At 41.7% G+C, this 121,668-nt stretch overlaps 5 protein-coding genes across 8 annotated transcripts; 1 reads left to right on the top strand and 4 right to left on the bottom strand.

The window, feature by feature from the left end:
* Nucleotides 1-1,203: 1,203 nt before the first annotated feature.
* On the bottom strand, nt 1,204-27,860 carry LOC105700401 (DNA ligase 1). Its single transcript, XM_012426209.1, has 7 exons — nt 27,720-27,860; nt 27,531-27,629; nt 26,532-26,652; nt 25,959-26,417; nt 17,610-18,297; nt 14,436-14,647; nt 1,204-1,684 (listed from the first exon to the last, which is right to left on the bottom strand). The coding sequence occupies exons 2-7, from the start codon at nt 27,578-27,580 to the stop codon at nt 1,313-1,315; spliced, it is 1,902 nt and encodes a 633-aa protein (XP_012281632.1). The 5' UTR covers nt 27,581-27,629; nt 27,720-27,860; the 3' UTR covers nt 1,204-1,312.
* A 983-nt stretch (nt 27,861-28,843) lies between these two features.
* LOC105700400 lies at nt 28,844-38,499 on the bottom strand. Its single transcript, XM_012426208.1, has 3 exons — nt 38,279-38,499; nt 32,854-32,983; nt 28,844-29,148 (listed from the first exon to the last, which is right to left on the bottom strand). The coding sequence occupies exons 1-3, from the start codon at nt 38,372-38,374 to the stop codon at nt 28,844-28,846; spliced, it is 531 nt and encodes a 176-aa protein (XP_012281631.1). The 5' UTR covers nt 38,375-38,499.
* A 2,955-nt stretch (nt 38,500-41,454) lies between these two features.
* LOC105700406 (melanotransferrin) lies at nt 41,455-52,947 on the bottom strand. Of its 2 annotated transcripts, none has more exons than XM_012426218.2 (9): nt 52,785-52,947; nt 50,180-50,592; nt 49,112-49,229; nt 48,844-49,023; nt 46,596-47,128; nt 46,322-46,486; nt 46,129-46,217; nt 43,693-44,033; nt 41,455-42,716 (listed from the first exon to the last, which is right to left on the bottom strand). In XM_012426218.2, exons 1-9 carry the CDS (start codon nt 52,843-52,845, stop codon nt 42,079-42,081), a joined length of 2,538 nt encoding a protein of 845 aa, XP_012281641.1. In that variant the 5' UTR covers nt 52,846-52,947; the 3' UTR covers nt 41,455-42,078. The 2 variants fall into 2 exon arrangements, with proteins under 2 accessions (XP_012281641.1, XP_012281642.1); XM_012426219.2 differs by lacking the exon at nt 52,785-52,947 and adding an exon at nt 52,244-52,753.
* Nucleotides 52,948-54,156: 1,209 nt separating this feature from the next.
* Nucleotides 54,157-79,353, bottom strand: LOC105700399. Its single transcript, XM_023431739.1, has 12 exons — nt 79,160-79,353; nt 74,763-75,178; nt 73,961-74,031; nt 73,660-73,888; nt 73,456-73,581; nt 69,547-70,435; nt 64,293-64,926; nt 62,357-62,444; nt 59,820-62,074; nt 54,745-54,871; nt 54,518-54,660; nt 54,157-54,424 (listed from the first exon to the last, which is right to left on the bottom strand). Exons 1-12 carry the CDS (start codon nt 79,249-79,251, stop codon nt 54,221-54,223), a joined length of 5,274 nt encoding a protein of 1,757 aa, XP_023287507.1. The 5' UTR covers nt 79,252-79,353; the 3' UTR covers nt 54,157-54,220.
* A 2,323-nt stretch (nt 79,354-81,676) lies between these two features.
* LOC105700405 (catenin alpha) lies at nt 81,677-116,505 on the top strand. 3 transcript variants are annotated; one of them, XM_012426215.1, is made up of 7 exons: nt 81,677-81,948; nt 90,480-90,822; nt 95,367-96,099; nt 101,536-101,769; nt 110,046-110,648; nt 111,350-112,027; nt 115,412-116,505. In XM_012426215.1, the coding sequence occupies exons 2-7, from the start codon at nt 90,506-90,508 to the stop codon at nt 115,574-115,576; spliced, it is 2,730 nt and encodes a 909-aa protein (XP_012281638.1). In that variant the 5' UTR covers nt 81,677-81,948; nt 90,480-90,505; the 3' UTR covers nt 115,577-116,505. The 3 variants fall into 3 exon arrangements, with proteins under 3 accessions (XP_012281638.1, XP_012281639.1, XP_012281640.1); XM_012426216.2 differs by lacking the exon at nt 81,677-81,948 and adding an exon at nt 85,458-85,766; XM_012426217.2 differs by lacking the exon at nt 81,677-81,948 and adding an exon at nt 86,136-86,420.
* The last annotated feature ends 5,163 nt before the right edge of the window (nt 116,506-121,668 follow it).

The following is a 121,668-nucleotide window of genomic DNA, read 5'->3' as shown; positions in this document are numbered from 1 at the left end:
AGGATATGTGGAGGGAAAGGGGCGAATGGAAGGATCGGGAATTTGGGGGGAGGTTGGGCGGACGCGGAGAGTGGCGCGCGCTTGCGCCACCACGTTGCTGCTCCCTGCTTCCCTTCGGGCCTGGTCGGGCCCGCGTAAGGGAAGTCGGGGGGGTTGAGTCAACGCTTGCGGCCATAATTCGTGAGATCCCCCGAACCTCCGCGGGATGGACGCGAAAACCCCTCGCGGCCCCCTCGCGGCTTAGTCGCGGGGGCTCCGTTACGTCTTCAGCCCGCCGCCGCAGACAAGGACATCAGGGGGTGCAGCGGGGCCGAAATGACCCTCCGGGTGAGCCCGACGGGTTGGTCGTGGCACCGCGATCGGTGATGTGAGTCCTGGACATGCACCTCGCGGCTTTTTCGACGGCTTCGCGCTTGAAGCAGAGGCGGCGAGCGTTAGTGCATGTGCTCGACTTCCGAGAGGTCGACGGTGTTAATACTCCAGCTTAACGATCGGAGTTTCGCTACGAATTACAGAAATTTGGCGAGCCCTCGAACACTTCGCCAAATATTCATTCCAAATATTCCTGCGAGTGCTCGAGAGCGCGCTCGGGAACTCAGAAAATGAATAGATGATTTCCTTACAGAAAATTGTTAGAGTTCCCGTGGATGGCTAAATTAATTTGCAACAAAAGACGCAATTAAAATTTAATTATCGATAGGTCTGTTTTCCCTGTCCCTCCGGGTCGGTAACCATCAGACCTTGGACCCTGTAATTCGCAAAAATGCAATCATTGGGAAAAATTTTGGGCCGTCGTGAAGCGGGAAAAATTGACCACGTCACAATGAATATAGAAAATGTAAATTCAAAACATTGTTTTAAAAATCTTTGCTGACTTGTAGTTTTTTTAATCATTTATAAAAGAATATGTATCCAGAGTCTGGATTGACGAAAAGTTTGTATTTGTTTGAACTTTGTTACTAAAGAGGCACACCTATTTGATAAACTGCAAACCATGTAAATAGTACAATTCCCACCGATATAAGCATGTTTCATAATTTAACCCTTTGCGGACGAGAGGCGACTCTCAGTCGCCCGAAAGCCTTTATAATGGAAAAGTCTCGTCCGCAAAGGGTTAATAAAACGTTGCATCTCAACCCAAGCTCTCATAAATACTCGTCAGTTTGGCCAAATGGGCAACCTCACAACATCTAAATTCCACTGAATTTAGATCTTTCACAAGACTCTCCCCCTACATATAAGAAATAATGGAAATAAACACTCGGATTCATAACACTTTTCATTACAATATATTAAAGTACCCAGTCCGATCTTAAGCTTCTAAGTCATCGCTTGGAATTGTAAATGGCGTTTCTTTTTGTTCCGAGGAAGATAAGGAAGAAGTGGCCGTTTTCACCCTTCCTTTCTTTGAAGATTTCTGCAAAGCAATCTTTTTAGCTTCAGATTTCTTCTCCTGACGTTCTTTCCTTCTTCTTTCTGTTTGCCTCTTTATAATAGGTATTGCTGCTTTTCTCGCCTTTTTCTGTCTTCTAGCTCTTGCAAGATCGATGCAAGGATCAATCGTAGGTTCAAAAACTATCGGATCTATCTCTTCTTCTTTTTCGTCGGGTTGTTTTATATCCTCTTTGTCATTGCACTGCCTTAGTTTGATCGGCTTGACTTGCGGCAAAATTTTCCCGTAAACCTAAATAACAAAGGATATCCGTAAATACAGATTTATTTAAAACTCCTTTTACAATAGTTAAACACTATGAATAAGTGAATCAAAAATATTTTACTGGATGAGTTTGACATTATTTTAAAATAAAAAATGTTTAGGATATGTATTCTCAATTTCAATTAGCAATTTTAGTGAACATTTAAGATTTTGTGACGTATAACAACATAATTACATTTATATTGTTTAGCTTAAAAAATGTCATCAATTGTTAACCCTTGTTTCAGTTTACGAATCATAAAATTAAGCACTATGTTAAAGATTTAAACAGAAGTATTATTAAGTTAAATTCCGTTTAATTTAAGTATTTCGTGGAATTACTTTCATATTATACATTTCACTTACTGTTAAAAAGCATAACAGCCATCAAAACGATACAAAAAAAAAGGAGATAAATATACGTTATAAGTACAAGAAATAATTACGAAGATTAATATGTCATGTTATCGCCAAACGATCAGCGGAAACCATACGATTGACACTCCGTGAATTTTATAACTAAATTTCTTTCATTTAAAAAATCTATTATGTTAAGATCAATATTTTAAGATCAATTAGTGATTGATCAAAGTATATCGAGTCATAGAGACACTCGAGCAAACCAGACAACCCTTGGGACATCCTGGCGCCTGACTGACCGTGTTACGAGTAATTAGTATTATATTAATTATATACCAAGGAACCCTGGGTTAGAGTATTCATCCAAGCGACTTGGGTGTTCTTTTCTTTCTTTCAAGCCCACGTCCGCTTTCCGTTTATTTCTGTTATACCTGGTAACTCTTCGCTTTCCTGTCACGTACTGATCATAATCTAAACATCAATCCGTCCGCATCGAGCACATTTATTTCACCGCGGTCCTTTAGCCCTTTATTCATTCCTTTCTTAGAACTCCTGGTCCTATAACCCAGTTTTACATTCCCAACCTAAGCCTCCTTAAGGGCGCTCACCACTCCAGCGATTTTGCAGGGCCTCACGGGGACAACGATTCCGAACATAATTCTAAACCGATCGAGCTTAACGACTGCTCATATTGAAGATGAAATGTTGACCTGTATTTACGTGAGAGCGATTTTCGATAACTGGTCGTTTTCACATAAAAAAAAGTGCAATGACATAATTTCAATGCTCTTTAACTAGGGAGGAGGTGCTTCATCGAAAATCGCATCTATATAAACACACGTCAACATTTTATCTTTAAAACGAGCACTTGTTGAGCTCGATCGATTGAGACGCACTGAACACCAAACCTAACAGTTACGTAACTTAGAACTAACAAATAACATACCGTTTATTACAATTTAATAACCTAACAGTTACGTAACATAGAGCTAACTAGTTACAAACCATTTGTTACAATGTAGTAACGTAACAGTTATGTAACATGGAGCTAACAGGTTACATAACATTTGTTACTATCATATCTACATAAATGTAGCGTAACTTTGTTACTCTCAACTTACATTATGTTACTGTCCTAATATTACTGTGTATATGCAGCACATATTTGTAACAAAACAGAACTGCATTGGTGCTGTCATCTATTTTATTACATCATCGTCATCGTCATTGTCATAATTCATCGTCAAATGTCACAAGATTAATATATGTCATATTTTGTTTACTACGCGTATGAAAAAATGCGATTTTAATTCGTACTCGCATACACATTATCAGTAATTGTTGACTAGTCGAATGAAATCATGGTCTTAAAATAAAATCAGATAGTTTACAGGTAAGCATTCACATAATTTCATTTAAAGTCTGATTTATTGTATAATATGTAACTCTTGCCAAGTGTCACAAAACGATACAAACTAAGAAATTTCATAATTTTTTATAAAATTGCATTATTTTTTATTAAATGTTTGAAAAATTAATATTATTTTAAGGTAACTGAACTTATAACATTGATATAACATGTTACATAACATGTTACCTTACTGAGTGGGCAATAATAACTAACCTCTAACTTCCATGTTACTTTTATGCTACAGAACATGTTAGTATCGAAAACGTAACATTTATCTAACAGGGTTGAAAAACTCCGCTTTCGAAGACAGCATTCGGAGGTCCACTGTACCATCGCTCATTCGACGATTTAGACTTTACCAATATCTCCCGCGAGATTATTCTCTTCTCCGGTTCGCAGAAATCACCGATGTCGACTGCTCCACTTTTTTAAGAACTGCGACGTTGTTCTGTACGAGGTTGTACAAGACCGAAACGGCGAGATCCTAACCGAACGCGAACTCGATCGGGATCCGCGAAATGAAATGTTCTAATTATCGATCACGCTGGTGATTCAAAACCAACGAGTGTCTGTCTTTGTTCGCAGACTAGCGCAAGAAATTAAGCTAACTAGTTGAGAGAGGCTATCAAAGCTTGATGAGCCTAGCCGTGAAAAGCCGTGAAAAGCCGTGAAAAGCCGTGAAAAGCCGAAGTAAAGGAGCGTCCCGAGTGACGTCCTGAGTCAACCGAAGCCTGAGTTGAACTGGCGTTTTTTGGTTGTTAAACAAGACGCTTCCCATGCGTCTTGCCTTCGGGAGGGGAGCAACATTGTCGCCGAGCAGTTTTCCGATTGCAGGGTAGTTCGCAGAAGTGCGCCCATAAATTCCCTGAAGAGGGTTGCCTAAAACTCCGTAGAATTTTTCGAGCACGTCTCCGTCATCAAGCAATAAATCAGTAAAGAGGCCCTCGCTGAGTTTAACCCGCCTCGAGGACTATCACTGATTTATGTTGGTCATTGGAGTCCACTTATGGCCGCCCTTGCCCAAAAGACAGCCAAATTCGGAAAACCCTCGAGCGACATGTCCGGTCCAGGCGGACGGACTTTCTCTGCGGAAGTATCCTAAACATTCCACCCGCCTCGTCATTACGACGAATTAATAAACCCTGAGAGGCGTATGCCTTATCCTAGTCTAATCGTAGTCCATAGCCTTAGGGTCCTTAGTCTTAGTGTCTTTAGCCTTAGTGTCCTTAACCTTAGGGTTCTAATGCACCGCCCGCCATGCTGTGTCCTCAAACTCACGCCCTTGTCCTTATATCCTGTAACGCGATTTTTCCTCCACCTGAAAACCTCGCGCACCTTCGTCGGTCCGCGCTCTCGCCTCCCTCCCCGTTCTCCGACTATCCAATGGGCGCCAGTTGACTTTTGGGTCCCCGGAACCAACGAACCGGTCTAATCAGAATCGTAATTCGTAATCGCAAAACTTATCACCTAAATTATGTCACGAAACGGAGAGAAGGGCGGCGAGAGAGGACTCGGACGGCATGTCCCGTGTCGCTCAGGAAGCAAGTTGTGGAGAGTTGGGGTCGGGGTCGTAACTGATCTAAGGGAGTAGGTGAGAAAAAACTACACTTTAGCGAATAATGAAGAAAGTTGTATATTCTCAGATATTCCCAGATACACGTACATCATTTTTACGCGATCGTACATTGCGGCCGGAAAAGAGGTCCTTCGGTGATCGTACTCAGGTTTCCATAGGACGCGCAGGCGTCCGTAATGCCATGAGCTTCGACCAATAGACGCGAAATTGGGATCCCCGGGACTTTGATATCGCAAACGGAACGGAATAGTAGCGTAGGAAAGAAGCGTAAAGAATACTCACCCTGGAGTTCCCAGGAACGGACGTGAACGGAACCCTAATGTCTCACTGGAGCAATCGACCGGCACCTCGCCCTCGGTCCTCTTCTTCACACATCCACTCGCGGCACTCACTCGGGTCAGACTCTCTTTTCGAATTTCTGCACAATCCTACGCAACCCTAAAATCCGGACATACATCTCCCCCTCGGCGTACCCGGCGAATCATTCACCTCTGTAGGCCTAGAGTGTGGACGATATTACCCTCGAATTCGAGGTTGTAGCGTTACGGGACAGGAGCTGCAATTCTGGGGCATCCAAGCCAGGGCCTGCACTAGAGCGGGAATGGCGGGAGCAGGAACACGCTCCGTCTGGAGCAATAAATATACCGTATGTCAGAATAGCGCCAGGCCAGAAAAGCTTTCTTTATTGGGTGCCTGGTGGCGTTGTCCGCTCTTGCTTCCGGACACGCCGGAACTCCCACGGCTCGAGGTCGTCCTCCGAGGTGGCAGTGGTGGGCCGGGTTGCCGGGCGCGACCTTGGAGCCGGAGTTGGCGCGGCCGTCGGGACAAGGGCCTCACGGGGCACGTGTGTGCCGAACCTGGGATGGTAGGGGCCTTGCTGCCGCCATTCCGAGCCACATGCCCGGCACGTCTTGACTGTGACCCCCTTCCGGCCACACTTCTGGCAGAAGGTCTGCCGTGCCTCCGGGCACTGCGTGTAACGGTGCCCTGCCTTCCAGTATAACGTCGTATCGGCCGAAGCCGGCCGACCGCACCTAGAGGCAAGGCCTCCCTAGCGGCCCCCCCATTTCTGGGGGGTTGTACTCCGAATCCCATCCAGCGACCCCACAGCCACAGGGGGCCCGAGGGCCGAAGACGGCCTGGAAAAACCCGAATGCTCCGGACCGCTCGTACAAACCCCGGGGAGGCGCTTGCCGGGTCGGGGCCTCCGCGACGTACTCCCCGAAGGGAGGCCGCTTGACCCCGCCCGTTGCCCGCGGGGAACCTAGTGGAGGTCCCTCCCCTGCACCCGCGTGGTGCGAGCATTCGTGCAAGGCCCCAGTTGAGACGCAATGCTCCAGCGTGGGTTGGCGAGCGTTCCAAGCTAAAGTGGATGGGAGCCCAGCCCAACGGCCGAGATAACCCGGCGAAGTCAGGCTTGGCTTTCGCATCTATCGGCCTGTACTAGCACGCCGCCTTCTTATTACGGCCGGTGGGGCCGGCCCCCAACCCGCACCCGGAAAACCGGGACGCGGGACGGGTTACCCGGAGCACTCCCAGCCGTCCGGTCGAGAAGTATTCCCATGATGAGGGCCACCTTTCGCCGGTAACTCTAGGGGGAACAAGGGTGCGGTCAAACTCCGCAGAGCGAGCATCTCTCATGGTTCCCCAGTAGCCATTTGCCGTTTCGTTACGGATCCATCGGGATCCGCATCCAGCCCCACCACGAGGAGGTTTACGGATGGCTCTTGGACGCGTGGCAGCTGCCCTCCCCCACGTCGTTGCCTTTTGGAGGTCCCCCGCCTTCCGGCAGTTCCAACACAGCCGGGCTGGACGAGGCTTCTTCGCTGGCGGTGCTGGTGGGTGGTTGTGCTCCGGGACGGTCCCGGTGATGGTCGCTGGTACGGGTCCAAGACCCAGAGGAGGCTTCGCGGCCGGAGTTGGGCCTTCCGCGGGCGTCCACTCCATAGAGCCGGAGCTGGCCTCGGTCTCGCCCGGGGGTGAGATAGGGCCGCGCTCCTGGACCTCTAGCTGCCTGGTGGCTTCCGAGGGGCCGCCCAGATCGTTTTGGGTAGTGGCCTCCCTCGAGGAGCCGCCCAGGTCCGTCTGGGTTGCGGCTTCCACAAAGGGGTTCAGTACCCCCACACGGGTGTTGAACCGATAGACCGGAGCGGTCCGGTTCAGCAGGGGTCTGGCTAACCCGCATCCCCCATGGCCTTCGTGGTCCATCCGGAGGGCCATTTCGGATTGGGCGTCCAGTAGCCCGGGTTGGTATCCTTCCAACCACAGGAGGGATCCTGAGTAGGGCCGTATTGGGTCGAACATCGGATGCTCGTCGATTTGCCCCGGCAGGGTCCGGTAGCGACGGGGTCGGTCGGGAAGCCCTTCCGGTGGGTCAACTAGCCGATAGGTCGGCAGCGGGGGTGGACTCGGTATCCCCTTCGTTGGCCCTGGGCTTCCGGGTAGGGTCTCTCGGTCGTCCTCGGAATCGGCCGTCCGATAGGTGGCCCCGTCCTCGTTATCGGATCCGAGGTCAATAACCTCGACATCGTCGGGGTCCTGCTCGATTTCATCGGGCCGCTCGACCGTCGAGGGGGGGGTCACTCTCCGGACCGGTATCCCTATCCCCATCGATAACCTCGAAGTCCTCGGGACCGCTCAGGGCTTCGGCGGGTTGTTCGGTGGTCGAGGACGGGGAGAGGAGCTCCTCCTCCTGCTCCGGGTCCAGCCCCTCATCGGCGGAGATCTCCTCCCACTCGCCCAGATCGGCCATCGGCTGAGGCTGGGGTTGCGTCGGTACGAGAACGGTCCTAATTCTGAAAGAGAAGTAACTGTAGCTCAACCCGGTCCGGTTCGGAACGGAATGATTGGAGCGAAAGGGAAGGTCCGGCGAGAAGGTTTAGGAGTAGAGAGGTTTGACGTCTTCTATGGCCACCTTCCCTAAAGGTTTCCTAAAGTTTCACTACCGGTCGTTTGAGCGTGAGTCCCGTGTGCGTACGGTCACTACCCGCACTTCACCGTCGGGTCCCGGGTGGGTCTCGACGACCCGGACCAACGGCCACTTGGTCGGAGGCAGGCGCTCGTCCCGGAGCAGTGCTATATCGACAACCCGGACCGGGGTGGACCTCGTCCTCCACTTGCTCCTGGTGTGGAGGTCCCGCAGGTACTCCCGAGACCACCGATCCCAGAAGTGCTCGTACATCCGTCTCAGCAGTTGCCACCGGCTGAGACGGTTCATTGAGACCTCTAGGAGGGAGGGTTCGGGCACCGTTGTCAGCGGGGCCCCGATGAGCAGGTGTCCGGGGGTCAGCGCGGTCAAGTCCTCTGGGTCGTCCGTAAGTTCCCGTAGTGGCCTGGATTTGAGGCAGGCCTATACCTGCGTGAGGAAGGTGGCGAACTCCTCGTATGTGAGTGTCGCCTCGCCGATCACTCGCCGAAGGTGGTGCTTGACCGACTTCACCCCGGCCTCCCATAGTCCCCCGAAGTGTGGAGCCGCTGGTGGGTTGAAGCGCCACCTGGTGCCATCGTTCGCCAAGGTGGCCGCGATGTCCTGCCTCTCCTTGGCCGAGGCTTTAAACATGGCGGCCAGTTCCCTGTCCGCCCCGATGAAATTGGTTCCTTGGTCGCTATACAGGGTGTCACAAATTCCACGCCGTGCGGTGAACCTCCTCTACGCCGCGAGGAACCCTTCACTGGAGTAGTCCGAGACCACCTCCAAGTGAACTGCCCGGGTGGCCAAGTACACGAAAAAGGCGATGTACCCCTTGTAAGCCCGCTGTCCTCGCCCCTTCCTCGCCCGCAGCTGCACCGGCCCCGCGTAATCCACCCCTGTGTGCAGGAACGGGCGAGCTGGTCGCACCCGTGCTGGTGGAAGCGCTCCCATGAGCGGCGTCGTGGGAGTCGCTCGCTCTCTCAGGCAGGCGATACATCGGTGTATGTATTGCCGTACCCTGGTCCGCCCCCCTAGGATCCAGAAGGTCCGCCGCAGGTATCCCAGCGTTATTTGCGTCCCTCCGTGCAGTACAGCCCGGTGTGCCTGGCCGATGACGAGGGTTGTGAACTGGTGTTTTCCCGGGAGAAGGATCGGGTGCTTCTCGTCGTACACTAGAAGCGAATGCTGCAGGCGGCCTCCAACTCGTAGCATCCCTTGAGCATCTAAAAATGGACCGAATTTCAATATCGCGCTCTTGGGTAATACTCCCTTCTTCCCCTGGAGACGCCCGATCTCATCCGGAAAGCCTTGGAGCTGCGCGATCCGGACCCAGTGTCGACGGATCTGAACAAGTTCCTCCGGTGTCAAAGGGCCCTTCACACGGTCATCACCTGACCGTCTGCAATTCGTCCCGAATCGATGACATCAGGCCGTAACCCGCAGCAACCTGTGCAGGGTGGAGAATCTTTCCAGCAGGTCCGTGGCAGGTACCCGGCCGAAGTTGACGCCGACAGGTGCCGGCCGAGCCTCCAAGTCGGTCGGTTCGACCGTCACGTTGGCGCCGGGCCATAAAGTCGGGTCCTCGGCAAGCCAGGTTGGCCCACTCCACCACAGGTGATGCTCCCGCAGTTCGCGTGGCGTCAGGCCTCGCATGGCGCAGTCCGCGGGGTTCTCCTCGTCTGGGACGTGATGCCACTCTGACCCCGGCAGCGCGGTCTGGATCTCTCCAACTCGGTTCGACACGAACGTCTTCCACTGCGACGCGTGTCCCCGTAGCCAAGCCAATGCGATGGTGGAGACTGTCCAGAGGTGGATTGGTACCGACTCCAATCGTAGGGTCCCCCTCAGATGGCGTACCAGACGGGAGAGAAGAGCGGCCCCGCACAGCTCCAGGCGTGGGAGTGACACCCTCTTGACCGGCGCGACCTTCGTTTTGGCCGTCAACAGGGTAACCTGGGCCGCGCCACCTCCTTTGGTGACGCGCAGGTAGACGGCCGCCGCGTAGGCTCGTTCCGAAGCGTCGGAGAAACCGTGCAGCTCGCACTGCGTCGTCAGCTTGACGGACGTAGCTCCGATCCACCGGGGGAAGGATATCGCCTCGATATCCACCAGCCGCCCCCGGAACACCTCCCAAGCCGTGGATTCTGTCGGCGGGATCGCTTCGTCCCATCCGATCCCTGTGAGCCACAGCCGCTGCAGGATCACCTTCGCGGTCACCATGACCGGCGCCAGCCACCCTAGGGAGTCGAAGAGTCGGGCTATGTCCGAAAGCACCGCCCTCTTCGTCCACCGCCACAGGATGGTCGTGGATGCACCTGGAATCTGAAAGTGTCATTAACGGGTTGCCATCTCAACCCCAGCATCCGCAGCGTGGTGTCCTCCTGCAAATGGAGCTCCACTCCCGTCTCCCGAAGTTCGGGGGGTACGCCCGCTAGTACAGCGGTCTGGTTGGACGTCCATTTCCTAAGGGTGAACCCTCCTGAGGTCATGAGTCCCTGAAGCTGTTGCCGTCGGTCAACGGCCCCTTCCACCGTGTCTGCTCCCGAAAGGACGTCATCCATGTAGAAATCCTCCCGGACGATTTCCGACCCCAGCGGGTATCGAGCCTCCTCGTCTTGGGCTAATTGCCGCAAGGTGCGAATGGCCAGGTAGAGCGCACAAGCGGTACCGTAAGTAACGGTTCGCAAGCGATACGTCGCTACCTGAGTGGCGCCCTCCGCCCGCCATAGCACTCGCTGGAATTCACAATCGTCCGGGTGCGTCCAGATCTGCCGGAACATCTTTTCGATGTCGGCCGAGAAGACGACTGGGTGTCGTTGCCAACGTAATAAGACGTCGCTCAGTTCGGCCTGTAGTTTGGGCCCCGCATGCAATAAGTCGTTGAGCGACTTCCCATTCAGCGCTGCATGCGAGGCATTGAACATGACCCTCAGTTTGGTGGTCGTGCTCGAGTCCTTTATGACCGCGTGGTGCGGCAGGTAATACCCCCGAATGCCGCCCGCCGTCGGTCCCATGTGCCCCAGCCGGAGGTATTCTTCTATAAATTGACGGTATGACTCCGCCATCCCGGGATCGGTAATGAAACGTCGTTCATTACGCTCCAACATCCGCATCGCGCCGTATCGCGAGGTGCACAAATCCTTCGTCGGGGGGGTCTTGAATGGTAGCCGGACCACGTACCGTCCATCCGCGTCCCTTCTCACCGTGCGAGCGTAGTGATCCTCGCAGGCGGTCTCCTCAACGGTGAGGCTGCACTGGCGGGTGGGAGCCTCCTCTAACTCCCAGAACCGCTGCAGTCCTTGTGCAATCCTTCCTGCGAGGCGCACTGAAAGGATTGAGCCGTCGTTGGTTCTGTCGTCTCGTGCGTCGTCCCGCCGGTCGGTCCTGACAGCACCCATCCTAAAGCTGTTTGTTGCGCGAGCGGGGCGCCCGAGCAGCCCTTCCGTAGGCCTTCCAGGAGGATATCCCAGCAGACATCGGCCCCTAGCAACAAGTCGATTTTTGACCGCGCCGCGTAATCCGGGTCGGCCAGGGTGAATCCCACTAAATAAGGCCAATTCCTGATGGCCACCTGCTGCGTCGGGAGGTGCGCCGTTAGCCGGGGTAGGACCAAAGCTCGCAGTTCGAGCGTGAACCCTGGGTCTACCTGCGATCGGACTCGAAGGGTCGTCGACTCCTTTAGGGCGCATCCCTCGCTACCCCCCACGCCGACGATGGAAATACGAGTGGCCTTCCGCGGTAGCTGCAGATGCTGCGCCACCGATTCGGAAATCAACGAGACTTCCGATCCCTGGTCGATTAAGGCGCTCACGCGCATTTGTCGCCCCGAAGCCGCCTCCACGGTCACGATGGCCGTGGCTAGCAAAACCGGTCGCGCCCGCACGGTGTTGTCCTTGGTCGCGCCGTGCGTTACCTGGCTGGCACTCGCAACCGTCTGTGCACTATCTGCATCCTCTGGGATGTCCCTCACGGCCGGCTGGCCGTCGGTCCGAACCGCTGATCCCCTGCCCTCGTGCAGAAGGGTATGATGGACCCCGTTGCAGGTGCGGCAGCGTACCTGCGATGGGCACGCGCGCATCGGGTGTTTTGCGCTTAAACAATTGGAGCATAATCTATTTCGTGCCACGGTATCACGTCGTTGTCCTACGAAAAGATCCTTAAAAGACGGACATGTGCATAGCGCGTGCACGCCCGAACATAGAAGGCACTTAGAGTCCTTCGCCACTGCCGCATGAGCGCGGACCCCCGGCGGGTCGCGCGCCTTCCGATTTCCCGTGATCGGACCCCCGGTACGCGGTTTGCAACCTGCGTCCCGACCCCGCGTGACCGACTCCCGCGCCCGGATGCGAGCCTCGAGGAAGCCATGCATGGCCTTAAAAGTGGGTACCTCTGTGCTGCTCGAGTGCGAATCGGCCCAATCCGCCATCGCCGCTTCATCCAGCCGCTGCTCCATCTGGTGCACCAACATTGCGTCCCAGTGGTTCACTGGCTGCCCCAGGTTGGCGAGCGCATCCACTGCGGAGGTGAATGTATTTGAAATCCGCTTCAACTCCGCCGGGGTGTCCGATGTCATCTTTTTGAGGCTGGTAATCGTGTAGAGGTTGGCCTCAACGAGTTCCTTCTTATTCTCGTAGCGCACGACCACCCGATCCCAAGCCGTCTCGTAGTTGGCTGCCGTGATCTCCAGGTTTACCAGCAGCTCCTTAGCCTCCCCTTCGAGGCTGACCATTAGGTGGTGGAGCTTCTGGACCTCGCTTAAGTCAGAGTGTTCGCGCATTAGGGACGTGAACATGTCCCTGAAGTGCACCCATTTGAGGTAGTCCCCGGAGAAATGTGGGACATCAATGCGTGCCAGGCGCAGCGATGCCGGTGGCATGCTCGGGGTAGGCGTAGGAGCCGTCACCGAACCCTCGTGGCTTCCACCAGCCGCGTGGTTCTCTCGGCGAGGAGTTAATGTCCTGATCATCTCCGTGAGTGCCCCTTTTGCGTCACAGTATAGATCTTGGGCCGTTTCGAAGTGATTTTCCGTCACGTAGGCTGGTGGGTCTGCCCTCGGGTCCCGTAATGCCACCAGCTCGTAGTGGCGCCTTGTAAAAGCCTGCGATTGTTCCTCCAGTGACCCCAGTCGTGGCTCCAGGTAGCTCGGTGTGCGTCGACTGGTCGTCAGCTTCCGCAAGTTCTCGGGGATGCGGCCGAAATAAGCGATGGCTTCTTGTTGTTGCCTCAAAATCGCCTCCATGATGCTGATCAACACACACGGCACCTTTTGCACTACACTGAGGGTGGTCCCCAAAAATCTTTAGTCCGAAGTTCTCACCCGTGGACTTATTGTTCCAAAAAACCGTCTGACGGAACACCCATGGTTCACTCACTCGCGCTCGATCCGGCTCGAAGGACCAAAAATGTTCTGTACCAGGTTGTACAAGACCGAAAGGGCGAGATCCTTACCGAACGTGGACTCGATCGGGATCCGCGAAATGAAATGTTCTAATTATCGATCACGCGGGTGATTCAAAACCAACGAGTGTCCGTCTTTGTTCGCGGACTAGCGCAAGAATTTAAGCTAACTAGTTGAGAGAGGCTATCAAAGCTTGATGAGCCTAGTCGTGAAAAGCCGAAGTAAAGGAGCGCCCCGAGTGACGTCCTGAGTCAACCGAAGCCTGAGTTGAACTGGCGTTTTTTTGTTGTTAAACAAGACGCTTCCCTTGCGTTTTGCCTTCGGGAGGGGAGCAACATTGTCGCCGAGCAGTTTTCCGATTGCAGGGTAGTTCGCAGAAATGCGCCCGTAAATTCCCTGAAGAGGGTTGCCTACAACTCCGTAGAATTTTTCGAGCACATCTCCGTCATCAAGCAATAAACCAGTGAAGAGACCCTCGCTGAGTTTAACCCTCCTCGAAGACTCTCACTGATTTATGTTGGTCATTGGAGTTAACTTATGGCCGCCCTTGCCCAAAAGACAGCCAAATTCGGAAAACCCTCGAGCGACATGTGCGGTCCAGGCGGACGGACTTTCTCCGCGGAGCGTATCCTAAACAGACGTTCTCATCGTCCCACTGCCGTATCACGATCTTGTATCGGCTCCACGTAAAGTTAAAATCTTGTACTATTGTTTTTCTTAGTCATATGTAAGATTGTTATTATTCGGTTGTTAAGTTCTCTTCTAATAAACTTTATTGTCACGGTTAATCAGTTGGCACCCGGCACCTCGTTCTCTACGTTGACGTTCGCGATTCCACGAACATTGCCAACAATTAAATTATCTGTGATAAAGTGCAGCAAAGTTTTAGATAGTATATCAGGTAAAACATTTGGTATTACTGACGATAAGTAATACGTAACGATTAAGTTTCTTTATGGGTTTTACTTCACTTCAAATGACTTCTTTAAATTGAAAGGGTTCACGTTATGTATGAAAGTTACGTCAATACAGTGAAATAATTCTAAATGTTCTTATTATATAATAGATATTGTTCATTTTTACTGGCATAGGGAATATTGGGCGACCAAAATCATCCTTTTGACGAGGTGGTGTCCTTTGGACAGGGTCTCGAGGACTCTGAGGCTTCGATAATTCCGTAACACGTGGTGAAGCTTGATAATTCAGAGCGCTCTTTTTCACTTTGAAAGGATTTTCCCTACATGACTTACTGTCATGTTTTAGGGGAGTAGCTAAGTCGTTCATCCTAGCTGAAGCTAAAACGAAAAAAATGTTTTTTATCAGGTAAGTGAACTCGACATTTCTTATAAAAGTAAATAAAAAAAAAGCACTGATTAAACTAACGAAAATGTACTAATTTACTGACTAGCTTTTATGTAGTGCAGATTCCTGCTCTAATTAACCATTATTGTATGAATTCTTAAAAATGTTATATATGGATATGTACTCCGAATAGGTCGGTGATAATACTGACAAAATGTAATAAACATAATTTAAAATCGTACATTTTTGGCCCCAAGTACAAAAAATAGGTAATAATAAATATGTTAATAAATTATATAACTTTAAACTGGATAGTCGTATCTTGTTAAGATGAAGTGAATCCCCTCTCAAGTCAATCAATTCGAATAAGAAACTTTTTTTTTAAGTTTCAGACCAAACTAAAACTTTGACACATGACGTCAGTACTGTTACGCCCCACGTAACCCGCCTAGAGAAGTTTTTTCTGTTTGAATACGCATATAGTACTAATTCCTAAATATCGATAGCCATAATTATCACACGTTTACCTTCGCAGAGCGCAGTTAGAGCGAGATCCGAAACTATCTAATCAATCGAATAACTTAAATAAGTGTACCGACGCTTAGACCTCTTCAAATCTCCCTCCACTATCCAGGCTACATGGAGAAGAAAGACTAGCACCCTTTAAAAAGGGCTAGACCTCAACGGTTAGAGCTTCCTCTGAGTTCTGAATTCATCATGTGCGTTTCGACTAAGCGAGTAAAATTCAAGTCGCGCGTGATAGAAACCACCAGGTGGTCCTTTTAATTTGGTGAAGCACTCAACAAGGTACTTAATAAAATCCTACCTCTCTAACTCTAAGTATGTATCTTTAATTTGACTAAAATTGTATTGTTTTCAATCTTTTTACCTTTTCTTTACATTTATATATCTTTTGTTAAATTACTGTTTCCTTTTGTTATAATAAACCCATTTTCTTTAGAATTGGAATTGGCTACTATTCATACCTATCTTAAGAGGATATGAAAGACGCTAAGAAAATTAATCTGCGTCGATAAAGTAAAATTCATCTATACCCTTTTTGATGGTAATGCGTTTTCAATACACGGTATCCCGAATCCCAACTCCCTTTTTTCCATTTCCTACTATATTTTTACTCGATCTCCACTCTGTTATCGTCTCACTGAACGGAACGTAATTAACTAACAGAACAACCCACGACAGGTGCCCGTCAATCGTTACAGCCGGTACCACGCCAACAGCGTGGAACACAAGGTCTATGTTACCAACGGGATGATTTCCGCCCACCGATTGTGGGTTTTCCCGGAAAACCACAAAACGCGAGGACTGGCCAGCAGCCCTCACCTCGGGTAAAGTTACCACTTATCTGAAGAATTAGCCGGGATTGCCGGAAAAATCGTATATATGACGAGGAACAAAGATAACTAGTCGAGTTATGCCGAGACAGTCACAGCGCTTCATTCGAGTAGTGCGGTACAGTCGTAACGAGTCGTTCGTGTGTGTCGAACAATCATGCGAGGGAAGTAGAAGTGCGAAAAGGTGTGAAGTGCGTGCTATCGAAGAAGCATGAAGATCAAGAAGCAACAGTGGAAGCTACGGGACTGGAACGGTTGCCTTTGACCAGATGAACAGCGGATCAGGGAGACTGGCTTCAAGCAGGACTGCGGAGACCAATAAGAGGAAGCACGAAACCCTGCAGAACCCGGTGAGATAACTCGTCTCAAAGGTGACCGAATTTAGGGAGGGTGAAATGTCGTGCAGGTCCGGCCGGGGCAGTTTGGTCCTCCGCTGGGATGGGGGGGGGGGGGGGTCATCCGTGCTCGATACCATCGGGGCTGCCGTGGGTTGCTGTCTGTCCCCTGCGGACTATCCGACGGACCGGGAGGCAGTAGGAGTGCGTGTATACTCAGGCTCTGCGGTATGTGGCGTGACCTGCGTCGGACTGAGCCCGTTGCTCACATTTGTCCACGTATGAAACTCGGAGATGAGGGGCCACACAGTCGGGCCTCTCTCCCGGTCGGATAGCGACATGGTCCATGTGCCATAATTGTAGCTTGATGGCAAGAGCAACTCCCATGTGCCATAACTGTACCTCAATGGCAAGAGCAACCTCCATGTGCCATAACTGTAGCTCGATGCCAAGAACAACCCCCATGTGCCATAGCTGGAGCTCGATGGCAAGAGCATCAAAATAATGAAGGACTCGCATTAGCGCGGCGCGTTGCTGCGTAACGCGGGACCGAAATAAAACCCTACTAATCCTGAGGTAATTTTTTACATGACCCTACAATGGATTGTCGGTTGCGGAGCCCAGGTAGCGAACCCGAACCCCCGAGGGGGGTGTTATGATGTATCTGGCCGCGTAGGGGGCGCCTAGCGCCGTAACCTAGCGGTGACCTGGTCTGGCACTCAACAGGTACGCAAATAAAAATTATTTCGATTGCAAACTCTTATACCAGTATATCGTCACAGGTGACAGTTTATGATTTTGAAACGGAAGCTAACTCTGGCAAAACAGAATGCTAGGATCGCATCCCTGGAAAGTGATGTATGGAACTCGGTAACGTCTCGTAAGCAACAATCGGTCGGCTCAAATACATTTAGCGTAAAACTCTCCCAAGTTTCTTGATATTCAAAATAAAAGTTGAAATGATTCATACAACTTAGGAAATTATTGCACAATTTCTACTCAATTAATATTGCCTTCATTTAATATCGATCTACGAATCATTAATGCTCTCTTAATGGCATAACAAATTTCCTTCAAAATCCTTCTAAATGGGACTTACGAATTTTGGGCATACTTGATTATCCTACAAATAATTATATTTAACCGTTTCCACTTGAATGTTATCTTTCTCCAGTCAAACAGTTACAGTGGTGTCATTCAAGTGCAAGATATTGATATCACTAGAAGCAATAAATGTATAAAACATAAATGTGTAACATAGAAACCTGTGGTACTCAAAGCAGCCTTAGATATCTTGAATGGTTTATCTTTACAAGGCGTAGGCATAAATCTCCAAGCATTTCTCTCCGCTTTTCTTTTCTTTTCCTTTTCTCCGTCTGCCTCTGATTTTTTCTCCTCGGCGGGTTTTGTTGTCCTATTTTTTGCAGATTTTGCCGATAGGGCAGTCTTTGTATGCCCTTCACCCAAATTAACAGTTTCCACGGCTTCCTCCCCTTCATTTTCTTTAACATGACTATCACCAGTTTCTTCTTTATCTGCAGTTTTTTCTGGAGTATCCGCTGTTTCTGCTGCGTCCGCATCTTCTGCAGTATCATCTGCATTTTTCGTTTTTTCCTCTTCTCCTGCTTCCTCTACTTTTTCTTCTTCTTTTTCTTCCATTGCATCTCCCTCGCCCGCTTTCTTTTTCTCCTCATCGACTGTTTCTTTTTTAGCATTCAATGCATCTTTCTTTTGATCACCCTTTTCGGCAGACTCTGCGCCCTCCTTTTTCTCTTCGGCTTTCTTTTTTAATAATTCTCTGCGCTCTTTTTCTCGTTTCTCCTCAAATGCTTTTTTCCCTCGTGTTTCGGATTCATCGAGTATCATTTTCTTCCACTGGCGTGCCTTCCTATCATTTCTATCCTTCAAGAATCGATACGATGGCATTGCTAAAAACTTGACCCATGGGGTACTCTGCAATAATTAAGTTTTCAAATATGAAAAACTGGTAGTGTGACGAAAAGTATCTGATAAGAGGTAATGGCAAGAATTTTAAAAAATTCGTTTAGTATCAGTTACGAAGGGACAAATAATGTTTCTACTGAATGAAAGAAGGATTAACCGTGGTTATTCCGTTGAAATATTATACTTTCTAGTCCGGTTATATAATAATTGATTCTACCACATACACGCAGAAAAATAATATTGTATTCATTACATGTGCTCGCGGGTCAAAGTATCGTTGTAACCTTAACAACAATTATTGTAAATGTAATTACAATTTTTTGTCCTTTTAACCATTGCGGCTCTAGCACCAACTGCACGATTCTTGTAAATAAATTGTTGTTATATTTGCATCTGACAGTGTTACATATATAACATTGGAAAGTAAAAATTACACGTATAAAGGCACATGTAAAAATGGCCATCACAGTTGTAAAATTTAAAAACAAGAACTCCATTGAAAACCGTATAATATACCGTAGCACTAGTAATTTTTACAAGCGTGAACTGTTATTGTTCCTATTGTGCGTTTAAGACACAGAGCGAGAAGCATTCGGGTTGTGACATGCATTAGTTGCGTCGTCCTGCGAACCGTTAGATTCATTGTAACTTCGGTAGCCGCATCATTTGGTCCTCTTCGAAATTCAGTTTTCGATCTAATTTAAGATCGAGTTTTATTTTTTCAATTCATTGTAATAGTTTGATTAAGTGACTACATGGATGACTTTGTAAAAAATGAACTTCAAAAGTAGAGGTTAGAAAACCAGAACAATTGTTCCAAAGTAAGTGTTGCCGTTAAGATATAAAATTCGGATAACAGGCCGTAGTTGTAGCATAGCTGAATAAGCTGTAGTGCAATAAGTTGCGTGAATTTGTAATAGCTCCAGTGAGCCGAGGCACCGACGGGTAGTGTCTCTTGAAAGGATAAACGTACCCCTGGGTGGATGCTCGTAGTGCACCGAGGACACTCGGGGACCCCCACGGAGGGGAATGAAAGGCATCCTCCTCTGATAGGGCGTGTAGAGTTGAGGAACCGTTGGATGAGCCCTTGTAATGACAAGGGTTGTGATACCCGGTGTGTCGGACCCACTCTCTTGCGTTAAGGCTACTTGGGCCCGTGCAGATCGAGCCTCCGTTTTCTAGAGACGTGAGATGGATCGCTTACACGCTTGAATGAATCCACTTGCTACCCGGCGGGGTCCGAAAATCATAAAGGTTACCCTTTAGGTAAATCTGGGCCGCCCCAGCTGGCGGTCACTCCCCCCCTCCTGGCTCGAACGTTCCGCGAATCAGCTTTTATGCGTGCGCACAAAGTAGGATAAGATTCATTCAATGTACTAATAAAAGGGAGCACCAGCTCGTCGGAGAGTCAGTCGTACAATAAAACATTGTAATAACAGCTACAGTAAGCTTTACATAAAACTGTTACGTGGCGGCCTAATGGCTAGCGAGGTCGGGGGAATTTTGTAGATTCCTCGGAGCGGTATACTGTTTGTAGAGATATTAACTCGTATGCACACGTAACCAGTTTATTATTTGTGAGATATGAAGAGGATACCCCGATCGGCTAGGTCAACCTCTTTGGTGGGATCGATAGTTTTTTTTGTCCTTAAAGGGTGTTGGAAAGTTGCAATGAGGACACAGGAGGGTTTTAAGGTTTCGTGAGAATCAAGTCGTTGTTTTGTATTGAATGAGACAGTTCTATTTATGATGTAAGGGGTACAATGTCCATGGGGGTAAGGTGTGCAAATATGTGCTGCGCTAAGCATGTCGTCGCGAGTCGAGACAAGGACGTTGTAGGCCGAGCGCTAGCGCCTCGCGGAAGTGTAATCGAGATACGTCCGCGTATCAATTGCGGAATACTGACACGGGATTCTTTGCTTGCAAGGTGCGCTTTGCCTTACTCAGCAAGGCGGCTAATGCGTTGCGATTCATACTTGAAGAGTTAGAATTTGATAGTTGTTATCAGAAGGTACATACCGAATTCTCTTACGGGTTAGTAATTTGGAATAGGGTTCGAAATAGAGTGATAAAAGAGTAAAATAGTGGAAGAGTGGAAGAGTGGAACTCTTCGAAGAGGACCTGTACCTTGGCTTTGAAGAGGCCTTTACTACCGGTGACGTCTCTCCTACGTCCTGCCGGTTGCGATGAACTGCACGTGAACGCCTTCAAACCGGGGCGTGCCCTAGGGTTGAAGCTTCCTAAGATGCTCCCGCTGGTCCGGAATTCGCAGCGCCGTTGTTCTTCTCACTGTTGGCTCGTGGATGTCGGAGTACCGAAACGCACAACTGTTACTAACGTAGGGTCAGCTCTTCAGAGAGCTCCAGCCTCGCTCCTGAGACTGCACTGTACGCTGTCTTAAACTCTTCTATACTACTGACGGCTGCTGCTTTTCGGTACCGCTTTTATACGAGATTTTATCCTTGAGATGCCCGAGGATTTTACGACATTATCCTTGAGGACAGGGTCCGCTTCCTTGTTTTTGGATTTTGTTGTTAGAAAATTGATCGGACGTGCTGAGGTAGTCACTATGTTGACGGAAGGATAGGTCCCGTGTTTTGGTCCAGAGTGCAGTTCGATGTGGAAGGCGTGCGAATAAACCAAAATATTCCTCGATGATTGTTATTTCCATACTACATGTTACTTTCTACATGCATCAACAGTAAAGGGTACACCAGCGAACGTTATCATATACACATGTTATGTGGTAACTATTGCGTCAGTTGACGAGTTTATGTTGTCACGAGTTTATGTTTCGAATTCCCGGAAGGGAAATATATTCTCAGTTAGAGCGGCTTATTCCATCAGCGGTGCATTCTTTTGATTGTTCATAGAATTGACAGGATTTGGAATAACGGAAATTCGAGTAATCGGATGTGATTTGGAAGGTGGTAAGACTATGGGCAATTAGTGCCTACTTCCGCGACTAAGTTTGTCGCCCTCTCCTTAATTCGCGATCCGAATCCTGTTCGGGGCGAAGGATTAGCCGAGGCGAATGAGATTAAATTTAGGTTCCTTTTTTGAACCTTGTTATGAGAATATTACCCTACTGTTGATTGACTGATTAGCTGATTAGCCTAAACTGAATCTATTCCTACTGATTGAGTTCTATCACCGGGCCCACTGGAATTAGGTCCTGAAATATAACTTCATCAGTTTCAAGACTGTCACACTGGGATATCTCTCTCTCTAAGACTGAATCAGAGCCTCAATGCTCGGTCATCGGCGTCTTTAGACGATTCCCGATCTGAACGTTTTACACGTGTTTGTCCTGACATTCACCGTTCGACAAAGCGTCGACCGATGAGACACAGATTCACGTGTTAAGTCTTTGCGAACTATTACTTACCAAAGTTTGAGAATCGTAGGAGCGCCTGTCCTGCACTCGATGCTCGCAAGCCGCGGTTTCCCCTCCCGAGGCCCCCCTACTCTCCTTGCAATATCGCCGCGTATGCCTTAAGTGTTCCGACTTAATGGTGACTATCGACTGTGTTCGATCACACTTGGACCCGTTACAATATATGTTACTCTTCCGCCCTAAACCTTTTCTCCCCATACTTTCAGCCTAGAGATTTCGCGTTTTGACTGGAGTACACAAAATCGTGTGAATAATCTCAGGTGAGATGAAAGTGCAAAAAATGAGCTCTCCTCCCAAAAATAACCCAAAATCCCCTGTCAGCAGCGAGTTCATAACCCGGAAGGCGCTGCCGAATTTCAGGAATCCGAAGACGCAACAAAAGATGAACCCCACCTTGAAGGGACTCTAGCCTTCACTCCTAGTCCAGGAGGCCCTGGAAAACCTGGAGCTCGGTCGGAGGCTCATTACCGTTTTGAATTCGGGAGCAGTTAGACTGAAAAACCAAGGGAGAGATAGTACCAAATAAAAAATTTACCAAAGTGCACGAAGGGACTACTAGGATCCCATTCAATACTAACTAGGAAACATTCCCAAGTGTCCCACCCCGATTTTGATAATTTTTATATATGTTATAGAACTCGAAAATTTATGGAACACGTATTTTTTTTTTACGAGCTTAGATTGATATCTAGGGGGTAAAACAACCCCTCAAGGTTTGATTAAATAATCAATTTTGTTTTTTTCATAGAAGCACTCCACAGATTTCAATGAAACTTGGCATAAATATATCTCATGTAAGGAGGATCTAGAAACGATACCACCCTACACGGTTGCACCACTTCGACGGGAGTAAACTACCCTTATCAATAATTTGTTTCTTTTTTTTCGCCTACAAATAGTCCGATCGAAATAAAAACTACATGCCGTTAATGCTTGCATTAAATAAGAGTTTACGTGTTTTTTTCCGAAAAACCACTATTTGACACTATAAATATTAATCAAGGGCAGGTAGTATTTTTTATATTAACACTAGACGGATTCACATGAAACTCGGTATTGTAATGGTACGGTTTAGGCCGTGCAACATGCACCGTCGTTTCCACACTGTTATGAGTTCGAGTCGCGTTAAAATTTTCCGGGAAAATTAAATTCTTCAGGTGTAAAAAAACTTCGCCAAATATATATATATGTGCCCGTCACTAGTCCTTTCTGTTATAATCTCGGTTACATTATGTTAATACGTCACGAAACAACTGAAATCAATTATAATGCACCAAATACGAATAATCTTTCTTCTCGGGTTCATTCAGTTCTTTTATTAGCTAAAGAAAAAATACACAGATCTTTTATTAGCTTGTAACGATAGAACTCGAGGACGCGAGTTAGGTGGTAACCTCGCGCGCCGCGGTCCACGTTCGGGTCTCTTCCCGCGACAGTGGCCCGCTCGGAGCGTTTGAGTGTCCGAGGGGTAATATGCCTGGGTGGAGTAAAGTACGCTTAGGTTTAATAACGATAACTGTTTATTTAACTTAACATCGGTTGCCGGTCGGAATCAGTAGCTTCGTGTCTGAAAGCAAAACATTGGAACTAGACCGGATACAAACGAGGACGTAATTAAAACTAATAGAATACAACGAGAACTAATATATTTGCAAGTAAAGGTTCTAAACTCTATGGTTCGAACTCCCGGGGTCGGAGAAATGACACGATATAAATTCGGCTCGTGTCGTCCCTTGTCGTTATTAATTCCGGAGATGTGAAATCGCGCCTATAGTGATTCGAGGTCTCGTCCTGCGAATCGGGTCAGCCTCGCTCCTGAGACTGCACTGTACGCTGTCNCCGCCGCGTGTAGTGAGAAGGACGAAAATCAATGCAAAAGGGCGAGAGGGGGAGGACAAGGGCCAGAACAAGAGCGAGAGCCCCTTACATTGATATTCGAAACGACCGCGCCACGTGGCCATCGCCTATTGGTTGGATCGCTGCGGTGCCACCGAAACGGTCGACGGAAAAATTCAAGCGACCCAAGCAAAGTAAAATATTAAAAAATGCACATCTCTGTATTAAATGAACCAATCGGTTTCGTTCATAGCTTAAAAAATGCAGAACAATCGTCCACTCTCGATGGCCTCGTTAAAGTTGACTTTCCACATTCAAGAGGTTCAAAAAACAACATTCATTGTCCAATTTGACACGCCAGGCTGAGCATCGCAGATAATGACTAGGTCTGAGTTTCACGCCTCTATATATATATTTGGCGCGAAACTCTACCGAGTTTCTTAATCACCGGTTTCTAATTGTGAGATGCGAAAACCCAAGTAAGAGAGCAGCAGGCGTACGAATTAGAGCAGGATCGCGATGTCTCGTGCCACGCAGACAATGTTTCGTGTTCTTATGCGTCTCGGCTTCGGTTGGTCAGCTGGTCGAGACCGACATTCCGAATCGAATTCGTGTTTCGATATCTCGATCTCTCTGAGATTCTTAATTAACTTTGATTATTGATTATTTAATCGTTTTCACTTTGTTGAGATGGATTTAATTTTGTATAGGTGTTGAACTCTGAGATTGACGATTTATCTCACAAGAGTACGCCAAATGTTCATCATCGAATCTAGACAGACAGGATTCAAGGTGTGGGTGTAAATGAGTTGGCTTTTCTTCGTATTTCGGAATCCAGTTAATCCCGTAATTTCTTATTTTGTACAATTCTCAAATTGGCTTGACTTATTTTATTAGATTCCTGGAGCACTGCTCTACAGGTGTTGGTACCAACTTAACTTAGGTTATCCAGCTTCGGATATCCACTGGCTTAGGGTTTCTTGGGTTCGGTAGGATGTTTCGTGATAGGTTCTTGTGCACTTCTCCGTGCCACGTTTCTTTTGTCCAACTGTGGAAGCTCGGCAGATCGGAGGCAATCACAATGATAGAGTCCGAGCTGTCTTTCACAATTGAAGATCGCGTTAGCTCCTGCTTCAGGGTTGTCGCATTGACAAGGCCGAAGGTACGGATCTACACTTCCTTTGTATTCGTTTTGTCTGAACCTGTTTCGATTGACTTCAGTCAATCGAAGGTATGGCTCCTTTCTTTTCCTTTTTTCTTTATTTTCGCGTTCTAATCTTCGTTTTTGAGAGATACTGCAGTAGCACAGTCCCAGGATTGGGCTCAGAAAGGAATGAGAATTAAGGATGCGATGGCTCCCACTGTGCCAGAGACCGCTGGTTTTTCAGGATTGGATTAGGATTTTTCCGCCTCTGTAACCTTTTATTTCATAAATGATTTACGGATTCCGGCTTACTCCGGTTTTCCTTCTACCTAATCGCGCTTCTAAACTTTCGTCTAGATCTGGACTCGAATTTACTCGAGTGCTATTTAATTTTGAGTGTCTGTTCCCATTGAAAATCGAATTGATTCTGTCTTTTTGATTTCGACTCGGAGTCTCCCGAAGTCTCGCAGCCTCTCCCTACTCCTCGGCCTTCTCGCACCGCCTAATTACTCTGTTATTGCGCACGCGTCGATTGCCGTCGATTTCGGTATCGCGCAGGCGCTTTCGAATCGCCCCGTTACAGTACGAATATATTTCGTGGTGGTAGGATCCACAAACGGTCAAAATTTCGTTCGAATCGAGTAAATCCTAATTAACTTGAAAAAGAGTTTTGGTTTCCTATGAATTTTTATTAAATCCTATGCCCAATTAATTGAACGTTGTTTTATATTGAAGTCGTACCCCTAAATTTTGTATTGGTAAGAAATTTCATTGAGTAATTAACTTGAGTTAACCTTGAACTGGTGTTCTTGAATTTTGGTCTAGCATGATATTTAACGAGACATGAAGTACGCCAGATTGTGATTCTGTCAAAGTAGCTTTGTAATTGCAATACCCAACTCCTTACAAATTTTACTGTATTGTATATGCCCGTAATCGCGATTTTCATATCCGCATTTTGATTTCAATTGTAATTGTAGATACTCGACCGACATATATCCAATTGAAGACGCCCAAGTTTTATTCGGAATTTATCTTTTAAGTTTGTTATTTAGTAATAAACTGTTATTAACCATTAACGCCCCTAGTTTTTTCATTTCTGTCCTTGACGCTCTATGCACCCCAGTCCCTGGCTCTACGATTGAGTTCGTAGCTTCAAAGGGGATTGACCCGTTGTACAGGTAAGTTGATCTATATACGGATCTAATTATTATTACAATTTTGACGTAACAGTAATGTAAGTCTGCAAATTTTTCCAGATGTTTCATTTTCGTTATGTAATAATGGCAATACCTTGTACATTAATGCGCTTCTCCTGATTCCCCATGGAGTCATCAGAATGGTCATTTCCTCTTCGGTTAGTCCATGCGGACACTCGACTATTTTTTTTGCAAGTGCTAATCTTTCTTCCCTAGGGGTCGGCTTGTGCTTTAACGCACTTTCGGAAATTTCTAAAACCCTGCATTCTTCGGGCTCATATATACGAGGTTGACTAATTTCTATAATCCTCGGACTCGCTTCGTATAATAATGCCGCTTTACTTATTTTTATAGGAAATTCTCTGCAATGTTCGACTTCGTAGAACCTGGGTCTGGCTAAGGATTTTATTCTTTTCGAAGGTTTCACTTGAAGAGCGGCTTTCGAGACGCTGAGGTTCAGTCGACATATTTTGCTAGGGTCTTGCTTTTTATGTGGTATTGCCAATACGAGTATTCTCTTTTTCAGCTGGGACAATGGCTTCGATGGTCGTACCTGCACATTAAGAAATACCGACTTACCCTCTATACTTCTTCATAAATGGTACATTTTCTCATTTATTTATTTTTGTAACTATTATTTGAGTTACTTTACTAGTTAAAACCGTACTGTTGGCTCGGGTTCCGGTATTTTTCGTGGTTGGGCATTTATTTTTGCCCAGGCTTCAAATCTTGCCCAATCCGCTGAAGTCTTCAGCCATCCTTTCAGATTCAACTTCTGTCTTTTATTTCTGTTAAAACAATATACCATATTACTAATAGCAAATATTTAAATTCTTTTCTTGAAAGGATTTATTTGTGCTTTTTTATATTACCAGCAACGATGCGCGCGCACGCGCGCACACACACAGAGGAGGTTACCATAGTGTAACATATTTATCAGATGTTTAACATTAATTAAGTTCACGTTTATACAAATATTTGCCACACATATTTATTTGCTTTTTATTATTAAACTACTATATTNAAGAAATCTACAAGACATCTTAAAAAATCTGTCGCTTAAGATATTTAACAAAGATTACAAACAAATATTTAAAAATTATTCTATGCTACTAGGGACATCTATGCGCAAAGCACGTCCTGCTGTAATACAATAATAAACAAAGTATTCACATCCCGTGCGTTTAAATATTTTAGAATTGCAAAGAATGTGAGAACAATAATCTTTTTTTTTTTTCTTTAATAAGATCACGTCATTTTTTATGCTACATCGTGTTATATATTAGTTTCTTATGGAATTAAAAGTGAATAAATTATCACATAAGACATAACCCTTTTATAACTTGGAAAAATACATTATTTGAACATACTTTCTAATGCTGAAATCATATTGAAGCTGAAGGCTTCCAGCTACACTCGAATCGTACAAAATATTTTGAGGGATAATTTATATTTGATACACCCTGCCGTTATACATACATAAAATTTGAAAATTACATTTAATTTTTCACAATAAGAAAATTAATTATAGGTTATGATTATTCCATTCGTTGCTGGTTGATTTATTTATTAAAATTATGGTCAAAACCATTTGTTAATACTTTATTTTTCTCGTAAAAGCAGTAACCTTTTTTGCATACTATATTATTCGATTTTGAATACATACTTTGCCTTCGGCTTTGCCTTTTCTGCCTTTGCTGGTACTTTGGGAGACATAATAATTTATGTATTAATACTTCAGAACGTAATTTTCTAATTTTGGTCACTGAAAAACGAAGTAAAGATTATTATTACGAAAATCGTTCTAATGAGGTGATTGGTATTCAAGTGATAGGTTTTACTTTCTGTGGAATACCTTTTGAAACAGTTTAAATTTTGATTTCTGGGAAACAAAACGTATCATTTTATTTTCTTATATATTGTCTAGGTACTTTTTCAGTAAATTTGGAATTCTGAGGATAAACATTTTGAGATGTTCGGTCGAAATTTAAGAAACCGCCATGATGTATCTAAAAGTTATACCGCCCTGAAGTTTTGCAAAGTCGATGTTACTTGTTTTAAAATATTGCAATTACATCCTCGCACTCTTCAGAGGCAAAGTCATATCCCTAGGAGCATAGAATAAATTCTAAATATTTGTTTGTAATCTTTGCTAAATATCTCAAGCGACAGATTTTTTTAAGATTTCTTGTAGATTTCATTCGAAGATATTTGAAATATTTCTTGAAAATCTCAATGACATATTTAGTTTCAATAATTTATAAACATATAGAGAAATTATATTTTTTAACTTATTAACATAATAAAAATACATTTTTTACTTCACGACTATTATCGGACACTTCATTTGGTATCAAAAAACACGAGAAATTTTTCTAATATTTTCGTTCCGCTATTTCATTATGGGAGCAAAACGTGTGATTTTGATTTTAAATATTTTTAAAACGTTTATAATGTATTCGGCAGATAATATTTAAAAAATACTTGTATTAAAATGAAACGAAATGTTTTGTATATCTGGTAGAAAAATATTATGAAAACACATGGAGCTAATATTATATAAATATTATAGAGATAATATTCTAAAGTAAACGTTTTACAAATATTTCAAATGTCTGCTAAATATTTACAAAATGTACGATATTCGTTAAATATGTAGAAAATATAGGACAAATATTTTGTGCTACTAGGGATATTCTATTTCATATCTTTTATATTGGTTTGCATAATTGAACAGGAAAAAGTTTAACCTAGGCAAAAATAAAGTCAAAGAACAAATATTTATAAAGCATTTTACATTTTGTAGGGAATCCTTATTAACGTTACATCAAGTCACCGTTGTTCAAGTTCTTTATGTTGATTAAAAAGAATCGAGGAAATGTAAAAGCGTTGTTTCATTATTTCGCATTACTGTATCTTTTTTCATAAAAAATTACATACATTCATTCATTGGTCTTCATTCATTTATTATTATTTTAATTATTCGAATGTACAACGAGGCTTCAAAATGGAGGAATAGTTCGCCCTTTGTTTCATGTTTCTTTCACTTGGTTGATTAGTTTTCATTTCTGAAGCTACCCGATTATCGGAGTGATAATATTCATCGATGTTTGAACATTCTCCGTCTGTAAAAGTTCTTTTTGGTTTTGGAACATCTCTTAACATTTTTCGATTATGGCTTGCAGCTGCCATTTTTGTATAGTTATCCAAAAATATTCTTCTTTCGAATCGATTCGATTTGGTGTTTCTCTTTTTCTTAACAGTAGATCGTTCATCGCTTTGACCTAGACAAATATCAATTTTTTAGCATTAAATATTCAAACTATTGGTGCAGCATTATGTTAACAAAACAATGACATATTGTACACTAGTGCTGGATAGATTAATATTTAATATAGAGGACCTAATCAATATAAGATGAAAATGCTGCATTACTGTTGAGAAAATCTTGTTATTATAGTTATACCCCAGGCACCGCTGATGTTACTATGGCCACGCCATACTTTTGTTTTGTATGAATTTGACATCTGTCAACAGTAATCAGTGCACATCATCAGTAATTTCATGCAACAACATACATTTTTTCTTTGGTAATCATGTCTAGTTTTTGCCAGAAGAAGAGCATATGCGGGAAGCTCTGCTTTTCTACTTTAATTTGAAGAAATCGACTGCCGAATCGTATCGAATGCTTGTGGAGACCTATGGTGACAGTGCTTTATCCGAAACAACGTGCAGAGATTGGTTTCGTCGGTTCAAAGACGGCAATTTCGACCTGAGCAACAATGCTGAGCCTGTGCAAACCTGAGCAAATGAAAATCGGTCCAGGAATGTTGATGACCATCAGTTGCAGGCTCTTTTGGACAATAACGATACCCAATCGCAAAAAATGTTTGCCGGGCAATTGGATGTTACTCAACCAGTCATTTCCATGCGCGTACGCGCTATGGGAAAGGTTTAAAAGATCAGAAAATGGGTGCCGCATTAATTGACCGATAGGCAGATGGACCGACGCCAAAACACGTGCGAAATCTTGCTCGCCAGACAAAAAAAAAGTCGTTCCTGTATCGGATTGTGACGCGATGAAAAGTGGATATTTGTCGAGAATTCTAAACGCAAGAAATCGTGGACTGATCCCGGCCAACCATCAAAATCAACCGCAAGACCACATCGTTCCGAACGGAAGACGATGCTGTGCGTTTGGTGGGATCAGTAGGGTATCGTCTACTATGAGCTGTTGAAACCTGGTGAAACTGTCAATACCCACCGTTACCACCAACTAATCAAATTGCCCCGTGCTCTGTGTGAAACAAGGCCGGATTATCAGCAAAGACATAACAAACTGATTTTCCTCCAAGACAACTGACCATCGCACGCGTCAAAAATGGTCCGAAACTACTTGGAGGCACTCAACTGGGAGGTTCTACCCTGTGCCATTTATTCACCAGACCTGGCCCCTTCCGACTCCCACCTGTTTTCGTCAATGGGCCACGCGCTCGCTGAGCAACACTTCGATTCTTACGAAGCCGTCCGACAATGGCTTGATGAGTGGTTTGCCTCGAAAGAGAAGGAATTTTTTTCGCGTAGCATCCACATATTACCCGAGAGATGGGACAAATGTATAGCTAGCGACGGCCAGTACTTTGAATAAATTATTTTTTCGCTTTCTACGAGAAAAACCTGTTTTTCTGACTAAAAAACAGCGGATTCAAGCTTATACGCCTGGTATGTTCAAAATGTACTCTTAGAATAATTAATTCAATACAAGTTAGTACAATCAAAAGATACTCTACAGATATGACAGAAATTGTTACCGACTAAAGTTGGCGCTCGTACGCAAAGATCGGCGTATGTGTACCGATTATAGCCGGCGCTCGTACACCCAGATCTTCACGCAGATGCCGTCTATAGTCGGCGCTCGTAGACACTGGTCGCCGCGTGGATGACGATTATAGTCGGCGCTCGTAACGAAAGGGTTAAAGGCGCCAGATGCATACGCGCGCACCGCGGAATTCCCGGGGCCCGACTGCCTGAGCATTTGGATCCGGCCCAGACCGTGGGATCTGGCAGGACGTACCCAACCGATTGCTACTCAGCCCCGTGAGGACCTTACGCCCTTCACGGCACGGCAGAGTTGAATGGTTCGGCCACGGAAAGCAATACGAACAAAGTCGTTCAGGGTCCGCGGAACAGGAATAATAATTAAATAAAATATAACGAGAGCTTGCGGTAACTAGTTCCTACGGGATATTTATTTCAGAAACACAATGAGATCGAAACACACGGGGCGCATCGCGACAATAAGTGATACCCCACGCTCGAAATCGAGGACGGGGCACGGAGCCCTACGTTAATTAAAGAAAAGCGGAACAAGAGAAGAAGGGTATGCGATCGACAACCGAACTTCACGGTTGAAGTCTAGGGAAAGGACACAATGCCCTGTCGGGAGGACCTAATTCTTGCCCACAAGGGCCTCGGTAAGTGCCTGCTGCTCACGATAGATGCGCAAGGGGACTTGGCACCGACCTGTGGTATGGCCCTTGGCTTTCCGCCCACTCCGACCTGTTCTCAGGCAGCCACAATATCGGTACGTACGATGCAAAATCACGGTACGGGGCACGAAATAAGAGAGCGGGCGGGAGTCCCCTATCATAGAAAATTGCGCACTACTAGTTAGGACGCCACCCTTTAGAGCAATTATAGAAGAAGGAGGGCGCAGAACACAGATACGCCATGCAGTCGACAAGAAAATTGCCACGACCAGAATAGTACTCGCACGCGGCCGCGCAAACACGGCAAAACATAAGGGATTGGGGCTGACATGAAACGTGGCGCAACGCACAGGAACGATCTTTAGCCGCGGGGGCGCATCGGTATTACGCCAAGAACCATCGGAAATCCATAGGGAATCGGCTTACGGAGCGGGAACGGAACAACACGTAGTGGTCGGGATGAGGCTTTTGGGCTGGTTAGGGCTCACTGGTGTTGCTCCTCGTTGGGGTTCTCGCAGTCAGGACTCCTTGCGAAACGGTATGGCACCCTTCGGGAATCTACGGCGGTATCGCGCCCTTCGGGATGCGGCGCTGAAGACTCTCGACAGGAACGGGATGGTACGGGCCGCGCTAAACGGGACGACGAAACGTGGCTGCAGACTCAACGGTGGTCCCTTTGGTAGTGTTCGTGCTCCCTCTTCGCTAGAGCTGTCTTCCTCCTAGTGGCTACCGAAGAACCAGGCGCTCCGTCCTGCCATCTCTGCTGTCGTACCGGTGCCAATAGACCGCTTAATTAGTGCGGCTTCCGGCTAATGGCAACACAGCACCCAATTCGGGACCCCGGGCGCATAACTTAGTCCTGGAAACACGGAAATTGCGCTCCAGTGCTCGCCGCATCTCCGCGGAGATACAGTTTACCGCAGAAATTGTACAAAATATTAGTAAAACGAACAACTTAAACCCAAAGGATTGCCAAAGGGATCCCTCATCGCTCTGACTCAAACCCCCCTCTGACTGGCAAAAATTTTGCCACGTCACAGAATGTAAGATATATAAGGTGTAACAGAACTCGTAGCCACGTTTTGTACAGCGCTATCCTTGTTCAACAAGGGCAACGCTGTACAAGCCGTGACTACGAGTTCTGTCACATCCTGTATATTTACAAAAACCATTTATTTTAGGTCGATGATAGACGATCCACGTTTATTATACCTATTGACCTAATGTAGACGAGTAATATACGTATATTTTTCTTCGTGCGGTGCCTGGGACACTACTAATTAGAAGGTAAACTGATAAATTAGAATAAATATCAAATTACAAGAAAAATGACAAATTCCCGAAATTATCACCTGTTTCTACAACATGATAAAATGAACCTCGAGCACTGATATTATTTTATTATATTTGAATAATTATAACATGTTTTTTTTCTGCTAACGTGCGTTGTTAGATAATGAAAACTATATTTTTAACAAATATCAGTAATTTAAAGGTTACCTGCTCCATTCGAAGATTCCTTCGTTGATCTTGAGGCGCAAATTTCATTGTTATTATGTCGCTGATGTTTAGGCTGAGCCAATTTGTTTAAACTGTCTGTAATTTGATATGACAATGCTCTTCGTTTCACCTGTACCAAAAATAATTTCGACTCTTAGAAAAGTATCATCACATTCCATATTAAGAAACTCGGCAGAGTTTCGCGCCATTTATATATTGGGTGACGTGGTTTTCGCCACAATATTAGGCGCTCGTTTATTTCTCACAACAAAACAATCAATCATAAATCCGTTGGGCGTCAGTCGCATGTCGGCGGTCTTAAATACAACAATCTGAATCCTACAACTTCAGAAACAATTCAGACTGCGGAAGCTCAAAATCTTTAATTGGCAAATATTGTTTATTGGTATGAAACTAATAACTAATTTATGCAGTTTAATTTGGCGTAGGAACACTTTTCACGTATTTATCTAGCTGCACCCTTTCTCAATACTGAAATTAAACAGATATTATTTGTTGAAACTGACGTTTACAAACTTGGTTATGAGTTATTATCTCATAGAATTTTAACCCACCTTTTTAGTTTCTTAAGTTGCCCCTACACTTTACAATTAATGTCCCTATACTATCAATTTGCAACGATTTAAGGTTATGTTAATACAGCTTAAAGAAGACGAGAATGCTATACTTTTGTAGAGGATCCTGTCTACAGTCGAACATCAAACTATAAAATGAAATTTTCAATTAAACACGGACGCCTCCAAGTAGTACATAATAAAAAATGACTTAAGTAACGTATTATTAAATAGCTATGCATCTTCAATGATTAACTTTCTTGGACGTTTTCGTACAGAAAACACAATATCGCTACCATCACTATAATTATTAGAAGGATCTACCGAATCACTATCCGCAATAATAACACACTTCTCACTAGTATAATCAATATTAGATTTTCTTTTTACTGACATGATAGGTATGAGGGTTGTTTAATTTTTGGGAATCGTGTTCGGGAGATCAAACGTCGGCGTTCGATTAACGATATTCGCGAGCGGAAGGAAGACATAGTATTTGTAGTATGCAAAATGGAATTTGTATTTTTCTAAGACTCGGAGCTGTCGGCGACGAGGATCAGGCGAGCTATGAACAAGGAATGAACTGGTCGGGTACGAACTCATGCAGACGAAGTCCCGACCGAGGTGCGTACATGACCTACAGGAAAGGAGAAGGAAATTTTAAACCGGGACCCGAAGAAGGATAGGCACTTTATGGGCATGCATTGTCACTTTTGTTGGTCAGCTCGTACGCGCCTCGTCCCCGTCGTTTATGACGGTGCATCGGGTGCATCCGGAGGTGACCGACGGGGGAAAATCCGAAATTAAGGAAAAATTGTTAAAAAAGGGACTGGAAAAGTAGGATGCATGCGGGTAAAAGGGAAAGGACGTCTGCCGACAGCTCCCAACGGTATTTACAATGAGTGTATAATGGAGTATACAAAACCCGATATTAAAAGTGGCGCGGAAATGTTTCGCGATTAACGTAAATTCATTTACAAAGATATATAAAATACTAAATGATAGATAACTGGACACATCTACAAAAGATCGAAATCCGTGAATTATCGTGTGACAGGGATGAGGTAGAGCGTGAGACTCTACAAACTCTTTTAGGGAATTATACCTAAACGTGTAAACGTAACATATAATTACACGTAACTAATGTAAGGAAATATCGAGAACAACTGAACCACGAGTCTCACTCGTGTTATTTACGTTTGTCCTGAATGAAGTACCACGAGCCAGGCTCGTGTTGTTTACATTTGATCCGAAGTACCACGAGTCAGGCTATGCTTATTGTTTTTGGCCCAAATTTCTTGCCACCAGTCTCACTCGTTGTTGTAGGACAGTGGGGTAACAGGGTACTATACAATATAGTAACCCGCGATACATAACCTCGTGCTTTGCGACCATGAGCGATATACGATGGAATAATGATGTGAAATAATATGCGTACCTGCTGACATTAAGGGGTTATATACAATTGTCACAGGCGAAATTCAAGAACTTTTTTAAATAACTAAAATGCATTTTTTAATCGAAAACAGAGCATGATTTCATAGTACAATTGTTGAACTTAATATATCATTTTTTTGTTAACATATTGTAATGGTCTGCACTTATTCCGAGCCACTGCTACGGAAAAATTGCAGCCTTCGAGGGTTCGAGCCTCACGGTTCCTAAGACTTGAGATTAATTTAAATATAAGATTCAAAGATTTGAGACTGGCGAGAGAGTGTGGAGATTGTTGTGCGACGGTCAGCTGAACACGTAAATATTGTAGAGAGTCAGGAGGCCTACCGACCGAATCGGGTTTCAGTGAGTTTTTCTGTAGCCAGGTGTTCCGGAATTGAACTGTTTAGCACGAGTTTGGCGATTTAATTGTCCAAGAATATTCTTCACTTTTAGGACTGCTTTAATTAAATTAGGTGCAGTTCTAATTCAATTATGGGCGCTTCCTTTATTTATGTCTCTACTTCTCGGGAAGGAAAAGGATGAGGAATTGCTTCTCAGTTAGAAAGGCTTATTCCATCAGCAGTGCGCTCTAATGATACATCATTGAGTCGACGGGATATGGAATAGTGGAATTTTGGGTGATCGGATATGCTCTGGAAGAGACTAAAAATTATAGGCTGTTAGTCCCTAATTCGTACACTGAATCTGCTGACTTCCCGTTTTCCTTATTTTGCGTGCCGAATTCTATTCGGAGTGAAGGGATACTAGAGGCACGAATTTGAGGTTCCGATTTGAACCTCATGTAGAGAATTCTAACCCTACTGTGGATATAGCTGATCAGCCTAAACTGAGTCTATTCCTAATGACTGAGTTTTATCACCGGGTCGCAGACTACTTATTGTTAGTTCCGCGAGTCTTTGATTCTTCTCGGAGCTTAGCTGTACGGGGGTTAGTACGACCTATTCTAAATTAGCTAGTCACGGATATTGACCGGTGATTAGGGTTGGCGTGTGGCAAAGGTGCTCGCGAGATGGTGCAGTACCAAGACCGAAGGGATTTGGTAGAATAACAATTTGGTAAGAATGTGAGGTGTGAGAGATGCAGGAATGGCGATTGTGCCAGACCTGCTCATTTTTAAGCGTCCTATAACTAAAAGCACTCTGAGATGGCATTCGCGTCTTCTTGCTCGTCGTGCTCTATCACGTCCTGCGATGTTCGGCCGTACCTCACGGTTCGAACTCCAAAATTTAAACGTCCGAATTTGTATGGGTTTATATTGGGTTGTTCGGAAAGTAATTTCGGTTTCCCAACAGAGGACTTAATTTTTTTTTTTTCACGGCCAATTTCACACTTAAGCCGCATAATCATTATATATTTGGACAGCTGATGTAGCAAGGCTTGCTTGTGAAAAAGTTTGATTCATTCTACGCAGTAGTTTTTGATTGGTACCCTTTCAAATATGGAAAGTGAAAAGCGGTATTTTCGGCATAATTTACTTTTTTACTATCGAAAAGGTAAAAATGCTGTTGAAGCAAGAAACAAATTATCCGAGTGTATGGAGAAGACGTATTGACAGAACGCCAATGTCAAAACTGGCTTGCAAAATTTCGATCCGGCAATTTTGATATTGAAGATGCGTTCCACGTTCTGGAAGGCCACTTAAAGCCGATGAAAACACAATGAAGGCATTAATTGATGCAAACCGGCGAATAACAACTCGTGAAATCGCTGAGAGATTAAATTTATCGAATTCGACCGTTCATGATCATTTGAAACGCCTAGGTTTAATCTCAAAGCTCGACATATGGATTCCTCATGTTCTTACGGAAAGAAATTGTCATCGCATTGACGTCTGTGATTTGCTTCTCAAACGTCAAGAAAATGATCCATTTTTGATGAGCATCATCCCTGGGGACGAGAAATGGATTGTCTACAACAATGTTACACGCAAGAGATCATGGAGTAAAGAAGATGAACCGGCACAAAGAACTTCGAAATCCGAAATTCATCAAAAAAAGGTGACGGTATCTGTTTGGTAGTATTTCAAAGGAATCGTTTTTTTTTTAGATTCTACCGAACAACACAACGATCAATTCTGAAGTGTACTGTCCCCAACTGGACAAATTGAATGATTCACTTAAACAGAAGAGACCAGCATTGATCAATAGAAAAGGTGTAGCGTTTCGCCAAGATAATGCGAGACCTCATACAAGTTTCTTAACTCGTCAAAAGCTTCTACAGCTTGGATGGGATATACTGCCACACCCACCATATTCTCCAGATCTGGCACCTTCTGATTATTACTTGTTCCGGTCTCAACAACATTTTTTAGACGATAAAACCTTCACTTCAAATGAGGTCAAAAATCACCTGGATCAGTTTTTTGACAGCAAAAACCAAACATTTTATGAGCGTGGAATCATGCTACTGCCAGAAAGATGGCAAAAGGTATTGGACCAGAATGGTCAATATATAATTCAATAAAATATTTATTCGCTATAAAAAAATCGTATTTCATTTTCATAAAAAAAAACGAAATTACTTTCCGAACAACCCAATAGATTTGAAAATCCCGATTCAAGTGAAGACGGTCCACGGTGCTTCGCGCTCGAGGTCCGCGGTCCACTCTCCCAGGGCCTCCCTACTTACTCGCAAATGTTGCTGCGCATGCCTGAATTGCGCCGAACTAATGGTCGCGGTACAGTGGCGCACGCTGATACTTTGAACCGTTACAATATATTAAAAAATTGGCGAGGTACAACAATTCTCCGAAAAAGTGTTTTTTTGCGGTGACCACGATATCTCAACAAGTATTACACTGATCGGCTTCAAATTTGTAGGGCTCATTCTACATGTGGAGGACTGTTGAATGAACGAAGGATTTTTCGAAATTCCAGTTTTGACCAAAATCGCAGGTTTACTGAAAAATCACTTTTTTCGTCTTATAACATTTTCGTTTTTCCTTAATAAAACAGCAAGTTTTCATAGGAAAAAAAGAATCCTTCGTTCATTCAGTAGTTCTCCATGTGAAGCGTGAGTCCTAAAAATTTGAAGCCGATCGGTGAAATACTTTTCGAGATATCGTGGTTACCATAAAAAAATATTTTTCTGAAAGTTACTATACCTTGCCAATTTTTAAATATATCTTTACAAAAATAAATTACATATTAAGTTCAATAATTGTCCTATGAAATCACTCTCTGTTTTCGATTAAAAAATGCATTTTAGTTATGAAAAAAAATTCTTTAATTTTGCCTATGACAACTGCATATAACCCCTTAACCGCGCAAGCAAGCAGGACCAATAAAAAACATTTCTATTACTTAACGTTTCTACGGTTCAGTCTAATTGGAATATTTTAATAAGGATGTTTTTAAACAATTCATAAGTTTATGAAACCTGAGAATGTTTACCTTAAAAGCATTAACATTGCTAGTGTTGTCTTTTCTGATTCTAGGCATAGCTAGTTCCTCGATTCTAGAGTTCTTAGATCTGTAATTTCCGTACATGTTTCCGTCTTCCTTTCAAACTGTGGAATTTTGTATTCTACTTTTATACTTTATTCTTGTTTCTAACAAATAAAGATAACCTAAAAAAAGAGTTCGTTTCCAGATTTTTAATTTTCAACCTCGTAATGACATTTCTGTCCCATGTTTTGGTGGTGTTCCTTCCAGACTTCGATCTTCTTACTTTTCAACGTTCGTTTATGTTCTTCCCAGTGAACACTGTTATATAACTATTGGGTAAATGGTACGTTTTCGAAATTAACACGTTCCCAGTGAACACTGTTATATAACTGTTGGGTAAATGTTACGTTTTCGAAACTAACATGTTATGTAGCATAAAAGTAACATGGAAGTTAGATGTTGGTTATTATTTCCCACTCAGTAAGGTAACATGTTATGTAACATGTTATATTAATGTTACATTAATGTTATAATTTCAGTTACCTTAAAATAATATGAATTTTTCATACATTTAATAAAAAAGATCACGCAATTTTATCCAAAATTATATCATTTTTCATTTTTAATTATTTTTTGGTACTTGACTCTCTCAACATTTGGTGGTGATGGGTCGAGTGGGGGCACCAGCCGAAAAGTATCCGGGCCGGGCCTCGGCGCGTTGACTTCTTGTGCTTTTTCTACAGAATCGTTGGGCGGTTTTCTTCCTGGGGACCTCTGGCGGTCGGTGAGAACGTATTTTGCGAAAAGTGGTTCTGAGCGTCTAGAGGGGACCTGCCTGCTCGGTTGGTCGGCTAGGACTATTAATGACTCGACTGACCAAAAATTCGACCGTCTACCTATTGATCACAAAATTGAAAATTCAAATGTGTCCTCAATTTTGAGGAGTCCCCTCTTATAGAGTTGAGGTGCATCCCGATTGGCCGGTTCGGGTTGCCTGGTGGGAGGGGCCGCCAGGTGGGGGGTCGACTAATCCAGTTTTGAGAAATTTGATTAGCCAATCGAATTTTTTAAAACCGGGAGAAGAGTGTTCCAAATGGGATTCACTTGATATCCTCTGTCGCGATTTATGTCATTAGGTTTTTTGGGGATTTCTATTGCCTCTCGATGTTTTCTGAGGAAAAAGTTAGAGGCTTTGGCTATGGTCGATGTGCCTTGAAAGCTGTTTGTTCGCTGAGAACGAAATTGCTGGCTCGACCAAAACAATACAAAACTTTTTTTACCTGATCACAAATCGCACTAATAAAAGTCGGCGGACTTCTGTCGGAAGCTTATTGAATATTAGCATTAAATGAAATGTTGCAAAACTGCAAAAAGTAGTACATTTATTCGTAGTCTTGGAAATTGTAAAATACTTCAAAGTTTATTTGTTCGGCAAAAAGATACAATTTTAGAATCTAGTGGAGGAACGCCACTCTGTAAAAGTATAAAGAACTGTACATTTTGTTTGTTTGCAAGTACTAACAAGCTATAAAATGACGCATATAATTACATATATAAATACAATAACTAATATATCTTAAACGAAGAAATATGGACGGATTGGATTATATTTATATTAAAGTAATGGACGTCGATTTTCGAGCTCCATCGAACACTTTGAGACAAAAGGCACACGTAACGTTTTTACATTTAAAGGCATTTGTCACCCTGACACTGCGTGCGTCCTTACATACAGGGCATTGCTCTCGTGGTTCGTTATTTGTATTATCATAAAACGCTATAAAAAATATTCATCCGGATATAAAATATCTTTTCTCGGAAGTATATGAGTAGGTTACATATTTAAAAAAAAATCTTGTTTATCCGAAACGACTCAGACTCGGGACGTTTGAGACAAATATGTACAATATCAATAAAATTGAATTCTCTCCTTCCAGATCTATCATGGTTTTTGGTACTTGGAAATCTTTAGGTATACAGGGTGTCCCTGGCCACCTGTCTAATCCTATTATTAAAATACAGAGGAACGGTGTATACGGAAATCCTCGAAAATTCTGATGAGTAAATCGGGTATGCTCTACCGATTAGGGGTAATTTTAACTTCCGGTACTAAATGGAAATAGGACCAGTTTCCAGAAGAGGGATATTTATCCACACTTCTTCCCCTTACCATGCCCTTAGTACGTCTCAAGCTTCCCTCTTAGCTTACATCATTTTCCTACTCTCCTTACCTACATTCAGGATTGGGTAAATGTAATACGTCATATAATATACGTGGTTTCCTATGTGAGCGCGAAGTATATTAAGCCCTTCTATTTCTAAATATAAAATAATAAATCTAGGGATAAATTTGATATTAAACCGGGTTAAATCAAAAAGAATTTTAAACACAACCGCCAGATTAATCATTCCTTAACAATTTGTACATATTAACATGTCCGTTGAAAGACGTTAATCTTGCGAATACATATATCATGCATCTGTGGAATCCGCGATATTGAAAACGTAAAATTCTAAACAATTTTGAACACACGCGCCAAATTAATTCATTGTTCCTTAAAATACTTCCGTGTGTACATATGTGCTAAAAATGATTATAACCTAGCCGATGCTGTATATCGTCCATATACGGCATTCTTCATATTGGAAACGTAATTTACTGGTTTTCTGTAATTTTACTACTTTGTTTACATAGTATAGGACAAAGACCTCGAAAAATGGAGAAATACCCAATCCTGCCTACATTGCTACGGTGTGAAATGAGGGGTTTCGCAGGGTAGATAGAAGATAATAAAAAAATTACGCTATGAGATTTTTCCAATTATGAAGGATTTCTGGCAGCACTGAGTGCAACATTCATACCACAAATCTAGATTTTCAGGTATTGAATGGTTTTCTTTATTGCAATTTCTGATTGTGCGCCAAAAATATAATCTCGAAAACATTTTCTGAAAATGCCTAGTCTTAAGATCTTAAGGGGATATGAAAGTGGCATCTGACGAATCGTTCGTGAAACTTTTCTCTGAACTGGGTGTACCGAATCGTTTCAAACTTTACAATATGAACGTAAAGGCTATAAGGAAGGTCCTGACACCCGTGACATTTCATTTGATCTAATAAATACAGTAAAATGTCTATAAACAATTTCTTTTGAAATTGAAATTCCATGGGTGTCGGGACCTTCCTTATAGCCTTCATTTTCACGTTGTAAAGTTTTAAACAATTCAATTGATCCAGTTCGGAAAAAAGTTTTACGAACGAAATCTCTTTAAAGCCACTCTCATATCATCTTAAGGGTCATATGTATTAATAATGGACTAGAACCAAATACGTCGTCGTTCGTGCACGTTTTTGATGTTTTACGCTTTTTGAAAGCTCAGAATCTAAAATGAAGAATTTCAGGACCTAGCTCGAACAATTTAAAATACTATAGAAATGGAATATTACGGAATCTGATGGAAAAATATGAAAAATGCTACAAAATGCTATGTACTATAAACTCGATTTCCAGTACGGATGTCCTATTTCTGTTTAGTACCGAAGGTTGAAACTATCATCATTCGATAGAGCATATCCCATTTACTTATCAAGATTTTTCGAAATCTCCATATAAACCATTCCCATCCATTATAAAAGGGGTAGATGCGTGGTCAGGAATACATTGTAGAAATGTCTAGAGGTACTACGTAAGCGACAAGTTAAGGCAGTTGATAAATGAGCTGCCACGATTGTACTGTATCATACACGTTCTATAATGGACTCACGATGAAGATATAATGATAGTTAATAACCAACAATTGCTTAATTCATCTAGATAGTATGAAAGTTACTATAATCGTTGCGAACGAGCCGAGCAAAGAGTATTCGATAGCCGCTGCTCCTGCATTGCAGTCTACGACTCTCCTAGCCCTCATGAAATCAGGCCCCACGTATGCACTAAAGTACCTATTCTCGGGCGGAATGACGATCAGCTGCTGCGTCGCATCTTGGAAAATTAAATCGCTATACGGTGGAACACTGGAAAACATGCTGAAACTGAATTCATCCTGTTCCTTTCTGCCATAAAATTGCTGGGCATAAATGAAGAGATTTATGAAAGCGTTGACCTCGGTCTCGTTATATCCATAGCCACCACGCGTAACGATTGCATTAGCTGCCACTCTGCCCAAGTTACAGTGTTTGTAGTCTGTACTTGGACGGCGCGTTCCATCGGGGCATAATAATTGGAAATCTTTTGTAAAGGTGTTCCTTGCCCAAAATTCCCTTCGTTTTCCATCGGTATTTTCGGCAATCGTTGTGTGTTTAACGAATGCCACATCACCACCACCTTCCACTAAACACCTGAAGGCCCCGGTGTGTCCGAAATAGTCTTCAGATGCATCTCTTCGGCAATATCTGAAGCTTTCACCGTGGCACAAGTCACACATGTTATCATAAGGAACACCTGAAATTAACGAGATGGTTGATGTAAACCTTATTTTAACAGAAATTCTAGGAATTAATATTGAAATGAATGAGAATATATAAGATGTATCAGTTCAAAGTTTTCAGTACTTTCAAGCTGTTTATATTTCTCTTACGAGACCGTTTTACCTCATTAAGAAATAATTAATTTTTCACATTTCGAAATGTACAAATACATAAATAATATAAACAATGGAATAATAACGATAGTATACATTTTTATCTTTTAAGGAGTTACATGCAGTTGTCATAGGTGAAATTCAAGAATTTTCTTTCATAACCATAATGCATTTTTTATCGAAAACAGAGCGTGATTTCACAGTACAATTATTCAACTTAATATATCATTTTTTGTCAAGATATATTACAAAAAATTGGCGAGATACAGCAATTCTCCGAAAGTTTTTTATTTTTGATAGATATCTTACGATATCTCAAAAAGTATTTCAGCGATCGGCTTCAAATTTTTAGAGCTCATTCTACACATAGAGGACTGCGAAATGAACGAAGGATTCTTTTTTTCTATGAAAACTTGCTGTTTTATTAAGGAAAAACGAAAATGTTATAAGACGAAAAAAGTGATTTTTCAGGAAAACCCCTGCCATTTTGGTAAAAAATCGGAATGTCGAAAAATCCTCCGTTCATTCAGCAGTCCTCCATATGTAGAATGAGCCCTACAAATTTGAAGCTGATCGGTGAAATACTTTTTAAGATATCATGGTCACCGCAAAAAAAAACTATTTCAGAAAATTGCTGTACCTCGCTAACTTTTAAATATATTTTGACAAAAAACATGATATATAAAGTTCAATAATTGTACCATGAAATCACGCTCTGTTATCGAATAAAAAATGCCTTTTACTTATGAAAAACAAAAATCTAAAATTTTGCCTATGACTACTGCATATAACCCCTTAAAGGTTTTTTTTTTCTTCTTTTATTCCTTTGCTCCTTACCCGTATTGTACTCGGTACTCATGGCTCCTGGAACGCATGATTTGGTGAAGTACTCCGCGGCTGCACGTACAGAATCACATCCATACCCTCTTATCCATGTATTGGACAGCAAAAATGCAAGCGGATATACCCAACCTGCTGCTGTATTTATTCCTGTATGGCAAGTGTATTTATTTTTCAAATACGTTAAGTCTGTACTAGGGTCGGATTCTTTAGCAACGGCGACGACATAATAGTCGGGTGTTCCAAGATTGTACACTTCTGAAATGAAAGGAATGAGCTCGAAACGGAGTCCTGCAGTATAGACATCACTGGCATCCAATACAGTCACATCGGCATGTCTGAAAAGTAAAATATTTAAATTAAATTTTTATTCCAAAAGCAAAGTGTTCATAAAATGTAGCTGCTTATACAACCCGAAACATTCCACTAATGATCTACGAATGAAACCGTGCGACGTTATTAACATTACGGTACTCTGTTGGAATCTTATCAAATTGTCTTGCTTTTCTTATAATGAGGATTATAGCATCATAAAAATATTTATTCATTAAACGCATCTATGTAATTCTAATAATGTTTCTATGATCAGTAAAATTGTTTAGTATCTTTAAAACGATATTCAATAAATGCAGCATTCTATAGGAGATTAACGGAACTATTACTTACAATTACAAAACATTTTGAAATACAACTTGTACCGTATTAAGATGTTATGATAAGGTCAGTCTATATATATTGAGAAGTCCAATCGTTCGTGAAAGTATTCTCCGAATTAAATGTACCGATTCGATTCAAATTTTACCACGTGAATATGGAGGCCCTAAAGTAAATCCTAAAACTCATGAAATTTGATTTTTATAACAATTTTTTGTATTAATCATGGACTACTTGATGTCGTCCGTGCACGTTTTTGATGTTTTACGCTTTCTGAAGGCTCAGAAACAAAAATTCAGAATTGCAGGATCTAGCTCGATACTATAGAAATGGAATATTACGAAATCAGATGGAAAAATATGAAAAATACTTTCACGAACGATGGCTGGTTTGTCCCGTGAGTAACACGGGATTTTAGAGCAAAAATTTAGTTGCAACTAAACGTCTCAGATAGCGCCGTTAATCCATTAGAGTATGAAAAATCATGAATCTGCGGGATTTCGACAGTTTTACTTCGATGTCTTTATAATTATTCCACCAAAACGACATACGGAACGTTTCAATTTGTATAACTCTCAACGTATATTGTAACAGACTTTATCATAAATATAAATATCGGTAATGTGCCAGCTTATGTTACCACTTGAACATCCAAAATGGCGTTGCCATCAGAAAGGATATAGACGATTTTCTTTTTATCGACCTGGATTCAATTTCTCAGCGCCATTCATATCACTTTAAAAATATACAGGGTATAACAGAACTCGTAGTTACGATTTATATAGCGTTATCCTTGTTGAAACTGGAGTCAAAAAGGTCTGTACTATTTTTTCCTACAATGTATAAATTTTCTGTAATAACTAAGTGAAGCTCAGCCAATCAATCGTGTTCATGAACAGAAGGCATAGCGAAGAGAATGTCGGTACGACTGCATTCGGCTGTCTGCAGCGTAGCAGCCTTACCGGCGTCCTCTCCGCTATGCCTTCCGTTCGGGAACGCGATTGATTGGCTTCACTCAGTTATTACAGAAAAATTTATCAAATCAAAAACACCTTCTTCAGGTGTAAAAAACTTCGCCAAATATATATATGTCCCCGTCACTAGTCCTTTCTGTTACAATCTCGGTTACATTATGTTCATACGGTCACGAAACAACTGAAATCAATTATAATGCACCAAATACGAATAATCTTTCTTCTCGGGTTCATTCAGTTCTTTCATTAGCTAAAGAATGAATACACAGAATTTATAAAACTATATAACAGAATCTATAACACAAACAATATGTACAATTTTTAAAACATTTTTGGCGAGCCGCGTAATAATATACCAATAAATCGCCTCAAAGGTACTGAGTCTTTATTATTACGTCAATGTCTACATTACTAGCGTTCATATCATTGTCTGCCCGCTTCTTTCAATGTACTGTAATAGCATAAAGCCTAAAATGCTCTCAGAAATTATAAATATTATTAAGCGGCTCGCCAAAAACGTTTTAAAAATTGTACATATTTTTTATGTTATAGATTCTGTTATATAGTTTTATAAATTACAAAAAAATGTATGCACTGCAGGAAAAAATAGTACAGAACTCTTCAACTCCTTTTTCAACAAGGATAGCATTGTTTAAACCGTGACTACGAGTTCTATTACATCCCGTATAAACTGTCCTACAATATAAACTACATTGAAATGTTTCGTAGTTGTTGCAATTGTAAGGTATGTTTACATGCTGTTTAAAATGTACTGTTTCCTAGATTATTAGAGATGCTTTATTACCCATTCTGTATGGCTTGCATGCAGTGAATCTGACTGTGACCTTTGTAGCAAACAAGTTCTGGTTTCAGCAATTGAGCTTTCAGGGCAATCTGTAAATGAAAACATATCATTAATCTTAACCCAATCTGTTTTTCTTCAGTAAAGTACATAAAATATCTTACATATCATACACACATTTTATTTCAATACGTACCCTCATTTTCACACATTTTTCCAATTCAGGATCTGATGTAACGCAGAGAGTCATTCTATTTACAGGACAATGCCTCACTGCCAAAATGGAATCTAACGCTCGTCCTAAATAACCTTTATATGTTTGCTCTTTTTCAGGTAATTGAACAAAGTCTTTAGCTGAATCCTAATGACAAAAAGTATACATTCAAAATATCTACGCGAAACTAGTACTTCATCAGCAATACAATTGTTAACTGCATATACAATAATAAGTAATATACATGCATACATACTGAGAACAACAAATTATGGTGGATTCCAAATTTGGGGGCTGACTCGAATAAATGGAAATTCTCTATCGTGTGTATAGACGATGAATCGGATGACTCAGTTGAAAATCCATCTCTATTAAAGTATCTGTATGTTTCATTTAGGCCAGAGTTATCCCACCCGTTCTGCTCATTATTATTGCCGTGATTACGGTCGTAGCCATTTCTGTTATCATATTCATTATAATGAGCATTAGAATTACTGTACTCATTTGTTCCAAACTGGTTTTCGTAGCCTGGCCTATTTTCATAATCTGCTACGCCAGAATTGAATCGATCACCTGATCTCGTTGAGTTATCCAAAATATTTTTACCAAATAAGCGTACTGCCTTGTCTAAAAACTTTTGGTACAGTCTACGGGTTTCCACAATAGTGGCCGAAGATGTAACAACCGCAACAGACGGAACATTACCCCAGTTACAATTCCTGTAATCATCTACAGACTTTCGAGATCCATCTCGGCAGAGCAATTCAAACTGATCCTTGGTAACTGAATCTGAAAACAATCAAATTACTTTAAGAAACAACAAAACTGTGGAGAAACAATGCATCGTTTAATAAAACTTACTCTATAACTTTATATTTAATTGTATACAAGAATATATTTTATTACGTTTTAACTCCACATAAAAAGTAATGCAGAAAACCAGGTGTTAAAGGAAGAGTTGAATTTAACGTAGGAATGTTAAGGTATTAATTAATTAAATGAAATTACTTGAATCATTCATTTATAAAACTACTCAAAATAAACTGACTGAATAATTTGAAATTTTTTTCATATTTCATTTAGAAATAGTGCTAGGAGATTTCAATGTAAAAACAGGAAAAGAAGGTATTTTTAGGCCAGCAACAACTGACTTACTAATTAAAAGCACATATTTCAAACACAAAAACATACACAAACAGACATAGACGTCTCCGGATGGACAAACGCATAATCAAATCGACCACCTACTCATAGATAAATGACGTCACGCGAACATTATGACGTCATGTCATATGGGGGAGCCGACTGTAACTCCGATAATTTCCTAGTTATGAGAAACTTTAGAGAACGGCTTTCCATGGCTAGGTTCAAGAGGCAGATAGCACACAAGATGGATGTAGATCAATTAGTATCGGAAGAAAATAGGACAAATACGCAGTTGAGATCCCTGATAGGTTCGACATTCTTGCAAAGCAAACGGGAAGAGGAACCGAATGACTCGTGGGAAGTTATTAGCGAAAATATTACGAGTCCTGCGCAGACTGTGTTAGGATATAAAAAGAGAACTAGGAATAAACCATGGTTCGTCGACGAATGTATAGCTCTGGTATCTCGTGTACAGCCCTAGTCAATCTTGTATATCACATTACTTTTTAATTACTCGTATTCTTACTCTCATCAATGTACGAGTACATTTCTGCAAACAGTAAATTACGTAAACTCTGAAACTACTCAGAAGTTCTCTGAAAAAAAATGATATTAAAATACAATTAAATATGCCTAAGAAATATCAAACTAATAAGACGTATATTTATTTTTTTTATTCCCAAGAATCATCTTATTTGTTAACCATTAAGGTGAAGTGAAACACGGCGAAAAATTTGGTCAATAGCAACTAAATTTCCTCTCCTCGTATTAATATCGTTTTAGCATAGAAGCGCATAAGACACATTTTTGCCTTTATCCCGTTCGAATACGAGTTTCTTGATTACTAGAGTGTTCCAAATTGATGTACAATTGTTCCAACACTTTCGTCTCTCATATTAGAGCCTTCAATAATTGGATATCGTTCGAAATATGAGACCTCGACGGTATTTTGGTTCTGATCTAGACTAACAGTAAGCCAAACATTTTTTTACAAATACAAATTTCGAAAGTGCCAGGATAATTCTTAAGTACTCCCAAATAATGTGCCAAAGTTTCAAACAGTTCGGTCCAATACCCTTAAAAAAAGTGTCTTATTCAAATCGACTGATCTGAGGGGGGTTTTAATTCACTTTAACACTATAGAGACCATCACATTTCTGATCTATCGATGAGAGCTCATTTAAGAATCTGCCACATAATGACCGAACGTGGAGATCTCCTTATTTTATTTCCCTCACAAAAAAGTATGAAATGACCACCACAGTCAAGCACTATTCAATCGATCAACAATGTGTTAAGTTCGATATTCGTAGCACAATTTTTTAATCAAAGACAATTATATTTTGTTTAAAACATACTTAGGTCAAAATTTGTTGAAGTCATTTCAGTCACTGTAGTATGTACCAGAAAGGCAATTTCACCAGCTTCCAATAAACAGCGAAAAGCTCCTTCATATCCAGAATATGGATCGACGTTTGTACATTTACCACCAGGTATTTTTCCAATACAAAGTTTACAGAGCTGATCCGAATTATCACCTAAAAATCATTAATAATAAGTTGAGGTAAATTCACCCAGGGCAATTAAATTTACTCAACAATGTAGAATTTATTTTTATCGACTTACCTAAGGGATTATATTTGTCAATTAACGAATTTACTGCGCAGCTAGGTCCAAAGAAATTAATTGTAGATTTCACATGGTTATTACAATCGATGACTTCCATTCCACCATCACGCATCAACTAAAATTGTTCAAAAATTTTGAAATATTAAACAACTATTTAATAGTTCAGTTTCGGTTTAATTAATTATTATGCGACTTTAAATATATTCCATCATCATTAAATTCTGCTCGGAGGAAAATATGAGCAAAATTATTATTTTACGAATTAATAGTATACTGTGACATGAGAAATAGTAATATTTCTTGATTAACATAATTTTAATTATGGTAAAATAAATAATATTACTTAGAAAAAATTTATATATGCAGGGAATGAATTACAACAGTTAATCAGTTTGACACGCATCCATCAAAAACATTGAGTAACACCTCGCGTATGAAAGAATCATGATAAATACTATATAAATTCGTTTTCCTAGTTATTATACCGTATATGAGTTCTTAAATAATCCATTAGAATATCTCTTTTTAATTGACGGAAGTTACCTTTACTATTAATCTTATTAAAACATACATGCATTAAAAAATAACATTATTATCAAAGCGATGATGATTGCTGAATGTATATTTATAATTATTTTCATTAAACTATAATTATTTTCTTCGTATCTCCATCATCATTACATGGTATAGTATAAAACGAGACTTCTCAATGATTTATACCAACACGTTAAATATTGTAAAATAAACATATTACGTATATTAAAATAACTGAATGTACACTAAATACCCAGCAATTGTTAGCAACATTTTCGTGTATAAAAATGTTGATGTGCATAAAATTTATAAAGTTAACATACATCTACCCATTTTAATGATAATTAAATAATGTAGTACAGTAAAATATTTTCTTTGCTTAAGTTTGACTCGAGAAAGCAGCCACGACCTGGGTACAATTGTTTAACAAAAATTTCTGATGTATCTCTAAATTAAATTATAAGTTAGTATAATAGCTGTAATTTATGTATGTGTGTACATATATGTATATACATGTTTCATTACGCTTACCATATGAATTGGAAGGACCCATCCAGCAAGAGTCCCGACGCCTGCAAAACATGCTTTCCTTCCCCTAAGATCATATAAACTTTCCACATCTTTTAGCGATCCTTTCTTTATCACAGCAACAGCATATTGGTAGTTTACACCACTCTCATAAATTTCTTGCATTATAGGTATTAAACTGTGATATCTTCCAGCTATAAAAACTTCTCCTGCATCTAGGGTCGTCAATTGTACCTTCTCCTGATCGAGTAATGTCATACATTCTTCTTTATCGAAAGCCTGCTTGCAGTGTATAGATATATAATCGTGTCCAAAATGTCCGATTTCTCGATCAACTGCTCTGGAAAATGCTTCACACTTGTTTTGTTCCCCTTCGGACACTGTACACCATGTCGCCGTGTTATTTAAATTTTGTCCTAGAACAATGTAAAAAAATAAATAGTTCATTATAAATTGTATACATTACAGAAATTACACATCAAAAGCCATTAGTACAAAGAACAAAGTAAATGTTAACTATAGAATTGATACTCATACTTTGGAATGATTAAAATTAATAGGTTTAAACACTTTGAAAATTGTACTGTAATTATGTATGCAAATGTTAATATATCTTATGTCACAAATAATAAAGTAGATAAAAACATACCAAATATCTTTAAGTTGCTGATAATAAAATCACATATAACAGAGTATTTTGCATAATTACAAAAAGAAATCATCAACTTCTCATTGAAAATAATTAATGAGTTTGGTACAAATCATGATGAAATACATTTTTGTCTCTTCACAAAAGTTAGGATAAAATTATCTTAAAGACATTTAGAAGAAATATTCATGCAACGATGAATTCAAATGATAAATTAAACAGATGAAATGCGAACAAAAATAATTATAGCATGCTAAATAGTTTTAGTTTTATGAACTACAAGAAATACAAATAAGAAATTTTTCATCAGTGTCTGCCTTGATGAAGTGAACCATAATGTTTGTAAAACGTTAGCAATGAATGCGGGTCATTAACGCAAGCTACCACAGTCCCTGAGGACTGACAGTGAACTTTTCATCTAGGCGGTGTCAGTCCCTAGGGACTGACACAGCATCAAGAATCCTATATATAAAAATTTTGTGCCGTCTGAACGGAAAGCTGAGCAAAATTGGTTCCGTGCTTAAGGAACAACTCAGACTATGGAAACATAAAATCCTTGGATAAAAAATAGATTTAAAAAATTGAAGTGCCGGACTTTGGCGTTAAGTATTCAGTGTCATTAGTGCATGCTTTTCAATGTATTTAGTGCGAAACTCTACCAAGTTTCCCGATACACTAAGGCCCTTACTCATATCTCACTTTTGGCAGCACTTTTAAATGTTTTTTAGTGAAAGATGATGGACTGCTGATAAAATACCTTTTATTATGAACACTTTTAGTTAACAGGCCGCGTTTACAAAATGTAATATACCAACGTTGGAAAAATATGACGACTGTGTTACTCGCATGTGCTCCGTGTGCCCGGCACGTGCATTTTTTGTATACCAAAAGTTAAGTCTGCAGAACTTTACCGCAAAAATGGAAAGCAAGTTTGACAGAATAAAGCCGTAACCAAAGCTCATCTTGGTTAGCCGAGAATAACATAAATTCGACTACAAAAGTCCCTGGTATTTATTTGATGCCCTGTATCGATTTCGCGACCTTTTACTTTGTGAAAAATTTCATTATTGCATTTCATTTTTCATGTATGATTTTGACAACTAAAAACTGTCAAAATTTGATGTACGATTTTGACAGCTAAAAGCGGTTGAAAAGTCCTCCTACCCACTTTGAGGGAATCTCATTATACCACTTTTATGCTATAAGTGATCGAAAAGAAACTTAAAAGGGAGTATGAGGAGGTATTGCTGCTAAAATATGCCTTTTATGACTTCTTTTAAGGATTTTCTATAAAAGTGGTTTAAAAACGAAACACGAGTAGGGTCGCCTTTAACAGTGCTCTAAAATACGTCTTTTAACGCTAAAAGTGAGATATGAGTAAGGACCTAAAATTTTAGTAACCGTTAGATAACCCTTACTTAAGGTTCAATGAGTTTCTCGTCCTAGGAGGTTATGTTGAAATTAATTAACCAGATCATTAATGAATCATTCTTAAAAATCGTACGGACATGCCGCACTCACGCCCGAGTTACTGCGCGAGTCGCTACAATGCTTGAAAAATCGTACAAAAGCACCTACCAAAAATACATTAATCACAGCTGTATGAAACTTAGAAGTTGCCAGTACTATCCCTGAATTTATACAATCGGTCTAAGTGACAAAAAAGTACATCAATATCCAAAATATGCCGGAAACATTTTTAAAGTCCTACACTTGTCATGCAACTTTTAAGTTGCAAAACATCTGATTATTGTTTTTTAAATAACCTAAATTTCATTCACGGGAATAAATTGCTCATGATACAATTCGGCATTTTTTCTCATTTTCTAATTTTCGGTCATTTTTTCTCTCACGATACATGAAAGTGTTTCGATTTTAGGCACGCCCTACACAGAAAATGCGTAACACCCCAACACCGCACAAGCACCTGCGTTTCAAAACGGAGTAAATGATAATTACCGATCAAAGGGTTGTATAAGCTCGTGATGATTAAAAGGATCAAACTTCGATTAGGCTGCATTTTCTTGTCACGCGTTTAAAAACAGCCTTTTTAAAAACTGACAACACCCACCGACCTGTCACACGCATCCAAAAATATAGCACAGATGAGTTAGGAGATTGCCCACGGGCAGGGTTGCGCGATCGCGTCCTGTGCTGCCCTCGGTGGAGAATATTAGCGGCTCGTGCACTAGCGATGGCCGACCGTCTAACAGTCGTCGCTGGCGGCTCGTGCACTCGTGATGATAATACCAGAGATGAGTTGGGAGATTGCTCACGGGCAGATCGCGCCTTCACGTTCTATGGAACCCCCGGTGCCTGAAAACGCTTAAAAACGCCTAAGTAGACTTAAAAGCACCTGGAAACGCCTAAAAACGTCTTAAAACGCCTAAAAACGCGTATCTCCTTTAAAAAAAATTGCAGCCACTCGCTCGAAAGATTAATTTGAAGAGAACAACCTTCCCCGTCGAGCTACTGTTGTCACAGTTGCGGAAAAAATTCACCGGTGGCTGGGCAACCCGAAAATCGACTGAAAAAGTCACGGACCCCTCACAAAAGGTTCAAACTCTGTATCTCCTTTAGAAAAAATCGCAACCCCTCGCTTGAGAAATCAATTTAAAGAGAACAACCTTCCCTGTCGAACTACTGTGGTCAAAGATGCCAAAAAAAATTTACCGGCGACTGGGCAGCCTGAAAACTGGCTCAAAACGTTATGGACTCTTCAAAAAAGCTTAAAACCCTGTATCTGCCATCGCGATTGCGCGAGCCCCCACCAGAAATGTATTGCACCACCACTGAGGGGTAACGGGTGACAAGTGCGTTAGCCATCCGCATCCTCCACCGGGGAGCAGCACAGGACGCGATCGCGCGACCCTGCCCGTGAGCAATCTCCCAACTCATCTATAGTAATACCACGTGGCAATTGACGTTGGTGCCCTACCTACGCTTATCGACGCAGGTCGCATTTGAAGGTAAGAGAAGAACACTCGTGGCGCCCTCTTTGACTTCACCCTTCACTTACCTTATTTTTTTTTTCCGCAAATGATGCCGGCAAAATTACAACGTATGTGCTCGAGAGTATGAGTTATACTTTATATACAATTTTAATAAACTACAGAAATTTAAAAAAAACTTATGAATATTCCATATGAAACACATAAGACTTAGATGAATGTGCTAAGAATGCAAAAAAAATGGGCCCAGCTGAACAATGGGGTAACTTACTAATAACGTGTTGATTCATTTTTTTACACGACAACAAGTGGAGATAAATTCATATTAATCACTGATGTGTACAATTTTGAGTGTTTTAACATATGTGCAGAATTTGGGAATAATTTGAAGCGAATGGTTTCACTAAAATCTGATTTAAGTCCGGCTCCTGTAAGGAATAGTAATTATCGTTCTTTGTTACTGTCTGACCGTTTCCATGGTCGAAAAACGTGTCCATCTTCTGCTTTACCAGGTAAATAGGTGAAGTAAGCTTGTTTGAAAGACGTAGATGGATATTTCCCAAATTCCATCGAGTCCCATAATCCCCGAGCTGCCGAAACTCTAGATTTTCGAACTTGACTTAGAAATACAGCTTTCTTCTCTTCAACCTAAATATTAAATACCATGAGAACTTCCATTTCTAATATCTGTGTTAATTGATTTATACTTTACATATTTTCGTATGTTCATCTATTTGTCACCTTATTTTTTAATTCCACAGCCCTGTCATATGTAAGAGTTTTTAAAAGATTCTTTGACATATCCATCGAAGGAGGTGAAAAGTTTGACATTTTGGTCACTTGCATTGCATTCCAAACAGCAACAGAATTGCGCAACAGTAGATCTAGCGTCATAAATTTACATGAATAATAAATTATAACTGATATTAAATTATTGATTTACTGGAGCATGGGAAAATCTGACGAACCTTTGTCATTGTCCGAAATAACAAAACCTTTTCGATAATTAATCCAGTATTGCAGTTGAGGCATCCTGAAACTAGCATGCAACTTAGCGAAAAGAAATCCCTCATTAGCCATGTCACATAACGCTCTCTGAAAATGATTAAATATAAGTTGGTGCCATTTACATGGAAATGTCAGTACAAAAATTTAATTCAAAACGTGTCAATTCTGTCTGAAAAGCTTAAATCTCATTGCATCATGTTAATGTTCTATGGAACATCATAGTCAGATTGTTAGACTGAGTGCTTCATAAACGGTCACCGATTGGCTTGCATTAACATTACATCATTTAATTTTAACGGGTTTGTAACAATATTTGTAATAAACAAGTGAGAAAACACATACGCCAGGCTATCGAATGAACTCTTTAAGGAATTAGCCCGGCCTAACAGCTTTTCGCCTATACCCCAGACTTGCCCGGCTGTTACCCTTCTTCGCAGGCTCTCTTATCAGCGCTACGTCGTCGACGTATGTCAGAGACCAGAGTTTCTCTTTCCCGAATACAACTCCTCCTCCTGCTTAACATTCCTTCAGCTCCTCTTCCGTTTCCAATGCAAATATCGGACGTCGCATAGCATGAGATGCTCGAAGTGACTGCTACTCGATCGGGCCTCGGAACGACCGGGGTGTTATGACGGCTTCGTACCATTTTAGAGCAAGGGACCAAAAAATTCCTACATGGATACCGCCCAGAGGTTCAACACCCCTATCCCAGACAGCCACCCTGACCGCGTCACGTATTGTTAGACGCGCGCTGACGACCTTTCCCACCACTGTCCTCTTCGAAGGAGATCGCACCGGAGCGCCGTTGTCCGACTAAATGCGCAAACCTATTTCAGTCGCGGATCTACCTCCTTCCGGGACGACCCAACCAACTAATGCCAAATTGACCGGCACCCTAACATATTTGAGGGGAACCCTGGAGTAACACTTTCTTCTTCTTCTTGACCTCAAACCGAGTTCAAGTCTCAGTGTACCACGCTCAAGCCGTGTCAATACACCTGTTTTCGTAATATCACGTCACTTTTCAATTAAGCGACGTCGAGCGCGGTCGCTCCTTGGATGGGTGATCATCAAAGAGAGACATCGCGCAGCGCTGGCGAAAACAAACAATGATACTTGGCCATTAATAAAAGGGCCGAAATCCAAAACAAACAACAACCCATTGAACACTGTTATACAATTGTTAGGTAAATGTTATGTTTTCGAAGTTAACGTGTTATGTAGCATAAAAGTAACTGGAAGTTAGATGTTTGTTATTATTTCCCACTCAATAAGGTAACATGTTATGTAACATGTTATATTAATGTTATAAGTTCAGTTACCTTCAAATAATATTCATTTTTCAAACATTTAATAAAAAATAATGCAATTTTATAAAAATGATGTAATTTTTTATTTTGTATTATTTTGTAGCACTTGTAAATGGTTAGGTATTATATAATAAATCAGACTTTAAATGAAATTATGTGAACGATAAACTATCCGATTTTATTTAAAGACTACGATTTCATTCGACTAGTAAACAACTGATAATGTGTATGCGAGTACGAATTAAAATCACATTTTTTCATACGAGTAGTAAACAAAATATGACATATATTAATCTTATGACATTTGACGATGAATTATGACAATGACGATTACGCTGATGTAATAAAATAGATGACAGTTAGAACCAATATAGTTCTGTTTTGTTACAAATATGTGCTGCATATACACAGTAATATCAGAACAGTAACATAATGTAAGATGAGAGTAACAAAGTTACACTACATTTATATAGATATGATAGTAACAAATGTTATGTAACTAGTTAGCTCCATGTTACATAACTGTTAAGTTACTGCATTGTAACAAATGCCATGTACCTAGTTAGCTCCATGTTACATAACTATTAAGTTACTGCAATGTAACAAATAACATGTAACTAGTTAGCTTCATGTTACGTAACTGTTACGTTATTACATTATAACAAACGTTGTTATTTGTTAGTTTTAACTTACGTAACTGTTAGGTTTGGTGTTCAGTGGGAAGTCTCAGTGTCGTCTCAATGTGAAGCAGCATCATGAAGACAAGCCGAGCCAAGCAGGCCCTTTTTGCAGCGTTAAGGGGTTATACCACTTTGAAATTTTCAAAAAATCAAAAAAATGTTTACGCGTTTATTTTACGCGTTTATACTTTAAACGCGTTTTTCTTAAAACTGCATTTTAAAAATCGGTGGGCACTCTAGCTCCACCAATTTTCAATCAATCGTCTTGATTCTTTTTTTATTTTATTCGTGATATGTTTATCTAGCGAAATACGTATGGGTTTTTCAATGTATTGATATTCGCATTTTTTTATGCAACATTAATTAACGAAATTTAAGGCAAAATACGTATCTTTCCTTCCAAATCGATGCTATTTTGTGAAAAATGCATATTTTTGAAAACAGCTACGTATTTCGCTAGCTTTTGGGCTACAGAAACTAATTCTTTTTCGTTCATTGATCTAGCTTAAACCTGGACTGAGTTATCGTGCCCACCGCACGATCATCGATTTTCGCAGCGCTTCGGTAAATCGGCTTTCAAGCCGCCATTTTTGTAAATAAAAAAATACAAAAAAATATTGTATTGTTTAATAGTAGTATAATACCTTACTGTACTTTAATTTAGATAAAAACGTTTTAATTCTTAAAAAAAAAATTCTTGAAAAACTGTAATTTTTGGGTGGGTCAAAGTGGTGTAACCCCTTAAGATAACCGGGACCGAGACTCCTCCTCGTTTCCGCGCTGCGTAAGCAGCCGTACGCTGTGTCGCGTAGGCGACTTCCACTTTTCTTTTCGTATCGCGTAGACTTTCGCTCTTCGTTTTATATCGAGACCGTGATGAAACCCTTTCTTGTGTGTCGCACGGACGACTTGCTCTCCCCTGTCGCGTAAGAGACTGCCCCGAACCCGTTTCATGTCCTATTTGTGATGGTTAAATCGCCCGGCGTAATTCTGAAAGAGGCAGAAGAGAAGGCCCCGGCTGGGTTGTAACCCTTTTGCGACTCCCTAGGCAGATCCATGTTTTCCCAAAGCGTAAAAACCTGTAGAAATTGTGACTTGGGGCACGGAAAGAGGAAGTCATGGTCCGAAATCACGCGAATCACGAAAAAGTAACATCGCCGTGCAAGTTTCGTGGTTGATTTCAAATTCCACTTTATGGTATACATCCATGCCGAGTTCCAAATTTGTTCGTTGAGTACGTCTGCGTCGTTTTCTAGGTTGGTTCGTTGAGTACGTCTGCGTTATTTCAAGTTCCGTTTATCGAGTGCGTAGGAGTTGGTTTAAATTCCGTTAGTCGAGTACAATTCCGTTGGTGCACTTCCGTTTGCTGAGTACATTTTAATTGATTCAAATTTATTAGTTGAGTCCGTCGGGTCCGTTAAGATCGTTTAAATTCTATCCGTTAAGTCCGTCGTTGTATATTTCTACGTCATCTGTGACTGTGCCTTTCCTGTCGGGAGGACGTCTTCGAATAAACCTAAATTTTGGTTGACTATAGCCGCTGAGAGTAAAATCTTTGACCCATCCCTTCTCTGTATCCCACATGGGCTTTTTCTGAACTAGTCGGCCACTGTCTTCTCTCGCTCATTCTTTTCCAACCATCTGATTTAAGATCAGTTGTGGCTGCGCCGTCTCCGCACCTCTTATCAGCTGCGGTATAACCGTGTTTTCCTTACTAGTAATCGAAGGAGGGACCGCCAAAAGGGCGAAGGTAGCGGTGTCAGTTGGTGGCATAGTGATCTCATCTTGTCTTTCACTTCCTCTCTCTTTACCTTTATTTCTTTAATATGCGCCCTCGTATGCATTATTAGCTATTCTAGTTTCTGTTTTGTAGTTTCTATCTCGCTTTCCTTTGCTCCGCTCATGCTTTCATATTTTCTGTTGTCATTTTTTAAGAAGCTTTTCAGTTCATTCGCCTCCCTCTTTTCATCCTACTCAAAACTCTTCGCATTCGTCCGTGTGCCTGTTTTGCTTGACTTCGATTCTATTTCCTAAGTTTTAACTTTACTCGCTTTGTAATCAACCTTAACAACAGTAACATTCCGGCTTACTTTTCGAACTTCTCGTCTACGTGACACCATGAGTTGTTAGGTCCCTACCTAACATTTTATTTTAAGTAATATTAAGAAAGAAACTCTAAGCAGCGTGTCTCGTGTTCCAAAATGCTTCTAGAGACACGCTCTCCCTCGTTCTTTATCTCCCCTTGTTTTTCTGCGTACTTCCGCACCCCAAACCAGATAACAGCCCTGGGAGAGGTAAACATTCGGATTCTGTGGAAAAGACGGCTTTCCACCTGTTTTCCCTTCAACCTGTCCCCAAACCAATCACACGAGACATTATCCTTCTCAATCTTAAAAACCCACCAATAAGCATCCTTCTCTGCATCTAGGAATACCCCGGATTAGTATAAAAAGGCCCGCTACGAAGGGCTCGAGCTCTCTGACCAGCAAAGTTTGAACTGCCTCCACTCTGTAACCTGCGTGCGAGGCACCTGTAACTCTGGGCGAATACCAGCCCCCTTCAGTCGACGAGTCTACGAGTCATTCCCGTAAAGCACAAGGCACCCGAAAATAAAGTATCTTTATTGCATTACTCGACGAGTTTTTGGCTGGTTTCAACCATCTGGAAGCAAGTTCCAAAAACAACCCACGAGGCCCGGTCCGATCGATATCGTCAGGCAACCGTCATCGCAGCTCCTGAGCAAACGATCCCCGGCCTAACAGTATCCGCCGCTTCCCAATCTCAAAGCTTTCTGATTTTTACGTTTACAATCCTCCACCTGCCCCGTACTTCTCCCTTTGTACCTTATCTTTCGTTTTAAACTCTACAATTTCCTCTACCTACTATTCGTTCCCTCATAATATATTCGATAGCAATTGCATTGCAATTTCGCTCTGAACACTCTACACGTCTACACATCGCGTCACCTACCAACCAAATCCAAGTCTTAGAAATAAAGAAATGTATTTGAAGTAACTTAATATTTATATTAAATGAAAATTATACCTTCACCATAGTTAGTAAATCGCTGTCTTCGTTAATTTCATGCATATTTTCTTTTATAACTTCATCGTCCTGTCGTTCTTGTGTAGTTTTGTGAAACCTCCGTAAATCGTTTTGTAAGCGCCTTGTCAAATCATTGTCTTTTATATTCATCTTATCTTTCACCATTTCCTTTCCTGTTTTTGCTGTGGGACTCTCTACTCTAGCGTTCTCATTCAACCTTGGTTTATCTTTTTCAATTTTAGTTTGAGTTTTTACTCCGGCACTGCATTCAATGCTGCTTCCAGTTTCTTTTATACATTTTTGTATGTTTTCCAATTTACTATTTTGTTTGTCGTATTTGTCTGACTGATTAAATAACTTCTGTAAGTCCAATTTAGAGTTTTGGTCTCTTTCACAAGGAGCTAGCCTCCCGCAGCTAATTTGCAGCGTTTTTTCTCTACATTGTGGGATTAACATTTTATCACTTTCCTTTTCAGTTTCTTTGGAACGCTTAGTTGATGTCGGTCCCGATGGAATATTCGAGAGTGACCAGTGTTTATGATTACATACACATGGTATATTTGGTTTACTCGGTTCAGGTGTTACTGTTGGGGTATGCATTGTCACACCCGAAATCAAATGTCTAAGTGGTGCCATTTTATAATGATCCGCTACTCCTGATATGATATACTTCACATTAGACCCATTTTCTGGGTTTTCTTTCGGAATTCTTTTCACTCCTGATATAATAAACTTGGTATTTTTTTCCATTGGCCTCAACGTCCCACCTATGTGAACAAATGGAGTTTTCTTGTAAGATTTTAACCTTTTCTGACGTTCCGTCCATTTGGTTCTTTCTTCCTCTCTTCTCAATATCTTTCTTTCGTATTTACATTCACAAACAGGTCGCTTTACTTGAAGTTTCCGCATTACAGGTTTATTTTGTTCAAAATTTGATGTGGTTTGCCAACATGGACCCGTGCCTCTACATTTGGCGAAAGTATCAATTCCCTCCCCATCGTTGACCAAATCTGCCAAATCGGAGGCCAGTTTTAATTGATTTATTTTATTTTTATCGTTCGAACTACCAAAGCCACATTTGCACATCGGTCGGTTTTTTGCTTTTCTTGGATGTAGACTTTTGGGACCCAAGTATTGTTCGGTATATTTAAACTGTTTTTCTTGCTGCACCTCTCTAACACATGTGTCGTCCGGAACATCGAGAAGATCATATTCTGGGACATACTCATCGCTGATCCGAGGACTGGGTGGAGGTGTAATATATGTAACGCCTTCTACAACGTGAGCGATTTCCTGCCCTTTTGATTTTCCTTGATTTATTGTACCACCAATATTGTAAAGTAGAATCCTCCGATTATTTCTACTTTCTCGACATTTACAAGGCTTTCCTCCTGGGTGTACCGGAACCATTTCCATGGGATATGTAGGCTCAGTTAAAAATATTAATGTTTTTTCTGTCGGTAACCCTTGTTGGGATTTTGTTTTCCAACCGAAAGGTCCTTGCTTTAATTTATCATTCAGTCTGCTTTTGCTATATTTTTCCAAAGGTAAAACCTTTTCCTCATTAGTTGGAAATAATTCGTGAACGGAAGTAGATTCAACTTTACAGAACTTCGGTTTCTCCGGTATATGAACCGGGTCAATATTGTGATTTCGATTCAAGGTGGACATATTCTTAAACCGCTCTTTGATCTCTCTTATTTTTTCTTCTTTGTTAGAACTCTCCTTAGCAGATTTATCTCTAATTCTGTATTGTTTTTTAGATTTTTCGGTTATTTCATTTTTATAGTTGATTGGAGATTTAAGATCCTTTTTGCCTTGAAGTTTTTTAAAATTAGATGTTCTCCTTTCTCTGTGGTGTTCACTGTTGATTTCTGTTCCTCTTTTTCCTCTTCTTTCAACTATGTTTTCTACTTTCAGTTTTTCTTCTTCTCTGTTAGCAGATCTACTCATGCTGTTCCCTTTTTTTTTATTAATAACATTTTGTCTTGGTTGTGACGATTGATTTTTAACCATTGATTTTTCATTTGCATTGTTCATTCTTTTGTTAATAAATCGTCTCGTTTCCTTTCTTATTTTCTGCTGCGTTGTAGCATTTTCTTTTTCTCCTACAATATCCTGCTTTGCTAATTTTTCAGCTAGTTTCATTTGCTTAGCGGTTTCCTTTACAGCTCGCATTTCTTTTATCTTTTTTAACGGTTTCGAAGGTTGAGGAAATGCTTTGGATAATTTCAATGTTTCCGAATAGGCATTATCTACACATGTTCGCTCAATTGTAGGAGCAGTACGAGCCATATTCCAAGGTTCATCATAACTACATGTTTGTCCCTGATTTGTTGTAGCTTGTTTCTTTTTAAGTGATTCTTGACTTTCTCGAATGTTATTGGGACTTGCGTGGCAGTTATTGTCCCTTTTTGCATTTTTTTTTGTTTTTCTTCTCATTTCTTCATTTAGTTCCTCTTCTTTTCTTCTTCTCTCATTTTCATTCCCTACTTCCTCTTCTTCTACCGCCTCCTCTTCGTCCTCGTCTTCGTCACCTGATTTCTTCTTTTTAGGAATTGGTATTCTCATTCCCCATTGTCCTCCACAAACTGCTCGACCTGGCTTCTCTCCGCAAGGGGGACCCTGCACAATGTTTGCTTTATTAACTTTCCTTATTGTTTAATATTTTTCGTCTTAATTTAATCAGTGTGCCGTTACATTTTCATAGAAACATACATGCATAAACAAATAACTGGTACACTTAGAAAAAGTACTCAATAAAAATATTAGTTTTTTTTCAATTATATCAAAATTGTGAATCGTGTGTTTCGTCTGGAAATCCATTAGACTCTTGCACATTTATATTTTTTGAATAATGTCGATTAGTAAATGTTGTACATATATTGGACAGATATGAATGCCTTCCTTGTGGATATGGCGAGGCCGGTGTATGATGGGAAAGCATTCTTGCCCGCCAGTATACATAGAAATACACATATGATATGTAGATTATATGAGCCGTTTATTTTGAAAGTGGCCTAAGTCCATTTGTCAGTTATTTTTTGTTGACTGTAGTAACGTGTACAATTTGATGTTAGCTGTCACAAACAACATTTTGCGGTTAAGTATATTCAGAGTATACGATAATTTTGGACACATAAATTTTCGCAGTTATTTCAATAATTAAAAACATTACTTTGAGAGTGTCCTAAAGTCCAATCCATTGTTGATAATGTCCGAAAGTGCGGATTTTCAAATGTCCGAGGGCAGGGATGAAGGTAATTTTAATTAATTAGAATTTAAAAAGTGCACCTTACTTTTTGGACAGTTGCTTCAGTTGAATAATCGGTACGTTTAATTAATGCAGTGAAAAAAATTCACGCAATGCACACTGTGACGGATTTCCGCTCGTCCCAGGACCACCATCACAAGAGACGATTAGGAATCCCCGGGAAGCTTTAAGGGTGACACGAGGAGGTTCGAATTAGTGCAGTTGCGCTCCAGGACCCCTCGGACCCACGGGATCGTGCGAGACGGGGGATGTGAGGAGGTTGAGATCGGGACCCTAGCTCCCCAAGACATCCGGGGAGTGGGACCCCTCGTCCCACGGGGGGAGTCCTGCGGGGTCACCGGGAGGACACCCACCCGGAAAGCGGTACCTGGACCTAATTACAGTTTCTCAACCGGGTGGTGCGCTCCGCCCGAGGAGGTTCGCCGGCAAGGGCGACCGGTCTGGTAATCCCAGCACCCCGATTCAGAAAGGATCGTCCTAGTGAGGTCCGGAGGTGCCGAGATATACGGGTGGTAGACCTCGCGCGGTGGACAGGCCACAGCCACCGCCGAGGAAGACGTGGAATTTTGGAATGGGTCGTACTCCGCCACCAACGTCGGTCCCAAGGGGAAGCCCGTCGGCCTTTATTCCCCTACCATTCTCCGGGGACCCAGTGACAACCCCCGCGGCCTCCGCATCGCCCTTCCATCACTCGCCGGATAATCCGGGGGGGGAGAATTATTCTCGAAATGTCGGATAGCGTAGGATTTTGGAAGAGTTGGAAACGAGAGTTTGATTCGGGTTCGTGTCGTGAGTGGTTGGAAGAAGAAGAGGACCGAAGTCGAGGTGTCGGTCCAGTGCTCCATGGAGATATCGAGGTACCGTTCCCGTCTGTTCCAGGGAACTCCAGGGTGAGTTTGGAGTTCCACGTACTACCGTCCCGCTCCGTTTTAATATCAAAGTCCCGGGGGTCAAGGCTGTTAACATTTCGGACGTCGTACACCTCTAATAGCGGCTCGGGAACAACCAGCGAAGGACTCATGCTCCTGCCGCGTTCCGTTCAAAATAAACGGCTCATATTTGAAATTGATAATTTATACATAATAACAAATCATTTCATTAAAATTATTCTCATTCATAAAAATAATTCAAAATGATAAAACGCCAATAAGCAAGTGATTAAGCTAGATATTAGGCACTAGTGAAACTCAAAATAATACTTTTAGAATCTCTTTAGCTTTTGCTTCTCTTCTAGCTATTTCATCAGGATCAGGGATATTAGTAGCTCCCCAAGGACCTCTGCAAATTGCCATTCCATCATCATCTCCACACGGTTGAAACTTAGCAAGACTGTACATCTTTCTTTCTTCTGATGGATAAATAGATTTTACCGTATTTTCTCCCTCTATCATTTTTTTCAGTTCCCTTTTGAAAGGGCTTCTTCGACACGATTTATCGTTTGGTGCCTCTTTACAGGAATACGCAGAATTTTCAACGGGTCGAAATTTCTTCCCAGGGCATACATCTTCTTTCTTTGTCCATGGAATATCATCGTTACTTGCTTCAGGTTTTAAACCCTTATTGAAAATACGTTCAATGGCACATGAACATGAAGGAACATTACGAGAGATTTTTGAAGTATGCGGCTCTGCAATGATTTTTTTAGGAATGTGCTCTACTTCTTGTGAAACACCTGCTATATAATATGTCGTTTTGCCGTTCTCATCTGTGATCCCATTTATTAGAAGATTTTTCGTTATTTTATCTTCGGAGGCCACAACTTCCAGCAAATTAACAGTCGATTCTGGAGGACTCGGTGCAGGTGAGTGCATCGCTATGGATCCTACGATGTACCTGCATTAATAAACATTAATAAATGACGAATGTTCGATTGTAATCATTTCCATTAAGGTGACATGAAAAATGGCTTTAAACAATCAGTTGCACGGAAACACTTTCTTTAAAGGTAGATGGACAAATTCGTCTGAAATATAAAAATGTGATTATGGGGGTACTGAGACTGTTTCTGACACTACGAGAAATGTATTTAACATTTTTTTTTTATTTGTCGATTACGTGGCGGCCGAGTGGCTAGCGAGGTCAGGGGAATTTTGCAGATTCCTCGGAACGGTATATGGTTTGTAGAGGATTTAACTCGTACGCACGCGTAACCAGTATATGATTTAAGAAATATGGAGAGGATAACCCGAGCGACTAGGTCAACCTCTTTAGTGGGATCGATAGGTTTTTGGTCCTCAAAGGGTGGTTGGAAAGTTGCAATGAGGACTCAGGAGGGTTTTAAGGTTTCGTGAGAATGAAGTTGCCGTTTTATATTGAATCAAACAGTTCTATTTGTGATGCAAGGGGTACAATGTCCATGGAGGGTGAGGTGTGCAAAAGATATACTGTACTAAGCGGATCATCGCGAGATGAGACAAGGACGTTGGAGGCCGCGCACTAACGACTCGCGGATGTGTAACGATATATGTCCGCGTATCAATTCTGGAATGCTGGCACGAGATTCTCTGCTTTCAAGATGCGCTTTGCTTTACTCAACAAGGGCAGCTAATGAATTGCGATTTATATTGTGAGGAGTTAAAATTTGGTAGTCATTACCGGAAGGTGAATACCGAATTCTGTTGCGGATTATTAATTTGGAATAGGGTTCGAAATCGAGTGATAAAGTGTTGTAACGGGTCAAGCGGCTAACATGAGCCACTGTACGTTGGGACCATTAATTCGGCGCTATTCGACATGCGCAATTAGTATGGCGTAAGAGTAGGGAGGCCTCGGGAGAGGGAAGCGCGGCTCGCAAGCGCAGAGCATCGCGAGAGAAGTCACTAAGTCTGGGATATCGATTGCATATCAATCAAAGACTTTTCTCTCTTGGATCGGGACTCCGAGATCGTGCGCATCGAGAACTTATAAGTCCCTAAATTGTGGGAGTAAATCGGATACACGCGATCGCGTCGAAACAGATTTTGAATTGAAGAACTCGGAGTACTTGAGAATCACCTCGTTAAGAAGCTGTTCGTTCCTCGGTGACCGAGTATTGCCGCTCTCGATCCGAGCCGGACAGTGCTCTGACGAGAAGTCGCTCGTTAGAGTTTCATCCCAAATTCGATGACCGAGCATTGCCGCTCACGATTCGATTACGGAAGAGACTCTCAATAAGAGTGAATGCGCTTGATTTGTTTATTTGCAGGTCCGTGTTCCAGTGGGTCTGGTATAGCGACCACACCCACATCCTATTTTCTAAAATCCCTGTCTATTACAATCCTACATTTTATCCTCAAAATCGCATGTTGCGATTGATAGCAGAAGTCCTAATCCTCAAAGCCTTAACCCAGCCAATATCCGCGGCTGGATAACATAATTTAAGTGATACTAAAACCCGGAGGAATTAACTCCGGATGAAACATAAATCCGTGGTCGACTCTAATCCGCGAAACCCATTTTTGAGTGTCTTCTTTGAAGTAGAGCTGATCAGCTACCCGAATTAGGTGTTAGTTTCTCATACGCGGTGTTAATTAACAACATCGCCTTCCAATCCCACCAATGGTTAGAATTTAATTCAAACGCGTCGGTAAGAATTCGACACGTGGGGAAGGGGTGCGCGGAGGTCGCGTAAACGGTTGTTAATTCCTATTTGAATTCTACCCCAAACCACCCGTCCCACATAACCTTTACATCCCATGTGGATTCTATGATGAACGAACAGTACGCACCGATAATGGAATAAGTCGTTCTCACTGAGGATCATTTCCTTTCCTATCCTTTCCTTCTCGTATTTCAACGCATGAGTCAGGGAAAACACCTTTAATCCAATTAGGACTGCATCGACTGTAAATTAAAGGTGCCGAAAATCCGAGCATTTTCCCGGAAACTTAAATCGCCAAATTTCACTTAGACGGGACGGCGCCGGAGCGATTATCCTTAGAAAAACTCGCTCGAACCGGTTCTCGCGGACAGGCCTTCCGAAAGCCACAATATTGACGCGCTCAGCTGATCGTTCGTAAACGCTCTCCTCGCTCTCTCACCAGTCTCTTTCTATTTCATATATTAGAATTTTTAATTAATTTCGGTCTCAGGAGTCGTGAGGCTCGAATCCTCGACGGATGCAGTTTCTTAGTGCACAGGCACTGACAAAACTGCATACCATTACAGTGTGAAAGAGTGAAAGATTGAAGCTCTTTGAAGAGGACCTGTACCTTGGCTTCTCAGAGGCCTTTATTTCCGGTGACGTCTCTCCTACGTCCTGCCGGCTGTGAAGAACAGCACGTGAATGTCGTCAAACCGGGGCGTGCCCTAGGGTCGGAGCTTCCTAAGATTCTCCCGCTGGTCCGGAATTCGCAGCGCCGTCGTTCTTCTCGCTATTGGCTCGTGTATGTCGACGTACCGAACCGCACAACTGCTACTACAGTACGGTCAGCTCTTCAGAGAACCCCAGCCACACAAAGTGTGGACTGACTGACTGAAAGGTCGGTCTTGGTAGAAGAGTGGTTGACAGACCGCCTTAGACTAGCCCCTCAGACTAGCGACGTGCTCTTTTTTGGTGCCGTTTTTATACGAGATCTTACCCTTGAGATGCCCGTGAGGGCACGGTCCAATTTCCTTGTTTTTGGATTTTGTTGTTAGGAGCTTGATCGGACGTGCTGAGGTAGTCACTATGTTAACGGATGAGTAGGCCCCGTGTTTTGGTCCAAAGTGCAGTTCGGTGCGGAAGGCGTGCGAATAAGCCAAAACATTCCTTGATAATTGCTCCACTCGTTATTTTTCCGGTTTAATCAGATGATATTATCGTTGCTTTGGATTCGATATTTATCTTCCGGCAACTGATTCATACTTCATGTAATGCGTGCCTTTCTATTTTGAGGAAAATCGGGTAGCCTAATAACATATCAGACACAACAGTGTCAGGATCATGCTAATTCATTTGAAATATCATGGTCTCAGAAAGTTATATAATTGAACTCAAAGATGGGAGTAAAAGTTTATTTGCAAATTGGAGTTACACCATATACGAAACCTATGAACTATAAGCGTTCTCAGAACCAAAAATTTGTTGCCGTTGAATGTAATAAATGGCCTTCCCAATGAACACCTTTTTAACACATCAAGTAACTACTAGTCTTTATAAAGGTTTTATTAACACTTTACCGACCGGCGAATTTGGAAGTAAATGGCGATTACGGGTATCGCAAAACCGATTAATAGGCTTATGGTCGGTAAAGTGATATGAAACTGGCCTCTGAGGCGTCAGAATATCCATAACACTTTTTTACGGACTAAATGCACCGAATCATTTGAAACTTCAGCACGTGATTATGGAGACCGTAAGGAACGTCCCGAAACTCATGAAATTTCATTTTTCAGAAAAAAAATACATCATTTATCCCGCACTAGAACCAAGATGATGGCAACACAAATTTTTGATATACTACGCCTTTTAAAAGCTATAAATCGAACACGTTTCTTTCAGGACCTAGGCACAACAATTTACAACACTATAATAATAGAATATTACAGATTCACATTGGAAACATTAAGAAAAGTTTGATAAATGTATGCGGTGAATTTCTTAGATATCCCGTAAAGAGAACGTGCTCATAGAGCAAAACTTTAGCTGCTGCTGAACTACACAGATGGCGCCACTGATCCATTGATACATCAAAAATCATGAATGCAAAAGATTTATAGAGCTTTACTTCAATTGTTGTACAATTTGTTACATGACGGCCGAGTGGACACGAGGCCAGGGAAATTCGGATCAAATTTATGCAGCTTTACTTTGGATTCTCGCGTAAGAGATTTATTATTTATATGAGATGACCTGAGCGGCTAGGTCAACTCCTTAGGTGGGCTCTGCGAGAGTGAAGACCTGAGGAAGATCTCAAAGAATGGCAATGTGATTGAATATGACAACTTGTAACTGTATTTATCTGTCGGTAGAGGTTTACTACAATTAGCTGAGGGGGGCGATCAAAGTGTCTTGACCTAATTTCTACGGGTTTGCTCTACTTCCGCGACACCTTGCACCATCTGTGATTTCCATGTCAACTAAATTTTCACTCCGAAACCTCATATTACCGTCGTTTTGACATAGAAGCACATAAAACATTTTCTCTGCCTTTATCCCGTTCAAATTCGGGTTTCTCGATTATCAGAGTGTTCTAAACTGTGGTATAATTGTCCTGACACTTTTGTTTCTCATATTAGAGCCTTCAATAAATGTATGTCAATCGAAATATGAGAGCTCGACGCCAATTTGGTTCTGGTCTGGTCTAAGTTAAACAATTTTTTTCAAAAATTCAGATTTTGAAAGTGTCGAGATAATTCTTAAGTGTTCACGAGTGATGTGTCATAGTTTCAGACAGTTCTATTCAGCACCCTTAAAAAAAGTGTCTTATTCGAATCGATTGATTTGAGGGGGGTTTCACTTCATCTTAAATGATAATCCAAAAATTTCTTTACTTGTTTTCATTGTCATCTCCTGCCACGGACTCAATTACCATAAATGGCGTCTTGGTAGTATGGTATTTTATATTAGATTTCCTAGTTTGCCTACAAGCACAACAGCTATCGCACATGGGTCCTGGCATAACCAATTTCATTGTGGCTTCTACACTTTTAATTATTCTATTGGCCTCCGCCTCAACTTTGAAGAATTCCTCGTCCACACTTTGCAGCCACTCTTGCCAGTTCTTTGACAAATTTTTCCTTCCTGAAGGGTAAATCTTCTTAGGACCATTTCCGAGTTTTAGTTCGGAAAAAAATGTCGTATTACTGTTAACCGGAGTGACGTTCACAACACCTGTTAATTCGTAATTAATGGGACAATTTGGGGGTTCTTCATTCTCGTGTATACCAGAAATGACATAATATGGATCTTTTTCACCAAGCCATGACTTTGTACGAGAACGTGGTCTTAATGTGCCATTTATTTTGTAATCTATATGTCCGGCATCCTGTCCAATACCAGATATCATAAAATCAAACGCGTCATTAGTCTTATCGGTAACTATATCAGCAGTGGTATTTTTTTTATTTCCATCTGAATTTCGTTTACTCAGTTCTAACTGTCCATGTATTTTTTCCATTTGTTTATTTCCTTTCAGGTTTACATCTTCTCTTTTAACGGCGCTATTTGTATCAATTTTTGTATTAGCTTCCGTGTGCTTTTGCTGTTCTGAAGAATTCTGTTCCATTAGGGGTAAAATGACTTTTGGTATTGGTGTCAGTTTACATTGTTTTCGCCATTGTTCTAAACTCGTTCTGTACGCGGCCCAATCCGGAGGAAGAAATAGGGAGTCTTTGTATGGAGATACCTTACTTTTTTTAAACATTATTTTTACGGGTTGTGCTGAAAAAAATTAGGAACGTATAATTATGATTTGAGTCCTCTTTTAGTTTTTCAACTAGAGAATTATTATAAGTCTGTATGTTTTTTACAAGGAATGTGTTACACTGAATTGTGTTGTTGCTGAAATATAACAAAAAAAGTATTCGTTATCAATGTAATAACTAAAGAATTTGGTACTAGTTCTTAAGATACCAGCCATTACATCTGAAAAAATAAAAAATGTGACAAATTTAGTGTTACCTGCCTCCATTCTATTTTTCATATCTAAAAATGTATCTTCCTCGAAAATTAAGTCCCTTTAAATTCCACATACCAAATATTAAACAGAAGTAAATAAATAAATATGGTTAGAGCATACTTCAATAGAAAATAAATATTCTATGTATCTGTTACGTCCTAATAAATTAGCATAGTTAAATAAAACATAGGGTGAAAGTCGACGACCTTGGAAGACCAGCCTTGCGCGGGGCGGAAGTTGGGTGCAGAGCTGGCATTCCAAGGATATGCGCGGTCTCGCGAAGGTCGAGGGCACCGCAATTACGACAAGTCTCCGCGGGCAGAATCCCGCGTCAGCACCGGGTGCAAGACCGGGAACCGCTACCGAGTTCCAGGAATCCGAAAACACTGCAAAATATAAACCCCACCATTGCGAGGTCCCAAACCCCTACTCGTAGTCCGGAGGCCCTGAAAAACCTGGAGATCTGGAGGACAAGACATTACTGTTTTGAAAGTCTGAGTCGTGACATCGCATTTATAAAGTACGTAATTGTTGATATGTAAGTACTTATTAACGGTACAACATTATAGCAAGCTGTGCTTCAACACGTGCTCATCTTGTCGCTTCTATCCCACACGGACAACTAGATATGGTATACGTACATAGGATATCTGGCTAAAACATTCAGATGTGTAATAGATGTATACAAAAGTATGCGGAATGTGCCGGTTTTCGAAATCCACGGGAACTAAAAAAAAAAGGGGCCGAATACCAAGCCGAAAGAGAAAGGGTTAAACCAAAAATAAAACAGCGGAAGTCCGGATACGCAAGGCGATAGCAATTTTATTTCCCCCATGTCTCACAAGGGCGGGATTGCTCTAATACACTCAGACAACGACTTCGGGATCCCGCCGGCCTAATGCGAAATAACGGGAGCTACCGGGCTCCACGGGACGGCGGCTAGGCCTACCTCCCAGAGCACAACGCCCTACTTGACCTCGCTCGGTCCGCGGCCTATCAACGCGACTCCGGGAGCAGCGAGAATTTCGGGATCATCCGCGGAATTACTTGTCTCTACATCGCGGAATCGCCATATTTGGCCTATTAATAATCGTAATATATCGTATATCATAAATCGCCTATTTCCAACGCCGCGGGATCACTTCACGGGACACTCTAACACACGCGAGACACACGGGAGTTCGCCGATTCGCACCGCGGGACATTGCTGATCGGCGCATCCGGCGCACGCGGTCGGACGCCATTATCGAATGGCCGGGAGGTACGCGCCGAGGAGGATCACACGAAAACTACAATGCGGACAAAACGGAAACGGACTCTACTGAAATCCCTTGTGTGTTTGATCACCCTTGACGGTAACCAGCGGCATGGGAGACGGTAGCGGTTCCTTTTTTGTCTTTTGGCGGTGACGGTACGGTAGACGGTAGCGGCTCGTGGGTACACGCGTGCCGTCGGCGCTCGGAGTATCCAGGACAATGAGGGTCCGAGAGCCGGCAGGACCGACGGAAATTCGGAAACCCCTTACTAGATTCTTCCCGCATACGCGAAACCGTTTGGCGCTAGATGATTAACTAGGCCTACGTAAGATGTCAGGGCCCGTCTCGTGCCGCTCTCCGTACAGTCCCGACTCCCGAAGACCGTCAATTTCGCGATAGACCAACGTCACCCTTGAAAATCCTCCTCGACGCGGCCTACTTAACATTACTTATACATTTTACAGGTTACATAATAAACACGTTACTTACAATTAGTGACTGTTTCTGGATACCCCGAGCGTCGCCATCCGATATTGGAAATAATTTACTAATGATTTCGGTACTCACCGCTCCCGCTCCGCACCGACTTGGGACGGTCACGTCACAATACCTACATTTCCTACAGTGCATAAATTTCCTGTAATACCTATTGCAGTACAGCCTATCAATCGCGTTCGCTAACAGAACGTATAACGGAGGGAACGCCGGTAGGGCTGCGTTCATGGTTATAATACATGGACCGCTCACTCCCTATGCTTGAATATGGCTCTGAGTGGGTCTAACAGAACGGTGAATGAACGAGAACTAGCACAATCAGGTCTACGCTTGTCTGCACAACAGGAATGCGCAGTAAAGTAATTTGCATATGTGTATATGTATATTGCTGTCAACCAACTGTCAAGAAATTACTGCGCATTCGACCTGCACAGATAAGCGTACACCCGACCGTGCCAATTCTTGTTCTCTCTCCGTTTTATGAGCGGCGCCCAATGAGTAGTCCATATATTGTACGAACCTTGGCTGCGTTCGGTTGCTGCGGCGTAGCAATCTTATCGGCGTCCTGCCCGCTATGCGTTCCGTTCCGGAAAGTTATTGAGGGATCTTGTTTCTATTAGTTATTACAGAAAATTTATGCACTGTAGGAAAAAATCATACATGACTTTTCGATTCATTTTTCAACAAAAACCGTACAATATAAACTGTTACTGGGAGTTCTGTTACATCCTATATACGCTGACCCTTTCATACCATCTTAACCATCAATAAATTTTAACCGCGATAATCCTGGTACGGGTGTAATCATAATAAATGTCATGTCTAATTTCGAAATTTAAACAAGACTAGATATACACTACAGAAAACCTTATAACTACGCAATTTTTGCTAGTGCCTCCGAATGCCACTGGCCAATATAATATTTTCTAAATTAAATACCCAATTTACGTTTACCGCCACAATCCCGCCCCTAACTTTAACGACAGGATTCTGCCACGTGACACTACATAACATATGGAAACAATATTTACGTTTCGGTGGAATTTGTGGTAATTCAACAGGTGGCAATCGTTTGTCCAACTCCGTAACAGCTTCCGGCAGTGTTAAGAAAGCAATTGCAGACAAGATTATTCTCTCGTTGCAGTCATACTCTTTTTCTGAAATGAATAATGATGTAGTGAGTGCATAAATAGATTAGACGTGCCTTCGTTGTTTATTCTCTTTTATAAACCAACTATATTCTTCTTCCTCGAAATAAGTTCCTGTGTGCTTTTTGTAAACCTCTCGGAAGAAACCAATTGACTGCAGGTTTGATGTTTTTTGCAACGTTCTTATAACACAGGGCGATAATTTAAAAGAACTAGACGTAACTCCAATTGCCGCAAGAACTTTTTGCGTCCGAGTAGTTATTTTCTCTTCGTTGTCGGCACGAATTGCGTTTTCTAATTCCATCAAGTTTTGCATCTGAACATTAATGTACCCATATCACTATTCATATTCTTATGATATTTATTCTTCTCTAAATGATGATCACACCTGAGTAATGGAAAAATCCTGATACCATCGGGGTTTACCGATATCCTTCAGCTTGTTCATCCTCTCTTTTACTAGACATGATAAAAAATGTATAAGATATTTTATTTCGGTTAAACAGATACATGAATTGTTCATCTTAAAACTACGAACATTTATACAAAATATATATCACTTATATCCCAGGCAAAAATTAAGAAACGAAACAACCTTGACCAAACGGTCAAGGTTACTATTGAGTTTTTGTTCCCAATCGAGCTCGGGCTAGAATTGGTTATAGGGACTAGGCCGAAATTACTGACGATAGGTCTCATGAGCATACTTTCACTGCTCGCCAAATATAATGTTGCTTTCAAATTGAGTTTCTAACCTTCTCTTTATTTGGTTACATTTAGTTTTTATTTTTATAGTTTTTATTTTCTCTTGTCCCCTCTCGCTCTCATACCCTTTCTCACCATTTATCGTCCTATTTCGTTCTTTCTCGCCCTTTCTTACCCTCTCCCGTCTTCCCTCTTCCCCGCTCGCCCTCCCGCCATTTTGTTGTCCTTTCTCACCTTCTCTTGTCCCCGCTCACCCTCTCTCATTCTAATCCGTATAAGTAGAATATTTGAATGTTAACCTTTGTAACTAAAAAACCGCGAAACAACGAATCTGCGATACTCGAAGTATTTTTTATTTCCCTCGAGATTCCAGTCATCGAAATTTTAGGATACGTTTGTCTGGCATTATAAAGCCGCCGAAAAACATATTTTTCATTTCAGTTGATATATTTTATTTTATTTAATCGTGCAATGTTCAGGTTTACCTTTCTTCTCTCCAAGAAGAGCAGCTTTATCTGCTTCTTCATTGTACGTCTTCTGTCTTTGATGCCAAATCATATTTTGAGCTAAATCTACTTCGTCCTCTATGTACCATAACAATTGTCTGCGCAATGCCAAAGTTGGATAGTGAAATTTCGAAATTCGGTGATCGCGTTCACCGTCGGTAGATCCTCTTCTGGATTTGACTGCTTTTTTCTTCGATTGTGATGACTTTGGGATTACGTATGAAGTTCTCAATTTTAATGTCGGACTATCATGTATAGACTGAATTGCCGTAAGAGAGGACTTAAACGGAGGTTTTTGCTCGTTATATTTCATGGCGGAATCAAAGTCAGTCGTCGAGCAGCAAAAACCATAAGGTTTCAGGCCATAAAGCTGCGCCATTTCTTCCATTCTTTTCCTGTAAAAAATTGCAATACTCACTGTCATTAATAACATTTGTGGAAATGAAGAAACTTCATAATCAAGAGATCGTTTAAGATGATATGAAAGGCGCTGAGAAATTTAATCGACGTTGATAAATTAAAATTCAGTATTACCTTTTTTAGTGGTAACGTCAATTTGAATATTCAAGTGGTAACATAAGCTGGCGGGTCACGTTACCGACATTTATATTTACGTTGAAGTCTTACAGTTTACGTTGAGAATTGCACGAACTGAAGTGTTCCATATGTCATTTTAGTAAAGTAATGATGAAGAGATCGATGTAAAACTGTCGAAATACCGTGAATTAATTGTTCTAATGACTGTTTGGGGCTGCTTTGCCACCGCTACCAAGGGCGTCGCGATCATCGAAAAAAGTAGCTTCACCGAAAACTCTCGCGTCCCCCGCGAGGAGCGCATAAGGTGCTAGTTAATTGTAATTAAGGACTTGTAAGTTAGTTATTGCTTATGGCTTCAGAGTCTTTATCGCGCAGACTCTATTGATGCGAACTTATTTTCTGGCAGAGCTCTATGCCCTGTTCAGTTTATAACTGGTTACTATTGGAGGTAGGAACACCGCATAGCTGCTCTACGATTCCTGCTCAAGGTGAAAATATATGCACGAACCCGGCTCAATAATGCTGCAGCAAAAGCAAGAAGTATACAAATGCGGAAGAAGTGCAGAAAGTTGCAAAATATTTCCAACCTGTAAGAGGGCATTGGCGTCACAACCTGAGGAATAAATGGAATACAGTGGTAAGAAAAAAAAAGCAACAAATATTTATAAATTATCACCGGTTAAGTCCATGTCAGAGCATGTTAATAAAACTAAAATAATTTATGTGCTTTCTGTTTAGTATCACAACACACAGGGGGAGATCAATCAGGACCTCGTCGGGTCGAGTTTCCTGCTCTCAAATGTAAGTGACGCATCAACCTTCCGAATGAGTCTCGATATTAATTTACAAAAAATAATTGATTTTAATTTTTTTCTCATTTAGTGTCGGAGCTCGTGAAACATCCCGTGCAATTAAGGACTTCGAGGAATTTTAGGATGTCGAGGTGATAAAGAAGAGATTGACAGATCATGCCTGCTAATTTTATCGATTTCTCAATAAAGAGAGTCTATTTTGAAATATCTGCTTCTATAATCATTCAATGTAGGATAATCACATGTTTGAATTTCTTACATTCGGATATCCTTACCGATAATGTAAGTTTTCGCCCCTTTGAAACCAGTTTGATTTCTGATCGCTAGGTGGCACTTAATTCGGACCATACTCTTTTATCAACGGTAAAAGTTCTCGCCCTTTTGAAAGGAGTTCATATTTTCGCCGCGGGATGGCATTTTATGTCAACCGTACTGTTTTACCGGTCACGAATATTTCGCCCCTTTGAAAGCAGTTCCAACTCTTACATGAGCGAAGAGGGCGCCAGTGAGCCGTGCCTCACTTTCTAACAAAGGCTTGGAACATCTCCCTGCTCATCTCCGGTACGCGTGTACTTGGTTGTAAAATAAAAAGCCTTATTTCGTTGTTAACCCAAGTGTTCGCTACCCCTACCGGTTCACGAACATATGCATAAATTCACCATTTGGGTGACGCAATATCCCATATCTTTTGGACAACGTCGCCATCTGTGGTGTTTAGCTGCAACTAAAGTTTTGCTCTAAAAACATGTGTTAGCCACGAGACAAGCCTCTCTTTTTATCGTTGGTAAAAGTATTTTCAATATTTTCCCTTCTGACTCTATAATCGTCCATTTCTACGTTATTCTAAATTGTTCGAGCTAGGTCCTGAAACTCTTCATTTTCGATGCTAAGCCTCCAAGAAACGTAAAACATCGAAAACGTGGACAGACCGTGCCATGTTGGTTCTAGTCCGTGATAAATAAATAAATTTTTAATGAAAACTGAAATTTCGTGAGTTTTAGGACCTACTTTAGGGCGTCCATATTCACGTGGAAAAATTTGAAACGAATCGGTACACCCAATTCTGAGAATACTGTCACCAACGATTGTACCTCCTAGATATATACAGGCTGACTCTTTCATATCACCTTAATGCAGCAAACTGTGTTACAACATCCGTCGATAAGCCTTTTAGCCTCAAACGCGGGAAAGAAAAATCTCTCCCCTAATTTTCGGCATTAGTTCCAGTACATGTCATGTTAGATTCATGTAGCATGTATGTAATTTGACATGGAACTTTACAGAGTTTCGTAAATTTTTTAATAGCCGTGTACGTATTCTACGTGACAAAAGAAATATGTATTGATATTTGAAAAAAATATGTAGTTTTAATTTGTAATCTCATTATATTTTTATTCTGTTTGTCAAAAATGGTAGAGTTGTATTATTTATGGGACAAAAACGATTTGAGCTATTTAAGGTGTCATAACAGTGTCATATACAGGGTGTCCTATAATAGATAATTAATCATTGAAGGGGTAAAAGTAAGTGGAATTTTGAACTAGAAGTTCCTTTCAATGTAACAACCTAACAGTTACTTAACATAGAGCTAACTAGTTACATGACATTTGTTACAATGCAGTAACTTAACAATTATGTAACATGGAGCTAACAGGTTAAATAATATTTGTTACTATCATATCTATATAAATGTAGCATAACTTTGTTACTCTCATCTTATATTATGTTACTGTCCTGATATTACTGTGTATATGCAGCACATATTTCTAACAAAACAGAACTACATTGGTGCTAACTGTCATTTATTTTATTACATCATCGTCATCGTCATTGTCATAATTCATCGTCAAATGTCATAAGATTAATATGTCATGTTTTATTTACTACTCGTATGAAAAAATGTGACTTTAATTCGTACGCGCATATACATTATGAGTCATTGTTTGCTAGTCGAATCAAATCCTAATTGTCTTTAAGTAAAATCAGATAGTTTATCATTACATAATTTCATTGAAAGTCTGATTTGACATTTAATATCTAACTATCGTCAAGTACCAAGAAATAATTAAAAATAAAAGATTATATAATTTTGGATAAAATTGCGTGATCTTTTTTATTAAATGGATGAAAAATTAATATTATTTTAAGGTAACTGAAATTATAACATTAATGTAACATTGATATAACATGTTACATAACATGTTACCTTAGTGAGTGGGACATAATATCCAACATATAACTTCCATGTTACTTTTATGCTACATAATGTGTTACTTTCGAAAAAGTAACATTTACCCAACAGTTATATAACAGTGTTCACTGGGTCGCTCATACCTTACGTTTCTTCAGGAAACATTTAAGTTTAATATTAAAGTATTTTATGAATTAATGAATAAATGAATAATTAAGAATAAAAACAGATATAAATTCATCAAATAAGTAATTTAAAAATCATTATTTGAGTATGTAATAAATCAATAAATTACCGATTGACCTATTGATTTCTCAATGAATGAATGTATGAATGAATAGGACAATTAATCGGCCCGTTAGTAATTTATTAATTTTTTATGTAGTTACTGCATGCACACCAAGTCTATTAGACATATGTTCTTCCTTAGAAAGTTTAATTTGTGCCAAGATGCTCATTGATAAGAACGTCTGAGTTGTAGTGAATCGGAAAAAGAAATTGCAGTAGCAATTCGTATAGAAAGAGAACAGGGGCACAAATACTGAGTACAAGATACCAACGGAAAACGAGAAAATTGTAGGGAATTTCATCGACTCGTAACAGAATATGATGTCGATAAAGAGCACTTGCATATATACTTTTGTATGTCGAAAGCAGAATTCAGTTACATACCTTATAGAAGATCATATCAAGAAAATCTTTCACCAGCCGACCATAAGATTGAAATATATAGGAAATAATACATTTATAACTGTGCCACGTTGCGGGATATAGTGCACAATACGTTACATTGGCCCGATAGATCCCCAACTTTAATTTGAAAATAATGAACATACTTTCTAAACTGTCTCGTTCTCATTGATCCCTTGGACCTTAGTGATGCTCTAGATCTGTTTAATCCTCTGGCTCGTAAGTAAGTTCTGGACATCGTGGATGTTATTGGTCGTTATCTTTGAAAGTACCTCACTTTATAAAATCATTAAAAAAGCACTCGAAAATTTTTCTTTTATATAAGTTTAATTTCTAAAATTATGTAGATGTTTTTATTCCTGTCTTGACGTGGGTAGATCTGTAGTTAAAATGCGAGGTGGATCGAGTTTCAATGAAATGAAATTCTAATAGAAATTAAAGGTGTATTTATAAGTCGAATTTACATTAAATGATCGTATATTTATGTTACACACCGTATCACCTAACGAAATCACGATTGAAGTGAAGAAGTCGTATGATAATTATTATTATCGCAGTCATTTCGCAATATCGTATCGTATTTCATAATAAAAATGAACCTTGGCCTATTTTATACAGAACCCACCAAAAACAGGTCCTATCTTTGTAATATGTAATATAACATATGTGTTACATGTACGTACAATACATATTGCTATTTCCTACGCAGCTATATAATACTGTTATAAAGCTAATAATGTGACATATGTACACTTAACGTACGGTATCATGAAATATGTTTTGTTGATATTAATATTGGCAGATATGGTAACATAAAGTGCTTGGTGGGATGGAACGTCATATTTGCATTCCTAAAATACACAGTTAAGGTGATATAAAAGGCATTGAGAACTTTAATCGACGTCGATAAAATAAAATTCATTCATACCCTTTTGGTGGTAATGCCATTTTTAATACTCAAGTGGTAAGATAAATTGGCGCATCACATTACTGACATTTATATTTATGTTGGTCTGTTACACTCTACATTGAGAATTATACGAAATGGAGTATTCCACATACGGTAAGACATTTCGGTAAGGTAATGATAAAGAGATCGATATACAATTGTCGAAATCCCACGGATTCATGGTTTTTGATATTCTAATGGACCAACAGTGCCATCTGTGACGTTCAGCTAAAACTAAATTTTTGCTTTACAAAATGTGTTACCCACGGAATAAGCTAGCATTCTCTTGCAAACGTTTGTGAAAGTATTTTCCATATTTTCCCATCTGACTTTATAATATTCCAATTTTATAGTATTCTAAATTGTCCGAGTTCGGTCCTGAAACTCTTCATTTTCGATTCTAATGCTCGATTTTTTCACCTACGGATAAGTTCCCGACAAAATTATCCGGAAGATATCTAGAAGATATCTTTCAGTTCGGTTCGTTTCACTTCTAGTTAAGAGTTATATTATTATTTTACAATTCTTTCCAATGATACCTTCTCCTCACTTTCACATATAAAAAATGTGAAATTTTATGTTTATTCAATTATTACTTTTTAAAATGCATGAGGCTAAATCAAATTTATATTTGGAATTCAAGAGAACACAAGACACATGAAACAAATCTCAAATACTGGAATTCAACTACTTAATCTCTCGGGCGTATAAAGTGGAATTGATTTAAATTAGAAGTTACAAACTTATATTCCAAAAAAGGATTCAGGCAATTGAATGTACATTTTTTTAATGAACTGGAAGGAATCGAGCGTTCCTATAATGTATTCCTCTGAACGGAATACAAAACATTTTAATACCGATATTTTTTGCCGGACTAGGAGGAATTAAACAAAGTAGAAATACATTCCTCTTTTCGGAATTGAACAAAAATCAGAGTACACAAGGGGAATAGAATATAACTGATTCACAGAAAATATATTCCTGTTGCAGAAATTGGACTTGGAGAGAAAAGTTAGGTATTACATAGAATAGAAAAATCATCACTTTTACGTTGAACCTGTGAGACATTGAATCCTGTTCTATTCAAGCCTTTTTACCGGGAATGGAAGGCCATTGTAGTTGCCTTCTTCTTACGGGACCGCTTCTACGTATAGCTTCTTCGACTCTTGCAATCCCTTCGGACAGAGCCCCTTACGCCTCAAACTCTTGGCAATCCCCCGATTTTTCGTATTAGAAAAGATCACTCCGCGAGCAGACCCAAAAGCTAGGAAAACGGCGACCTACAATCCGAGGATGCGCGCAGTCCCGGTGTATTGTACATTTATCCGGATTCCCAAGCGTGGTCTAATTAATTTCATTCCTGATAGAACATTTTTGTAATCGCGGGCATCTGGGAGGACTCTGTGCGAATAATTTACTTTCCAGACTAAAATTAATTACTCGTAGCAATCCAGAAGTTTCTTGTTCAAGAGATTTCATGGCTCCAATAAAATTCCGGGAGCTGGATCGCGGCCAGGGGTCGCGATATATCGGGGTAACTCATTTCTGGCAGATATAAGTTGCGCCACTATTGAGGGGTAACAGGTGGCAAGTACGTTAGCCGCCCGCACCAACCACCAGATGGCAGCACAGAACCGATCGCGCGGTCCTGCTCGTGAGCAATCTCCCAACTCATCTCTGATTTCAGTACACAGCCGCTAAGCAACAACGGCGCACCGGTAGCCGCGAAATGCCAGACGTGGGCACTCTATGTTACTCTCTGACCACGTAAAGTTCGGGCGTAGACCGATGAGTAGTTCCTTAGAACTTTCAGTTTTGCAAATTAGTGATAATGATGTTATGAAAGGGAGGAGTGCAGAAAATTTGACAGCAAATGCTTTCGAACATTTTGACCTTGTTATTACGGATCTTTTAAACGGATTTGAGAAGTGGTCGTTGGTACATTTTTTACTTTAAGGAGCTTGAGAGAGCAAATCTTTCATGAAGGTAAGTTAATTTACTATGCTGCAATGCATAGATGATTTGGTATTTAAATTTGTATTGTTTATTTGATTCGGTTATATATTAAAACGTGTCAGGAGTCTAACAAACATTCTTTTCTTTTTCGTACGATACACTATAAATTACTTATCTAGCAATATTATAATTTTAGTTCTTGGTATGATGATTCATTTTGATGTGACTAACACCAGAACAGTTGGTGTATTTTTATATCTTTGGTGGAATGTATAAAATTCTTATTTTTATGGATTTGGGTTTAGTGTCATGTGATAATGCGAAGATTAGTCTCATGAATCGGGAGTAGAAGTCAATGCATTGAATTATTGTTCGAAATTTAAATTTTGCCTTTGTGAACTTCATTGACACCTGTAATTATCAAAAGGTTACGGCACTGTTACGATGATTAAGTTTATCTTTGAATAGTATTATTTTGTAGGACAGGTTATTTAAACATCTTGTATACTTGTTCCTATTACAGTAATTACCGTAATGTTTTGTTATTTTATTTGATCTTTTAATTACAAAACGCTGCTATAGTGACTTCCACCTGACCGATGATTTTTTACGAAGCACCACTATAGCAGCCCAATTTATTCCCATGTTCTCAAGGTGATAAATGAATATTGCATTCATACAAAATATGAGCACTCTGGGACCAAGCTCTCCATATAGGTAGTACATCTCCATGTCCGACTCCGCCGTAGTTAAAGGGTTAAGTATAAGAATAAGAATTTGTATATATTTTATGTATTATATTGGGCGTCATATTAGGATAAAGGGATGAAACTTCAAACAACGTATACCTCTGATTAATTTGAAACTTTGTATACCTATGTATTTCGTCGCATTGATGATAAATATGACAATGAAAATCGGCGCAAATGTTATATTCAAAGTAAAAATGATTGTTAATCATTTTTGCGAAGTTTTACATTATTTTGATTATTATAGGTTCAAGAGAAAAAAAGCTTTAAATAAAAGTTGTGGCCCTTGAAAAAAGTACTTTTTTTCTCCAAAACAGTTACTTTTTAGGTTAGATTAGGTTAGTTACATGAATTAGTTTGTATTTCAGAGATGTATCTCATTTTTCTCAAAAAGTAATGGTTTTAGAAAACAAGTGTATTTAACATAAAAGATGTATTTTGTCAAAAGCTACAATTTTTATCTGAAACTTCTTTCTCTTAAACCTGTACTAATCGAAATAATATGAAAATTTGCAAAAATTATTAACAATTATTTTCACCTTGAAAATAAAATTGGCGCCAATTTTCAGTTCCATATTTGTACTCAGTGGATCAAAGTATATGGATATACGAAGTTTCAAATTAATCTGAGGTATGTGCTTTTTGGAATGTCATCCCTGTATTATTCACTTAAATTATTTGAAATTTTTAACAAGGAAAAAAAAGTGCTAGGGTTAAAGAATATACCTAAAAAAATAGTAATCGTTTAAGCAGTTTTAGGTGAGAGTAAACAGGCATTTAAATAGTAAACAATTTACTAATTTTATTTTATTCCTCTATTGAAAGTGTAAGTAGAAATGTACCGTGATGAGTAATCTTGCTAAGCATTTGTATTTAATAGACAAACAACTGTCAGCTTTGACCATAATCTGCACATCTTTTACACACATATGTATGCATATATATTATATGAATATTATCATATTTTTACCCTTTTTTTTGACCATCTGTACTATATTTTGCAAGCATTTGAACGTGTATAGATCTGTTTATTGTTTAAATAATCCCCTTCATTCCCATTGGTCTAAAATTATATCAAAAACATAGAAATGTTCAAAGTATAAGTTTTTCTGTTTCTCTTTTTCTAGGTAAGGTTACCAGTTTGTCAAAGAGTCTATGCTATAAAATTTGATTACATTATATTTTTTTTTATACCTAAGGAAGCATTTTTGTTAATATGTTTTATATAGTATCTCATAACCAGAGACTGTTATATTTCTACATTACATAAAAAAAAGTGAGACAGATTTTGTTTGATATTCTGGAATTAATTTTTGTTCTTATATTCATGTTGTTTAAATAATTTCATTGCTTACCAAAGCAGTCCAACATTAAGAGAATCTAACATTACTTACTGTTTAAATATTGTACTTAAGCAGGTGTGAAAGTGACATTCGAGGGGTTGTTTGTTCATGAAACTTTTCTGCGAAATGACTGTACCAAATCATTTGAAACTTAACAAAGTGAATGTGGAGGCTATAAGAAAGGTCCTGACACCCATGAAATTTCATTTTTAATGAAAAATGTTTAAATACCTATAAACAAATTTTTAAACAGTTCAAATTTCATGGGGATCGGGATCATCTTTATAGCTTCCATATTCCCTTAGTGAAGTTTGAAACAGTTCGGCTCATCCAGTTCGGAGAAAAGTTTCATAAACGAGACCTCTTTGACACCACTTTCACATAGCCTTTATTAGTTCATATAAAATGTACTCCTAAAAACCCTTTTCAAAATGTGTTAAAAAACCTTGAGCCGAACACATTTGCCAAAGAAAACAATGAAATCAATTACTCTTGCCATATACGTACATTGATTCTTACTAAGGCAGAAAGGTAAATTCATTTCAGTTTGTTTCTAAATAACATAATGATTAACTTCACAAAAGTAATCAAATTAATATCATGCACGTATTACTGAATTTGAATAAAACAAATCAGTAGTATTTATTCCTCCATGAAAACAATGAAATTGGTTCCCTTTATGCACTGATTTACACAGGGTATAATTAAATTCGTAGTCATGGTTTTTACAGCGTTATCCTTGTTGAAAAAGGAGTCAACAAGTCCTATATTATTTTTTTCCTACAGTGCATAATTTTTTTGTAATAACTAATTGAAGCATAGCCGATAAATTGCAATTTTTTCAATCAATTTTTATTGCTATACATTTCCGAACGGAATGCATAGCGGTGAAGACGCTATGCCGCAGAGAGCCGAACGCAACCTTACCGGTGTCCTTTCCGCTGTCTCTCCGTTCGGGAACGTGATTGTTTGGCTGTGCTTTACTTAGTTTTTACAGGAAATTTAAGCACAGTAGGAAAAAATAGTACAGGACTTTTCGACTCCTTTTTCAACAAGGATAATGCTGTATAAACCGTGATTCCGAGTTCCGTTACACCATGTACACTACCTGGATAGCTGATATCCTACAAAATGGCGTGACGTTTTTAAGCGACCAAAGGTCATAAACAACTACCGTAGTACTTGCGCATGCGTCAAAACAACGCGTCATTCAACCGTAGATAGTATAAGAGGGGTCAAATTAATTTACTGAAAAAAAGCAATTGCCATTTTTATAATACTTACGAAACACTTACGAAAAAAAAGATCACCATTTTGTTTTAGTCGAAGTTTTCTTACAATATGTCCTACACACCATTATACACGTAAATTATCTCTTCTGTCATTTATACCTTAAACGTTTACCTTCGCGACAGTTCAATGTTTGTCATTGCCGCAATTGACAGATTGACGGTTCAAAACTTTTGCACATGCGCACTCGTTATTTATTTAGTATCGCTGTCCATATGTATTTTTCCATACGAATTTAAGGCACCCCAGTTAGCGCTGGGACTGTGTATGAGGCTAGGTACGCTGTTGCGTACGAGGCTAGAGTGCGCACATGGCTAGTGTTGTGCGCATGCGTGTGCGTGTGCGTGGCTGATTGCGTCATTGCGTACGAGACTAGGGAGGGCGCATGCGTGCGCACGAGGCTAGTTGCCAGAGTAGAGAGGGAGAGAGGCCGATTGTCGATGTTAAGGCTGGAGTAGGACGAAAGGTAGGTTTGTGTGTGCGTGTTTACATCTCATCACGGTCACCAGTTATGGGAACGGGAGTACGTGTTCCCACAGTTTTTGTGTCTCGTCCCGGGTCTGCCTGTGGACTCGTCGGTAAGGCTTATCAGGCCTTAGACACTGGAAAATCATTCCTGAGCGGGATTCGAACCCGAGAGACTTCGCGTACCGCTGGGCTATCGAAAGCCCGTGGAAAAGTGAGAATTTCTAATACATATATTGTATGACCGCCACAACCATGTAATGGGACTTGTACAAACTTTTTAATTTGTATTTAATTTTTGCACCTAAGAGGCGGTGCATAAATGTGATAAAAGGGGTCGATTTCATTACTTTCATGGAGAGATATGTACCACTCATCTCTCTTATTTAGATTTAATATTTTGTACGTGGTTTTGATTTGATTATAATTGTTAATTTTTATTATCTTATTATGGAAGAGACGAATTGAGTTTACCTTTCTGACTTCCTAAGGATCCCTAACATTGTTGGCAAGACTAATGGACTTTATTATTTTCTTTGGCGAAAGTATTTGGAGCGTTTCATTGTGAAAAATTGCTTACTGATAATATGAATCGAAGAACAAGATTTATCACATCTTGAATTCAAAAAGCTTTTTTCATTAACAGAATATATTGGTGAGCAAATTTTGTTACCTTGTACAAGCGAATGTTCAGATGGGCTATTCACTCGGAAATCAGTGAAAACGATTTCCTTTTTTCAGAACTGATTGCCTTTGAATTCATATGATAAATAACAATGAGATTCGGTAACAAGTGACGTTTGACCTTAAAATTGTGGGAATGTGTTGGTGATTTCCAACGATTTCTAGTGATTTCTGATTGCGGTTCTCCGCTGATTTCGACGTGATTTCGATATGAAAGGATCCTCATATATATAAAACGTCAAAATATTGATAAAACTTTTTTCCAATCTGGATGCATCGAATCGGTGGAAACTTTAGCATGTGATTATAGAATCCCGAAGGAAGAACGTGGTGGTCATGAAATTTCATTTTTGTTAAAGAAATTTTTTTATTTAGCCCAGACTAGAACCAAGAATATATATCTTTCTTAAAAAATGAAATTCCATGAGCATCGCGTTCTTCATTAGGACCTCCAGAATCATGTGTTGAAGTATGAAATGATTTGGCGCACTTACTTTGGTGAAAAGTTTTATAAATATTTTGACGTCATATATATAGAATAACCCTAGATGTCACCTTAAGGGGATGTGAAAGTGGTATCCAAAAGCTCAATCGTTCATAAAACTTTTCTACGAACTGGGTGTCTCAAATTGTTTCATACTCTAAAATGTGTATATGGAGACCCCAAAGTAGGTCCTGAAACTCGTGAAATTTCATTTTTTTAAAACTATTTCTAAAATACCTATAAACAAATTTAAAAAGAATTTAAATTTCATGAGTTTCAGGACCTTCCTTATAGGCTCCCTATTCACATTGTAAAGTTTCAAACTATTCAGTAAACCGAGTTGGGAGAAAAGTTTTATAAACAAAACCTCTCCGACGCCACTTTCACATCACCTTTCAGGTGGTACGAAACTGTCAGCCTTTTTAAAATACCTATAAACAAATTTAAAAAGAATTTAAATTTCATGAGTTTCAGGACCTTCCTTATAGGCTCCCTATTCACATTGTAAAGTTTCAAACTATTCAGTAAATCGAGTTGGGAAAAAAGTCTTATAAACAAAACCTCTTTGATGCCACTTTCACATCACCTTAAAATCCATAATTTCCTGACTAAATATCCCCTCAGAATGTTCAAATTAATCTTAAGGGGAAGTGAAACTCCCCTCAAATCAGTCGATTCGAATAGGACACTTTTTTTAAGAATATTGAATAGAATTGTTCGGAACTTTGGCACATGACTCGTGAGCATCTAAGATTTATCCTGACACTTTCAAAATTTAAATTTTTGACAAAAAATGTTTAACTTAGCCCAGATCAGAACCAAAATGGCTTTGAGCTCACATATTTCGATCGATATGCAATGATTGAAGAATCTGATATGAGAAACAAAAGTAGCAGGACAATTGTACGACAATTCGGAACACTAGTAATCGAGAAACTCGTATTTGAACGGAATAAAGGCAAAAAAGTGTCGTATACGCTTTTATACTAAAACGATGGTAATACGATGTCTCCGAGTGAAAAATTAGTTGACACGGAAATCACAGATGGCGTAGGGCATCACTCTGCAGTCAATTAGGGCCTCAAAAACCACGAATCCAAGGGATTTCTGAAGTTTTACTTCGATTTCTTATAATAATATTTCTTAATTATTGTACGAAAACGATAGATGGAGTACACCATTTAGTAAATAACTCAATATAATTTGACACAGCTGTCAATATAAAAACGAACGTCGGCAACGTAAGTATTTAGAAAAACTGTTTTAATCGACGTCGGTCAAGTTCCTCGACGTGTTTCACTTCACCTTAATAACCCGTAATGTAATTCAGCTGTTCTATTTTCTAATTGAACCATGTAATTTGACGCTACGCCATATCCTCGTGTAAATAAGTGGCAGAAGAAATAAATATAAATCTGTTGTTTGAAGGGGAAGATTTAAACTGTTTGTCTACGCATAGAATTTATGCATTAATTTAGTCCAAACTTCAATTATTTCTTCAATTGCTAATCCCATCTATCGATCATACTATTTTTTTTTGTGTCTTAAAAGTAACAATTTGACTGAAACAAATTCAATGTAAAGAATTTACGAAATTTGTCTGTAAAGATCCCTGAGAACAAGGCTATCGTATTTTTAGTTGTACATTGTTAAGTAAAAACAAGTTACTTCTGGATCAGGGTGGAGATTTAAAACGTTTGATTAAGACAATATGAAATAAGTGTGGAGAAATTTAATCGATGATGGTAACATAAAATGTATCACAAATTTTCTACGCTACCTACGCTTAACGTGTTGGGTAGATCAAATTCAAATTCAAACCGTGTAGATTCAAGTTAAAGAAACAAGGATGGCAAATGAAATCAATTATTACAGTGAAATGTATGAAGTAAACGGTCTTCGGTACGATGTAGTAGAGAGTGCAGAAATGCATAAAATGTTACAAAATGGTACGTTATTTTGAAATGAATACTTAACCTTAATCTAATGTATTCTATCTTCCTAACATAGACCAAAAAACTAATAATAAATAAATAATTAAGTTGTGGGTCGTGGGTTGCCGGGCTTGTGGGAAACGGTCGCCGGGCTGCGGGGCCGGCCGCAGTGCTGTGCGAGTCGTGCAGCTCGTCATCGGGCGCCCTGGTCCGAGGCATACGGCTCGTTACAATTTTTATTTCATAACTGACTTTACGATTTCTGCTTATTCCGGTTTTGTTTCTATTTCCTCGCACTTCTAAGATTTGTCCAATTATGGACTCGAATTTATTCTAATAATATCTACTTGGGCGACTGTCCCCATCAAGAATTGAATCTAATCTGCCTTTTTGATTTTGACTCGGGGTCTCCCGGAGTCTCGCGGCCTCTTCGCGTCGCCTAATTATTCTCTTATCGCGCACGCGTCGATTGCCGTCGATTTCGGTACCGCGCAGGCGCTCCCGAATCGCCCCGTTACACTATCTCTATCCTACATGAAGTTTCTTCCAAGAAACATTGCTGAAATCATGTCGAACGGCGAAGCATGTACGTCACTTACTACCTTTTCTTCTAATATAAAATACCTTTTTTTTTATGATGCAATACTAGATTTTATACTTTACAGATTCACTGCTTCTTTGCGTTATTACTTCAACAGCAATTACTTATCATTTATTTATCACTTACTAATATGTTAACCGCTAACAGATTCCTTATCTCAGTCCAGTGTGTGTTATGTGGCAGCCGAAGGGATAGCAAGGCCGAGGAAATTTGGGTATAACTTAGGTGATTTTTACCTCGAATCCCTGCGTAACCGATTTATTGTTTTAATGAGGAGATGACCCAAGCGGCTGGTTCAAATTATCTTATGAAAAAATAAAAATTATGGGAATCTATTGAAAACAGAACACTAAGAAACCCTTATGTGTAAAAAAAAACTCGTCACGTACGGGATAATCGTGAATTTGTCTACTTAATAAACCTCTATTTATATCCTATATTATGCTTTTATATATAAAAGGCACCGAAATCATGTCAGAAATCCAAGTCCGTAATATTCCCAGGTATCTGCTCATATGGTCTACAACTGGCTTACGGTTTTAATTTTTTTTACTTATGATCGTGTATTTTTGATATGATTTTGGTCCTTTTTGTATGCAAAAGCATAATAAAAGATATACATATTGGTTTATTACGATGTCAGATTAACGACAATTCTGTACTCTGTGATATTTGTTTATATGTGTGTTTTTTTGTGGAGATATAGTTAAAGTGATGTTACTGAAATTCGACATGACTCGTAAATCTCTTCCCTGATTACTATATTTTTGGTCTGAAATGGAAGAGAAAAATATTATAAAGCAGCTAATGAATGTTAATAAGTGTATAGCACCTTCTAGTAGCTCTATTGGTAGCCTAAAAAAAATTAAATACCCATTAAAGCCATGTTCAAAGTAAAGAGACGTATTGCCCAATTGAGGGTCATAAGCTTGTCCGAGTCGCTACTGCGTCTTTTGCTGTATATTTAACTTATGCGAGGTGAAATTATGTGAGATTACTTTATGTTTGCAGAACAATTTCCTACATATTGATTGAACATGTCAGACCACTTTGGGCCAATAACATTAAAGTGGGATCCCAAGAATCTAGAGATCCGCACGATGTCGGTGGAGAAAACTTTGGAACCATTGGTTTTACAAGTTACAACGTTAGTGAACACAAAAGGACCAAGTAAGAAAAAGAAGGGCAAATCGAAAAGAGCGAGTGCTTTAGTTGGAACTGTGGAAAAAGCAACAAGTAACTTTATCGAAAAGGGAGAACAAATAGCGTATGAAAATCCTGATATTACAGCCGAAATGCTGAGTGCTGTAGAAGAAGTTCGGAAGACTGGCGCAGCTATGAGCATTGCCGCAAGGTATTTAAAATTACTAATTACTTATCGTTGTTATTTATTCTTCAAAGAAACTCATTTTTATTGATAATATTGACACGTGTTAATAAACCTTATTAGGTTTGTGCACGAGTACAGGTATGTTTAGGCAAACTGGGTGTACCGAATCATTTCAAACTTTACAATGTGACTATGGAAGCCATAAGCAAAGTCCTTGCACCTATATCATATTCAATTTCTTTTTTAATTTGTTCACGATATTTAAAACATTTTTTTTTTACAAAACATGAAATTTCATCGGTGTCAGAATCTTTCTTATAGCCTCCATGTAAAGTTTGTCCTCGTTGTAAAGTTTGAAACGATTCGGTAGACCCAGTTCGAAAGAAAGTTTTATGAACGATTGACTCCTCAAATACTATTTTTACATCCTCTTAACAAAGATATACTTTTATGTACTGAACAAATATTTCTGTTAAAGATGACGCCGTGTTGAAAATTTGTTTGCCGATAGTGTCAATGTTGGTTTTATGTTTATACTTCATATTGTAAAAAAAATAACAATGGTTGAAGATGAAGGTTGATTCTGTAAATCGTGTAATTTTTGTTATAGTTCTTTTCTTTTCCTTGCGAAGTGCATATATGGCTTAACTTTTTCAGTGCTTTAACTAAGAATCTAAAGGCCCTCATAGAAGCCCAAATAATACGGAAGTTTGATGTTGAACAACTAGAGTATTACCTAATTAATGGCAGTAGTATAATTATCTCTTTACCTCTCTTAACTCTATGGTATCCTATATACTGTCGCGTCCCTGTTCCTTTCCTTGGTCGGTCGCGCCTTTTCACGTGCTCAGGCGGTCGCGAAGAAGTGTTTTTACTTTTGCCTTTCCGGCCTACCCTGGATTTCCTTTCAGCAATCTCAGACCAGCGCAGTCTTTCAATGGCGTGGAGCCTCAGCCTCTAAGCAATTTTCATTAGTGAGAGCCGTGTGAAAAGGAATACAGGGTTTAAATGTATTTCTCGTCTGAGGACGGTTTTGTCGTGGACTGGAAGGTGTTAGAGGTCTTGACGTGTCTGCCTGTCGCGTCCTGTAACATTTTAACTCTGACTACGTTTTGTCTTTAGCTATGCCGTATCTGCGAGGACGGTCTTCAGGGTCACACTTTGTGCAATGTGTTACCTGTGACCCTTAACTAAGGGGGAACGGCACCATGCCGTCACGCCCTCGGAGTGCAGGTGTGGATGAACGTTGCAAAAAAAAAAACTCCTTCGGACTCCATTATTGCGCCTGTAGACATGCTTGATTTAACTTAGGGGGATTCGCGCGACACATATACAAGCGGACCCGTTAGGAGGAAGGATATCTTATACCTATTATGGGGCTGGGTAGCACCCGTTAGGAGGGGGTCGCTCCTCCCTCCTCTCCTAACCAATCCCTGCGGGCTCCGGTGCGCACGGCCTTCTGACGATCGAGGTCGTGTTGGAGAATATCCGAAAGGCAGCGAAGGTTCCCACGAGAACCCTGGCGGGGATGACAGCTGGGTCTCGAGCGCTGATAATCTCAAGTCGGCGGAGCTTCTGGGGCGACTTCTTACTACAAATCCCACTCCATGTCGAGTGGCCGGGAGGTGGCATATCGTGACTACTCCGGTCAGGCGTCGGACCCCTTGATTCTGTTTCCAACGTAAAGTAGGGCCTGTTCGTTGATAACCTGGGCGTCGCTGACTACTGCTTGTCTTCCCAGAGCCGCCCCGATGTCAGGGTTTCTGAGTCCGGAGGGGGTTCGGAGGCGGGGCTCCTTGTTGACGGCATAATCCTGACGGCGGAGGTTCCTGGCGTTGTGTGATGCCAGGACGCATTGTGGCGCCGGATCCTAGCAGTGCGTGTGTGGTGGCATGACTTCGTATCGGCCTTTCGGTCGACCGCACCTGGAGGGTGAGCCTCCTTATCGGTCCCCCCATTGTTGGGGGGTTGCACTCCCTACACCACCCGGCAACCCCACCGCCAAAGGGGCCCGAAGGCCCAGGACGGGCCGGAAAAACCCTAATGCTCCGGACCGATCGTTCAAACCCCGGGGAGGCGCTTGCCGGGACAGGGCCTCCGCGACGCACTCCCCGAAGGGAGGCCGCTTGACCCCACCCGTTGCCCGCGGGGAACCTGGAGGAGGTCCCTCCCCTGCACCCGCGTGGTGCGAGCATTCGTGCAAGGCGCCAGCTGAGACGTAATGCTCCAGCGTGGTTTGGCGAGCTTTCCAGGCTAGGTCGGGTGGGAACCCGATCCATCGGCCGAGTTGACCCGGCAAATATGGGATCGGTTATCCCACCTATCGGCCCGTACTAGCTCGCCGGCCTTCTTATTACGGCCGGTAGGGCTGGCCCCCAACCCGCACCCGGATAAACCAAGGACACGGGACGGGTTACCCGGAGCACCTCTAGCCGTCCGGTCGAGAAGTATTCCCATGACGAGGGCCACCTTTCGCCGGTAACTCTAGGGGGAACAAGAGTGCGGTAAAACTCCGCAGAGCGAGCATCTCTCATGGTTCCCCAGTAGCCATTTGCCGTTTCGTTACGGATCCGTAGGGATCCGCATCCAGCCCCACCACGAGGAGGTTTACGGATGGCTCTTGGTCGCGTGGGAGCTGCCCCTCCCCCACGTCGTTGCCTTTTGGAGGCCCGTGTGTGGTGGCAATGCTGCACCATCTGATTGAATGTTTCTGAGTGAAGACATCCCCCACGGCATAGCCTCTCCCGTCTTCTGCCACGCGTTGCTCTTGCCAGAGTAGGGACGGCTCCAATCCTCGTCTTGATGGTGGAGGCGAAGTCCCTCCAAGTCAAAAGACGTATCCTGTCGGCAACCCATCCATGTTGCTGGTGGACAGCGCTGACACTCGTAGTGTCCTACCATCCACGGACGCGTGGAGGAGATTGACCCACATCGCGTCGAAGTAAGTTGTGGAGGTGAGGAGTCTTCCTTGATGGGTAAGCCGGCGGATACATCGAAGGACCTCCGCCGTCAAGTAGTTATCATCCGGAGCAACGCCAGACTTTCGTTGTGGGAGGTATCTTTGGAGTCATCGGAGCCGCATGGAAGGGGCTATTCATCTGAGAGAGCGGATGCTCAGTCCTCCTTCCTTCGTGGGGGCGTGGTGCCGAACGATACCATACGAACGTCAGACACGGAATCACCTCGGCAGCTGAACACCCGGGGAACGTCGCGTTGCTGTCAGGCGGGAGGGTAGGTGCACGAATGCGAGACCGTCTTTGAGTCTGAGAGCGATTTGCGCGTGGATGCGAGTCTTCTCGAGTGACCGGACACCCAGGGAACGTCGCTATGACGTCACGCCGAACGGCCAAAATTGGGTCAAGGCACCTCGGGTACCCCTCCCAGCTGATTGTAAATTAAGCCTCACGGACGAATAAATGCAACCAGTATAGCACACTAGCCCACATTGCCTTTCGTTCAAACCTCCTTTTCAGTTCTCATTTCCCTAGATCCCACCAGAGGAATTGATCTAGCCGCTCGGATCAATCTTCTCGCAAGATTAGAATACCTGTTACGCGCAAAATTCGGGTAATCTCTACCCGAATCACCCCGGCCTCGCATCCGCTTGGCCGCCACGGAACACAAGCAAGCGGTTGTTTTTATGCTCCTCGCAGAGTCGGTATCGCGTAATCTAAGTCTTCGTCGAGACAAAATTTTAAGGGTGACTCATAGGTGTCGCGTCAGGTCCACTGACACGTCAGAGTGCAGTGTTATATGCGTTTTTTGTTTTGCTTACAGCATCTGCCTTCTTATACATGTTTCCCATAATGTAAGATAGGTCATCCAATATCTCACACTCAACAAAAATTGCAACAAGTTTGTGACTCCCGCGAACACGCCAAAGCAAATCACTCTCGCAAGTCGCCTTGCAAGAATTTGCCAGAGCGACTCGTGGCAAGAAATTTGCTACAAGTTTATTGATAGTGTATCCGCAAATGCGAGTTGCTCTAGCAAGAAATGGCGCAAGTTACTTGCACGTGGCCACAAACCGTTACAACTAGTGAGCATCAACGTAGGATTTGGGCTTCTATAAAAATCGTTAATTTCTTCGGTATTTATCCTACATATACATTCAGAGTTCACAATATGTCATTCATTATATGGAACCTTAAACAAATTAGGATGAAATTGTTTATCATGCATTATGAAACTATATATACATTCAATATCAGTATGTATTAAATATGTATTTTTTACAGTACAAAGTAGAAATAATTTACTACACTTTTAATACTTCATTATCAGTCAAAGTAAAAAATATTAAGTTCAACTCGTTCTTCATATGAAGTGCTTAGTACGATATGTTCTAATAGAATTTAAATATATTGAAAATTTTTATTCTCAAAAGATAATAAGATACACATTTTTCGATCATATTCGTTCTCTATTATATTTCAAATATCTTTACATAAACAAAAACAGATTTGAACTATATACGTGATATTTTATAAAAGGTGACATTTTATTGTAACTGTTAATGTTTTGAGTAAATATAAAACAACTCATAAGATTTAATTAATGTATTATAGAGAATTCTCGGAGGATCCTTGTTCATCGTTAAAGCGTGGAAACATGGTCCGTGCAGCTAGAAACTTGTTATCTGCTGTCACAAGGTTGCTGATCTTAGCAGACATGGTGGATGTACATCTTCTTCTAAAGTCATTGCATGTGGTCGAGGATGATTTGAAGAAATTGCAAAATGCTTCGTCACAAGGTGAACTTTTGGAAAATATTAAACAATTTGGTAGAAATGCCTCAGAGCTCATGAATCAAGCGGCTAAACGTCAGCAAGAGCTGAAAGACCCACAATTACGAGACGACTTGGCAGCAGCTCGAGCTGTTCTGAAAAAGCATTCTACGATGTTACTTACTGCTTCCAAAGTATACGTTCGACATCCAGAGTTGGCAGCAGCGAAAGCGAATCGAGATTACGTGTTAAAACAAGTATGTGAAGCTGTTAATACTATCAATGACGTCGCTCAAGGAAAAACTCCCACGGATAGTCAACATCCTTACGATGGGCCTGGAGAATTGGCTGCTGCATTAGATGATTTTGACGAAAGGATGGTTATGTCACCTTTAGCATACAATGAAGTACGCACACGTCCCAGTCTAGAAGAAAGATTAGAAAGCATCATTAGTGGAGCTGCGCTTATGGCTGACTCTTCGTGTACAAGAGATGAACGCAGAGAACGTATTGTTGCTGAATGTAACGCAGTCAGACAAGCTCTTCAAGACTTACTAAGCGAGTACATGAATAATGTAAGTTGCAAATCATCTTTGTTAATATCATTTTAGAAATCATGAAGGATTCAGTAAATTAATTTGAAGCTGTTAAGGTGATACGAAAGAGTCTTCCTATATATATCTGAGAAGTCAAATCGTTGGTGAAACTATTCTCCGAATTGAGTGTACCGATTCGATTCAGATTTTACCACGGGAATATGGAGGCCTTAAAGTAGGTCCTGAAACTCACGAAATTTCATTTTTTATCAACAATTTATTAATTTATCATGGACTGGTACCAACATGGTGTGGACCGTGCACATTTTCAATGTTTTACATATCTTGAAGGTTTAGAATCGAAAATGAAGAGTTTCGGGACGTAGTTCGAATAATTTAGAATACCATAGAAATGGAAGATTATAGAGTCAGATGAAAAAATATGGAAAATACTTTCACCAACGATTGCAAAAGAATGCTGGTGTGTCCCATGGCTAACGCGTGTTTTTAGAGCAAAAATTTAGTTGGAGTCAAAGGTCACAAATGGCTCCAAAGGTTGGTCCATTAGAATATAAACCGTCATGAATTTACGGGATTTCGACCGTTTTACATCGATCTCTTTATCATTACTTTACTGAAATGACATATGGAACGCTTCAGTTCGTATAATTCTCAACGTAGACTGTAAAATACCAACATAAATATAAATGTCGGTAACGGAACGCGTCAGCTTATGTTATCACTTGAGTATTCGAAATGACGTTACCACCAAAAAGGGTATAGATGACTTTTAATTTATCGACCTCGATTAAATTTCTCAGCGGCTTTCATATCATCTTAACATGGTGAAATCAAACGTCCCTCAAACCAATCGATTCAGATAACACTTTTTGTTTAACACGTTCGCGACGGGGTGTACCACCGGTGGTACATTCTTGTCTGTCCCATGGGACGGGATGAGCCACCGGTGGTACGTACAGAAATGTCCCATCGGGCGGGATGAGCCACCGGAGGTACACCGGCAATGGTTCATGTACCACCGGGAACTAAGCCCGCCCGATGGGATCGAGCACAAAAACAGGTCTGCTCTACGGTGCGGCCAGTAAATTCAGGCCCCGTCGCGAACGTGTTAACCACTTGCGCTACGATTTAATTTTCGGTTGCCGTGCCGCGCTCTACAATATAACATGCGGTATAACATCCGTACAACATACCCTATCGATTCTGAAATATTTCCAAGATATCGATGACGCTGGAACTGTAGCTCGAATAATGAACGATCCAACTGTTAGTCGACGTGCCGGACACGTCGATTTTGTTTCCACGACAAATGCCTAACGACGTGGTATACATGTCGCTGGCAGTTTTGGAACAAAAGCTTCTCGACGTGCGTGGCACGTCTTTATAGCGCAAGTGGTTAAGGGTATTCCACCGAATTACCTGAAATTTTAGCACATGATTCGTGAGCACTTAAGGAACATTCTGATAATTTCGAAATTTGCATTTCCATACAAAATTGTTTGATTTAGCGCAGATCAGAACCAAATTGACATGAAATCTAAAAAATAGTATGTAACGGTAGTCCGGTGACGCCACAAGTTAGGTGGCGCCCTGTACGCCACGGTCTATGTTCGGTTCTCTTCCCGAGACAGTAGCTGTTTGGAGCGATGGCGTTCGCGGCTAGGGTCTGGGTGAAGTAACTTAGTCGGTGCGTAACAGTAGCAAGTTTTATTGAAGGGGCTGTGCCCTGGGCGGCTCTGCTGCTGGAATCTCCGTTGTGGAACTACAAAAGAAAAGATAAATTCGTACTTCAGTATTGGTTCGCCTTCCCCAAGCGGGATGACGTTTTCAAATGGGGTGCAACTCGATCTATTATATATATGCTTACGATTTCTATCCTATGATTCGATCAAAAGGTCTGTCTTGCTTTGTCGTCTCGTCTTGTCGTGACTCGAATTCGCGACTGTCCTGAACCGAGGTCTCATCCTGCGGTTCTGTTTGAGAAGCTTCGGATCTGCTGAGTTGGGTTTCTTCCCATCGGCAGTGCGTGGAATCACGTTTCCGGAGCTTCTGCCGTTTTCGCCATTTGGGCGCCGCTATATGAGCCGTTTATTTTGAAAGTGGCGTAAGTTCATTTATGTTCGAATCGAGATATTGAAGGGTTTGCGTTGGATTAAATTCAAAAATATGGGTAACAGATAACAGTAGAATAACGTTTCTGGGTTTCTAAGGGTGTCAAATTTATCATCCCAATTAGCATAATTAACATTATTTAAGAAATAATATGTTTTTGATGGATATAAATGGACTTACGCCACTTTCAAAATCAATGAAATTACGTTTTCATTTCTTCAGAAAGAACAAGTTTGTTACGGGGCGGCCGAGCGGATGCGAGGCCGGGGTAATTCGGATGGAGATTACCCAAATCTTGCGCGTAACGTTTATTTTGCGTTTGTGAGGAGATTGATCCGAGCGGCTAGATCAATTCCTCTGGTGGGATCTAGGAGAGTGAAGGATAAAAAGGGGGTGCGAACAAAAGGCTATGTGGCGATAAGAGTTATATTTATTCGTACGCGAGGTCTGAACTACAGTCAGCTGTGAGGAGCACACGAGGCGCCTTGACCTAACTTCTCTGGAATAGTATACTTCCGCGTCGCGGAGGTTCGGGTGTCGCGATAGCGCGCTTTAGCGGCGGCAGGTTACTGGACGCCGGAGTGCTGACGCGGGAATTCTTGATATTTTAATGNAATTTAGTATAAAAAATTGTATTATTTGTAATAGTACGGATTTATTATTATGTAAACATGTGTAGGGCAGTTATTTTAAATATCTGCGTCACTCTTGGATGAATCTTGAAGGTGAGCATTTTCCAACATGTTGAAATTTATAATATTACAAGTAAAGCACAAATTAAGAAATCTGAATTTAAGAAAACTGTAGAAATCGTAAAAATACTCAGCAATTGATACAACACTGATCATCACTCCGATTTTCAACGCAGATTGTGCGAGAACAATGCGCTTCTTTCTGTGAACAGGCGCTGTTCTGTGTGCTGTGACTGATCCGTTACGCGGAGGTTAAAGTCCTAAGTTCGTCTTCTTTCGCGAAAACGGTAATTATTTAACAAAGTTCGCACATCGCGAGAACAAAAAGAAATTAACTGAAGTTCGCACTTCGCGAAACAAAAAGGAAATTAACGTGTCGACCGCTCAAGATCATTCTCGAGTTCGGGTCGACACGGCTTCTTGATCCGACCGAGGAGAGAGGCAGCAAGAAGATATTTTACTTCAAAAAGGCCGCTCACACGAGACTTTGGCCGCAAAAATATAAAAGGGGCCGCTCACACGAGACTTTGGCCGCAAAAATATAAAAGGGGCCGCTCACACGAGACTTTGGCCGCAAAAATATAAAAGGGGCCGCTCACACGAGACTTTGGCCGGTTAGACGCGGAAGGGCCGACCGCGTGGCGCGCGGCCCGATGACGGGTTACCAGGGGAAAACGCGAAACCGGGAAACTATCAAACATCTATACAAAATGTTACTGTACGCTGAAACCTCGGGCTCGGCGAGTGTGACGGCGGTCCCTCGGTGCCCTGGAGGTCCACCGGCGGCGGCGATGCTCCCCAGGCAGCGGTATTAAGTCGAGGGAGCGGTGCAGAGAGATGAGAAGGCAGGAAGGCAGCGGAACTCGTCGTCACGGCTTGACGCTCACGGACCAAGAAGGCCGGGTCTTCGCCGCGGTCCTCCGGGAAGGGTCGACGGCTCCTTTTCGGCGGCTCAAAGTTCTTGTTGATTGGCCGCCGTCGGCTGCCAAATTGCGTCGGCCAATTGACAGCGGTCGCGTTCGGAGTTTCGACGATTTCGGGATGATGACAGCCGCGGCGCAGGTTCGCGCGCCGGATTTGAAGCGGATCCTGCTGTCCAATCGGGGCGCGCGGCCGGCGCGTGACGTCATCCGCAGGTCCAGGGACGCAGCTCCTCAGAGACTCGGTGGCGCCGGTCCTGGGCTCCATTGAGCCAAGATTCCTCGCGATTTTGCCCGGGGGTGCCGACATCCCTCGATGCAACGGCTCCCGGATGAGGGGATCAGTGGGCCCTTCCGCCCTGGGGTCACCGCGGCCTGGCCTTGGCGTAGGAGGGCGACTCAATTGAGATCCCCCCCTTACCGCTCTTTTATGGACTCCCTTGAGTCAAAGGTCACGGCGGGGGGTCCACGGCCGCCGGCAATGCGCCCTCCTCTCGCCATCAGTGAGGGGCCGGAAATACGGGTACGGACGCGGTGACCCAGCGACGCTGCCATGGGTCGGCCCTTGCCGTCAAGCGCGGGGTCACGGGTGGTTCTATTCCGTCCTACTCCGCGCGGCCCCGGCACCCATGGGCGGCGGCGGGGCGAGACCTCTCTGCCACCGTTGTCTTCCTCTTCTGCGGTCTCTCGAGGGCGCCCTTGTCCCGCGATCGCTGTTGACTTCTTGCCCGCACTCGCCTCATCGCGAGGATGTCCTAACGTCTAAGCTATGCACAACTTATGATATGAAAAAAAGAGTTACAGGTAACGCGACGAATATTCTAGCTCCTCTCCTCCTCGGCCTTGAGCGCCGAGCGTGCTGAAATAAGACATGGATGAAATGATACAATTAAAATTGTATACCACTGCCTTCGGAAAGGATTTTAATGCATTGCAGGATGGAGGTTTCAATATTTGGAGCCCTGGGGCGATCGCCCACCGGGTGCATCGTCACAATGTATATATTATAAATACATAATAAATAAACAGTTACATTTTAATTATAGTTGTTCCTTATTTTATTATATATCCTAATCTAAAACTGTCAACTGATCGCATTCCAGACACGGTGTGTAACTTTCGACGCGCCACCTGGACGTAGTTGAGTAGGAAAGAAATTAACTCTAAATAGAGGTGGTTTTGCCATTCTCATGTATTTTCTGTATCAAAGGTTGAGATGGCGAGCAATAAACGATGTCTGATTACGTAGTTTGAGTCAAGCATGACCTTACGAATAATTACAAACTTTAAGCGTGTAATAGAGTGCATGTAAAAAAATCTGAAAAAAATTACAGTGACTGCAGATAATAATACTTTTTAATTATGGAAAACGTGAATTCATTACAAATTCATACATCTAAGATATTAATATTAATAGATATCGGAGTACCAAACTTGCGGTAAAGACTAGATAGCGCTCGCACATGCATATAGCTGCGCATACGTACGACCATATGTGCATGTGCATGCATGTGTTAGAATTTGGCGCGAAACTCTGCCGAGTATCTTGATCTAATAAAATCCATGCGTACTAAGTGTGTACATTAAGAGTACTTACTTAAATCAAGGAATAAGAAAAATATAATTTATTTCTTATGAAACCTGTACGGCACTTACTGAGTTCTTTTGTTAATGTTGTATGTTTTCTTATCACGAATAACAAAATAACAATACTAATATTACGTTTGCAGATGGGTGTGAAGGAACAATCCGAAAGCTTGGAACGAGCCATTGATCACATGTGTAGGAAGACTCGAGATTTACGACGGCAGTTACGTAAAGCTGTCGTTGATCACGTTTCTGATAGTTTCTTGGAAACGAGTGTTCCATTATTAGTTTTAATCGAAGCAGCTCGTAATGGAAGGGACAAAGAAGTAGAAGAATATGCGTTAGTTTTTACCGAGCACGCTAACAAGTTGGTTGAGGTAAGTTCACAGATACGTATATGGGAATTTAGTATAAAAAATTGTATTATTTGTAATAGTACGGATTAGGCCGTTCAATATGCACCGTCTTTTCCACTGTCGTAAGTCCGAGCCGCGTCAGAATTTTCCGGGAAAATTAAATCACTGATTTCCGAGGTGCGAAGACCCGAGTAAGAGAGAGGCAGGCGTGCGAATTAGAGAAGGATCGCAATGTCTCGTGCCGCGCAGACAATGTTTCGGTTTCTTATACGTCTAGGCGTCGCTCGCTCAGCTGATCGAGGCCGAAATTCCGAATCGAACTCGTGTTTCGATATCTCGAACGCTTCGAGATTCCTAAACAACTTTAACTGATGATTATCTAATTGTCTTCACCTTATTGTAATGAATTGAATTTGGATAGGAATTGAACTCTCAGATTGACGATTTATCTCATGAGAGTACGCCAACTGTTCATCATCGAATCCTGATAAAATGGATTCAAGGTGTGGGTGCAAATAGGTTGGCTTCCTAAGTATTTCGGAATCCTATTATTTTGATTAATTTCTGATTTCAAACAATTCTCGAATTTGACTTGAATTAATTGATTGGGTCCCTGGAGTACTGCTCTACAGGTGTTAGTGTCAATTCTAATTTAGATTATCCAGCTTCGGATATCTACTGGTTTTAGGGTGTTGAGGTTTGAGAGGATATTTTGTTGTAGGTTCTTTTTGCACTTCTTCGTGCTCCAATTCTTCTAAGCAACTGTGAAAGTTCGGCAGATCGAAGGCAATCACAATGATAGAGTCCGAGCTGTCTTTCACAATTGAAAATAGTGTCAGTTCCTGTTTCAGAGCTGTCACATTGACAAGGCCGAAGGTACGGATCTACACTTCCTTTGTATTCTTTTTATGTGAACCTGCTTCGATTGACTTCTGTCAGTCGAAGGTATGGCTCTTTTTCTTTCTCTTTTCTGTTTCTTTTCACGATCTAATGTTCGTGTTTTTGGGAGATGCAGCCATAGCACAATCCCAGAATAGGGTTCAAAGGATTTAGACTTAGGGATGCGACGGCTACCTCGATGGCAGAGATCGCTGGGGTTGGGATTTAATTTAGAATTCTTCCCTATAAATTTTATTTCATAAATCTTCCTAAATTCCGGTTGACTCCGGTTTCTCTTCTGGCTATTCTAACTTCCTAAACCTTTGTCCAATTGGGACCTGAATTTATCCTAATGCTAGTGAGAATTGGGTGTCTATCCCCATCGATATCTGATTCTATTCTGCTCGGTATCTAAATCTGTTCTGTCTTTTAGAATTTTACTTGGGGTCTCCTGGAGTCTCGCGGCCTCTCCCTACTCCTCGGCTTCCTCCTACCTCTCGGCCTTTTCGCACCGCCTAATTCTGCGGTTATTGCGCACGCGTCGATTGCCGTCGATTTCGGTCTCGCGCAGACGCTCCCAATTCGCCCCGTTACATATTATCAAAGTTTTAATTTAGGAATAATGATATTCAGATATTGGACAAGTATATCTCGATAAATTGAATATTTCATGATTATCCCACACAGTTTATTTCCAGTGTTGTGTTTTATTTGTAATGCATCATAAAATTCAACCAAAAATATTTTAACAGTTAACTATATTTCACTATTAACTATTTCAGTGCCAGATGGCGTGATCGCGCTTCTCTTATTCAATGCCTAAATGTGTCGCCTTATAAATTCGTAGAATCGAACTAACTGCATGCTTGTATCTTTTCAATGCGTGTCTTTATTGTTACATTATCGAGATTGTACAAAAGTGCCTGTAAGCAAAAATTGCTCAATCGCGCAGGTAGTCGACACGGAATTAGAGAAGCGCGATCGCGCTACTTGGCATTTTTCGATAAGATTATACTAATAACTGCTGATATTTAAGAAGACCTTAGTATCCGCAGCTAGAAAATCGTAAATGACCTGCACCATTTGCGTAACAGTGTATGAAAATATGCTGGCGATTCCTACAGATGGCGATACTAGCGATATTGTTTTGCCCCATTTTGCTAATATGCTTTTTACTGCTTCTTTCCGTACAATAATGGCGCGGAGAAGGAGTTAGTGCTTCATTGCAACATACGGTTCATTAACTAACATCTGCTAGCCGTTGTACTTGAATGCACCTTGGTTGGGTACCATTAAGAGTGTGTGTTAGCGCGGTGACTATTGTTAATTATGCTGCCATTGATGACCTTCGGGCTGTATCACCATCATCTACGGTGAGCGAGTATGAATCCATCCCCGAGATGACGCATTTAGCCCTCCTATCCCCGGATTCGCCCGCGGTTAACCGTTGGTATGGACGGTAGTCAGCGCTATTCCACGGCATCCCATCAGCCATTCGACTGCTGATACCGGTGATGGAGAACGTCGGCGAATATAGTGTCATAGACTTAATTGGGCCCGCGAATTATCATCTGGCGGGTAATGACATTTCGGCGGCGATTGCTGCGTGGGCTACCAATACATTTCATGTCGCTCCACGTCCTCCGGCGCCCCCTCGCCTTCGTCGATAGCCCAGAAGTTGCACGCATAATTGGCGCTTGTAGTACACATACACGCATAGAATGTTCTGCAAGGACATGTCCTGTGTTGTATATAAACATCGTAGATGGAGATTGGGTCGATCCGGAGATACCCGATGTCGATACTATGGCCTTACATTAAGGACCATTTGTAGGCCAGCCGCCACTTACGCAGACAGTTCACAAATTGTATGGGACTCCTGTGGAGGTTTTGGCTTCTGTCTAGGAACCGGTGGCATGTGAGGAGGTGGTGACTATCTCCGTGCCCTTCGCATTAACGGGGTTGGACGGAATTAGTCCTCACGTGTGGCGCTCTGTGCCAGTGTCTGTGAACACCCTGTCTTTTAATGTAGTATTGTCCAATAACGTAGCTTCCCGGAGTCTGTGCCCAAGACTCACAATATATTCCTACTAAAGATTGGGCAAAACCCGATAGCGGCGAACTTCAGACCGATCAGTGTGGTTTCGGTCATCGCCAAGCACTTGTTTAAGAAACTTGCTGTCCGTCTGAGGGAGTGCAGTATTATCAACCTCAGTCAGCGCTGTTTTGCTCATGGGTGTTTGGATAATATTGCCGTTGTTGCGGTTGTTCTTCTGAATCTCACGGACGGTGCGGCATGAGGTCCACATTGCCTCTCTGGACATTACTAAGGCATATGGCAGTGTCAGTTATGGTGCTGTTGTTTGTCTGGCCGTAGATGGAATAACCGGCAGCTTTTATTGAATACGTGGCTAGCCTGTACCTTCGGAGGTTCACTGTGTTCGAAGGTCGGGAAGATATGTAGGTAGGAGGTATATCCTGTTCTGAGGGATGTTCGACAAGGGGACCTGCTCTCTTTTCTACAGTTTTACCTCATTGTCGACGATATTCTTCGAGTTGTTCCGGAGGTTGCTGATTCCGAACTCGATGGCGTGCGTATCAATTCTAGTGCCTATGTCGATGACTTTATATTGGTTTCCTACACCAGATGAGGAATGCAGAAGTCATTAGCATAAGAAGAGGAGAGAGCATCAGGGACGCCGCCCGTTACCCGCGTTGAACCCCGTGGAGATCCTTTCCCTGCACCCGCATGGTGCGAGCATTCGTGCAAAGCCCCAGCTGAGACGCAATGCTTCACCGTGGGTTTACGAGATTTCCCAGATGAGAACCCGCATCCATCGGCCAGGATTCCAGGGGAAAGTCGGATCGGTTTTCCTCCTCTATCGGCCAGTACCCGCTCGTCTGTCTTCTTATTACGGCCGGTGAATGCCAGCCCCCCACCCGCACCGGGAAATCCGGGACACGGGAAAGGTTTCCCGGCACACCCAGTCGTCCGGTCGGAAGATATTCCCAACAATGGGGGCCACCTGCCGCCGGTAACTCTAGCGGGAACAAGAGTGCGAATCAATTCCTCAGAGCTCGCATCTCTTACGGTTCCCCAGTAGCCATTTGCCGTTTCGTTGCGGACCCATGGAGGCCCGCATCCAGCCTCCACCACGAGGAGGTTTACGGATGGCCCTTGGGCGCGTGAGTTGCCAGCCCACGTCGTTGCCTCTTGGAGGCCCGGTTCGTCCAGCAGTTGGCTCGATTCACATACGCCTTCAATGGGCCGAAAGGGCTCTATTCGTCAAGACGATGTCCTCTTTTTTAAATATCGCCGGAAAAAGTAGTGCGTTTGGATTTCGCATTCATCAGTAGATGGGCGGAGGCTAAGTAAGCGTCCCCGAACGAATTTGACCACATGGTGGAAAGACGCTAGAACTCTCGGTATTTCAGGTAGAGCCTATGTACGATATGTACTGTAACGGTCGCAATCTTGGTCAACGACTGTCGTCCCAAAAATTGCTTACCCGTGGGTTCGTGCTACTTTATATGTCCGTACAATAAATTTAATTAGGAGACAGGCGAGAGGACAAGAATTCGGAATTACGCGCAATGTAATATCTACAGAAAGCGCCCTTTCTGATCAACGAGTTATTTCTGAGAACGTTGGAAAGGAGATGATTGGAAAGGTTCTCGCACTATTTCTAAAGTTTTCTAATCTCGTCCTAGGCACGCGTCGCGTGATTTATACGCATAGGAAGTACGGCCTTGCTGTGCGCGGACATTCCTTAAACTGAAAGAACTGTTCTCTTGGAGCTACACTCCACGAGAACAGCCTTCTTTGTTAATTGGATAGGAGACCAGCTGCGGACATTGGCAGTGGACGGTTTGGTTAGGACCTAGGATCGGTGATGGCGCAATTCCACAACCCAGGTGACCGGTTCCATTCCAGAACCCAGGGAGTGATAGGAGTGACGGGTGACGGCGCAATGGCAGAACCCGTGGGAGAAGGAACAGACGGGTCGTGGCACAACTCCACAACCCGCTGGACATTTTGGGAAAAGAGGGCGCAACAAAAGTTGCGATTTTTGTTCCATAATCATCCTTCGAAGCGCCCGCTCCTCTTCGTCGCTCCAATGTCTCGGTGTCCCGTGGTCGATGGCGCCGAATTCGGCGCTGGTGTGCTTAATCCTTTAAATTTAGCAGAGATATCGCGGACTGCCTTTCTTCGCTTCCAAAATCCAAGAGAGCCGCTTCTCGCGCTCGCTGAACTCGCGGATCGCGGATTCCCTATCTTAGCGTTCCCCTACTTATCCTAAGGTGCACGCATAGTGTATTCTGAATCCCGAATTAATTTCGGATACTATGGTCCGCAATCCCACTGACCCGTTACAATTGCCCTCTCGAAGGAATTCGGAACTGTTGGTACGGATATTCCGGGCTCCTTCGCCTAAGAGTCAGGACTTAATAATTGCACTGTTACCAATACTTAATCATGATTTTATTAATCTTAGTTTCTTGGATCTTCCCGATACAGCATCCTTTGCGGGGAGAGGGGAGTGATGGTGAACTATGTCCGGGAGTACTTGCGTACGGTTGGGTCCCAGGTTGGCTGTTCTTGGGTCGCCCTCGAGTCGCCGGATCGTCGTCATGTTGCGGCCTGGCCCCGCCACGCCGTCAGGTCCAAGAATCGCCCCCTACACTCCTCGATGATTCGGGGGTTCGGCGCTTTCGGAATAAATCGAAAGCGTTGTATCTCCGTAGGTTTCTGGGTTGGATGCTCCTTCGTCCCTGGATGCCTTCCGACCGTCAGGATTTCTTCCAGGACTCGGCGAATGTCCTGGTCCTGCTTCGCCAAGTGGAAATACTCATCCTCTGTTTGGGCCTGTTTGTTTTTCTTCAGTCCCTTCCTAGGCGGGCGGTTGGAGGTCCTGAGTCCCAGACGTCAGATGTACTCCCGTACCCTGCTTTCTCACCCGGTTACCGGTTTGCCTGTCTGTGTGGATTTGTCCATATTCGCTAGCAGTTAACATGCTAATGACTCCCAAAGTTGCTCATTACCTTGTGCGTGCCTGATTCGTCATTCACTTTGTCTTGAGTTTACACGCGTGTTCCCCCCCTTTTCGCCTACTCCTCGCACATTTTTTTTTGTCTCGCTACAGTCCGCTTGGAAAGTCATGGGATAGGTCGTGATTGTACACTCTTGCCTTTCGAGAACCAAGATTTTATTTCTTAACTTTTGATTGTTGCTTATCCTACAAATTGATTCCTTCGGTTATTCCCCTGAGCGCGCCATACCGTTGCCTAGGATGTAGTCTACCACGTTTTTGTTATTCTCTCCCCACTGTTGGATCCACGTGCTACTCGAGCTAATGATACACTCTTATGCCATCATATCCCATCCCCCGTCCCGCAGTAACCTGACTATCTCTGTCTCGCCGTTCGTTTACTCGGTCCTGCGGTAGAGTCTGCAAGTCGTCCGAGCTGTTTCTAGTGACTCCGCCGTAGTCAATGCCATATGCTGTCAAGGTTCGATCCTGTTCGTTTGGCCGCCGTTTCATTTTGGCTTATAGTCACTGCTCTATTCGTTATAGTTCGGCCTGTCGGAACTCCAGCTGGGCTCACATGCGGTACGGGTTCATTATTCCTACTTTCCGGACGGTCACTTACCCGATCTCCTCGACGGGGATGCGTCACAGGGTAGTACCCTGGTATACTGTGACTCCTATTCGAATTAAAATGTTCCGATTGATTAATGTTTGTTGCTGGATCGCTTACTTTAATATCGTCGTCGCCTTGTACCGTTGAGCCTCGTCGTTTTGCACTCGCCTCTTCGGCTTCTTGACTTCGCTATTGTGTCGTTGACCTTTCTCTATTGTCTCACTTTGATAACTGGTAATCGTTCTGAGTTCGATCCGCTTATAAATCTAATCCTTATCCTTAGCGTAATTATGTCCCCTTATTGGTCGATATCATGGTTCGTGTGGTTCCAATCAGATTCAATTTTGGTTTTTCAACTATTGACGTGTGATTGGTCATTTTGGGGACTCATCGCTCTGCGATGAGGGGACATCGGGCGTTCGAACTGAATCGTTGGTTAGAGTCGATCCTTGCGAATTACCGATGTCGATTGGCGTGAGATATCGCTTGAGATTTATGCTACGAAACATGCAGCGCTCTTTCTTCATTCCTGGGCGCGCGAGAATACATGTTGCTGGTCCTACGGCTTTCTTGATTTTGTATGGAACTTCGTATATCACGAGAAATTTGGCTAATAATTTATTCGCCGGGTTTGAGACGTTGTTCGCCTTGACCAGAATCATGTCCCCCGGGACAAAGTTAGATAGTTTGTGTGCTTGATTAAATCTGTCGGCACGCTTCTTGCTCTTGACTTCTACGTTTCCACGGACGAGTTGAAGCTTTCTTCCATATCCTGGTTCGTTGTCCTTTTCCCTTGGTTGGGGCCATTCCTCCCAGAATCGCGTTAGTTTCTTGTTGAGATGAGATTCCAACGGCGTGAATCTGGTTGTGTCATGATGTACTTCATTTAAGCTGCCCTGAACGACTGGAAACCAATCAATCCAAGTTTAGTGTTTTTCCTGTATTAAGGTTCGGAAAAACCTTCGTACTGTCAGGTTGACGCCTTAGCGACGCGTTAGCGCCTTTCATATCCTCTTAAGGTGATATTAAAGGGTCATTCTGTATGTATCATAACGTCAAAATATTTATAAAGCTTTTCTCCAAACTGGGTTTATTAAATTATCTAAAACTTGAATAAGTGATTACGGAGGCCCTAGGAAAGAACGTGATGCTCGTGAAATTTCATTTTTCGAAAAAAAATGTGTTTTTGGTTCTTGTCCGAGAGAAATGTAATTTTTTGTCGAGAATTGAAATTTCATCGCGTTCTTCCTTAGATCCTTCATAATCACAGGTCGAAGTTTCAAATGATTCGGTGCACCCAGTTTGGAAAAAACATTTTTAAATATTTTAACATTTTAATATGTAGAATGACCTTTTTATAGCACTTTAACCTATTTTTGGGTGTGATAGTTACAATGGAAGGGCCCTGCAATTACCTTGACTAAGGTGAAGCAACCGCCCTTACTACGTTCCTTACGCTACGGCTACTATGACATTTCAGTAATTGAAACATACACTTTCAGTTGCCTCCACCCAAAACCAATTGTTCCTTTTACTAAAAAAATACGGTCATGTTGGAATAGTCGACATAGTTAATATATTTAGTTACCAGAACAACATTTTTAGGTTATACTGATTTTTTTTAATAACGATAACTATAAATTTCTCTGAATGAAACTTCTAAATTGTTTTTGGAATTCTTAAACGTTGTTATTCCGTAATATTCGTCGTTATTACTTACAATATTAATAACTCGATATATGTGCTTAATGGACGTAATATGTAATTTGTTTTAGGTAGCTAATCTGGTATGTAGCATGTCCGGGAACGAAGATGGGGTTAAGATGGTTCGTTATGCAGCAGCTCAAATTGAGAATCTCTGTCCTCAAGTAATAAACGCTGCTCGAGTTTTGGCAGCACGTCCGCGCTCTAAAGTGGCTCTTGACAACATGGAAGTATTTCGACAAGCTTGGGAAAATCAAGTGCGTGTTCTTACGGAAGCTGTCGATGACATCACTACCATCGATGACTTTTTAGCGGTATCAGAGAACCATATTTTAGAAGACGTGAACAAGTGTGTCTTAGCTCTACAAGAAGGAGATGCAGACACTTTGGATCGAACAGCAGGAGCGATAAGAGGACGGTCTGCCAGAGTGTGTAACGTTGTGCAGGCAGAGATGGATAATTACGAGCCATGTATTTATACTAAGAGAGTGCTGGAAGCTGTGAAGGTTTTAAGGGAACAAGTTATGCCGAAATTTGCGCAAAGGGTGGAAGTGGCTGTAGATGCTTTAGGCAGTAATCCACCAAAGGATGTAGATGAAAATGACTTCATAGATGCTTCTAGATTAGTCTACGATGGGGTACGGGAGATCAGGCGAGCCGTACTCATGAATAGGGTAAGATATTCAATTTCATTTCTGTTTTACTCCTTTGACGACTCTATTCTATTTTATTACCGTTGTATAGGTGAAATAGAACAGAATAAATATGCTCAGTTAAAGAAAAAATGTTGTGATAAAACTGATTTATTATCAACATTTGTTTTTATAGTGTTACACTATAAAATAGAGAATACAGAATTATTTTTATATCAATCATGTTCAAAGTTTAAAGATTTACTGCTGTTCTGTTGAATACATATGACCTTACTTCTGTAAATTTGTTAAACATTTCAAACCAAAATATACTGAAAATGAGAGGGTTTTTAAATGTTAAGATACAAATATATTGATATCGGGTGGGGCATTTAACTCGAGACATATCTCGTAATGTATCCTCTGGGTTAATCATGCAATAAGAGAGGGCGCCACTCAAGGAGAGACAAACTTGCCTGTTATGCTAATTGTATAAAATGATACAACCAACAATATCGATCCCAGACACTTGATTAATATTCGTTATAAGATATATTATTTTACTAATGCAACTAATGCCAGAAAATCTATGATTACTTTGAAATTAAATTTGAAATTTAAAACTAATTAAAACTGAGCACAACATTGTATATACTGCAAAGTTAGTTATAATTTTGATTAAGTGTACTAGTCAAATGCTAATTTGGTTTTTGAAGAATTCAATTTACTGAATTATATTACAGGCGGATGAAGACTTGGACCCAGAGGATGTCGAATTAGATGAGCACTATACTCTGGAAACTCGCAGTAAATCCAGTGCCCAGACTGGCGAGCATGGGGTTGATGAATATCCTGAAATAAGCGGTATCACTACGGCTCGAGAAGCTATGCGAAAAATGCCAGAAGAGGATAAACAAAAAATTCTACAACAAGTAGAATTTTTCAAGAGTGAAAAACTCAAATTTGATAGAGAAGTCGCTAAGTGGGATGATGCAGGAAATGATATAATTGTGCTGGCTAAACATATGTGTATGATTATGATGGAAATGACAGACTTCACTCGAGGTCGAGGCCCTTTAAAGACGACAATGGATGTTATCAATGCTGCTAAGAAAATTTCTGAGGCTGGAACAAAGCTAGATAAATTGACCAGGCAAATTGCCGACCAATGCCCAGAAAGCTCCACAAAAAAAGATTTGCTAGCATATTTGCAGCGCATAGCTTTGTACTGTCACCAAATGAACATTACTAGTAAAGTTAAAGCCGATGTCCAGAACATCAGTGGGGAACTCATTGTTTCTGGCCTCGATAGCGCAACATCTCTCATTCAGGCAGCTAAAAATTTAATGAATGCTGTTGTATTAACTGTTAAAGCATCTTATGTCGCGTCAACTAAATATCCAAGGCAGTCTACAGTTACGGTAAGCCTATTACAATAATATTATTACGTGTATAATTTATGGGACTTGTAATGGTACGGTTTAGGCTGTGCAAAATGCACCGTCTTTTCCACACCGTCGTAAGTCCGAGCCGCGTCAGAATTTTCCGAGAATATATTAAATCGCCGGATTCCGAGGTGCAAAAACCCGAGTAAGAGAGTGGCAGGCGTACGAATTAGAGAAGGATCGCGATGTGTCATGCTGCGCAGACAATGTTTCGGTTTCTTGCGAGTCTCGGCTTCGGTCGCTCAGCTGGTCGAGGCCGAGATTCCGAATCCAATTCGTGTTTCGATACCTTGAACGCGTCGAGATTCCTTAATTAACGTTGATTGACAATTAACTAATCGTTTTCGCTTTTCTGAAAAGGATTTACTTCTGGATAGGAAATGAACTCTCAGACTGACGGTTGATCTCACAATAATATGCAAAATGTTCTTCACCGAATCCGGATAGAAAGGATTCAAGGTGTGGGTGAAAATGGGTTGGCTTAGGTCCGTAATATTTCGGAATACAGTTATTCGCGTAATTTTTTAATTAGAATTCGATTCTTGAAGTAATTTGGATTATCTTATTTGGTTCCTGGAGCTTTGCTCTACAGGTGTTCGTCCCAACTTATTTTCGGTTATCCAGCTTCGGATATCCGCTGGCGTAGGGTCTTTTGGTTCGGTAGGATTTTTTGGGAGTGGGTTCTTGTTGCATTTATTTGGTTCGCGATTTCATTATCGCAACTTCAAAAGCTCGGTAGATCGGGGGCGGTCACCGTAACAGAGCCCGAGCTGTCTTCCGCAATTGTTGATCGCGTTTGTTCCTACTTTAGGGTTGTCGTACTGACAAAGACGAAGGTACGAATTCACACGTTTTTCGTATCTTTTTTTGTATGTGCCTGCTACGATTGACAAGTGACTTTCGTCAATCGAAGATACGGTGCACTAGTTCTTTTCGTTTTCCTTTCCTTTGCATTCTAACGTACGTTTGTGGGATGTGCTGCCATAATACAGTCCCAGGATAAAGTTCGAGGAGTTCTAGTAAGGAATGCCACGTCTACCAAGGTGGCAGAGACCGCAGGTACTTAGGAATTGATTGGGTTCTGCTATCTATCTGCAATTTTATTTCATATAAATTGAAATCGGATTCCGGGTTACTCCAGCCTTCTTCCTAACTAACTTCGCGTATACTTTCGTTTTGGTATCTCACGAAAGTCTCCAATCGAGTGACTATCTGAACTGGGACTCAAACCTATTGTCTTAACATTTTTGGCTCGCGGCCTCTCTCTACTCCTTGGCCTTATCGCGCCGTCTGATTATTGCTCGATCGCGCGCGCATCGATTGTCGCCGATTGTATAGCCACGCAGGTGCTCCCAAATCGCCCCGTTACAGACATTAGAATAGGATATTGTGCAAAATGTTTAGAAACTGTGCAGAATATTCATATTTATCACATTGCTTATAACATATGCAGGATATCCCGGAACTCGTAGTAATCTCCGAAAATGATGGGAGGTGGCGGTGTTTGAAGTCGACAGTTCCTTTACCATTTTTGGTAAAACGATTATTGACCGAGTTATTAGATGAAGAGAGTCTTGTTTATCGAGCCGCTAATTTTGGCTGCTCATTGCATGCGAAAGTTATGGATGCTTCAGTTAATCCTTGGCAGTCGTATACCTATTCTCAGCCACCAAAGTTCTCTTGATCTTGAGTAAATACGACCGCAAATGGTTAAATTACCCGCCAGTCTAACCTTCCGTGCGTCCAGTGGGATTCACTGGTCCCCGAATAAAATGTCGCGACTTGCTAATTGGGTGTTCAGTTTGTCGCGGCTTTCAGTGGCTGCCACTGATGACGTATGACAGACGAATTATTGTCCTAGCGCCATTTACCCGCATGCAATGATTAGAAATACACATGCATACAGTTTGTAAGTGGTCTACTATATCCCATTAGATGCGCAGCATTGCTGAACTGTTAAATAAACTGAATGTCTTGTTACGGGGCGGTCGAGCGGATGCGAGACCGGGATGATTCGGATAGAGATTATCCAAATCTTGCGCGTAACGAGTATTCTAATCTTGTGAAGAGATTGATCCGAGCGACTAGATCAATTCCTCAGCTGGGATCTAGGGGAGTGAGGATTAAAAAAGGGGTTTGAACAAATGGCAATATGGCTAGTGTACTATGATGGCTGCATTTATTCGTCCGTGAGGTCTAAATTACAATCAGCTGGGAGGGGCACCCGAGGTGCCTTGATCTAATTTTCCCTGGGTTTTTATACTTTCGCGGCGCGGCGGTTCGGGTGTCACGATAATGCGCTTTAGCGGCGGTAGGTTACTGGACGCCGGAGTGCTGACGCGGGAATTCTTTGCTGGTTAATGGCGGTCTACGCGTGATTCTAGTCTGTCTTGCGATTCTGAGATTTCGAGCTCAGCTGTTTGACGGAAGTTAATGGGTTCTTAATCTATCCGGTTGACCGGAGCAAGGCATGGAAATCGCGATAATGGTTAGAATTCGGTTTGGTCGGAGATGAGGGTTTAAGAAATAAACTAGAATGAAATGAGGATGAGCCGAGCTTGCGAAGGATCCTCTACCTGTCGTGATCAGCGGCCGGATTCGGTGACAGTTTCTATTGATCTACCCAGCTGGATGACTGTGCGTGAACACCTTCATCCCGTGGCGTGCTCTAGGGTTGGAGGTCTCCTAGAAGCCTCCCGTCTAATGGAAGTCGCAGTGCCGCCGTCTGGTCTTGACTCCGGGGTTGGATCGCTTGAGTACCGGGTGGCACTACTGCAGCTCGCAGGATAGTGGTCCTCGACAGGGAGTCCGGTGGTCTCGGTCTCTGACTCGCTAGGAACGGAGGGCCGGGGACCAGGAGCTCCACTCGAGGTTGTCGACGTTGACAGTGACCGACGATATGACACTTGAATATGACAATTGACTAAAGACGTATGACTTGTCTCGATCTGAAGGCTGGTTTTATTAGCAGGGTGTTCCGATTAGTGGGAGATCCTAGGGCCCAGGTGAGGGTGGCGCTTCTGGGTCGCGATGACGCGTTGCGTAGTCATCAGTTTATTCGCCCCGGATCGGTTGATGACTTTTGGAGTCGTCTTGGTCGATGAGTATGTTGTGTCAGGTGATTTAGTTTTGGATCCTTGCGCAAGAGTTTCCTAGTCGCGTTTCCGTATTCGGATTTCCATGGCTAGCTCCGGTGATCGGAAAATGGGTTTTTCCCTAAGTTATGGTACGGATTACGATTCCCTAAGTTATGTTACGGTACGGGTGTTTACGTAACAGTGTATTAAGTTTGTTTTGTTTAGTTTTTAATAGCACCAACATTGATGTAAAATTTTAACTAATATGCTTTTTTCCCAACAGTCTCCGATCGTTGTTTGGAAGATGAAAGCACCGGAGAAGAAACCACTGGTTCGCCCTGAGAGGCCAGAAGAAGTTAGAGCGAAAGTGCGAAAAGGTTCGCAAAAGAAAGTCCAAAACCCTATACACGCGCTGTCGGAATTCCAGAGTCCAACAGAAAGTGTTTAAAAGAAATGGACGGCGTTTATAAAAGGAAAGGCAATTTATACATATACAAACGTATAAGCCTGGTATAAAAGTGTGTTGCCTAATACAGTGATAATACAAATTAGCAGAAATAATATGCACTGCAAAAAAATTCACACGCGTAATTTAAGAACCGGCCGTTGTGTGTAAAACCTAATAAGGGTATCTTTCTATTATAGTATATGTTACACTGGAACTTTAATCATTTAGATGAATATTACATTATATGTATTAATCGAATTACGTTATACATATACATACACATATATATATCACCGTAAATTGATGGGTATCACATTATGTATAATAATTTGTACTTTTTCAGTGGTCCAGTTACACAAAGTATAATTATAAATTACGTGAATATTTTCTACCAATTATGACCTTACCTTTAGAACTATAAACGAACGCCAAATTATATGCTTAAAGTTGCGTTTACCGACAATACTTTTGTATAATTGTAGTCGAAATAATACGTAGTCTGTCGCATGGCGTTGTTTATTTGACATTCATTCGGTAGTTGTATCGGTGAGAACGTGCTACGGCAACATATAAACTGATTCCGATACGAACTTAACCGTTTGGGTCCCAAGCAGCTCGATCGCGCTGTTTAGATTTCATGTCGAATAATCCAGGCACATTTGAACGCTATGGACAACTGAAGGTGTGCACTAAGAATCTATCGAAATAGCACGGTCTTCCTTCCTTCTCTACTTAACACCAAAAAACATAAACTAAGACCAGCGCTATTGTACTGATTGACATTTTTCGACACAAAAAAGGCGAGCGCTATCGTGCCGCTTGGTTCTTTTCGTACTCAATGAAGACAAGCGCTATTGCACTGTCTGCATTTTTCGACAATGTTGTTTCAATGACCTCTGGGATTCAAATAATTATAAGGCAAACGATTATGTCTACTGTCTAGCTATCTTACTTCCTTCAATTCCTCTCCACATTTTTATATGAACCAAAAATATGTTCCAAGACAATTTTTGTACGGAGTCAGAATGAGTAACTTGCGTGAACTATTTTCAATTAGTCAATAGCTTTATTTATGTTCTCTTTCTTAACGGGAATTTTGAGTAACAAGATAAAAAAAAATGTTGATCAAACAGAGGGAAGCCAGTAACATGAAAAAGTATTTGATCCCATATTTTTAAAAATCTTGTCAGTAATCATTTATGAAACATTAAATATCGTTTAGAAGACTAAAACAATATTATTAGTTATCGTTTACCCCTACTTCATCCCTTCACATTTTATTCTATAAAACAGGACCATTTCATGGCAGATGCTCGTTAGGGTCTATGCCTTACCGTTTGTCATAATTTACTTTTTCTGAACAGAATAAGCAGAAATTGAATGATATTTTTGGGATGTATGAATTCGACCTAAACTCGATATACACAACGCCTAATATTTCATTTTTTGTGAAAAAAAATTATTAACTAAATAACTTCTGGAAAAAATAGTGAACATACTTTCAACAACGATAGTATAAATGACTTAATATGTGCGATATTGCATTTCAATCATGAGATAACTGATTAATGTACGAAACTAATTGTGTATAAGTTGTTACGTCAAGACGTCCCAACCTGATTTGCGAGTCGGTCAGGTAGACTCGACTCTGCTTTCCTTTCCTCCCTTTTAGGCCACGAACCGAATCGTGTAGCCAAGGACTGGAGGTGCACGCAGGAACGTATGGAATTGGGAATAGAACACGAGGGGTCAATAAATTTCTACCCTGATTATAAAAATAATCCCTTTATTTCGGGAACGACCCGAAGTCGAACAAATTCGAAACAAAATTTGGTAACATAAATTCCGCTAAACGATAGTTGAAGGAGTTTATTGGGTCGTGAGTCGCGCAAATGATTAACAATGTTCAAACGCAAAATTCAATCACGTAAAATGAGGATAACTGATAATCAAGGAAAATCATCGAATCATGAATCGCACAAATGATTAACAATGCTCAAGACAAAATTCAATCACTTAAATGAGGATAAATGATAATTAAGGAAAACTATTGAAACGTGAATCGCACAAATGATTAACAATGCTCAAAACAAAATTCAATCACTTAAATGAAGATAAGTGATAATTAAGGAAAACTATTGAATCGTGAATCGCACAAATGATTAACAATGCTCAAAACAAAATTCAATCACTTAAATGAAGATAAGTGATAATTAAGGAAAATTATCGAATCGTGAATCGCACAAATGATTAACAGTGTTCCAATACAAAATTCGGTCGCGTAAATGCAGATAGAGGAAAATTATTGAATCGCTCACCTTTCGATAATAGTCTTTGATTCCAACGCCCCTTTCGTGGAAGGTTATCCCGTTGAACCTTTGGGCGATGGTTTTCCGGTAATTCCCCTTTGGAAATTCCGAAGCTTCGGGCACAGTCTTTAAGCACCTTGAATCCGGCTAATATACGTTTAGAAATCTTTTCTGTCTTGGCAACTAGTACGTTGTTGGAACTCTTCCTGACCCGTCTGGTTTAAAATTTAACTGCGAAGTGTCGGTCCGTTTTCGAATTAGAATTTTGCGCTCTCGTTAGTTGAGGAAGGGAGCAATATGTCTCTCATGGAGGGGCGTCGATTTTGCTGATTTTCATGGTCATTTTATTGCGACCATCTACACGTGGTGCTGACCCGTGTTCTTGGATCGACATATTGCTCCGCGGCTCGAACTTGGCGCGTGATTTTTCCGCGATATATTAAGTTACCCGGACGCTTACTCACGTCCAGGTGTTCGCTTTTGCCGTTCCTAATAAATTCTTATTATGTTAAATTGTCTAGGATATAACACATAGAAAAAATGAATTCAACTAAATCTACACAAATGATTAGACAAGTCCACACCATTAAGGTGAAGTGAAACCCCTTTCAAATCAGTCGATTAGAATACAACACATTTTTTTAAGGGCATTATACCAAACTGCCCGAAACTTTGACACATCACTCCTGATCATCTAAGAATTGTCCGGACAGATTAAAAATTTGGATTATTGGAAAAAATTTTTTAACTAGCCCAGACAAGAACAAATGGCGTCGAGCTCTCATATTTCGATCAATATACAATTATCGTAGGATCGGATATGAGAAACGAAAGGGTCAGGACAATTTTACGACAATTTAGAACCCTCTGATAATCGATAAACTCGCATTTGAACGGGATAAAGGCAAAAAAAAAGTGTTGTATGCGCTTCTATGCTAAAACGATGGGAATACGAGGTCTCGGAGTGCAAATTTAATTGACCTGGAAATCACAGATGGCGCAGGGGGTTCCTCCGCAGTCACTTAGGGCGCCAGAAAGCACGAATCCAGAGGATTTCTGGAATTTTATATCGATATCTTTATAATTATTGTACGAAAACGACAGACGGAGTATGCCATTTGGTACAATACCCAATATAATTCGACCCAGCCGTCGATGTGAAAACCAACGTCGGCAACGTAGGCATTTAGACAAATCTTCTTCATCGACGCCGATCAAGTTGCTCGACGTGTTTCACTTCACCTTAAACACGTGGAGTAAACGTAAAAATCGTTGTTTTCACCGCCACGGTGGTGCAGATTTTGACCAAGCTACAGGAAATCCCTATGAAAGGTTGCGAAAGCTTCGCCGTCGCCGGAAACAAAGCACGCGTCGGACAAGCATCGTGGTACTCACGGCCATGTGAATCCCCCGGAGAAGCCGTCGCGCAGTCGGTCGCGGAGGCTGCGCTGTCTGGAGGGTCCGGAGGGCTCGGGCTCGCCGGTCGGAGGGGGGTCGCCGCTGCCGCCCGAAAATAGCGCCATCTTCCGGCAAGCGCTGCGTCCACGCGTCGGCACTTCCGCTCTTCCCCGTCGCGCCGCCAGAGCGACCCAGGGTCGGGAGACTGGACGGCGCGCTCACGACTCGAGGGACCGTGCCATTGCGGGCGCGACCGTCGACGGTGGCGTTGCGCGTTCCAATCCCGTCGGACGCACCCGGACACACCGACCGCGTCGACGCTCCCGTGCGAGTCCCCGACGCGGAACAGTTGGCACGGCCGTGGTCCCCTTGTTTCCCACTCTCTTTTGCGTCTCTCCTTTTAGCCACCTCTCCCGTGGTCTCGCATCTTCGGTGCACCGCGCGAGTCGGCCGATGCCAACCGTTGCCAACCGTTGCCAATTTGGCCGAGGGGTCCCCGCGCGGCTATTTGCGTCCGCGGCACCCCTACGGTGATTCGCGGTCAGGGAACGAGGATGGGGATGCGGAAGCCCCGCTGGTGACGATCGGTTTACCTTCCTGGAGGCGCGCTTAGAGCGCGAAGGCCGAAACGTTCAACCGACCGCCATGCTCGGGGAACGAGTGCAGGAATTTACCGCGAGGGGAACATTTTGCTCCCGGGGTTTTTGTTTGCCGTTAACGAGATTTACTGCTCTTTAAGCGCTTGCGATGGTATCGCTGGGAATCCGCCGCGGCGAGAGATTTTGGATTACGATTCGAAATTATGGATATTAACGTTTCCCTGCCAATACGTAGTTTTCTCTTAACCACTTGCGCTACGATTTATTTTTCGGTTGCCGTGCCGCGCTCTACAATATAACATGCGGTATAACATCCGTACGACATACCCTATCGATTCTGAAATATTTCCAAGATATCGATGACGCTACGCGATGTGCACTCTGGAACTGTAGCTCGAATAATGAACGATCCAACTGTTAGCCGAGGTGCCGGACACGTCGATTTAGTTCCTGCGACAAATGCCTAACGACGTGGTATACATGTCGCTGGCAGTTTTGGAACAAAAGCATCTGGACGTGCGTGGCACGTATTTATAGCGCAAGTGGTTAAATTCTACGTTTACGTTAATGTCAAATATGGCGACGACGTGAGAGGGCAGTAAAATTACAATTGTGGCTCTTCGACAGCACTTGATATCGTTGCATGCCGGACGTAATTCACTGGTAAAATATGTAAAAAAACGTTTATAGATTTTTATATTTTTACGTTAGACCGCCATGCCCAAGGTGATGTGAGACACGGTACCGCTCAATCGGCGGGGCGTAAGGTCGGAATGGAAGACAGTCATAAGGTGCACAGGTTATATAATACGTAATTATGGAGACTAGGAAATATACATTAAATTTGGACCTCGTATCCATCTCGCGTGAGGATCGGCGGTGTACTGCTCTCTCCGCACATGCGACACTGGTGACACACATTGTTTTCCTTGGAACCTATCCCCTATATATATATATGCTACAGTGATACCACCCGAAATGAAAATAGTACTGGGTGTAGCTATTGGGTTGCTCGGAAAGTAATTTCGTTTTTTTATTATGAAAATGAAAGACGATTTTTTATAGCGAATGAATTTTATTCAATTATATATTGTTCATTCTGATCCAATACCTTTTGCCATCTTTCTGGCAGTAGCATGATTCCACGCTCATAAAGTGTTTGGTTTTTGCTGTCAAAAAACTGATCCAGGTGAATTTTGACCTCCTCATTTGAAGTAAAGGTTTTACCGTCTAAAAAATGTTGTAGAGACCGGAACAAGTAATAATCAGAAGGTGCGAGATCTGGAGAATATGGTGGGGATCGCAGTATATCCCATCCAAGCTGTAGAAGCTTTTGGCGAGTTAAGAAACTTGTATGAGGTCTCGCATTATCTTGGTGAAACACTACACCTTTTCTATCGATCAATGCTGGTCTCTTCTGTTTAAGTGAATCATTCAATTTGTCCAGCTGGAGACAGTACACTTCAGAATTGATCGTTGGGTTGCTCGGTAGAATCTCAAAAAAAACGATTCCTTTGAAATCCCACCAAACAGATACCATCACCTTTTTTGATGAATTTCGGCTTTCGAAGTTCTTTGAGCCGGTTCATCTTTTTTACTCCATGATCTCTTGCATGTAACATTGTCGTAGACAACCCATTTCTCGTCCCCAGGGATGATGCGCTTCAAAAATGGATCATTTTCTTGACGTTTGAGAAGCAAATCACAGACGTCAACGCGATGACACAAATTTCTTTCCGTAAGAACACGAGGAATCCATATGTCGAGCTTTGAGATTAAACCTAGG

The sequence above is a fragment of the Orussus abietinus genome, unplaced genomic scaffold (genome assembly GCF_000612105.2).
Source record: "Orussus abietinus isolate OABI.00-Male unplaced genomic scaffold, Oabi_2.0 scaffold138, whole genome shotgun sequence".
Classification (NCBI taxonomy): Eukaryota; Metazoa; Arthropoda; class Insecta; order Hymenoptera; family Orussidae; genus Orussus; species Orussus abietinus.
Note: the sequence above shows the minus strand (reverse complement) of the source record. Positions and strands in the feature narration are given on the sequence as shown.

What these genes read in the sequence shown, in the direction of transcription:
- LOC105700401 (XM_012426209.1), bottom strand. Translation starts at nt 27,580, where the DNA reads ATGTCTCCCAAAGTACCAGCAAAGGCAGAAAAGGCAAAGCCGAAGGCA. An exon ending in GGCTGCTTTGAGTACCACAG is followed by an intron (nt 14,648 to 17,609) that starts GTTTCTATGTTA and finishes TTTTCGTTTTAG; the next exon opens with CTTCAGCTAGGATGAACGAC. An exon ending in GCCCAATATTCCCTATGCCA is followed by an intron (nt 1,685 to 14,435) that starts GTAAAAATGAAC and finishes TTTGTTATTTAG; the next exon opens with GTTTACGGGAAAATTTTGCC.
- LOC105700400 (XM_012426208.1), bottom strand. Translation starts at nt 38,374, where the DNA reads ATGTACGGAAATTACAGATCTAAGAACTCTAGAATCGAGGAACTAGCT. An exon ending in GCAATGTTAATGCTTTTAAG is followed by an intron (nt 32,984 to 38,278) that starts GTAAACATTCTC and finishes TTTTTGGTACAG; the next exon opens with GTGAAACGAAGAGCATTGTC. An exon ending in GGAATCTTCGAATGGAGCAG is followed by an intron (nt 29,149 to 32,853) that starts GTAACCTTTAAA and finishes ATATTTGTCTAG; the next exon opens with GTCAAAGCGATGAACGATCT.
- LOC105700406 (XM_012426218.2), bottom strand. Translation starts at nt 52,845, where the DNA reads ATGCAGCCTAATCGAAGTTTGATCCTTTTAATCATCACGAGCTTATAC. An exon ending in CTTATACAACCCTTTGATCG is followed by an intron (nt 50,593 to 52,784) that starts GTAATTATCATT and finishes ACATTGTTCTAG; the next exon opens with GACAAAATTTAAATAACACG. An exon ending in TTCAACAAATTTTGACCTAA is followed by an intron (nt 47,129 to 48,843) that starts GTATGTTTTAAA and finishes GATTGTTTTCAG; the next exon opens with ATTCAGTTACCAAGGATCAG.
- LOC105700399 (XM_023431739.1), bottom strand. Translation starts at nt 79,251, where the DNA reads ATGTCCAGAACTTACTTACGAGCCAGAGGATTAAACAGATCTAGAGCA. An exon ending in TTTCGAGGAAGAAGAATATA is followed by an intron (nt 73,582 to 73,659) that starts GTTGGTTTATAA and finishes TATTCATTTCAG; the next exon opens with AAAAAGAGTATGACTGCAAC. An exon ending in ACCACAAATTCCACCGAAAC is followed by an intron (nt 70,436 to 73,455) that starts GTAAATATTGTT and finishes AATTTTTTTCAG; the next exon opens with CACAACCCGTAAAAATAATG.
- LOC105700405 (XM_012426215.1), top strand. Translation starts at nt 90,506, where the DNA reads ATGTCAGACCACTTTGGGCCAATAACATTAAAGTGGGATCCCAAGAAT. An exon ending in GCTATGAGCATTGCCGCAAG is followed by an intron (nt 90,823 to 95,366) that starts GTATTTAAAATT and finishes AATGTATTATAG; the next exon opens with AGAATTCTCGGAGGATCCTT. An exon ending in TAAGCGAGTACATGAATAAT is followed by an intron (nt 96,100 to 101,535) that starts GTAAGTTGCAAA and finishes TTACGTTTGCAG; the next exon opens with ATGGGTGTGAAGGAACAATC.